Source organism: Pinus tabuliformis, chromosome 9 (genome assembly GCF_031772625.1).
Source record: "Pinus tabuliformis cultivar Carrire ecotype Pingquan chromosome 9, CPIR1, whole genome shotgun sequence".
NCBI lineage: Eukaryota > Viridiplantae > Streptophyta > Pinopsida > Pinales > Pinaceae > Pinus > Pinus tabuliformis.
The window spans coordinates 133,438,318-133,582,496 of NC_142307.1; the positions used below are offsets into that span (position 1 = coordinate 133,438,318).

Consider the following 144,179-nt stretch of genomic DNA (forward strand, 5'->3'; position numbering starts at 1 on the left):
CCGGTGGTTGATGGAGTTCTGTTGCACTGCTCTAGCTTCCGCTTCCTTCTCCTAATGAGTAATCATCATGAAACAATGCAAAGGAAATACAACAAAGCACGTAACCAGAAAAACGATGATCTATTTACTCACAAAGTCAAGAAGTCATGAGCTATCGAGTACATTACATACAAGACATAAGGAAACATCATTGATTGCATTAATAATGAAATAAGAGTAAGCTTACAACCAAAGTCTTAACGTCACAAGCCTTCTCAGAGGGATCCACCCAGCATGTACCTCAAGCATTCACTCTTTGAAGATGGATCCCCCAACATACAAGTCTCTCTCACTCACACATTTTACACAAGATTAAGGGCACTTCACAACCTTCCACAAGCTATCAACAATCCCGCACTTGTCACACTCACGCCAGCTATCTAGCAAACTCATAAACACTAACAACACTACTCCACTAGCCAACTATCAGCAACTATCCCAAAAACTAGCAACACATAGTAATGGTGAGAGTTTAAATAGGAGAAGGAGTCTCCATGAAAGATGGAAGAGTGAGCTTATCTCCAAGGAAGGTAGCACAAATGACGGAATAGCCATGCCAGAGAAAGGAGGGCGATACAAACTATGCCAACGACCAGGTCTAGAGTCATCTAGAAGGATGACTGTTGGAACAAATTTGCCCAATTTGGATCATCGTGGGTACATAGCTGATCATCTGCGCTGACATTGCTATTGAATAACGTAGCTAGTCAAGTCATCGCTAAAGATTACAAGCAACCTCGCACTAGCACATAAAATCAGACCATCGCGGGAATCAGGTATACTTCAGTGATGGCAACGCTTCTGGACTATTTAAGAGTGCCCTTCATTGCGTTTATTTAGCCAATAAACGCAATGAGGCAGATAACCTAGGAAAAGTGGGTCATTTGGAAACATCAGAGAGCATTTGTCTAATATGAGCATGTTTGACTTGGACACATGACACAGTAGGAAGTCTGGAATGAAGACAGTGACAAATTACTATGTAACAGATGCCCCCTAAAGTATGAAGCCCGAGAGAGTGGGAGGGGTGAAATGCTTTATGAAACTGGCTGAGCTATAACAACATCTAGAAGAACCTACACGCAAGTACAACTGATATCTCTGATGATGAAGTACATGTAGTCTAGGCATGGGCGCAGCCATCCAAAAGACATACGAAATAGGTCTGTGGTATGGACGCAGCCATCCAGCTAAGGAGACCATGATGATGATAAAGGTATGGTCGCAGCGATCCATAAGTGAGTCATGTAATCATAAACCAATCCACGCAGCCCGAACATATGTAATCTGAGTTCAGGGTCTTGAACCCATCCGATCATAGTACAAATCCTAACAAGCGAATAGATGTGCTGAGGTCGAGCATGATAGAAAGTTGCTTGATTACCGGTCAATGATGAAAACCGTTAACAAGCGTGAGAGAAACCACCAATAAATGATAATGGTCCTCAAGGTACTGTCTAACACAATCCACGAAGTGTGAAAAAGGAGCTGGAGTCGAACACTCATGGAATCACCCAATCGACGACCAATGATGAAAGTTGACCGTTAGGTGCGAAGAACTTGCCATTGAGGCATGCAAGCTCTAAGGTACCAAAGGGGATCTCTAGATTAATCTCTTGGATAATGAGCTGATGTCGACAGGAGACGACCCATCGCAGGAGGGCCATAATGTTTCCCCCGTCAACGACACGAGATAAGGAACAAGTGGTAGATGGCGAAACAGAGTATCAGAGGAGAAGACAAGGGTGTAAATTGCAGAAGGATTATACTCTTGAACATGTCGGCGACACGACTCCGGAGGGTGGCAGCATTCAGATACCAAGGGATCAGAGGCTCGATGGAGACGGCATGAATCAGATGGAATGAGGCTAAATGACAACCCAAACCCACGGAAGGCCAAATGACGATGTATGGATGTCCCAACCTGACAAAAAGCAAAGTGTCGATGTTCAAGAGTGACTAGATGCCATAGACAATCAATGATAAACTTGTTGTTGAGTCCAATCCAGTAATAATTTAACAAGCCCTAGGAAGGAGAAGCTCGAGTCTCGTCATGGTGACGAGTCCAATGTCGTCAGGGTTTAACGAGTCCGACATAGGTGAAACTCGGAGTCTTTTTCATGTTTAGAGAGTTTGAAAAAGACACGGAAAAGAAAACTCCAGGGGGGTCCTTTTTCGTAAATTTGTGTCTCTCGAGCCCGAAAAAGTATAAAACAATACTCGAAAGAACTGCCCGACCATTACGATCGAGGAGTACTTTTCATAACTAGTGACTTTGACACGAAAAAGTAGAAAAGCGGTCGGAATCACGTCATTTCGTAACCGATGACGAGCTTGAAATGACAAAGGCCCGACAATCTTTTCATTTTTACACGGTCAGAAAAGAGCTTAAAGGCGACTGCCTCTTACTTCTTTTAACGAGCCAAGAGGAACAACTCGGCTATCTTTTCATTTTTCAAGTCGGAAAAGAGCTTAAAGATGACTTGTTCGGATCAAGTGCTCACGAAGCTGACATAATTCCACTACCTGTAGCTTTGCACAAAGCACGTCAAACGTAAACCCATTCGATGTAAAATGAACAATAAGCATAGAAACATAGTTAAAAACCATATTTTTACTAACCATGTGACAAAAAATGAGAAAAACCCACATTTATAAAATATAATTTTTTAATTTCCAAAAATTAATATAAAAAGGGGTTAGTCCAACCATTTTTACCATTGTTACTGTTCATCTCACTGTGGAGCACCAAATTTGGCGAGCTAATTTCAGCCTTGTCCGTCCATCATTCACTTCGAAACTTATTCTTGGTAATTATTCCTTGTCTTACGCTTCAATTCCATACCTTTTTCATGCATTTTGAACGTTAAATGTGTTAGCTAAGGCCGGTTTTTGGACCGAGCTCTGTCGCTCGGTCATTGCTGGTATAGCCTTCAGATCCGCGATGACCGAAAAAATTGACACATAACGCGCCCCGATCATTGCGGAAAAGTGATGTACTTCCGCGATGACCGCGAAAAAATACAACTAGCGACCTCGCGTCATTGTTGACGCGAACTTATTTTTTATGCAAATTACGCATTGAATTTGGTGAACGAAGTGCTAATTCGATTTTTTTTGTCATGCAGGTGATAATGGCATTTCTCTGGCAAGAACGGACACATGATGATAACGACATAGAAGCTTTCGTCGACATGGGGTGCCGAAATGCATTACGAGCGTGTGGATTTCTCATATTCTTCCTAACTCTACATCTCCGATCACAACCTGATTTACTAGAGCTACTGATCTAGGCCTGGAATCCCACAGATGGGAAATTCATCATCTGAGGCCGGGATATCGAGTTTGATGCTACAAACATATATTTTTTGACCGGGTTGTCCCGTCGAGGTGAGAGACCCATTCTGGAGGGGCAGCGACCCGGGGGTGATTCCTTAGAGATGCTAATGGCTCAAGTGTTCCCATGGGCACGCAAGACGAGGAGTGGGAAGGTGGCAATCCCAACAGTGGATGACGTGGTCCTTCATGCTATGCTTTTCATGGTGACACAGGCAGCGGGCTCCCAAGCCCAACATGAGGCTTCGAAGACCCATCTCCGGCTAGCTCTCGAATGTCTCAATCCAACCATGTTTAACCGGGCAGAAATGGTGACGAAAAACATGAAGAGGCAACTTACCAACTGCCTTTGAGGGGAGACAAAGTAGTTTGGTTATGGATCCATCTTAGTCCCTCTCATGCTAGAGAGGGTGTCGGCATTGCAGTTACAGGACATGGATTTAGATTTTCCCAGACCACGTGAGACTAGGGCCACACAGTGGGCACACATCATGCCACGAGGAGGTGGCAGATGACCAGTGGCGTGGGGGACACTGTTCCGAGAGTGGCTGGAGCACTAGACGATCTTTGTGGAGGATTGGCCATATGTTGGCATGGACTTCTGCGGAGATCCTGACATGCAGCTGCCCGCTGGAGAGCATTGGGATGATGGTGGTAAGACACTTGATCACATTTTTTGCATTATTATTTTTTATGATGTTTTTTTATTTTTCATGTATATGTCCTAATGGTATGCAGATGTAGGACCAGTGAGACCTGTCGGGCTGGCTCCAGAGGCACGGAGGGATGCGCAGGGAATTTCAGCACTAGCCTTGGCTCCTCCAGCTGATGATACGGTGGAGACAGTGGCCCAGAACCTTGAGGGCCTAACAGCAGGGATTCTAGATTACATGGGGATCGAGGAGGTCCCCATAGCATTCCAGATCCACACAGTAGGAGTGGAACCTAGGGTGCACCGCTTGTTGAGGCGGGTGGCATGGGCAGTGGTATGCTATAGGGAGCATAACCCACCGCAGTAGACACCTAGGTTTTTATTTCCTGCTGGTGACTTTTTGAGAGACATGTGTCTCAGATGTATGGAGAACACAGACTCTATTGGACATGTACACTTATTTTTTGAGCGCCTCGGTGCGCCACACGATATATATATATATATATATATATATATATATATAGAGAGAGAGAGAGAGAGATACATATTCTATGGTTTATTATTGTGTTTGACATGCTTCTTGTATGCTGTTTTGATTACATGTTACGCAAATGTCTATCTAATACATGATTAGCCAATGCATCAGTTAGCATGTTTAATTGTCATGGAATATGCTGATATGTAATGAAATCAAAATTCCTTTCTAACAATTTAACACGTAAATACAACCTTAAAACCCGATGGTCTCTGACGGAATATCGCCCATTGAGCTGGTGGATGACAAGCTGAGAGTCCAGGTTCACAACCAATGTACGAATACCAAGATTAATCGCCTCGGCCAGTAACTCAATAACAGCACTATATTTAGTGACATTGTTCATGGTACAACCTAAACAAACACCTTGAAGGTCTATCAACTCACCATGAGGATCGTAGATCACCCATGCCGCAGAAGACAAGTTGCGGGTACTACGGCAGGCACCATCAGCGCAACGTAAGGTGCACCAGACATCTGCACAAGAAGCAAAAGACACAATAAGCAGCAATCACAAGGTGTAGATCAGGTATGCGTTCATTTTTTACACAAGCTTGACCCATGGAGAATTTTGCTTGGATTCGGTTTCATGTTTACACAAGCTTGAAATGAAAAACTAAGCTTGTTGTAAGTTCGCATGCCCCCAGCATAATGACGCAAATCGAGGTACATGCCCCCCAAGCTTCATTGCATTCAATGAGGTGGATGGAATGAAGGTTCACTTGCGAGATCTTGGAAAAACTCGACTTGGATTTTACGAGATCTTAATCAAAGACTTGATTTGTAAAGGGAGTTGTTTCAATTTTTAATGAGGTTTACACAGTAAAAAAGAACTATCCTCATAACCCTTGTTTCATTTTTTAACGAGGTTGACATAAGATCAAGAACTTTCCTCAAGACTCCTTGTTTCATTTTTAAACGAGGTTGACATAGGAACAAACTATCCTCGTGACACCTTGTTTCATTTTTTAACGAGGTTGACACAAGATCAAAACTATCCTCGAACTCTTGTTCATGGGCCACACGAGAACATGGCTCCCAAGAGGTCTTCGCTGGAAGGAAGAGACACACTCTAGGAGGAATACATGTCATGATGCACCAATGATAAATCGGGCTCCAATGCCCCCAATACATGATGTACGAGACCATCTGCATGATCATCAGCAGAGGCGGAGATGGAACGGGTAGCCACATAATTGACCTGTGGCAAAGAAGGGACTGCTTGCGAGCAAGAACCGATAAGGGACTGCTACGTAGGAGGCACCGGGGGACTAAAGAATGATAATTGATCGATGGTCACCATTCTTCCATCGTGTGGAAAACAGGCCACACGGAAAAGTGAAGAAACGAGGGCCCCCATGGCATAAACATAGTCACGGCCAAGGAGAAGACTGAAATCCGCATCTTGGACAACCATGATGTCTATATAGACAGTTTTTCCCCCCAAAGTAATAGGAATCTTTGGGAGGATCCCTACAGGTTGACAAGGTTCTTCGTCGAAGGCCAACAGATTCTGTGTGACCGGCACAAGCTGTGGGGAGCCCAAAGCTTTCCAAGTAGTGGAAGGCATAACACTCATAGACGCACCCTCATCCAAGACAGTGCCAGGTACTGCCTTATCGTAGGCGTGTACTGTAATCTGGAAAGGCACATAGGATGGAAGGCGGAAAGCAGTCAAGTGACTCCAGTCGAAGGAAACGACCAAGCTACTCGGTGGGGGAATCGTATGATTGCCCCCATGCTCTACAGGAACTGAAGAAGGACTCTCGTAACCAGCAGGGATAGGAGGGTCGTTCTCGGACTCAGGAGAATCTTATGAGATAAGAAGAACATGAGCATGACGCTCTTCCAAAATAGAGTGATCAACAGGTGGTGAACCCAATTCGACACTTTCTCCAACCAATGGTTGGTCTGGCACAGGCTTAGCACAGCCAGGCTTGGGAGGAGGAGGACTGACAAGAGAAGAATCTAAGTCAATCTCTTTGTCAATGGAGGGAGGGTCTGAAGAGAGCCTCTGATAACCAACGGGAAGTTGGGGCGAAGAAGTTGTGAGACTTGCCAAAACGGCGGAAGATTTATCCATGAGTGGACAAAGGTGAAGGGAATGGTTTCCTTCACACAGTCTATAGGGGAATCGAATCTTCCCTTCCTTCTTACTATTGCCAGTTGATAGGATAGCATCGCCTTGAGCTTCAGAGGGCGATGAGGGACAAGCCGGATCGTGAGACCATGATTCTAGGATCCTAGGAATGCCAGGACAATCGCGAAGAAGATGGTCACCCTTGCACAATTTACAAGGAAACTTAACCTTCCGCGGAGGAGCAGAAGGTGGTTCGACCTGAGATGTACTTGAAGCAGTAACTGCACAGGTGGCCTTGCATTTATTGGACTTCTTCTTCTTCTTCGTAGTCTCCTGGTTACTAGATGTGAAACTTTCACCAGGTGGAGGAGCAGAAGAGGAGGAAGAAACAGGAGAAGAAGGCGTAGGCTCAACCTTGAAATCATCGTGTCGTGGTTCAGACGAAGGAGACGGTGGAACAGGAGTCACTACACTCAGGACCACCGAGGTTGAAAATAACCATATGGGCAAACCGATGGTTAACCCAGGCAAAGACAGTGTTGCCATATACGGAGCACCGGCATTTCCAAATGAGGGAAACAGACCAAGATTTCCATCTGGGGGAAAACCTTGGCCGGTAGACTCGGGGAATGCTACCATCGAGAACGAGAAAGATCCCCACTGAAGCTAACGCGAACAAGATCTAATAGGGTAAATGTGAATCGTGGCCAAATAAATTTTAAGACACAGGAACAGAACTTGACCTTTTCATCTTTAAAGAGTCGAGAAAAAGACAAAAAGATGACTCTAGTTGCCTTCGAATATTTAATGAGCCTGAAGTGACAAGTGCTCAGATGGACCTTTTAGTTTAGGGAGTCCAAAAAGGAACGAAAGTGACTACTCTAGAGAACTAGGCAAAAGGTTTACCAGACAAATCCGTAAAACTGCATATACACCTCGGTAATCATATGACAACCAAGGACTTTCCGTACGGCAGTCAATATTCCCGAATGTTGTGTTCGGTGCATTATGGCTTGTAAGGTGGCAGACACAGCTTCCTATGGATAAAGGATGATAACCTAGTGGGGTCTCTCAGCATATACTCGACAGTACATGGGAGCACAATTCCATGCTAGACCACTATTGAGTCACAGAAGGAGGAATCACCCAACCTTGAGTGGAAACAAAAGCGACTAGGTTTAACGATGCCGAAGCGTGTCTCTAGCCTAGACCTCTAAATAGTGTGCGTTATGTTCCAATGCATTGTTAGATTTATTCAGTTCATTTTAGAGTTGATCTTGGATTATGTTTCAGTTTTCAGGCCTTATCGTATGTATATAACAAATCCTAGGATGCATCTAGAATGAATCAAAAAATATATTCTCTTCAATGAACACCTACCTACAAGAGGGTAGAGAGATCATTCCCAAACCAATAAAACCAAGAAAACAAAAGTAGTCAATCAATGCAAGCAAACATCAATTCCTAAAGTGCATGGATACTACTAATGAGAGATTTAAACATTTGCTTTCCAATATGTAAACTTTGAAATGCAAATTCGCTTTCACTTTCGTATACTAAATGAATGCAATTTTTTTGATCTTGATGTCTCTAATTCTAGAAGAAGCAAATAAGCAAAAAGCAAGTGTGGAAAAACGGTTTATCCAAACAATTGTGATCTATGTTTGGGTAGTGAAGAGAAATCGAATGAATGCCAGAGATCAGTTCAATAATAGTCACTAAACAATCAACCAAAAACAAGCAAAGGGGAAGGCTCAATCAAACCAACAACAAGCTACAAACGAATCTTTGAGAAAACAAGAAACCAAGTGAAACTGATCCAAGAGACTTGAAATAATGAAACTAGGTCACAGAAGCAAGAAAACAAGATTCATTCAACAAAGCTCACAAGAGAGTGCCTCAACCTATAAGCAGTGAAAAACAAGTCATCAAACAAGTGAGAATAGCAAGGGACCAGCAGGATTGATGGACTCAGGAGGTAGAATTGAGAGACTCAATTCTACAGCAATCAGCGCGGGTAATACACAAGCAACAAGCGCTGATAAAGAACACGTTGCAGCAACAGAGCGATGTCAGCACGGAAGTACACGACTTTTACGCGATGGTCCGATTTTCAGAACCGTCGCGAATGTTAGGCATAATCATGTGATGAACATGATATTACAAAAGGGTGGACGCGATGAAAGTGCGACTGTTAAATTTATAGCCTCGATGATGCTCAAAACAATAACAGGCGAAGCAAAACTCCCAAATCAAAAATAGTCAAATCTTCAATCAAGTAAGGGCATTTCCCAGATCAGGCTAGGAAACTCAAAAGACCGGTAACTAATCCCCAAAACATCAAAAGAGACCAAAACAAAAAATCAAGGCAAGAGTAAACAAGAAAAGAACAAAGTCCAAATCTCCCCAGTGGAGTCACCAATTTGTGATGCAGGAAAGTGTTCCCTCTGCGTACAGAGGCAACCCCTCTAGCCCTAGAGTGGGTCTAGTCGCAAACAAGGACAAATCAACAATAGCTTTCCTTAAACATTCATAGTTGGAGGCCTACCTCAACCAGTGGTTGATGGAGTTCCGTTGCGCTGCTCCAGCTTCCGCTTCCTTCTCCTAATGAGTAATCATCCTAAAACAATGCAAAGGAAATACAACAAAGCACATAACCGGAACAACGATGATCTATTTACTCACAAAGTCAAGAAGTCATGAGCTATCAAGTACATTACATACAAGACAGAGGAAAACATCATTGATTGCATTAATAATGAAATAAGAGTAAGCTTACAACCAAAGTCTTGACATCACAAGCCTTCTCAGAGGGATCCAGCTAGCATGTTCCTCAAGCATTCACTCTTTGAAGATGGATCTCCCAACATACAAGTCTCTCTCACTCACAAGTTTTACACAAGATTAAGGGAACTTCACAACCTTCCACAAGCTATCAACAATCCCACACTTGTCACACTCACACCAGCTATCTAGCAAACCCACAAACACTAACAGCACTGCTCCACTAGCCAACTATCAGCAACTATCCCAAAAACTAGCAGCACATAGCAATGGTGAGAGTTTAAATAGGAGAAGGAGTCTCCATGAAAGGTGGAAGAGTGAGCTTATCTCCAAGGAAGGTAGCACAAATGACGGAATAGACATGCCAGAGAAAGGAGGTCGATACAAACTATGCCAACAACCAGGTCTGGAGTCATCTGGAAGGCCAACTATTGGAACAAATTCGCCCAATCTGGATCATCGCAGGTACATAACTGATCATCTGTGCTGACATCGCTATTGAATAACGTAGCTAGTCAGGTCATCGCTAAAGATTACAAGCAACCTCATGCTGGCACATAAAATCGGACTATCACAGGAATAAGGTATACTTCCATGATGGCAGCGCTTCTGGACTGTTTAAGAGCGCCCTTCAGCGCATTTATTTAGCCAACAGACATGATGAGGTAGATAACCTAGGAAAAGTGGGTCATTTGGAAACATTAGAGAGAATTTGTCTAATATGACCATGTTTGACTTGGACACATGACACAGTAGGAAGACTGGAATGAAGGCAGTCACAAATTACTGTGTAACAGATCACCCATGCCGCAGAAGACAAGTTGTCGAAGAAAAACTCCCAAATCAAAAACAGTCAAATCTTCAATCAAATAAGGGCATTTTCCATATCAGGCCAGGAAAGTCAGAATACCGGTAACTAATCCCCAAAACTTCAAAAGAGACCAAAACAAAAAATCAAGACAAGAGTAAACAAGAAAAGAACAAAGGCCAAATCTCCCCAATGGAGTCACCAAATTGTGATGCAGGAAAGTGTTCCCTCTACGAACAGAGGCAACCCCTCTAGCCCTAGAGTGGGTCTAGTCACAAACAAGGACAGATCAACAATAGCTTTCCTTAAACAGTCATAGTTGGAGGCCTACCTCAACCGGTGGTCGATGGAGGGAGGGTCTGAAGAGAGTCTCTGATAACCAACGGGAAGTTGGGGCGAAGAAGTTGTGAGACTTGCCAAAACGGCGGAAGCTTTATCCATGAGCGAAAAAAGGTGAAGGGAATGGCTGCCTTCACACAGTCTATAGGGGAATCGAATCTTCCCTTCCTTCTTCCTGTTTCCAGTTGATAGGATAGCATCGCCTTGAGCTTCAGAGGGTGATGAGGGATGACCCAGACCGTGAGACCATGCTTCTAGGATCCTAGGAATGTCAGGACAATAACGAAGAAGATGGTCACCCTTGCACAATTTACAAGGAAACTTAACCTTCCGCGGAGGAGCAAAAGGTGGTTCGACCTAAGATGTACTCGGAGCAGTAACTGCACAAGTGGCCTTTTGTTTATCAGACTTCATCTTCTTCTTCGTCTTCTTCTTCTTCTTCGTAGTCTCCTCGTTACTAGATGTGAAGCTTTCACCAGGCGGAGGAGGAGAAGAGGAGGAAGAAACAGGAGAAGAAGGCGTAGGCTCAACCTTGGAATCATCCTGTCGTGGTTCGGACGAAGGAGACGGTGGAACAGGAGTCACTACACTCGGGACCACCGAGGTTGAAAATAACCATACGAGCAAACCGATGGTTAACCCAGGAAAAGACAGTGTTGCCATATACGGAACACCGGCATTTCCAAATGAGGGAAATGGACCAGGATTTTCATCTGGGGGAAAACCTTGGCCAGTAGACTCGGGGAATGCTGCCATCGAGAATGAGAAAGAACCCTACTCAAGCTAACGCGAACAAGATCTAACAGGGTAAATGTGAATCGTGACCAAATAAATTTTAATACACGGGAATATAACTTGACCTTTTCATCTTTAAAGAGTCGAGAAAAGGACAAAAATATGACTCTAGTCACCTTCGAATATTTAATGAGCCTGAAGTGACAAGTGCTCAGATGGACCCTTTCTTTTAGGGAGTCCAAAAAGGAATGAAAGTGACTACTCTGGAGAACTAGGTAAAAGGTATACCAGACAAATCCGTAAAACTGCATATACACCTCAGCAGTCATATGAAAACCAAGGACTTTCTGTACGGCAGTCAATCTTCCCGAATGTTGTGTTCGGTGCGTTACGGCTTGTAAGGCAGCAAACACAGCTTCCTATGGATAAAGGATGATAACCTAGTGGGGTCTCCCAGCATATACTCGACGGTACATGGGAGCACAATTCTGTGCTAGACCACTATTGAGTCATAGAAGGAGGAATCTCCCAACCTTGAGTGGAAACAAAAGTTACTAGGTTTAACGACGCCAGAGCACGTCTCTAGCCTAGACCTCTAAATAGTGTGTGTTATGTTCCAATGCATTGTTAGATTTATTCAGTTCATTTTAGAGTTGATCTTGGATTATGTTTCAGTTTTCAAGCCTTACCGTATGTATATAACAAATCCTAGGATGCAGCTAGAATGAATCAAAAAATATCTTTTCTTCGATGAACACCTACCTACAGGAGGGTAGAGAGATCATTCCCAAACCAAGAAAACCAAGACAACAAAAGCAGTCACTCAATGCATGCAGACATCAATTCCTAAAGTGCACAGATACTACTAATGAGAGATTTAAACATTCGCTTTCCAATATGTAAACTTTGAAATGCAAATTCACTTTCACTTTCACATACTAAATGAATGCAATTCTTTTGATCTTGATGTCTCTAATTCTAGAAGAAGCAAATAAGCAACAAGCAAGTGTGGAAAAATGGTTGATCCAAACAATTGTGATCTATGTTCGGGTAGTGAAGAGAAATCAAATCAATGCTAGAGATCGGTTCAATAACAGTCACTAAACAATCAACCAAAAACAAGTAAAGGGGAAGGCTCAATCAAACCAACAGCAAGCTGCAAACGAATCTTTGAGCAAACAAGCAACCAAGCGAAACTGATCCAAGAGACTTGAAACAATGAAACTAGGTCACAGAAGCAAGAAAACAAGATTCATTCAACAAAGCTCACAAGAGAGTGCCTCAACCTATAAGCAGTGAAAAACAAGTCATCAAACAAGTGAGAACAGCAAGGGACTAGTAGGAATAATGGACTCAGGAGGCAGAATTGAGAGAATCAATTATACAGCAATCAGCACGGGTAATACACAAGCAACAAGCGCAGATAAAGAACATGCCGCAGCAACAGAGCGATGTCAGCGCGGAAGTACACGACTTTTCCGCGATGGTCTGATTTTCAGAACCGTCGTGACTATTAGGCGTAGTCACGCGATGAACAGGATATTACAAAAGGGTGGACGCGATGATAGTGCGACTATTAAATTTAAAGCCTTGATGACGTTCAAAACAATAACAGGCGAAGAAAAACTCCCAAATCAAAAATAGTCAAATCTTCAATAAAATGAGGGCATTTCCCAGATCAGGCTAGGAAACTCAGAAGACCAGTAACTAATCCCCAAAACTTCAAAAGAGACCAAAACAAAAATTCAAGACAAGAGTAAACAAGAAAATAACAAAGGCCAAATCTCCCCAGTGGAGTCGCCAATTTGTGATGTAGGAAAGTGTTCCCTTTGCGGACAGAGGCAACCCCTCTAGCCCTAGAGTGGGTCTAGTCACAAACAAGGACAAATCAACGATAGCTTTCCTTAAACAGTCATAGTTGGAGGCCTACCTCAACCGGTGGTCGATGGAGTTTCGTTGCGCTACTCCAGCTTCCGCTTCCTTCTCCTAATGAATAATCATCCTGAAACAATGCAAAGGAAATACAACAAAGCACGTAACTGGAACAATGATGATCTATTTACTCACAAAGTCAAGAAGTCATGAGCTATCAAGTACATTACATACAAGACATAGGAAAACATCATTGATTGCATTAATAATGAAATAAGAGTAAGCTTACAACCAAAGTCTTGACGTCACAAGCCTTCTCAGAGGGATCCAGCCAGCATGTTCCTCAAGCATTCACTCTTTGAAGATGGATCTCCCAACATACAAGTCTCTCTCACTCACAAGTTTTACACAAGATTAAGGGCACTTCACAACCTTCCACAAGCTATCAACAATCCCACACTTGTCACACTCACACCAGCTATCTAGCAAACTCACAAACACTAACAGCACTGCTCCACTAGCCAACTATCAGCAACTATCCCAAAAACTAGCAGCACATAGCAATGGTGAGAGTTTAAATAGGAGAAGGAGTCTCCATGAAAGGTGGAAGAGTGAGCTTATCTCCAAAGAAGGTAGCACAAATGACGGAACAGCCATGCCAGAGAAAGGAGGGCGATACAAACTATGCCAACAACCAGGTCTAGAGTCATCTGGAAGGCCGACTGTTGGAACAAATTCACCCAATCTAGATCATTGCGGGTACATAACTGACCATCTGTGCTGACATCGCTATTGAATAACGTAGCTAGTCAGGTCATCGCTTAATATTACAAGCAACCTCGCACTGGCACATAAAATCGGACCATCGCGGGAATCAGGTATACTTCCACGATGGCAGTGCTTCTGGACTATTTAAGAGTGCCCTTCAGTGCGTTTATTTAGCCAACAGACGCGATGAGGTAGATAACCTAGGAAAAGTGGGTCATTTGGCAACATTAGAGAGCATTTGTCTAATATGACCATGTTTGACTTGGACACATGACACAGTAGGAAGACTGGAATGAAGACAGTGACAAATTAATGTGTAACACAAACTATCTCAGACATTTGTCCATTCTCACTCATCGCACCCCATAGAAAGCCTCATCAGCATGCATCACACCTGGCTAGTGTACAAGTCACTATGCATTGCACCCTGACAGTGGAGCAGTCAGTATGGTCCAGTTTTGGCCAATTCTGGATGGTTTTTCAGGTGGAATTTTTGGGGAATGATTTAATCAGTTGACCATGATCCTTTAGGGTCTGAAAAAACTCTTTTAGGGGTTATAGGAGCCCTAGTTTATCGACATATAAGATTGGCGTTGCAGTGCCGAAATATTTCTATAACAGTTGCCCCCTAAAGCATGAAGTCATAAATCTTTGATGTCATGTGAAATTCTTTATCATGAGGATCGGAGGTTTCGAACTGGAAGGTGACCTGTATAAGATACGATACAATACATCATCACAATATAATTTTTTCATGATCTAATTGAGGCGAGCATTCCCATGCTCAGCTTTATAAATTCATTTCATGTACATAGAACAAATAGTCGTCTACAGTTGCAGACTGGTGATTATTCATGTGTAGAGTCATCATCCTTGGGTTGGATGACTGTCTGTGCAGCTTCCGTGTACATTTGATGTCTTTATATTCCCAAATATATCGTAGCCTGGATGGATGAAAATAGATCTGAGGTCTTCAAACTCGTTCAATCTTCGCTCGATGTACAAGTCGATCCATGTGAAAAAATGTTCTGAAGTCGAACATGGAAAGACATCGCCTGATTACCAACCAATGATGTAAGCTGTTAACAGATGTGAGAGGAATCACCAATAATGATAATGACGCTCAACATACTACAGTACAATTCACGTGGTGTGAATATATGATCCGATGTCGAAAACCACGCAAAATATTTCGGTCGAAGGCCATTGATGTCAACCTATCGCCAGAAGTGAGAAACTTGCCATTAAGGCGTGCAAGCTTCAAATTACTGAAAGGGTTGTTTCTAAGTCAACTTCTTGGATAATGAGCTGATGTCTACAAGAAGTTACTCGTCGTAGGAGGGCCTTGATGTATCCCACATCTATGACACGAAATGAAGCAAATGATTTTCTGCAGGTGAAAACGATCTGTCGACACAAGGTTCAGGAATGGCAGTCATGAAAAATGGAGGTTGAAGGTATTACAATGGATGAGGCATTAACTGGATGGTGAATTCTCAACTGAATGACTTCTGTTGAACATATCGGTGACATTGAGATGGATTGGTAGCGTTAACCCCAAAATTGGATGGTGTGGAGGACCAATGGTGAAGTGACCAGTGAACAGAATAACCCAACCCGACTCAATCATGGTGATGGAGTGAAATCATGTTTAAGAGCGACTTGCTGCGATAAAGTTTTAAAGTTTTCTTCCCTTTTTCCCCGGTCATTACTGATCAGTACCTCTTTATTTTTGTCAATCTTGAGGAGGATAACCTATGCTTGTTCTATAATTTGCCCTTCGGGCAAACCTGTTGCTATGTTTTAGCGAGTCTAGCGACAGTGAAACTCATTCTTGTCTGCGTGGACAAGTTTGTCACTATTATTTTAACGAGTTTAACGACAAGGATAACTCGGTATTTTTCATGTTTAAAGAGTTTGAAAAAGGACAGAAAGGAAACTTTGTCTCATCCAGGACGAGTTTGTCGCTATTGTTTTAACGAGTTTAATGACAAGGATAACTCGGTCCTTTTCATGTTTAGAGAGTTTGAAAAGGGACGAAAAGAAAACTCCAGAGGTTATTTTTCGTAGAGTAATCCCTTAGGTCTGAAAAAGATTAAAATAATACAAAAGGGATGACTTTTCGATCACTTTAACGAGCCGAAAAAGACAAGCGCTCGAACTTTTTCATGGGATAATCCCTCAAGTCCGAAAAAGATTAAAATATATAGGAGGGATGGCAATCCAAATCACTTTAACGAACTGGAAAGGCCAATTTGCTCGACAATATTTTCATATTTAATGAGTCTGAAAAGGGTTTAAAGAAGGCTTGTTTTTGAGGAATGAGTGGTGTCTAGGGTAGTAACTGGTTCCGGGTAAGTTTGGAACTTCTCAAAACATGGTGATGTGAAGAGGTTGGCTAATAAAACCACTCATCACAGATGTTCCTCAAAAGGGTAAATAGCTAAGTGGAAGCATATGATCGGCCAAAAGGATGGAGGTGATGGGCGGTACACAACCAAGGCTCAAAAGGTTGATAGCATGGCAATCACAGAGGTTATTTACTAGAGGCGGGTTCATTTTTTAACGAGCTTGAACCTTGCAGAAAATATGCTCGGTGTGGGTTTCATTGTTTTACAAGCTTGAAATGAACAAACATATGCTTGGTTTTTAGATTTTCTTTTAGTGCGAACTAGAAATGACAAAACTAAAAAGACAAAACTAAAAATCTACAAAAACTAAAAAGCTAATGAACTACTAAGGTTAGGAAGGATGGTTTTTTGTCAGCAGTTAGACAAAACACTTCCTTTGCTTCATCTGTGGCACGGACGAAGGTGAATGGTGGTTGAACCAATCACCTAACCTAAGAAGCTAAACAGCTAAACAAATAAAAAGCTAAAAATCTAAAAAGATAAAAAAAAAAACTAGAGAATGAAATTGAAAAAGGTTTGCATGCCCCCAACATGATGAAAAGGAGAATCTCCAGTAACCATATGGAAATCACTGTGGTTAAGCAGGATGGTTTTTGTCAGCGGTTAGACAAAACACTTCCTTGGCTTTGTCCACAGAGCAAACAAAGGTGAATGGTGTGTCGGACCAATCACTTAACTTACAAGGAAATTTATATGGTAGGATGGTTTCGTCAGTGGTTAGACAAAAAACTTCCTGGGCTTCGTCCACGGTGCAGAAAAAAGTGAATGGTGTCTTAGACCAATCACATAACCTACAGGGAAACCTATCTTTTTAGCTGGGTTCATCTGCCAAATAGAAAAGGGTGCATGCCCCCTAAGCTTCGTTACATTCACCGGACTATTCCCGGAAATCAGGTGGATGGAATGAAGGTTGAAGGGATATTGCTAAAGTAGAAGGACTATTTAGGGATGATGTTTGACTTGGAGCTGTGCTTGAACTGGGAAATGAAATCTGGTCAACAGTGACAATTTTGCCTTCATGCGGGAAACACATCACTCGAAATAGTGTTGAAACAATAGCCTCCATGTTATAAACATAGTCACATCCAAGGAGTAGATTGTAATCTAAAGGTCCTGGGACTACCATCACGTTCAGGTGAATGGTTTTCTTTCCCAGAGTTATCAGTAACTTAGGAAGGATCCCTAATGGTTGGCTGCTTCCTTTGTTAAAGCCTGACAAATTCTATGTAACAGGCATAAGTGATGGCGAACCAAGTGCTTTCCAAGAAGTTGAGGAAATGATACTCATTGATGCCCCTTCATCTATGATAGTGCCAGACACGATCATTTTGTAAACTTGTACTATGATCCAGAAAGGCACATAAGATGGAAGGCGGGATCTTGCTAGTCGATTCCGATCAATGGAAGTGACTAGACTGCTTGGAGGGGGTACTGAATAAATGGTTGAATTAACCCCTTGAGTAGCGGGAACTGGGGGATTTTCCTCCTATTGTGAAGGAAAGGGCAGATTGCCCTAAGTTCATCTAACTCTGAAGTAACAAAAAGAATTTGAACGGTATCGTTCTTACTCTCTTCGGGAAGGGTATGATCTTCTGAAGGTAACACTGGGTCAACTGTCACCTCGACCTATTGACTTTGGTCTAATATAGACTCAGAAGATTCACTTTCAGTGATAGGTGTTTCGACCAACAGTTCAGTTAAGTCAGTCGGTTTTTTAACTAGTAAAGGACTCGGGGAGAGTTTCTTGTATCTAGATGGGAGTCGCTGCAGTGAAGCAGGATAGCTATCCAAGAATATTTTGGCTTCATCCAAAAAAGGACAACGGGGAAGGGTATGATCCCCTTCACATAATGTACATGAAATTTTGATCCTTCTTTTCTGTCCACTATTACTAGTTGATGGTGTGTTGTCAACATGATCACCAGTGGTCGATGACACCGGTTGCTGCGAACGGGGGGACCATTCTCTCAAGATCCGAGGAATGCACGAACATTCTCAATGAAAATGGTCTCCTCTACAAATTATGCATGGAGATCTGGGTTTGGAAAGCTTAGTGTACGGATTTTCACCAGATGCTGCATGGTTTCCCCCTTGCTCAATTGGCTTCTTCCTCTTCTTCTCCTTTCCTTTATTCTTCTTCTCATCCACTTGGTTACTAGCATCGCTATTTTCACCAAGTGAAGAGGAAGAAGGGGAGGGAAAAACAAATGAAGAGGAAGGCGAAGGGTCAACTTCAGTATCAACTGGTTGCTGATTCGATCACTAAGGAATTACGGTATTTTGAATGACAGAGGTTGAGAATAGCCATACTGGCAAGCCAATTGTAAGTCCCGGAAGGGACAATATGGCCATATACGGAGCACCAATATTTCCCCAAGAAGAAAATGGAGTAGGATTCCCCTCAAAAGGGTTTCCATGATTGGTGGACTTCATTATCTCAACCTAAGATCAATGAAGGAACATGGATGTTATTCCGAATTAATAAATTTTAATGACGCTTTGACACAACTTTGCTTTTTCAATTTTTAAGAATTGAGAAAAAGCTAAAGATGACTCTAGTCCCCTTCGATTTTTAATGAGCCTGAAGTGAGAAGTGCTCAGATGGACCTTTTCTTTTAAAGAGTTGAAAAGGAATGAAAGTGACTACTCTAGAAATCTAGACAGAGGGATTACCAAACCAATCGCAAAACTACGAAATACACCTTGGTGATAAATTAAATAGAAATTACCAAGGACTTATGTACGGCAGTCAATCTTCTTGAATGTTGTGTTCAGTGCATTGCGATCGATAGGGCGGCAGACTCGGCTTCCTATGGATAAAGGATATAAGCCTATTGTGGTCTCCCACTATATACACGATGGTATGGGGAGCACAAGTCCGTGCTAGCACTTGTCATATCAAAGAGGAAAAATCACCCAACCTTCAATGAAAATTATAGTTACTAGATTTTACGACGCCAGAACATGTCTCTTGCCTAGACCTCTAGATATGTTGCATTAAGTTCCAAAGTGTTGTTAAGTTCATTGAAATTTATTTTAGAGTTGATCTTGTTTAAAAGTTTTACTTTCAATGGTTCACTGCGTGATGTTGATTTGAAATTCCCTAAAATGCAATCTACAATGATAAACAATCGTTGTTTATTTTGAGCAATGAAAATCCTAACTACTAGGGAAAGAAGATTCAATTCTCTCAATCAAAGAGCAAAGAGCACACACTAGTGCATTTTCCTAAATCATTTTTCACACAAAAACTAAATGCAAATGAAAATGCATTTATTTGTTTTTCGTTATCCTTAATGTGAAAATGCCAAAAAGGAAAATAAAATGCAGCAAAGATCTGAAATATTTCTTTCAAAATGACATTTTCAACAATTTCTTCTTCAAAAGAGAAAGGAAGACTTAATGACACTTTTCAATTTTGAAGAAAAATGCTTTCGACATTTCGAATAAAAAACAAATCAAATCAAATACACGACGAAAAGTTCAATCAACTGTCAAAGGAAGGAAGAATCCATGACACTTCTCTTTTTGACACAAAATTACAGTTACGACACTTTTTGTACCAAAACGACAGATCGATTTAAGAAACTTTTCGACAAAGGATTGTAAATGATGCAAGCAGGCTTCAGTAAGGAGGTACTATTCATAAGCAACAAAACAACCAAACAAAACTGAAAACAGGGTCAAAACCCTCAATTTCTAGACTGGAAAAAGAGTTCACTTAGTCATCGCACCTGGGCTTCACATAAATTGAGATGCATCAAACTTATTGCACTCGGGAGGTGCTATGCATACTGAGTCACAGTGGGAGACAGTGCGATGGTCCAGGGAGCGCAACTGAGATGGGTTTTGGCTCAAATTTGCAGCTGTTTTCAATGAGTTAAGGTAGGTTTTGATGGAAAATAAAGAGCAAAGTACGAAGGAATGTCTTGAGAGGTTACTGAGGTACCAAAAGTGCATCTAGATGTGCTTGCAAATCAAATGTTCAATTCATAAACTAAACCAAAGATTGACTGAAGCAGCATTCATCTACTATGCCATTGCAAAGCAAGAGAAATTCGAAGGCTATCTGGCTGACTTGAGGCTCTGTCTATAGCTTATCAAATTGAACATAAAACAAACAATAACAACAAACAAACATCTATTCGTTCCCCAGCGGAGTCGCCAATTTGTTTCTGGGAAAACTAGTGTCTTTTCGATCGACTAGCCCTCTAGGTTTGGAAGCTACCCTAGAAACAACAATTTAAAGCAATTTGTGATTTCTTCTATGTATAATAGATAAGAGAAAGACAAAGGAACCAACCTGGATCTTCCGCTTAACTCCTTGCTTGATCTCTCTCCCCCTTGACAGAACTTGTAACTCCTCTTTGTACTTATCCCGCTTGGAGAGTACCTGTAGAACCATAGTAACAAAGAACCATCAAAGCATCTTGATCTATTATATCATAATCATTACAGAATCAAAAATATAATGAACGTACAATGGCATTCACAAATAATAACATTCACAATTGCACAGTTATATGGAAGAAAACTCGAAGAACTTTATTAAATAGAAGGGAGAATTACAACCCAATTGTCTGATCCAGCATCATCCTCCTAGCATCAAAGCCCTCTTCACCTCATGAAATAGCAAGATCACCCAATAGTACAATGCTCTTTCTCCAATACAAAATATCATCACTTCCTTGCAATTCACAATATTCCAGCCTCTGGATCTCTTGTATGAGGGGTTCCTTTATAGATGTGTGCAAGGGTGTGAGTCATCTCTGGGGTTTTGCATTAGTGTCATTCCACTTGTGTTTGGTTCCACTTGGAGATTTCTTGGATCTCTTACTCATCCCTGGGCAAATTCAGAGAGGCAAGTGTCACAGGAGAAGTTTCTAGAAGATTCCATGAGCATCCACTTAGCAAACTGTCTCGGACATTTCTCCATTCTCACTCATCGCACCCCACAGAAGGCCTCATCAGTATGCATCGCACCTGGCTAGTGTAGAAGTCAGTATGCATCGCACCTTGATAGTGGAGCAGTCAGTATGGTCCAGTTTTGGCCAATTTTGGATGGTTTTTCAGGTGGAACTTTTGGGGAATGATGTAATCAGTTGACCATGATCCTTTAGGGTATGAAACAACTCTTTTAGGGGTTAGAAGAGCCCTAGTTTATCGACATATAAGATTGGGGTTGTAGTGCCCAAATATGTCTATAAAAATCCCTCTAGCCCAAGAGTGGGTCTAGCCACAAACAGAACAATCTAATGTAAACTTCCTTATATTAGAATCGAATAAGAGGGCCTACCTCTTATAGCACTAATCCACTTGATGTTGATCTTGCCTCCTTGCTCCAGCTTCCTTTTTCTCCTTTCATTCAAATACCTGAAACAAACATGCAAGAGACAACAATAAACATGATAGCATAAAATCAAATTCAATCTACTTAAAAAGTCAAGGAGTCTTAAGCTATCACATGTAACATTACACATGATATAGGAAATAAACCATTAGCTGTATTAATAAAACTTCAAAGAGAAATACAACCGGAGCCTTGATGTTGGAGGTTCCCTTTGGCATGTCCGGGTTCGAGCACCACTAGAAGCATTTCATGATTTTCTCTCAACACAATGGAAGTTGAAGGCATCTTTCCTTATGCTCCAAACCAAACACAACAAGATTATTCTCCCTTCACACACAAACTAGAAGGCTAAGGTTCTCAATATGGCTCTCAAGATTTGCAGATTATTTCATCCCTTTCATTAGCTAGCTGAGGGTGTGAAATGGGGAGTTTATATAGCTTTGATGGAGGGGAAATAGATCTTCATATGGTGCAAGTGACCTTATCCGTTTTTGTTTTTTCAATCTTAATAGGGGAAAGGATCCCAAACAGACTCTCTCAGCTCTATCTTGCTCAACCATTTACTAGACTTCTGTTCATGAAACTTCTAGAGCTAGAAGCTTCGACTCCATTTTTAAAAACTTGCCAAAACAGGGTCGATGCGAGTGATGAAAGGCTCACTTGCACTGTTTGGTTCTAGTCTTGGATTTAAACTCTGCAAATCAACGCAGGGGAAGAACTGAGAACTAGCACCGGTCTTGAAAAATGAGCTTGAAGGAAGGTTCTTGGGAAATGATAAAGGAGGGAAATGTTCTACATATGAAGAGGGATGTAGGGACATGTTCTTCATGGTAGAGAAACATATGAGGGTCACTATAGAGGTCCTCCAGGATCGAGGAATGGGGAGTACAGGGACAGTGACAAAATGTTGTGTAACAGGAAGAGAACAAACTTTCATTTCATTTTTACAAGATCCATTTCCCTAGTTCAAAAAACTTTATTTTAGGAAAAGTAATTTTCAAATTTCAGAAATAAGGTTCAGAGGTTGTAAAGTGTGTAAATAATTGAGTGGTGTGTCTAACATTTAATACCTGGATCCAAAAAGAGTTCACACTAGATCTCATCCTAATCCAGACCCCCCCAAGATCTTAGATGACCTTGAAAAATTGATAAGGAAAAGAAGTTTAGCTGAAAGTAAAGGAAGTAATAGTCCCCTATCTAGGGCAAATTCTCTTCCAGAAAAGTGTGTCACTATATAGGATATTAAGTTTGACTTACCATTTGAACATAGTCTATTTAGGACTAAGTCTGAAAGTTTTTTAGATGAAACAGTAATTGATCAATCCTTACTACAACCCTATATATCTCTAGGTCAAACTGTTGAACTAGATTTTGATCAACAAACCCTCCAAAACTTTGATAAGTTACAAGACTTCGTATGAGTACTTGATCAAGCTATACATGAAGCCTATATTCAATAATCTGTTGAAATTTATGCCCTGACTATTGCAACATCTTCTATTTCCTCTCAATCTGTTCGTCCTACATCAATCAGTCCCATCCCTTCTATAATCTCCACTACTTCTCCAATAATATCACCTTACAATGACCAAACCTATTCTAATAACTCATACATCTATACCTCCCATAATATCACATATTATTCAACCCAACACGGCTGCTCATTATGCCCCCTTGGTCTTATCTGGGTAATTGCATCCTATGCCCCAATATTATAAAATGAGAATTCCTCAATTTGATGCCACTAGTTCCATCACTACACAACAACATGTAGATAAAATGAATTATTTTTTTTATCTTCAGGAGGTGGTTTAAAATGATGTAAAGATGAGACTTTTAACCAAAGTTTGGGTGGAGAGGTAATAAAATGGTTAAAAAATTTAACAGTAGCTAGTTTAGCCAATCTTGATGACTTTCATCAATCTTTATTAAATAGGTGGGAAACCAAAAAGAATCCTCTTCAAGTTCTGAATGAATATAAAAACTTAAAAAGAGGACCTAATGAAACTATGGAAGAATATTGCGATGGGTTGAGTAAAGTTTATAATGCAATTCCACCTGCTACTAAACCTTCTCCGGGCCTGACCCTTATTCATTTCCCTGAAGGATTTGATGTGGATATGGCATATTAGCTCAGAGACAAAGACCCAACTAGATTAGAGGAAATTCAATCTAATGCCCTTAAATTCGAGGCTAATTTATTAGCCGAAAAAGAAAAAGAAAAAACCGAAAGAAGGGTTTCTATGAAGGAGGAACCTTCCTCCTCCTCTCCATCTGATATTAGATAATCTACTTAGAACCATGGAGAGGATTATTGATAGGATAGGTAAAACTGATAGGGCACCTCCTATAGAAAACCAACTTGATCCCCAAATCTAAAATCCTAATTTTAGGAGAAATCCACCCCAGATCAAACAAAGGGAACAAAAAGGTTCATATCAGCAGGTCAGATCTCCATTTCAAGAGAACTATATAGATGAGGAGGGAGAACTAACTGAAGACCTAAATGATACTCAGATCAATTTAATGGTAGAAAATGACAATGATTCTACATTTCTTACTCAAGAGGAACAATACCTTCTCCTACTGTCACAAGATGAAGTAGATCCTGAGGAATCAAAAGATTATAAGAAAGGTTTTGAAAATGAAATTATGGAAGCCCATAGGAAATATAATCTAAGGAGTAGGAAAATAGTCGATAACCCTATTAAAAAGAATGTTGATACTCCTAATAAAAAGACAATTGATATCCCTACTAAGAAAAATATTGACATTCTTGCTAAAAAGAATGCAGATTCTCCAACCCAAAAAAACATTTGATACTGTATTCAAAGCAACTCAAATTGATAGTCCCTCTACTAGCGGGAAAAGAGATATTTCCAAAAAGGATTTGGTTGAGAAACAAGATTCCTTCAATTTAAGAAAAACTTAGACATCATTCAATATAGAACATGCATTGTAAAAACTTAAAATATCCATTCCTCTAACAAAACTTATGAATAAAACTGCATACATATCACAAGTGATGAAAGCCTTAAATATAGGGGAAGATACAAATAAAGTCAATGTATGTGATAATCAACTAGAAATATTGTTTGGGCTTGAAGTTGATGGAAAACTCCAAGATGGAGATGTACCTCCATTTTACATCAGTTTAAACATTCATGATAAAATTTCACACAACACAATGCTTAACTCAGGGGCCTCTCACAATCTTAGGCCTAAGGTTGTCATGGAAAAATTGGGACTAGATATCACTAGAAGATACAAGGATATGTATTCTTTTGTTTCAAGTAAAGTAAAATGCTTAGGTATCATTAAGGATTTATATGTCAATTTAGTACAAATACCATCCAAGACCTTGGTAATGGGCATAGTTGTTGCTGACATACCTCCTAAATATGAGATGTTATTGTCTCGCTCATGGGGAGCTAAAAAACAATGGATCCTTCAAATGGATATCCTATGCTACCATTATAGTGTTTGGTCAACAGAGAAGACTCTATAGGGAAAATCTAATGAAATTTATGGTTACTAGTCAAGACAAACCCCATAATTATCCCTTATATTCAGTCCATTCTGACCTTGATTCTTTTATTTTGTACAATGATGGAAACATACATGAAAAAATTGCCAATGAAGAAACTGATTTGTGTGAGATTGAGGAATGAAAAATAGATATGATGGAACATGATAAACAAAATGAACCTTTATGGAATTTAGGTTTTGATGGGGCTATTAGTAAACAAGAAGCGGGGGTAGGCATATGGATTTCAAATTCACAAAGTCGTCACTTAGAACACCATTCATATACACTAAACTTTCAGTGTACTAACAACATAGATTAATATGAAGCCTTAATTTTAGGGTTATATCTTTTAAAGAAGCTATGTGCTAAGAGAATTTCAATTCATGGAGATTCAGAACTAATAATAAAATAAATTAAAGGGGAATACTCTGCCAAATACCCAAGGTTGAGGGCCTATAGGAATAATGTTTTGTATTTTCTTAAATCTTTCTTTGAGTATAGCTTGTATGTGGTCCCCAGAGGACAAAACATCTTAGTTGATGGTCTGGCTACTTTAGCTACTACCTATAAAATGTCGTATCATCCTAGTCACCAATATACTGTTGAAGTAAAAAAATACCAACTGTACTAGACAATATCAGATACTGGAAAGTATTTGGAAATGATGAACATATTGAGAGTCTTTTATAATCAAAATATGAGTTTGAGTGTACTAATATAGACGTAGAGGTTGACATAGAAGATAATGTACATAACATTGTCACTAAATTAGAGTTGAAAGAAACAGATCAAGAAAAAAGAAGAATCAAAAATCTTACAATTGAAAGACAATGTTTTTCCTAGAGGATTAGTCCCCTTAGAGGATATGTTTGATTTTAATGACATTGCCAAAAATCAAACCTACTAGAGCTGAAGTTGAATAATGTAACATTGGAACTCAACAAGAACCCAATATGATTAAATTATCCAAATCCATACCCCCAGCGAAAAAGCAAAAGTACATAAATTTGTTCAAAGAATTCATAGATGTGTTTGCATGGAGTTATGAAGATTTGGAATCTTACGACACCAACATTATACAACATAAGATTCCATTAAAAGAAGACTAAAAGCCTTTTAAATAGAAACATAGGAGGATCAACCCAATGATGATGCCTCTAATTGAAAAGGAGGTCAAAAGAATGTATGATGCCAATATCATTGTACCATTGAGATATTCTAATTGGGTATCAAACTTAGTTCCAACTAGGAAATAGACTAGAGAAATTAGACTTTGTATTGATTTATGAAGTCTTAATAAAGCCTCCCTGAAATATAACTACCCTTTGCCTAAGATGTATCAAATTTTGCAAAAGTTGGTTGGATCTAGTAGAATTTCTTTGTTAGATGGTTTTTCTGGTTACAATCAAGTCCTAGTACATCCTGAAGACCAAGAAAAGTGTTGGCTTATTTGGGCTTGACCCAGGTTCAAAGGTGAGTCAGCTAAACAAATCCCGAAACTACCGACCCTTTTGGCAACAGTCTGTGGAGCGCGGACTGAGGTCTCACCCGAGGTAGTATGGGAGGGTGCTGGAACCTTGGGATGTCTTTGTTAGGACCTCATATTGTCCCTTTTTGACCATATATTTTGCTATGATATCATCCTTTTCAACCTATGTTTAAAAGTCCTTGTTAGTGTTTTAACCCAATTATCCAAAAGGTATGTAATGATTCTTCTCATTACTATACATTTAATTATTTAGCATATAATCATGATATCTTCATAGTTAATCTTTAAATTGTTAAGTTGCTGAACAATTAAAAAATGATGTGCAATCCACGTTGCTGAAACTGCCTGGAGTTTGCAAGACTATTTTTGCAGTTGCTAAAACAGTGAGAACGACACGCAAATCTCGAAGCTGAAACAGTTGCGATTTTCATTCTAAATTTGACAGCGACAAAGGAACTAGATTGATCACCGAGGAAGCTATTACACTAGATGTAACGCCTATAATCTAAAGACAGTATTACTGTAACAGCATTTTGGTTGACGGGAAACTGATTTCCATATTTTTGTATAATGGGGTAAAATAGAATTTATGATGTAAATCTTTTGTAATAGATGTCTCCTCTTTATAAAGAGGAGACATCTACATTAGAGGGGGATGAACAGACTGCGAGGAAGGCTCAGTTGAAGGAACAGGACTAGAATCATTTTTGTAATATGACACATTGATGGATGAATAAAATTCTTGTTCTGAACATCTCTTTCTAGTTCTTGTCTCCTGGGGAATCTTGTGAGAAGGACAGGGCCCACCTTCATCACAAGATTCACCCATTTTATTTCTGCAGTGTGTTGAGTGTGTCTTTTGTTCATGCTTTGTTAACAGAACTGTTTGTTGAATATCATTTTGCTGAAACTCTGTTTTCTTTCCAATTGATTGCTGCAGCATTTATTTTATCAACAGTTAATTCATGTGTGTTGCAATTAAGTTACAGAGCAAGTTGGCAACTTGATAATCAGGAACAGGTGCTGGAGATTCCCACTCCGGTAATAGGGTCTTGTTCTCTGTTACAACATAGCCAGCACTCTCATGTGCAGATTGATTCTTTAGATCACTTCTTTTAAGCATTCTTTGGTAGCTGTCTGCAATAGGTTGTTTTTGTTGTAACTTAGAGTGGAGCTTCGGTTTGCTTAAGGAAAAGTGTGAACAGTATTTACTACAACTTTTGTTGCTTTTAGGATTGAGTAGATATAGTACGTAGTTGCCTTTGAAATAGCAAGACTTCCCTGGGTTGACAATTTATGTAGCACTTTAATAAGCAATTAAAGTGACCAACATTTTGGCGCTGTTGCCGGGGAAGGAAATTATAGATTTTAAAAGCACTAATAATTTTCTTGTAGATATGCAGGATGCATGAGAGGACGCAAGAAAACTAATCTTATAGGTGGAAAGGGTAAAGGGAGAGGAGGTAGAAGAACCTTCATTGATGAGATTATTTCAAAAGTTGAGACTTCTTAGAGGCTAAGCTCTCGAAGGCCACAGACCCAGCATTCTCTCCAAACGGATTACGAAACAGAGGAAGTAGTGGGACCTGAAAGGGTTGTAGAAACAGTAGAACATACCGAGGAACCAGTGGAGGAGATTGAAGAACCAATAGAAGATATTGAAATCGAAGAACCAATAGAGGATATTGAAGTTGAGGAACCAGTTCAGGATATTGAGAGTCCAACAGAAAACACTGAAGACCGGGCAAGTGCATCAGGAAAGCAACCAATGGATGGAAACAATGAAGGAATCTTTGGTGGAGGACATAGAGGCAAAGGAAGAGGCGAGAATTCTCTCTCCACCTTGGAATTCCCTATTGAGGATCTTCCCAAAGGTACAACTCCTATGAAGAATATCCCACTTTCAGCATTACCCAACTTCCATGGTTTATCCTTTGAAGACCCTGATGAGTTTCTTTTCGAGTTTGATATATTGTGTAGAAGTTATGATTATGTTAATAATGCTCAAAAATTGAAGTTGTTTCCAGCAACATTAAAAGGAAATGCACTAAGATGGTTTATGAGCTTGGGAGGTCATGTGATCAAAACATGGGATCAGATGAAGGAGAAATTTCTTGCCAAATACCAAGACTATTGCCGGACGAGAGAAAAAAGGGAGGAATTATTCAAGATGGTTCAGAAGGAGGATGAAAATCTGGAGGACTTTGTGAAAAGACTCCAGTATAATCTGTAGAGATTTGAGCACCCAGATGTAAGTAGAGATATTCTCAAAACAATATTATTGAAAGGGGTAAGGGATGATTGTTTAGATATGTTAAACATGCTTGGTAAAGGGGATATATCTAAAGAATCGTATGATGAAATCATTAACCTCTACAAGAGGTGTTCAAGAGGAGCTGCAAATAAATCAAAGAGCAGGGATAGTACTTATTCCAGGGTCCAGAAATCAGCCAGTGGAGGAGCAACAAGAGCTGAAATAGGTAATTTACTTGAGGAATTCAAAACTGAAATGTTAAGTTCTTTTGCTTCACAGATTGATACCTTGCAGGTTAAAAAGAAGCAGGCAGAGGCAGAAGCTGCTTTGGCCATTTTCTGCCCTAAATGCAGAGAAAAACACCCACTGAGGGAATGCCCACTGGACAAGGTACCAATCTGCACCATTTGTGAGAAGGACCATGAAACTCAACAATGCCCCTCTTTACCAGGGATAAAGGTAGCATTACAACCAACTGAGGAGGAAGCTGAAGCAGTTTATCTGCTGACACAAAGGAGGCAATGGCAACCACGAGGACAAGGTACGAACTCTAGTATTCCATTTAATCGTTGGAATAATTATCCTTCTTTAATCAAGCAAATTACCCGCCCTTCAACCAAATGCAATACCCACCCTTTAATCAAATGAATTTCCCATCCATGCAGCAAACAAACCCTCCCTTTGTAGACCCTGCAATGTGGACTCTTTGGCTTCTACAGCAATCCTATTCTAATCAATGGAACCCAAACTGGAGAGCTCAACAAGCTATGTTCCCAAACCAATTTCCTCAGTTCCAGCAACAACTTTCTCTTCCATCAGGTACTCCACCAAATAATCAGACAATGAAACCCCAGCTGCCTGTACAACCGAACCCTAACCCTAATAATAATAAGGCTGTGCAAGTCATCGACATTCGGAACCTACCTACATCTCCTGTGCAATGTAATGATATTCATTTACGATCCGAGAGAATAGTTGAGCCGATCATTGACAATATTACCTCTTCTGACTCTGATAAGGAAGAAACAGAAAAGAGTAATTTACCTAATAAAGGTGCTGAAACAGTTAAGCCATCCTCTAATAAAATTGCTGAAGCAGTCAATCCATCCTCTGATAAAACTGCTGAAACAGTAGAGCCACCATTTCCTGAACGTCTAGCTCTCGCTAAGACACCTGAGCCGCATGTTTTCAATCTCCTAGGGGAATTGCAGAATCTTTATGTTAAAATTCCGCTTTTACAAGCACTCAGAGATGTGCCAATTTATGCCAGAACCGTCAGACATATTTGCATCAAGAAACCTGGTAGGAAGGCTAAATACCCCCTTACAGTTCATGTGATGGGTGATATAGCTACTTTAATGTCAGGAAAAGTTCCTCCTATAAAATATGGTGATCCTGGTCACCCTACGGTCACAGTGCAGGTCGGAAAAACTATTGTTTCACGAGTTCTGGTAGACCTAGGTGCTGCTATAAACATTATGACCCTTGAAACTGCACAGCGATTACAATTGAAAAATGTAATTAGAGAGACACCAACTATCCTGGAATTAGCTGATCGTTCCACAATCAAACCAGAAGGGGTCATTGAAGACCTGATCATTTCAGTCGAATCTTGGAATTACCCAGCTGACTTTGTTGTATTACAGACTAAAGCAAAGTTGGGGGGGCATCCTCTGATTTTGGGGAGACCCTGGCTGGCTATAGCAGATGCCTTTATCAACTGTAGATCAGGTTCAATGACAATTTCTAATGGATGTGAAACTAAGCAGCTTCCGCTGTACCCTCATGCTACACCTATGATTAACAATGATGATTTTATATGGTTAGACTATGAGGATATTGATACTCAACCCATTTTGACCATTGGACAAGCCTTAACTCTTAAAGACACCACAGAAGATGAAGTAATTAGTAATTTTATTGCTGAACCTTCTTTAGTTACTTCTGAAACATATAATCAGTTAACTGCAATTCTGGATCCTGAAACATAGGAAAAATTTAAGTTTGAAAATTCACCTCAAACATCAATTGCTATCTCCTCTAAAAGCATAACAATAGAAATCGAACCTGGCAAAACATTGAACATAAACCCCAATTTCTCAGATGCTGAAACACAACAGCTAATGAAGTTGCTCCGTGAAAACAAGGAAGCATTCGCATGGGACTACACAGACATGTCGGGGATCTCTCCTGAATTATGTACTCATTGTATCTATATTAAGGAGGGGGCCCAACCAATTTGTCAACCCCAGCGGCGAATGAATCCCAATTTGAGGGAAATTGTTAAGGAAGAACTTCAAAAGTTTCTTGACGCAGGGTTTATATACCCCATATCTGACAGTGAATGGGTTTCTCCATTGATGATAATACCTAAGAAAAATGGGAAATGGAGAGTGTGTGTAGATTATAGAGCTTTAAACAAAGCCACTCAAAAAGATCATTTCCCCTTGCCGTTTATTGATCAGGTATTGGACACTTTGGCAGGAAAGAAATTATTTTCCTTTTTATATGGTTTTAGCGGATATAATCAAATCATAATTGCACCCCCAAGACCAAGACATGACCACTTTTACTAGTCCTTGGGGAACTTTTGCTTATAGAGTTCTCCCATTTGGACTATGTAATTCTCCAGCAACGTTTCAGAGAGCAGTCATAGGAATCTTTTCTGATATGTTTAATGATTCTTTGGAGATATTTATGGATGACTTTACTTCTTATGGTATGACTTTTGAAGATGCATTACAAAACATTGAGAAAGTACTTAAACGATGCATAAAAGCTAATCTTTCCTTGAGTACTAAAAAATGTCATATGATGATGAATGAAGGAATTGTACTGGGACACTTCATTTCATTCCTTGGGATTCAAGTAGATCCATCCAAAGTACATGTAATTCAGACCCTTCCCATTCCTAAAACACAAACTGATGTAAGAAGTTTTTTAGGACATGCTGGATATTACAGAAGATTTATCAATTTTTTTTCTAAAATAGCTTCTCCTTTGTTTGTGTTACTTATGAAAAATGTTGAATTTAAGTGGACTGATGCCTGTCAGAAAGCATTTGATGAACTTAAGCATCAGTTGTCTACAACTCCTATTTTGAGGGGACCTGATTGGGAACTTCTCTTTCATATATCCTCTGATGCTTCGGATACTGCAATTGGCGCTGTCTTGGGACAAAAAGAGAATAATCTTCCTTATGCTATCTATTTCATTAGTAAGAATATGACACCTGCTGAGCTTAATTACACAGTTACTGAGAAAGAATTTTTAGCAGTCATTTATGATATTAATAAATTTCGACATTACATTACTGGTTATCCTACTTTTGTTCATACTGACCACTCGGCTATCAAGTATTTAATGAATAAATCTGTTGCAAATGCTTGAGTTACCAGGTGGTTATTGTTACTATATGAATTTGATATTACAATTGTGGATCGACCAGGTAAAGAAAATGTAGTTGCTGATTTCCTTTCTCGGATAAAAACTGATAATAATACTCCAGTAGATGATTCCTTTCCTGATGAATACTTGTTTGCAGTTTCTGCTCACTCACCATGGTATGCAGACATTGCCAATTATTTGGTTGCAGGGAAGCTACCATCACACCTATCACATCGGGAGAAAAGAAAGATCATTCAACAAAGTGCTCGGTATAGCTGGTAAGTGGGTGACTTTTTCATACAGGATATATATATATATATATATGAAAATTATGTACAGTTCGTACAGTAGTACGGAAATCCGTATAGTCCATACGGAGTCTATATAGTCGTATCCCTACAGTACATATTTTCAGCTTCAAGTGGGCACGAAAATCAAGGCAAAGTGGGCACGGTTTTCAAGGATTTTTAGGCTGAAGAGATAAGTTGTATTTTGTTGTTTTGTTTTGTCTGCAAATGTATTTTTCCTAAACTTGAAAGATAAATAAATTTGAAGAGCTCCTTAACAGGTTTTCCCCAGAGAAGATTGAAGGGGTTTTGCCTGGGTCTAAGTTGACCAAAAATCTATGTATTTTTATGTGTGTTGCTGGTCTGGTTATGTCCATGTTTATTTTAAGCGTGTGTTGACAGTCCCATGTGTTTTAATCTGAAAATTTCATTTCCAGAATTCTATATGTTGAATGTATGTTTATGGGAAAGGGCATTTACTTGAATGAGAGTGATAAAGTGAAATTCAAACCAGGTTGGGATTGCAGGAAACCTTTTTTTAGTCATCAAATTTCAACATCGACTAAAGGTTGAAGCTCAAATTTATACATGTTGTGCTTTTTTGAGTGTATTTTCTCAAATACACTCCAATTGCGCTCACACCCTGAAGAGCTACATGTTTGACTCAGGATTCTTATGGCCAATTTCTGCAAATTTGGTGTCCTTGCACCACAGCTTTGCCACCAAATATCTACAACAAAATAAAGAAATAAAAAAGTCAAAAACTTAAAACATAATTAAAATTTCAAATAAAAGTTACATAATTGAATTTTAAAAATCTAGAATTATAAATAAGTAAATTCTAAATTGAAAATTCTAACGAGTCATGACTTGTCACTTATGTGGCATGAAGAGGGTCATTTCCCTAATAGCATCATCAAAGCCAAATAGGACAACACAATAAATAAAATTGTATCTTGCAATTGATTTTGCTATGAAGCTCAGGATCATGTACCATCCTCTGAATACAGGAATGGAGCCCTTCCATCACCTCGCCATCAAAATCAAAAGTGCATTTGTATGAAAATGTGGGGTTGAAGAAGAGTGTTGCTGCATGAATGGGTCGATGAAGCATCCTTATCCACCAACTATCAATCAAATCCCATAACATCATATGTCTATCAAGCCTAGTAGAACCCTTGTGTGCATAATAAGAACGAATGGCCTCCTTGACCCTATCCATCGCTTCATACAAATAAAACATTGCAAGCTTGTCCCCATCTACTAATCTTAGAACCTTTACTATAGGTTCACTAACTGAGCACACTTCTACTCCCTTCCAAAATGTGTTATTTTACACCCATTTTGCAATGGCTCTCCCGACCTGTTTCTTGTTGTATCTACAATCACGACACTCATCAGAAACAAACATTTGCTTCAACTCAAATTGGCATTGAAGCAAAGACTGAAGAGTAGTAAAGTTGGTGGAAAACTATGTGATTGCAGGATGCCGCAACTCATTGTTTCTAGTGTATCTCTTCATGAGGCTAAGAACAAAAGCATGGTTATATATAAACTTGGGGATGCTCCCAGCCATATCAATCACCTCTTTGATGAAGGAGAGTTTCCCCATATCTTCAAGTATTAAATTGATACAATGTGTTGCACATGGAGTATAGAACAATGTGTGGTACCTCTCCATAAGAATCATGCAGGTAGACACATAATTAGTTTCATATATGTTATGACTTGCACCACATTCTGCACACCAATCTCCCGGATGAACCCATCTAACAACTCACATATCATTGTTGCATCTTTTATATGTGTCGATGCATCCACTAATTTAATAAACATGGTACCTTTAGGAAAATGTACCAAGAAATTTAGAAGGGTCCTACCCTCCCTATATGTCCAACGATCAGACATCATTGTACATACAAACACTTCTCATGTTTGCATCAACTCCGCCAGTCGAGAGTTGATGTCTTGCTTTTCTGCTTGAAGGATTAGCCCCGCAACTCCTCATATGTAGCACTTTTGTACCCTATGCCCACAACAGCGATAACGTCACACATTGGCTTCCAAAATGGATTGGATTTGGTGATGTTGAGAGGTAAGTCGCTCCAGAAAATAAACCTCCCTGTAACTTTATCTGCTTCTTGCTTCTCCCTTTTTTTAACAACTGATTTTATGAAAGGTTGTGCTCCATGTCATGTTTGTGGAACAAAAAATGATGACCTCCCACTCCTAGTAACATTAACACTAACAGTAGCAGGTGACGCTGTGGAGCCCATCCCACTACCCTCAACCTCAAAATCAAAAGAAAATATCCCAAAATATCTACATGCATATTTAGCCTTGAATCTTTCTTCCTCTTCCTTCTTTTTGTCTTTTTCATCAATTGCTTCAAGATATTTGTGTATAAACTCCACACTGGAAACCGTACAAATCCCAACATCATGTCCAGGGAGTCTAGCCAGATGCTATTTCAATCATGTAACCCTTTCTTGTCATCCTGGTCCCACACAATTTGCATGATAGATATGCATAATTTGTCTCACCATCAAGCTCCCCATACTCCCAAAATGGGTCCAATGCTTTTGGCATATTTGTAGTGAACTAATTTAAACCTAGGGCACCAGAAAAAACAAAAAATTGGCATTAAACACCCCTACACAAAAAATAATAAGTAATAACCACCTCATTTAAAAAAAAAAAAAAATTTACTACATTATTTGCAATGTGAATTCAATGAAAAATGGCAATAAGAGGGTGCATCAAAAAATTAACAAAAAAAACAACAACAACAACTTCTTGTCCAAATATGGAGAAAACTCTTGCATTGGCTCATGGGCATGAAAAGCATAGCAAATGGAAAAAATAAAAAAATAAAAAAAAAAATAAAAAATGTTGGTAGGCAAAGAGGCAAGCAAGCATAATCCTAAATCTATGAAAAAAATCATTAACATAGGGTTTTTAAGAACATACTTGTTAATGGAAGAAATGAAGTTTGTCTCACTGTTCTTCAATCTTTGATCCACAAAAAATTCTTAGTTGGTGGTGATAATGATTGTTTTATCTTCAATCTCTCCTTGACAACCACCACAAAGCTCTTCCCTTTCCTTCTCCAAGGCTCAAAAACCAAAATGAGCAAATAAAATGACCAAATTTCCTTTTCTAGCCGCGGCCTAGCGTACCCGGTGATTTTTTCTATCGTCACGCGATATTTTGCCGAGATATTGGCGATATTTCGACTCGCCAAAAATATCGCGACATTTCCAAAAAATCACCAATATCTCGACGATATTATCAACACTGATACAGTCACAATGAATATGAGAGAATGCATCTTCAACAACAACAAAAATTGAGTTGAAACCCTTTTATAAACTCAAAAAATTGAAAAAAAAAAATATTGCGATAATAATAACCATTTCCTTAAATATTGAAAAAATAAATAAATAAATCTCTCGAAAGTCTTAAATAATATTTCCTTGGTTCTGGAAAGTGCGAGTACACAAGCACAAACCCTCATGATGGGCCCTGCATGAGTGATAACAAAAGCTTCACTCAATGTATTACCAAGTATCCACCATACTTCTGATTGCGAGTTCAAAATATTGCAACACAATTCATATACCCACATATACATATTTTTGATGGAAAATGAGAACTCCCAATCTCCAATTGGTAAACAACTCACTCGTCGCACCATTTGGATGGAAAAAGGAGAACTCCCAATCTCCAACTGGTACACGACTCACTCGTAGCACCACGACTCGACAAAAGGTAAGTTAGTACCATGACTCAAAATTATCCGAGACCACAGCACCAAGGCACCAGCTCTGCGCTACCGCACCACGATGCCATGGCACCAGCTCTGCGTTTTGAGGAACAATTATTGGAGGCACTCTTCCACTCCCAGACTAGAGCAAGAGAAGCAGAGAAATCAGTTGCACGAGCTTTTTTTTTATAAAGGGACAGCTCTTACGACTTTTTCTGAAGCCTGAAGCATCACATCTATTTGCTTATGGGCAATGGCTTTGACTTTTATAAACAAAAACTCCATGCGAATTTTACAAACAGAAACTCTATGCCTGCAAATAAAATCAGATGACCAATTTGGCTCACAGGACTAGTCAATTTCAATTCTTTGATCGCATCATGGGCCTTACTTTGGGGAGTGTTTTGGTGCTCGTAATGAATGCGTCCCTCAGGGCATCATTGACAGGTATCTGAAGGCGAGTGTAACCATGGTGTGTGTTTTAATATATTAACTAGATGTGTTATGTTGATTGTGTAACCAAAAATGTATGAGAATAACAAAACATCTGTCAAAGTAGTTGGTGGAGGAGGGATGTTGCAAAATGCCATGAGACACTACCAAAACAAGAAATATCATAAATGTTGTTTAAATCCACAAAATTATGGTGATGTCACATAGTCCCATGAGACACTACCCAAACAATGAATATCATAAATGTTGTTGACACCTACAAAATTATGGTGAATTGAATCAAATTTACATTTGGAATTTAGGGAATAAAATCTTTAAAGGATGTTTGATATTTGAGGTTTTGAAAATGCTGTTTTTATGAGTATAAATTTTGGGATTAATATCCATTTAGGATATGGTAAATGTAAATGCCTTGTATATGTGAATTATTGTAATATTCGATGCATTGATGCAATATAATGTGTAGCATTAGTTATGATACCATAAATGAAATAGGGTGATACATATGTTTAAATTGCAACAAAGAATATCTTACAAAAGAACAATGTGTGAAACCATGTTGTTGAAAGACTTGTGAGAGATGTCACTGCACCACCATTCAATGACCTCCACACTTCTATCATACCTTAGACTATAATATGCACCTTAAGCATTGTTTTCCAAAGGGATTGAGTTTGCATAAAAGGGAATTACCAGAGTTAGTTTTGTGTCTCTGTTGTAGTGGCTACAACCACCCTCCAAAATTTTTCCTTTGCTTCGTTTTGGAGCCTCCTTCCTCGAAATCATCGCAATTATCTTGCATTGATCAGGTACTTGTGCTTATTTGAGTTCATTTTCGTTTCATAGCTTGTGTTCAACTCACATATTTCGTCGGTCAACTACAAGCACACCCAAGACTTGGTCCACATCCAGTCAACCAGCTGTCGGGAAAAACTGCGCAAATCTGGAGAGCAATTTTTCTTCCCCTCCAGAAATGTGTAGAGCAACCCAGCAGCTGCTCTGCACTCAGAAAATGCGCAGAGCAGGCCATCTGGAACTGCTCTGGAAAAGTGTGCAGTTTCAGTCAATTGTCCTATTGTCCAGAACTACGCAGAAACTAACCTAGTTGCACTGCATTCCAGAAATGCGCAGAGTAGCCATGCCAACTGCATTGTTCTCTGGAATTCCGGAGAACTAGCCAGCTACTATACTCTCTAGAAATGTGCAGAGCAACCTAACATCAATGCTCTAGAAAATTGTGCAGAGCTAGCCAATCAGCGAAAGCCCCTTAGTCCAGAAACAGCGCAAAAGTTTTCCCTCACTAACTATCTACCGCATGTGCCTACAGATTGTCCAGTTCCCTCCAGAACTACGCAATTTTTCCTTGCATACCAGACAGCTTTTCCCAAAAAAAATCAAAAAGTGAAAAAGAATCCCTAGATTTTAGGGATCTATTTTTAGCATCCGAAGTTACATGCAAAACCGTTTTTAGAAACTTCTCGCAAAGTGTTGTTTTTTCCTAGAATTGTGGCATGTGTATCATAAACCCTAATTTCATCAAATCTATTTAATCGACACCTCAGAGCTCATTCTTCACATTCGATCTTAGGGCTCTGTCACTCCCAAGGCATCTAGAAACCTTTGGTACAATCGCCGCAACTTTTCCTGGTAAATTTTGTTTTACATGCCTTTTGTCATTTTTTTTGTCGCTTTTTAGTTTTCAGCTTGTATGAGTGTTGTTTCCTTATTTTTAGTGAACGACCACTGGCATTTCAATGTATTTTAACTTGTAGAAGTGTTGTTTCAAGTTTTGCATTACCTTTCCTTAGTATCACACGCATAACATTGTTTCTGCACTCATAGTCGTTTCGGCGACTCGCTTCATGGGCTTCTTGATTTTGTCTTTTCACTCATTTCTTCACTCGCTTGAATTGCATGTATGTTTATTTCACTCATATCTACACCACCCTTACACATGCATTCGGTCCTTAGTGATTTTCAGTTGCCCATCGACGAGTCTAAGCTGCCTTGGCCCAGACCTTGCATTGCCCAGCTTGCACTACGCATTTCTGGGATGGAAGACTCTGCCTTGCTCCCACGAATTTCACAGAACTTGCTTCCCACTGGCTTCCCAGACTATGCTCTGCGCATTTTTTGGAGACAATGCCCCAGTTGGCCCCTGGGATTACACAATATGCACTTTCCCGAGCAACAATCATGTTGACTGAAACTATGCATTGTGCAGCTCCAACCTCAGCAAACCAAGCTAGATTGTTCCCTGCACATTTTTAGCATACAGTTAACTCACTAGAAACATGGATTGTGCTCTATGCAGTTCAAGTTGTCAGTCTCCCAACCTCTCCGAGATAATACTGCGCAATTTTCCCAAGCAGTCAACCAGGTGTGTTGCATGTCAGTCCTAAAGTTTCTTTTGGTTTTCAACTGACATTTGCTTGCCATGAGTGTTGCTCTATCTCCAAGTATCACAGGTGTTCATCAGTCTCTCCGCAGTACAAGTAATATGGCTTCCAAGAAAGCAGGATCAAAAGACATAGTTGAGAGCAGTACTGGGGACGTAGTTGAACAGGGGTCAATGAGCTTTCCCGTGTACACAAACACACACTTGTTCATCGAGAACGATGTCACGATTTCATGGAAAAACATTAACACCATATTTTCAAGCAGCTTTGAGGAGAATCTGGAGAATAGACAGGTCTATGTGAACATCCATAAGTCAGGACAATAAGAGGTTGCATGCAGGTTTCCTATGTTCCTTGACACATATGTGATCCATTGGATTGTCTCACGCACTGATCCCAAGACAATGATAATGAGAAGTGTCAGTGGAACAAGGCTTGCTTCCTTTAGGACGAAGGATTATTAAGAGATATATCATGTCGCCATTCCCATACAGCAGGATGGATGCACCATTTTACACTCCCAACGGCAGCACAAACACAAGAGACATTTTAAAGCATTGGGTAAAGGAGCCAGTGAAGTTCAGGACAGCAACCAACCAGATATACAGGACGAAGACACTTAGGATAGCATATCACTTCTTGGTCTTCTTCGCATGCCACTTGAATGGCCAAGGGAGTACAAAAACCTTGCTACAGAGTTGGGTTGCTATGTTAGATCAGTTGGCAAGTGAAGGAAAACAATGAACCGCTATGACACGTTGGCTCTCAAGTTGAAAGTGCATCTGTCCAATGCTCGGAGTCTGCCCAAGGATAAGCAATCAAATTTCTTCATGTCTACATACTTGCTTGATGCAATATGTGCCCGTCAATAGTTTCCTAGCATGGGTTGGGCATGTACACCTTTAGAAAGTTCTGTGAACATATATTTCCAGTGGCTCTCAGATTGCAGCTACTGAGGAGTAATGGATAGAATATGAGACCATTTCATCGCCCCTCTGTACACGATGATCTTTGAACAAGATTTGCCTTACATGTTCCAGGCAGCGATGGAGGCATTGCTGAACATTGCATATTGGTACGCCTCACCCGAGGGAACCTTCATCATGATGTACAGCGCAGAGAAATCTCTACATGTGTTGTCGAGGTTCGCCACGGACAAGTTGGTCATGTAGTAGGTTGCATACCACATCTTGACAGGGTTGTCAGCTGGATTGCACAAGAAGAAGAAGGCACCATGGCCCACGCTTCCTATGCGAATTGGATTGTACACAGTCGGGAGTTTGAAAGACGCAGGTGCCGAAGTAGAAGACTTCAAGAAGTTTAAGTTTGGCACTAGGTGTTTTAACCCATACAACCTACATGGTTTATGCAGGGACCATTGTGCAAGAGTGTATTATCCTTGGATCCACGGGTTGTGTCATTGGCTAGAGAAAGACCCATGGAGATATTGTTCCACCTCCTCTATGCTCAATCAACCAGTCATCACTGCAGTGGAATGGCTAGCAGCACCATAGGGAGCAGTGACAACAACAACAGCAAGCAGCAAACCTATGCAAGACAAAGGTAAGAGGAAGATTGTCGAAGGCACAAAGATGGAGCAAAGCTACAAGTTTAAGGAAGACCCACTTGTGGAAAATGTAGCTTTGGAGATAGATGCAAAGAGGCGACAACACGACAGGAGGATAGTGCAAAGAAAGAGAGAGAAGCAAAGGTTGGAAGATACTGAGAGGATGTTGCAGGGAGTCTAGCAGAAGCTCAGGGAAGAACAAGAGTTGCGCAAAAGATAGAAGGAATTGCAACATGAACATGAACAGGAATAGGAAGAAGTACAAGGCGCGCAGACAGCGCACGCTGCACCAATACAGGTTGAAGACTCTGAACCAGCAGCAAATGAGGAACAGGGTGAGAAACCTAGGGAACATGAACTTTCTCTACATGATGAACAAACAGCCGAACAAATGGACATGGAGGTGGAGAAGTCAGAATTGGATCAAGATACCGACCTCATGCCAATAGAAATCGAGGTCACTACATAGGGTTCACCAGCTCCAACAGCAGAGCAAGTCCCGAGTGAACAAGGGGATACCATTCTCCTTGAGGACCATCCAGGAACAGAGATGTACAACATAACCTTTAATGAGTCGCAACACATAGTTGTACAAGCACGTAGAGCACACACCCCGGATGAGCATGCATCACTTGTGCACTTGGAGGAATGGGTGATTATGTCAGATGTACAGAGACATCCAGCCGCCTTGGTCAATGCTACAAAGGCTTATGCCGAAGCCACCAACTCAAGTGTTAGGTTCTTGATAGCAGAAAATGAGCGCATGGGTAAGGAGTTTCAAGCAACCAAGCAGAGAGAGGAACAAGTAGCAGGATCCGCTAGAGAAGATATGAAGTTGGCCATACTTGCTAAAGTATTGACTCTGTAGACAGTCACATGACTGTATGACAAGTTTTTCACTGTGCATAAGGTAGTTGTCCACCTACATGGCCATTAGCAGCACTGCACTAAGATAGAGCAAACACTCGCAGACATACACACCACAGTTGATCATGTACATACATGGACAATGAGGTACAAGGGAGCCTCGATTTACTTGCACAAGATGATGAAGCCACAGGTGGAGTCGAACAAGGCACATATCTGGAGTCATATTCATAACTATGAGGAACTCCCATCGCTCATCACTATTATTGACGCTTCGTATGCATGGTTGTATAGGAGTTTGGATGTCGTGGTGAGGAAGTATGGCACCCCGTCGATTTGTACACTCACCAAGGCCAAAGAGAAGAACCAAGTCATACTAGAGCTTGATGTGTACTTTGATCAGTTGATGCTCACAGCCACCAGCACAAATTTGCAAGTCAACGCGGATAACATGCGGATGTACATCATCGGTCTGGCCATGCTCAAGACTAAGTTGTGCATGTTACAGGATGAGTTGGACCGAGGTTCCAAATCAGTATACCCGGAAGCAATGGAGGCAAGAGTTTGTTTCCAAAAGGACTTCATCAAAGAGTACACAGACACCATTGCACATTATCAAGCATGGTATCAGTTTGTCACCGAGGATCATAGAGAGAAGGTTGATGAGCTAGTCTTTCCACAGTAGTCTGAGTCTTAGTGTTGTCTTGTCTCGCTGACTCAAGTCAATTTTGTCCCACATGGGTATATGTGGAAAATGTATCATTTCGTAAACATGATGTAAAGTGAAATTCTAAATGTCACTAGTGGAATACAAACAGTCATATGTAATGTAAAGAGTCGTGAGGATAGTCCAAGAGTCACAAAGGGGAATGTCAAGGGTCACCCCGCCCTTTGTTATAAATAGAACCTCATAACTCATAGAACAGACTTTTGGGAGCCAAGCTTTTGCTAGGCATTGCTTAGAACGGGCTTGGAGAGTATTGTGACGAACCTTGGCTTCTCCATAATGCAGAGCGAGTATGTCTCTTTCGAGAAGTAGGTGGTATTCACTGTAATGTTCCACTGTTGGGGTTAGTGGATGTCATGGTTGTATGTATGGATGGAACTTTCACTTTATATAATATAACAAAGCCAACAACATATGTTATTTTAGTTCGACTATTCTAGTTACTTTAGCAATGTATGTAGTTTTACTTATGCATTGATGTATGGACTATTTTGTATGTGATTTTATCAATCATATTGAAGCATGTTGTTGGTTTAAATCATCACTCTGGATTTTTTACTATTCTTCTTTCTAGTTTGTGATGTCATTCAGCTCGTGTGTTCCTTTCAAGCTGCGTACTATTACAAACATCTAAGGGGCACGCTTTTTCCCCCTCCGAGTTTTAGAACCTCCCCATGCATCTCCCCTGACTTGTTGATTTGGTCACACACTTGCTTATCTTGCTCACCTCTAGGCGCTATTGCAGTCAAAGCATAGCTTTACTACCCACTGTTAAGACTCCTACTCCAAACGGTGTGAGCTCTAGTTGGGACTTCTTACCCGGGAGATCCCTTGACATGTTGGTGGGTCCAACACCGTCAACATTTATGGCACTAGAAGGAGGGCCAGATGACAAGCTGGGTCCTCGAAATCTGTTTTGAATCTTCACACATCTATCATGTCTTATGTTACTCTATGTCCTCCAAGATGTTTGTCTTATGGAGATGATTTTGAAATCCCAGAGAATTTCTGGAATCTCTTGTCATAGAACACATATGAAGGTGAAGACGGAGCATCTTGGGATAGGCATAGTCTTCCTTTTTCCAATCTATGTCAACACATCGAATCCCGTGAGGATTATGTGATCTGCACGTTGTTCGCATTCATGCTTCATGGGCATCCATTGCAATGGCTTAACACACTGCTCAAAGAATCTATTCACCCATTTGGTCACCTTGTTTTAGAGTTATGTCTAGCTTTCCATAACTTTGACCGTCAAACACTTAATAAAACAATTCTCCAATTACGGAAAGTTCCTGATGAATCTGTGGTGCAATTCTGGTATCGCTTTCGTAATCGCACATTCAATTCCTAGAGGATGAAATTGATTGGGATTTCCTTAATGGAAGATTTCAATATCTTCTTCATATATCTGAGAATTTGCACATCTTAGAATCATTTCAACCGACCCTAGCATACCTCGGTGTTAGAGTTGTTGAATCCAAGGCGGACATAGTCGTTGTCACAAGTGACTATCCGTCCTCATCTCATCAAACAGCTATAGCCCCGCAGTGTGAGGCGGGAGAAGGTGCGCATCCATCTGTTGAACTGTCACATCCTCCCACCCCACTTGCTCTTGATCTCTGCGCATATTTGGCTGACAAAGTTGTTGGTTGTCACGTGGATTTATTTCCCCAACCTTCGTCCCTGCGCTCTATTGATCCTCCAGATTGTAAAGTGTTGTGTTCTCCCGTTCCAGACTCCACACTTGTTGTTCATGAGGATCGAGTTGTTGACGTTGAGCAGCCAACCTAAGCTATCATTTATGATGAGTATGTGTGGGAATTTGAAGAAGAACCTGCAATAAAGGATGACCTCCTTCTGTCTGCACCTCATCCACTTTTCCCTGACATCTTTGGTGATTCTGCCATTGTTGATTTTCCGTGTGAGAATACATTCCCAAATGCATCTACTTCCGATCATTCACAAAATACACCGGATGTCAGTCTTTCATTGCATAGCGGAGAGGACACATTTGTGTTTGCAGATTCACTCAACATCTCATCTATCATTTCCGAGGATGCAGAGGATGAACATTTTTGCTTCTCATCAACCCTTCTGTATGATTCATCAGATCATGAGAATGTCGATGAACATCTTGAATTTTCTAATCATGGTTGTCGTGATCTCTTTTCCCCTTCATTTGATCACGATGTTTATTCATTCGTTGTCGATCTTTCTAAGCCACCTGTCTTCGTTTATCTACCTGTTGATGAAGGAGAAACCCCACAAGCTATCGAGGCACTTCAGCCCGAGCTGATGGTTATGTCAGGTCCTAGCTGTCTTGAGGTCGATTCCACTCTAGATCATAAATTTTTCGAAACACCCAAGGCTCCTCATCACTCACTTATTTGCATTGAAGATCAATCCACTTCACAGAATTCACATCCTCCACCTAAATCACATGATCCCATCACTCATGCATTGGAGGAATCATACACAACAAGCACTCTTGCTAAGCGTAAGTTGTCTTTCTTTCTCATGTTTGCTCGTTTATCACGATCAAAAGAGTGTACATGTTTGTCGTTTGTACGCAGTGTGAAGCATGACCATGATACGTCCACAGAATGCTTGTCTTGCGCTTTTATTCTTTTCTTTTCAGTGGATATTTTTAAACTCGGAGCGTGTTAGTATTCATTGTTATATATGTCATGTCTATTGGTTTACACGATTGTCGTTCTCATAAACCATGCCTTCACCATTATGGGTCAACCGATGCGTCGATCACTACATTGGAAATATTACTTCACGTGAGTCGACCCATGTAGTATTTAGCTTAGGAGTAGGAGTAGTGTTTGCTTTCTTGCTTTGCTTAGTTTGCATGCTTTTTTTGTTTACTTTGTTTGTGTTTCTTGTTTTCTTGCATTCTTTTCTTGTTTTGCTTTCATTTAATTTTGTCCTTTGTTTTTTGTGTGTTTGCTTGTTTCTCACTAATAGTGTTAGTTTCGCATGAAACCGTGTGCGGATCTCGAGACAAGCAAGGTTAAGTACAAGAGGACTTGTACTACTATCAACACTTGGTTATTTGGTGTCCTCTCTCTTTATGAAAAAACTTCTTGTCTTCAGTCGATGATACCTTGATGGAAAATACGTTTTGTTCAAGTGGGTCTTGGTGAAAACACAACGCTTGCACTTTAACTAGGACCACCTACTCTAAACTGTTCTTTTGGGTTAACCCTTGTCAGCTCAATCATGTAGAGTAAGGTGAAAAGGAAAACCTTAACAAATAGTGTCAAAGGCATACATAAAATCCTTCTCTGAAGGGACAACCTCTTCTACTCTTAATAAGTCGGGATCCCTCTTCCACCTCTGAAATAAATAAGTGCCTATGCACAATTCTTTGAAAAATGAAAAATGAAAAAATGAATAAGGCGTAAGAAGAGAAATGCTTCCTACGCAAAGAGGTGATGCAAGTAACTCCACTGGGGTACTGACCAGGCTCGCTGGCAGAGGAGTGATGCTTGTGTCCCTGCGTGACTCCGTCGGGGTATTGTCTAAGCCTGCTAGTAGTGGAGAAACATCAGAGATGAAAATAGAACCCTGACATCTTTATTACTTGAGTACCAATATACTCCTCATCCCCAATCGAAACAACTGACTTGACTTGGCTTGGAATGTGTGTTAACCGATCAAGAGAATGGTAAGGGACTATATCTTTAACTCAATCTTAATCTTGAAGCCATGACAATCGAAGAATCAAACAATACTTTCGGAGTTAGACTCACTATTAATGAACAAGGTCCATATAGAGAGCTAGAGTTCGACCAGTGTGTCATCAATGTTGTAGCGGTTACAACCACCCTCCAAAATTTTGTCTTTGCTTCATTTTGGAACCTCCCTCCTTGAAATCATCACAGCTATCTTGCATTGATCAGGTACTTGTGCTTATTTGAGTTCATCTATCGTTTCACAGCTTGTGTTCAACTCACGTGTCCCGTCGGTCAACCATAAGCACACCCAGCACTTGGTCCACATCCAATCCACTGACTGTCGTGCAAAATTGCGTAAATCTAGAGAGCAGCTTGTCCTCCCTCCAAAAATGCGCAAAGCATCCCAATAGCTTCCCTGCACTCAGAAATTGTGCAGAGCAGGCCAGCGGCACTGCTTTGGAAAATTGCACTGTTTTAGCCAATTGCACCACTGTCCAGAATTGCGCAGAAACTGACCCAACGACACTGCCTTCCAGAAATGCGCAGAGCAACCAGGCTAGTTGCACTGTTCTTCGGAATTGTGCGGAGTTGGCTAATTGCTCTGGTCTCCGAAATGCACAGAGCATCCCAGCATCACTACTCTGGAAAATTGGGCAGTAAGCAAAGGCCCCTCAATCCAGAAACAATGCAGAAGTTTTCTCTCACTAACTGTCCGTCGCATGTGCCAGCACGTTGTCCAGTTCCCTCCAGAACTGTGTAATCCTTCCTTGCATGTCAAGCAGCATTTCGCAAAAAAGGAAAAACCAAAAATTGGAAAAGCATCCCTATATTTTAGGGATCTATTTTTAGCAACAGAATTTACATGCAAACCCATTTTTAGAAACTTCCCACCAAGTGTCGTTTTTCCTAGAGTTGTGGCATGCACATCATAAACCCTAATTTTGCCAAATCTATTTAATCAACATCTCAGAGCTCATTCTTCACATTTGATCTTAGAGCTCTTGCATTCCCAAGGCATCTAGAACCTTCAGCACAATCAACGTAGCTTTTATGGCTAAGTTTTGCTTTTCATGCCTTTTTCCGCTTTTTCTGTCGCTCTTTAGTTTTCGGCTTGTATGAGTGTTGTTTCCTTGGTTTTAGTGAATGATTGTTGTTGTTAATGTATTTTAGCTTGTAGAAGTGTTGTTTTAAGTTTTTCATTACCTTTCTTTAGTATCGCACACATAACACTGTTTTTGCACTCACAGTCGTCATTTATGCGACTCGCTTCATGAGCTTCTTGATTTTGTCTTTTAACTGATTTTTGCACTTGTTTGAATCGCATGCATGTTTATTTCACTCAGATCTATACCAACCTTGCACATGCATTCAATCCGTAGTGATTTTCAGTGGCCCGTTGGCAGGCTGCGCTGCGTTGGTCTGGACCTTGCCTTGCCCAGCTTACACTGCACATTTATGGGATGGAAGACTCTGCCTTGCTCCCAGGAATTGCGCAAAACTTGCCTCCCACTAGCTTCCCAGGCTATGCTCTACGTAGTTTTTGGAGACAGTGCCCCAGTTGGCCCCCGGATTGCGCAGTGCACTTTCTTGGGAAGTAGTCATGCTGACTGAAACTGTGCATTACTCAATTCCAGTCCTCAACAGACCAAGTTGGACTGTGCTATGCACAGTTTCAGCAAATAGTCAGCTCACTGGAAGCCTGGACTTTGCTCTGCGCAGTTCCAGTTGTCAGTCCCCCAGCGTCTCCGAGACAAAACTGCGCAATTCTCCCAAGCAGTCAACCAAGTGTGTTGCATGTCAATCCTCAAGTTGCTTTTGGTTTTCAACTGACATTTGCTTGCCATGAGTGTTGCTCTGTCTCCAGGTATCACAGGGGTTCATCAATGTCTCAACGGTACAAGTACAATGGCTTCCAAGAAAGCAAGATCAAAAGACACAGTTGAGAACAGTACTGGGGACGTGGTTGAACAGGGGTCAATGAGTTTGCCCGTGTACATAGACACACACATGTCCATCGAGAAGGATATCAAAATCACATGGAAAGACATCAACACCATCTTTTCAGGCAACCTTGAGGAGAATCTGGAGGATAGACACGTCTATGTGAACATCCATAAGTCAGGACTACACAAGGTTGCATGCAAGTTTCTCGTGGTCCCTTGCGTACATGTGATCCACTTGATTGTCTCACATATAGATCTCGAGACAATGATAATGAGCAGTGTCAGTGGAACAAGGCTTGCTTCCTTTAGGACAGAGGATTATCAGGGGATATATCATTTGCCATTCCCAGCACAAACACAAGAGACATTTTGAAGTGTTGGGGAAAGGAGCCAGCAAAGTTCAGAACGGCACCCAACCAAATATACAGGACGAAGACACTTAGGAAGGCATATCAGTTCTTGGTCATCTTCGCATGCCGCTTGTATGGCCAAGGGAGTACAGAAACCTTCTCGCAGAGTTGGGTTGCTATGTTGGATCAGCTCGCAAGTGAAGGAAAACCATTCAACTGGTCCGACACGTTGGCTCTCCAGTTGAAAATGCATTTGTCCAATGCTCAAAGTCGACCCAAGGATCAACAAGAAAATTTCTTCATGTTTGCATACTTGCTTGATGCAATTTGTGCTCATCAACAGTTTCTTGTCATGGGCTGGGCATGGACACCTTCAGAAAGTTCTGTGAACATATATTGCAAGTTGCTCTCAGATTGCAGCTACTTAGGAGGAAGTGCAAGGCGCGCAAATAGCGCAAGCTTCACCAATACAGGTTGAAGACTTTGAACCAACGGCAGATAAGAAACAGGGTGAGCAGCCACAGGAACAGGGACTTGCTCTACAGGATGAACGGATAGTAGAACAGATGGACATGGAGGTGGAGGAGTCGGAACAGGATCAAGATACCAACCACATGCCAATAGCAATCGAGGTCACTCCACATGCATCACCAGCTCCAATAGAAGAGTAAATCCCAAGTGAAGAAGGGGATATCATTCTCCTTAAGGACCATCCGAGAACAGAGATGTACAACATAACCTTTGATGAGTTGCAACACAGAGTTGTACAAGCAGGTAGAGCACACACCCCGGATGAGCATGCATCACCTGGGCACTTGGAGGAACGGGTGATTGTGTCGAATGTACGAAGACATAGTCGCCTTCGCTGATGCTACAAAGGCTTATGTCGAAGCCACCAGCTCAAGTGTTAGGTTCTTGATAGCAAAAAAAGATCACATGGCTAAGTAGTTGCAAGAAGCCAAGGAGAGAGGAACAATCAATGGGATCCGCTAGAGCAGAGATGAAGATGGCCATATTTGTTGAAGTATTGGCTCTAGAGACAATCACGCAGACACTGTATGACAGGTTTGTCACCGTGCATAAGGCAGTTGTCCACCTACATGGTCATTAGCAGCACCGCACCAAGATTGTGTGAACACTCGCAGACACACACCGCAGTTGATCATGTACAGACATAGACAATGAGGTACAAGGGAGCCCCGCTTCACTTGCACAAGATGATGAAGACACAGGTGGAGTTGGACAAAGCACGTACCTAGAGTCAGATTCAAAACTATGAGGAATTCTCATGGCTCATCACTAGTATTGAGGCTTCGTATGCACAGTTGTACAAGTGTTTGGATGTCGTGGTGAAGTATGGAACCCCATCGATTGGTACGCTCATCGTGGCCAAAGGGAAGAACCGAGTCAGACTGGAGCTCGATGCGTACTTTGATCAGTTGATGCTCACAGCGACCAACGCAAATAACATGCAGATGTACATCGCCAGTCCAACCATGCTCAAGACTAAGTTGTGCATGTTACAGGACGAGTTGGACCGAGGTTCCAAATCGATATACCCAAAAGCAATGGAGGCATGGTGCCAACGTGGCTAGCCCTTTTTCTCTGAGTAATCGGGGCAATTGTAGCATCCTCTTGAATTATGGTTGCCAATCACGATAGTCAACTTCCAAGAGGAATAACTTTCCCTACAACCTCCAACTGAGGAAATTATTGCATCATTAAAAAGGTATCGATGTGCAAATTATGTAATCCACATCCATAGTAAGTCAAGGACCACAAAAAATGGTCATTTAAAGCCTCAAAATGGTTTCAAAGGTTTTTCACCCAATCAGCAAAATGTCCCTACAAGGTTATTCCTCTAGCATTTTTTCCACTTTGAAAGCATCAAAACAGATGGAAAATAATATAATGACCCAATTCAAATCATACCTCCCCATTTTGGAAAATTTTTGGTCCCCAAAAGCTTTTATTGAATGAGGTAGAGGAAATTTTTCCTTTATGTTCTCTCCGGAGTACCATTTACCCCTTGCTTAGAAGTTATCCTTTCAACCCAATCTACCAAAGGTCATGTTGTCCTTGTCTTGTAGTTTTCAACCTCTTCTACAAAAATATATCCTTTGTCTACTTTGCCTTAGCATTTGGTTCTAAATATTCTATCGAAGATAAGACTTGCTCCTCTTCCCGATCCAGCAAAGAAGGCTCATAGAGTATATTATGAAGGGACAATTCAATTAAATTCCAATCCTATTATTATTGATTTAGTTGTTATGCATGCAATATATAAAATGAGGAAAATAGAGAACAATGTCATACAAATGCACACCAATCACAATGATCACCAAGATTAGATCTTGGAAACTCTTTCGAGAAAATCCAGCGTAAAGGTGAGGATACTATGTTTTCTTTTGTTCGGAATAGAAATGGTGCAAATACAAAGGAATAAGCACTACCAATGGAGTTACTTTAGTCATGTGGCCCTTTAACTACAAAAAAACACAAACCCCCTCTATTATGCTTTCTTTGTCTATCCACCCTCAACTATTATGCTATGTTATGAAAAGAAAATGCACTCAAATAAAATGGAACACCCTTTCCTCCTACTGGCTCTATTATAACACAATGTCATAGCCAACCAGGAGTTAAATTTGGCCATTTAAACCCTCAAAAAACTCAACCATTTTAAAGTCATTTTCATAATGCCCACACCTAAGGCCTTTTATATGAGTAATAGAGGTTGATGTGGCATCCTCTATAATCATGGCGGTCAATCACAATAGGTCAACTTCCGAGAGGCATAACTTTATCAAATGAACTCCAATTGAGGCAATTCTTGCGCCATTGGAAAGTATCAATGTGTAGATTATAGAATTTACGTCCATAGTAAGTTCGAGACCACAAAAAATGGTCATTTAAAACCTCAAAATGGATCCTAAAATTTATATCCAAAATTTTCCAAATTGGGACCAACAATAAAAATGACCTTGCAAGATAATTACTTCAGTTTTTCCACTCTTAAAGCATCAAGATGGATGAATAATATAACGATCCAATCCCAATCATTTCCCCTACTTTTCTTAAAAAGGCATATACATGTATACAAGAGGAGACTATATCATGCACATTTTCTTTAAAGCATCAAGATGGATGAATAATATAATGATCCAATCCCGATCATTTCCCCCTACTTTTCTTAAAAAGGCATATACATGTATACAAGAGGAGACTATATCATGCACATTTTCTTTAGAGCTACCCAATTCAATGATTATTCTTTTGTAATCATCCCTCTACCCAGTTGTGGGGTAACTTCTATGAATCCACTATTGCCATGAATGTGATTTGTAAGAGAATCCCATGAATATGAGACCAATTGCCATTAATGTGATTTATAAGAGAATCCCATGAATGAGACCAATGAAAAAGTCGACATACACTAGGAGATGTTAAGAAAGAGAATAAATTGGCTCTAAAGATTCACTGCAACAATGCAACAATTTCCACAATGAATGGACCAAATTGTAAATCAAGCTTGTAATTAGAGGAAGAACCATCGATACTTTTCCTAATTGTCTACGACTCCAAAGTGTTATAGAATTATTACATCAACAAATCAGAGGCTTCATGTTACTACACCAGAGTACTAGTTGCAAAGGATCCCTGAAGAAAGGAAAACATCTACCTCTGAGTTGTGTTCCATTGAGGAAAACAAGATCCACACTGATTGGAAATGAGTGACACTCTTTGATGGTTATGTTAACAAATCTCTGGTTTCGTAACAAATGTTGGGCACTATGAGTTCGGTTGAAAGATATTATACCCCCTGATGTTTTTTTCACCCTAGTGGTACCACAATCTACCTTGGAGGTGAAAACCAAGGTCATTTCTGATGATTGGATGGTGAATCATTTCTCAATAACCAGTTTTTAGTGGATAAACATTTGAAATTTTTTCCATGTGGAATACCTTTATTTGTATTATATTATAAAATTCAATTAGAATATATACGAGTTCTGTAATGGAATTGTTTGATTGAATAAAAATCACATATTAATCATTGTAAGTTGGTTAATTCTTGTTCAGTGAATCTTTATATGGTTGTGCACCACAAACCAATCATTTGTGTGGAATTCAAAAGGAATAATTGCAATTTCAGGTTTGTACAATCCCCCTGGCCTCTGTGAAATAGCAGGCTTGCAACTTCATAGAGTTGGGCTAAGTATGCTACAACCTAATGCTTTGTATGGAATTAGCAGGGAATATCCACTCTGACGTATAATCCCCCTCTGACCTCTGAAATAGGAGGTTTGCAACTTCCAAAATTTTGACAGCATAGAATCTTAATCTTGTTTGAAATGCCCTGACAAAAAAGCTCTGATAGATTGGATTAATAGGCATGGTGACACTTCATGAGGGTGCACTTCACCTTGTATTTATGGTCCAAAGGGATTTTATTGAATATCAAGTTTGCGGATATAGTTGATATAAACAGAATCTCAATAGAGGACCTCTGCTTTGGGGGAGACACAAGGTTGCTAATGCAGCCATTTTTTTTAACTCTAACTTGCAACCTTTGTAATGTTAATCCATGCAACAAATAAGGATGTCAAACTTACCACTGCATCTTGATGTTAATCCATGCAACACAGATAAAGATGTCAAACTTACCGCTGCATTTGCATTTTTTATGATAATCCACTCAACGCAGATAATGGTGTCAAACTTACTATTGCGTTTGTAGGGCAAGGATACATTTGAAAGCATGGGTAACAAAGAATGAGGAAACTTCAATTGAGAAAAGATTAATTTGCACCTGATTTTCTGTAAAAATAGATTTTGAAAGCATCATGTTGAAGTTATGGGTTAATTGAATCATCCAATAATTGAGAAGATTATTTATAAACATGATTTTTTGCACTAACGATGTTGCAACTCGAAACTTGTGGAATTCCAAAATCCCAAAGTCACACACTCCCGTTATACGCAGCTAGCTAGAGGGAAAAAGACTATTGAGGGCAAATGTTATCAAAACTGTCGCAAGCGTAGCAACAAAAGTAGCTAAAGCTCATCTCTAAGGGTGTGCATAAGACTATTGAGGGCAAATGTTATCAAAACTGTCACAAGCGTAGCAACAAAAGTAGCTATAGCTCATCTCTAGGGGTGTGCATATCTGTAATCGGGTAGAATCCGCAGGCTGTAAACCACTAGAAACTAGCTCGCATGAACATGGCAAGGGTAACCCTCCCTTCACTAATGAAACAGATATTTTATTGTAAAAACTTGTCATCTGATTAAAAATGTGTCGCAAAAATGAACATGTAGCTGTAGCTTGCCCAATAATAATCAGCCAAACATTAAGATCTTCCAGCTAACAAATAAGGATTTATATTAGAAGATAACGAGAAAATAAAGGAACCCAGCTTGGGAAATGATTTGAAGTCTCAAAGACTAGATTAAAAGTTGTTTCCAAATTAAGAGAGAAGGGGCAGTAAATGAAATAGGCAGAAAAATCAACCACATGTAAATAGAGTCGTCCAGTTAGTGGATATTATAGGTAAAAATAGTCTCCGATCTAGGCAGGATGATGGACAATTTTAAAAAAGGAGTAAAGGAGGAAGATTGCAGCTTAATAAAAAAACAAAATTTCCAGATGAGAGAAGATATAGGAGATGAATCATGAAACGGGCAGAGAATTCACCCACTCGGTAGTGGAGGACACTAATTTGCAAGAATAAAAGACACAAATAGTATATGCTCCTATAGTTGGTTGGCTAGACATGAGATCTCTCCCCCAAAATTGGGGAGGTCACAGGTTAGACTCTCTTGATCTCCTTGAGGTTAGACTCCATAATCAGTACCAACGACTTATTCCATTACCATCCATGAATCATGTCAAGTGCTAAGAGCATTTTCTGTGAGTTTTTTCCTGGAAAAATATAGTCCGTGCTCCTGCATTTGAAGGGGGGAAGGAATGGAGAAATTGAAGTCAGATGAATAAGAGAAAATGAGGAAGATTGCAGATGGGATTATTTCTCTAGAAGTTGAGGTAAAAGAAGTTGCTCTCTGAAAATAGGAAAGCAAGAAAAGAGGCGGAGAATATCCTGGGCCAAGGTTCTTCACATCCTAGTGAGAAAAAGGGATTTAAAGCAACACTTCCATCCAAAAAGAAGACTTGAGAAAGGATTATAGTTCTGGCAGAAAACAATTATAGTCTTGATAACAGTTTGTCTACTGGAAATGTTGTTTTGAAAATGGACATTACAGAATTTTGTGATTTTCAAAATTCTGTGACAGCCAGTGATACCCATCTAAATTAATATGGTCAGTTTCACCACTTAACATAGAACAACAGAAAGAGAGAGAGAGAAGATCAACCTTGGCAATACATGCAAATAAAGCAACTCCTCAGAAACAAATAAGCCAAAACAATAGAGGCTATCATAAAAGAATACATATATTTTCACAAGTAGTTGAACGGAAAAAGAATCCTCCTTGCAGAAAGAAACTCCTAAAGTCCCGAGGCAAAAAGAAAGAGAGAACAAGGGAATTAGTGACAGGAGAAATCCATCAACATATTTATTCATCATAAAAGCCTAGAAAGTTTCTTTGGATATACCTCATTTTACAACCTTAAAATCAGGTATACTCCAAGAAACCATATCTTAACATTATATAGGATAAAAAGATCTGTCAGTATTAAGACTTCGTTTTCTGCTGAGAACATTGTCAGCCTAAAGCTGCATCTGTATCATTTCAGAATTAATGTGCACCAAAAAAGCATGCTGGTTTTGTTCAAGGCAATATAATTCTACAATGCCCAAAATCTTGCTACTTCATTCCTTGGTAACATAAAAGGTAGCATTTCGCATTCTTTATGCAACAGACTTCATCATTTTTTTTTTCTGTTCCAAACTATGCATGATAACCACAAACTGAAATGGCCATTTAGCAGTAACCACGAGTATAAAGGTATTCCGATGACAATCATACAAAATGGAATTCCTAGAAATCGCTTCAAAGTTAAAGGACAGAAAAATCTCAAATATGCAATTCATTTTACAACCTGCGCAAGTTAGAAAATAACTCAAAACAACATGTAATCACACCAAACATTCTAAATAATCCCTGCCAGAGAAAGCATGTCAAAGGCTAAGGTTGTTAAACAACCTGTGGTCAGAAAAGTGACAGATCAATCATCAAAAGTAGCTCCACTCCTACCGGACCAACTTGGAAAATAATTCAAAACAATATCTAACCACACCAAACATTTGAAATAATCCCTGCCAGAGAACGCATGTCAAAGTCTAAGGTTTTTAAACAAGTTGCAGTCAGAAGAGTGACAGATCAATCATTAAAGTTAGCTCCATTCCTTACTCTTCCCATTTGTAAGAAGAATAAATCATTTTCTGCACTGAAGGTTATCTGCTATAATGCAGGGTATAGCAGCTTTTAACAACATATATTACTTACATTACACTATAGAGTCAGTAATAATGCATTGATGCCAGTCATGGCAGGCAAAGATTTTAAGACCCGCTCACAGCACCATTTGTCAATAAAGTAGACATTGGGGATAGCTGGAATGCATCATATGTCTGAGAAACATTGTCTATGCCCTGAGTCCTGACTAAGAAAGACTGATTAATTGTATTTGTAGTACTCTTAGTGTTTGGTTGTAACAACTGCATAAGTGACCATAAAATATCAACCCTGTGTACATCCCTGCTTGCCTGCATTCATCAGAAAATGGACAGCATAAGCAGAAAAAATACAAAGGGAATTGAACCTAAACATATCGATAGCATCAATTTAAAAATTTGACACAACTTTTCTTATCATGTTCACCCTTTTCTGCAAGCCAAAATGGCTGCTGCTGAATACTCAAAACTAGTAAATCCAGTAAATCAAGCACTCCACAACAAAACTTACCTCCACAATAAAGTGTGCCCAGATCTTGTCATTACGAACCTCCATAATACCCTTTAAGATTGTGAGCCCCAAGCCTCGGATGATGTCAGCTATTTCAAGAAATAGCCCCCGTTCTTCACACAACATCTGCATTTTATTGGACATAAATTTAAGTTTTTAACAATAAACGATGTGTCAATGACTCAATAAGACAAAATAACATCCTAGTCTGTAATATTTGAGTAACCTCTACAAGCATCTGATGGGGCTGATTCAAATTCTCCACAATAAGAGGACACGGTACTGTCGAACCACCCAGTTCAAATGCCCAGGTAGCACCCTCTTCCACGCTATTTGTTGCAAGCATACCACCTTCCTTATCAAGCACCTAAATAATTTTCCAAAAGTAACAAAAATTAGGCTTGTTATCCTGAGAAATCTAGAATCTTCGGAGTTTCCTTGAGCAAAGTTCTCAAAAGAGATGAAATAGGCAAATGTATAGACTCCTGTAAAAGTAAATCCACACACATCTATGTTCTACTATCAACGGTGGCAATATAAGGGCATGCTAATGTGAAACAAAATCTAATATTTCAAGCAACAAGTTCACACCAAACATGTGGCCTGAAGGACAAGTTCTATCTTAGTAGTCTGTGGTCTAAAGAAACAGATAAATAGATAAGTAAACGGTCCAAGGGAGAAACGAAAAAAGACTACAGACATGGAGTGCAAAAAGGCAGTACTGTGCTCTGGTGGCCAAGATAGAATAATCCCGGAAACTCTGACCAATTATCAGCATAGTTTAAGCCCTCTATGATAACATTTTGTTACCATTCAGGGCACCAGATGTAGACACTCTACTATATACTGAGAATCTAGAGACAATTTCCATTAAATCATCTTATCCTCTAGCAACATTTGCATGAAGAGATTTTAGAGACAGTTTTTTGATGGTTCATATAGGCTTCAAGTCTAGCCTTTTACGACAAGTGTTACACACATCTTGCATGTGTTGTTAGAAATTTAAAGGCATCAAATTTTAATTCCGAGCATAGTGTACCATCTTTGTTCTGGCGAAGAGCATCAAGAAGTTTGATTGATAATAGTATCTTTGTTCACAATTGAATGAGCTTAAGCTTAGAGAAAGCTACTTGTTTTCTATGAATCCAAGCCTATGTACAATACTGAGTCTGTATTCTTTCGTAGCAGAGCAGGAACTACATGTGGTTGAGTCGTAATAAACTTTTGGCTAAGCCTGAAAATAAAACTTTGGAAGTACCCAAGAGACTGTTGAAATATCGAGGCTTCTGTATTTGGTTGGAAAGTACATACCAAAGCAAGAAAGGATATACGATAACAAAAATGTATTATACAAAAGTACCAAAGTCTATGGTCAAAGTAGCAACAGAGAGCAGCGTACAGAATCATGTCTAAACATTAAGTCTAAGAATATACAAACAAAAAATGTGGTACATAAGGTCCTGCTAAAGTGTAAGCTAAAAGCTAGTGTTGATAGAAATCGACAATAGATGGTACTCAGCATCATAGGTTCCAGCAATCACCCATAGAGTGTAAACTGAAAAAACTATTTTGTATGGGCTGGATCTGCAACCACATCAAGATATGCACTTCGTAGATAATAAGATATCACCTAATACGTGCTCTAAAATAGTGTTATTTGACACTCAATGATTCAAGACCAAATTTCCTACAACACTCTGATATTGAAGAATCCAGTAGCCTTCATGAGAGAGGGAAAGAAGACATGATTATCAACAACAGCAAGGAGAATCCACAACAGTCAGATTTCAACATCTGACTGGCCGAGCATATCAGGATCATATACCTCTTAGTCTTGCTAAATAAATGGCATCCAACTCAACAGTGCCACATCTGTAATGCATTCATTTAGGCATCAGCTGACGAAAACAGGGTGTTCTATCTTATAAATGACAGACATAGGAAACTCAGGGCAGGGATCATATCTATGATACAGCGTTGTTAGATCCATGACTAACATTGGATGATCTCTGCACATACTAAGTCTAAAAAATGTGAAATACAGCTTATGTTGGACTGACAAATAGGCTTAAACAATTGGAGAACACTTTCGACCAGGACCAATTGATCTCAACTTCAGGTTGACAAACTCTCTAATCGATACCCAAAAGCCAAAAGCTAGAAAGACATGAAATCTGAATGAACGGCATCAATCACAAATGTAAGCAATGCAATACATTTTAATTCTTACAAGCTGGAAATACCATATTAATGAAAATCATTAATGCTTTCACTCCCACTTAAAGCTCCTAAGAATGTGTAGTGAGGAAGACAAGTGGCAAGCCAAATCAACTAGCTGATGGGGGTTACAACTACCAACAGCACTACCAAGGATGATATACTGCAAGGCCTCTACTCACTAACAAAAGGAATTCAGAAGATTATATGGCTCATACGACGGAGGAAGATAGTGATTCCAAGCAGTGTCAATTTGGCCGTAGTTGGAGCCACTACAGTCTAGTTTTGGACTTTGGTATTGGGTAGGTTTAACCAGCATAGATCCATGTTAATGCCAGATATAATAGGCACCCAAAGGACCAAAAGAAATAGAGACTTAATTCTCTTGGTGTTTAAAAGACCTGGGTTAAAATTGATCTATGCTGGTTTATTTTATTAAAGTTTTTTATAGTTATTATGGTCTCTTTTCAACAAAAAAAAATCCCTTTTTAGAGTTTTTTATTTTTATTATTATGGTTGGCTAGTTTTAAATTTTTCATTTTTACGGACTTTTTTTTTCAATATAGTTTATTAACATTACAGACGTGACCAATCTACCCGAGATGTAAATGCACTGAGAGTATCCTTTTAGTTTTTTATTATTTTGCCTATTTTTTCATTTTTATGCACTTCACTTTTGTGTCAATTTAGATTGCAAACATTAGAGACGTGACACATCTACCTGAGCTGCAGATGCACCTCACTACTGCCAGTGCAATGACATAAGAGAGATGGCAAATGCATGCCTGTGAAAGAAGAGCAATGGGGAGACAGGAAGCAGCCTGCGAAGAGAGGTGGAGTGGTAATTGAGAATATTAACTAAGCTTGTAAGGAATATTTCACCAGGAACCTCCTGCTGTGCAAAGAGAATGCCGAAAAGCAAGGAAGAGAGGGGTCATCAAAGTGGACTCTAATTGAGGCGTCCTAAAGCTCCTTCCTGTGACACCGAGGTCACATATGAGGACAGTGAAGTCCCTATAAAGTGGCAATAGAGATGGACCACATGTGCAGCACCCCCTCGTGGTATTGAGGTTTGACAAGCAAAAGGGAAAGAAGCCAGCTTCGGAAATGGGCAAAGATGGTGTACAGTGAGAACCCCCTTGAAAAATTGAAAGGCCATAACAAAGCCAAGTAAATTGATACCCTTCATGTTAGGAAACCGAAATAGTAGCTATAGCTGCTGAAGGATCCCAAACCTTTTTGGGTTTCAGGAAGCTGGAGGGAACCTCTGAGATTCTCTTTTGCTGACAAAGGGATATTTTTGTAGACAACTATCCCTATCGACATTCAAATCATGAGCGTAGACAACTCAACCAAGCCACGTATCGAGACCATTTAGAACAGAAACAACAAACTGATGTTCCAAAGAATATTGATGTAACCTCAATCCAGTCCTATGATGACAATTTGTTACAGAATTCCAGTGATCAGAATATTCCACAGAAGATTAATCTAGGATGGTCACCCTTCTCAGTGCGACAGTTTTGTTTATCACTTAAAAGATCATATCAACTTGTATCAATGAAGATGACAGTGCCGAGAAGAGAAAACATTTGAAACCGAAAAAGAGATCAATCCTTTTGCATCAACAAGCTTTGAGGACAAAGCATTTTTGAGGAAGGCAATGTTACGCATAAAATGTATATAATCATATAAATATAAATAATGAGGATAATTGTAATAATGATTGGTAAATACTAAATAGTAATTAGTACTAAAGAGGCATGTCTAAATGGGACATGACCTTCCATGAAGAGGCACTGCCTAGTATATAAGCAAGCCCCTCACTCTCATTTGTATCATCATCTTATTTCATACATTCTAATATATATTCTTGTATCTCAATGGAGATCTTTATATTCCAAGTCTTCTAGAGTATTTAACCTGAAAAACGAACTTTGTTTGCTTCAATCTTAAGTGCAAACCACAACCATGTAATGCAAGATATTCTTGACCAGATTAAATTTAACTCCTGATCTGATCACTAAGTTCATGCTTATTAGAGGTTATATCAGCAGGAAATCATTTGTAAAAGAAACAAGAAGAGAGCCCTGAGAGTTAGCTCAATCAGTTGAACGATCCACCCTAGGCATGTTGCGGATGGAGAGGCCATAGTATACAAATTTGACTTATTGTGGCTGATGGTGGAGCTACCCTTCCTTTAATAAAAAAATAAAAATAAAAAAAGCCAGAGAGTAAGGAGGCCATCAACTGCAACTTATGAAATTCACTTCATAAATGACAATTGTTATGCACCAAAACTGGTTCTAGCAAAATTCAGAGAACAACGAACAAATGCAAAATAGACACTAAGAAAAAATAATGAAATGGAATTATATTAATACCCATTGATGACCAAAATAGATCAATGGGATTTGGAAGAACATATTACAACCAAATTCAGCAATGGGGGGGAGAACAAAAGTCTTCCACCAAGAGTACAAAGGGAAAATTAAATTAAAACTATTCAAAAAAAAAGAGCTAGAAGAACAAGAAGAAAAAGTTAAAACCTTAGTTATCATAGAGAGCAGGCAATAAATACAATCTGAAAGTAGTAGGGGAATACACTGTAGGTAAAACAAGTGTCAGCCACTATCATACTCACGGCCAATAATGGCAATGACCAAGACTGATGAGCACCTAAGGAGTGACCTGCAATGCCATCCAGATATCCCCACTGGGGGCAGAAGAAACTGGAGCTGAGGTGGAAGCCGAGGCAAAAGCTCTCCCTAGCATTAAGGACAAGAAAGTCCCATTAGTGGAAAAGAAATTAGCAACCTGTCCTTGTGTCAGTACATCGTTGGCATTGCCGTTAGGAAGCTCCAGTCCTAACAACCCCAAATCTGGCCTGAATTGGAGGGCAGGTGGAGCATGCTGAAGATGTAAGGGACAAAAATACAGTAGCAGATGCAGCAGGGAAAACAACCCCCCTCCCCCTCTCAAAAATGTTGAAATTTCATAGCAAGTACAGTAGAATACAATTTTCTGCCTGATAATTACTTCCTAATTATTTTCAAACAGTATTTCTTATGCCACTGCTATCATTGAATAATTATACTCAGAAAATCTCAACAATAGACAAAATTTCACCTGGGAAATCCAATCTTGGGAGAAAACCCAACAATCTTTTCTTGAGGAGAAATTGCCTTTTCAACAAGGTTTACAAATCAGAAATTTGTCTAGAAATCTGTGCCAATATATAAGTCAAAATGCCAGTCAAACCTGGTCAACAGTTGCTGGTCAAACCAATCAAAAATCAGAAGTCAATGCTGGTCAACACCCTGGTCATTTCCCTGTAGTCAAATTTCGAACCTGCTGTGAACTCTCAACCCTAGCCAAAGTCTGTGGTCAAACTGACTGGTCAAACTCTCGCACGTGTGGCCTTCCTGCAGTAAACTCAGTCAACCAGCAGTCAAACTCAGTCAATCAGCAATTTCTTTAGAAATCTGTGCCAATATATAAGTCAAAATACCAGTCAAACTTGGTCAACAACTGCCAGTCAAACCAATCAAAAATTAGATGTCAATGTTGGTCAGCAGCCTGGTCAAACTGCCCTGCAGTCAAACTTTGGCCCTGCTGTCAACTCTCGACCCTGGCAAAAGTCTGTGGTCAAACTGTCACTGGTCAAACCCTCACACGTGCATCCTTCCTGCAGTCAACTCTCGCTCAAGTATCAGTCAATGTCTCACACAAACATCAGTCAAACTCGGTCAACGTCTCACACATGCAGCCTCCAAGAAGCTAGTCAAACTCGGTCAAATAGATTCACATGATGAAGTGATGAAAATGAACCAAGACAACAGATTTCTCCTTTAACTGAAATTCTCCTCCACTAGAAAAAATTCAATGAGCTTGCTATGTTTATGATTTGTCTCTCACATGCTATATATTTATATAAAGCTCTAATGTGAAGTAAAGACCCATCAAAGTGGCTTTTCATCAAAAGAACCCCCTTCACTAATAGAGCCTAAGTTGCAACTCAACATTAGACTAGAATTGTTTACCCCTCTATTGGGTGAAAAACCCCAACCAATAAACAATTCAAGCACGTTCTATAAAAAATAGATCACTCCATCCTAGAGCACAATGTGAGCATCGTGGGCCATTCACCCTAGCCAAATCAACATGACCCCACGGGTGAATGTACCACTCTCCCCTAGTCAAATGAACATGACCCCATGGGAGAAAGTCTATCCCTGTGCCATTCACCCGTAGCCAAATCAGCATGGCCCCATGGGTGAATGTACCATTCCCACACTAGTCAAATCAACATGACCTCATGGGAGAATGTCTAACTGATGCTGCAAAAACATCAACACTCCCTCTCAGCAAGGGGTACATTTTGCATCACGCCAAGCTTGTCTCCAAAGCATATAAACTCCCCCATAGATAGAAGCTTGGTGAGAATGTCCACAATCTACTCGCCTATGGATATGTATTGGAGCTTCATTGCTCCCTTCTGCACCATGTCTTGAATGAAGTGATATTTAATCTTGTCATGATATACTGGATACTCTGAAATCTTGACATAGCTTTGATTAGCACAATATATCAAGGTCATCTCTAGCACCTAATCAAATAGTCCTACAAGCAACTTCGGAAGACACACTGCTTCCTGACTTATGTCACTAGTTGTGATATACTCTGCTTCTGTTGTATTGAGTGCGACAGAAGTCTACTTCCTGCTTAAACCAAATTATCATATGTGATCCCAAGTTGAAGCAGCAACCTGAGGTGCTCTTTCTACCCACTGCGCTCCTAGCTCAATCGAAATCAGCATATCCCAGCGACCTCACTTCACCACCTGAGACATATCTCAAACCATATCCAATTGTACCACATAGGTACCTCAACATGCTTCACCGCAACCCAATGTACATGCCTTGACTCAACAATATATTGGCTCAAGGTGTTCACTGCAAAGCAAATATTTGACCTGGTCTTCACTAGGTACATCAAAGATCAAATCAATTGCTTGTACATCATGGCATCCACCAAATCTAAACCTGAAGTCCAATCACTTGGCTTCTTCAGATTTGTCACCATAGGTGTAGTTATGGACTTGCATTCCATCATACCATATCCCTTCAAGATTTGAACTATGTACTTCCCCTATCCAAGGAGGATCTCATCGAGTCTCTGCCACACCTCCAATCCCAAGAAATAATGCATCAAGCCAAGGCCCTTCATCTCAAACTCCAGAGACAACTTCCACTTGCACCTAACAATGAGCCTCTCTGCTCCAGTAAGGAATAGATCATCAACATACACCACCAAGATCAAAGGATCACCATCAACAACCATGAAGTAAAGGTCAGGATCACATCACTCATGGTGAAAAGCCCAAACTCATCAATTATTCATTAATCGTGGAATATCATGCCCTGGTTGTCTGCTTGAGTACGTACAAATCCTTCTTCAACCTGCAAACATGGGACTCCTCCCCATGTATCACAAATGTCTGAGGTTGCTCTATGTACACTTCCTCCTCAATCACACCACTGGGCAATGCAGTCTTTACATCCATTTGATGTAAACTCCAACCCATAACTGAAGAAATAGAAACTATAGTCCTAATAAAAGTGTACCTGGCAACTAAAGCAAAGGTCTCATCATAATCCTCTCCCTCTTTCTAGGACAAACCTCTCGCCACAAAACCTCGCCTTATACTTCTCGATGTTGTCATTTGTTGCATGCTTGATCCTATAGATCCACTTGGAAATCACTATTGACTTCCCCTCTGGTCTCAGAACCATCTCCACACATCATTCTTCATGATGGATTGATACTCCTCCATCATGGCATCCATCCAAACCTATTGGCCTGCTGCCTCCTCATAACTGGAGGGCTCAAAATCAATGATGTGTCTCATTAATGCCATATAGCTCAAGAACCTTTGTGGTCGTCTACTCTCCCTAAAAGTACCACAAGGAGTTGCATGCCTCTTTGCATCCTGCAAAGTGTCACGAAGCCATGATGGCCTCTTCCTGATCACTGCACCATCTCTAGGCAAGTCCACTAGCTCTACTAGCTCAACTGACTCCTAATAGTCTAAAGGATGAACAATGAGACTAGACGGATTTGTACCCGCATCCTTTAAAGCCTCCTACTCCTCATTATCAATCTTCATAAGAGACTCTCTAGACCTCCTGAAGGCAATCTCCTCATCAAAAGTAACATCCTGACTAACCTCAATTTGACATTGTCCTGGATTGTACGCCTTTGAAGTTTAGTTGTATCCAACAAAAGTACCCTTCTTCCCAAAAGGTTATAACTTCTTCCTCTTCTCCTATCCTTATATGAGTTGCAAGGGCTTTGTAACGACCAAAAGCCGTATACACAGCAAAAATCTTTAAAATACTTCATGTTGGAAACAATGAAATACTGAGAGGGGGGTAAATCAGTATTAAGGCTAATTTTAAACTTTTATGCCTATTTACTCTTATTCAAGCTTGGCACCCATCCATATAATCAGTAGCAATATGTAATATGGCAGCAACATGAAATCAACATACAAGCATACACACCATGAGTATCATACACATGAGACACAAGGTTTTACGTGGAAACCCTTACGCGAAAAACACCACCAAAGCTTGTTGTTGTTATTGATGTAAATAAGAGCACCTACTCTATTACGTCAATCTGTTTTGTGAGCACCCACTCACAAAAAGCACCAACTCCCTTTGGTTGTTTCCTAGCACCGACTAGCAAGAAGCACCAACTCCCTCTTTTTGTAGACACTTGTCCAGCTTACCAGAAGCACCATGCGAGGCACCGATCTCACGGATATTTTGCTAGCACCAACTTGCAGGAGTCACCAACCCCCAAACCTTCTCAAGCACCCACTAGAGATGGAAGCACCAACTTCCTTTATGCAGGCACCAACCCACACTCAAATAGGAACAGGATGTTCTCTATAATATGGCAACCACTCTGCCTGATAACAACTTTATTCTCTGCTCACACTGCTCACTCTGGAGCAGCCCACTAATCTGCTCAACAGCAATCACTCATCACATTCCACGCAGCTCTGTTCTCTGCCCTTCATCAACAGTCACTTAGCTCTCGACCCTTTGCTCTCCACAGTACACACACAACTCTGGCCTTCTTTCTCTGCACAGGCACCTACAACCTTTCTAGCGGCACAGGCACTTTCGGCCTTTCTTACACATCACAAGCGACTTCAGCCTTGCTCACACAACACAGGCAACTATGGCCTTGCTCACAGTAGCGCACATGCAATTTCCGCCTTTACTCATAGCAGTGCAGCTCTCGGAGTCTCTTACCTCTGCATAAGCATTCTTGGCCTCACTCTGCAGAACTGGCTCTCACTCAGCCTTACACAACAATGCACACACTCGAAACTTTTCCACTTAGCTCACTTGCAACTATGTTGCTTTCCCCCACTTTGCTCATCTGAGCTCTTGGGTTTTGTTCCTCTGTTGCCCCCCGATCGATGTTGCCATTTTGTCCTGTATTCACACTGCGCGAGTGTACCTCGACATGGCTCTTCCATTCTATTGTTGTGTCTGCCTTGGTCTCTACCACTACATTAACCATGAGAATGGGCAATTGACAGTTTCTCCATATTGAGAATGAATTCTCAGTCCACTTGCACACACCAACCAGGCACGGTCCTCTCTGTGTGCAACTCTCCTGTCACTGAGGCTCTCTGTGCAAGGTAGACTCTGTTACCTGTCCTCTGGCTTCCCCCCTGTACTCAGGCATGTCTATTACTTGTCACAGTGCGGAAGCAGTGGTCGACCTTGCAATCCTTCATCTCCTCACTGCATGGAGCTCCATGCTGAGAAATTAATTCTCAGATGACCTCAAGGCAGACCCAACACTCCTTCCCGAAGATCGTGGTCCTTGCTGCCTTGACCCAGCGATCTCTGACAATCGCCATTACTCCTGAGACCAACTCCTCTACCTCTACATTCAATCTCACAGTTGCCAACCCATACGCCTTTACCTCTTTGTACTGCGCTATCGGAGAAATTCCACATCGCAACTTCACAGTAGTGCAATGTTCCTGCCGGGGCCAATCTTCCTTTGCTACACTCTACGCGCTTGGCTCTATGGATTTACATGACCAAGAGCCTACCCAATATCGGAAGCTCCCTCCATTTGAACTTTTCAATAACCATCTGTTATAAAGTTATGATATCCTAATCCTCTGATTGTCAAGCTCCTTCTGCTTAACCCTTATTGCGCTTCTCATCATAGAACCGCTGCCTGTGACCTGCCACTTAGCATTAAGGTGCTAAGCCTTCAGACTCTAACGGGAGTCTTTCTCCCTTTGTTAGCAGCTCTCTGCCCTTGGTCCGTTGAGCTCTTTTGACCATGTGCCAACCCATATCGGAAGCTTGCTATATCAGAGTTTTTCAACACTTGATCTGTTATAGAGTTCCGACATCTTCAATCCTTCGATAGCCGACTTTCAATATGACGTCATCACTGCCATGTGGCGACTCCTTAAAGGTGACACATGTCACCCGGCTATGGCCCATTAGACCACCCAATATGGTTGAATATGCCTGCCACGTGTCTTGTCATACTACCACGACATGTTGACATCTGCTGCCACTTGTCCCTTATCAAAGCAAATCAGATCCTACCATGTGTCCTTATCGCAGCCAATCACATGCTTCCATGTGTCCTTATTGGAGCCAATCACATGCTGCCATGTGTCCTGCTAGAGGAGAGAGAGGAGGACCCGACGACCTTGGTTTTACACCAAAATCCTTTGTTAATTTTTCTTTTGACATTCCTCGATGCTTCTAAAAGCTTATCGGCACTTATCAATATCGAAACATTTTAAAGGTCCTCACTTGACAAAGTTCTGATATGTCGATGTTGTCAATCTCTGGGATTTCAATACTCTCCAACATCCGATACAGCCTTCTCCAATGTATCGCACCTCCGTTATTTTGATATCACCGATATGCCGACCTTCGACATTCCAATGCGTCGATACGCCGATATTCGCGGTTCCGATCTCCTGATGCGTCAATACGTTGACCTTCGATCACCGATGCACTGATATGATGCCCTCCGATCGTCGATGTGCCGATATGTTGTGATCGTCGATATGTTGCCCTCCGATCGTTTGTGTTGATATGCTGATGTACCGATATTTGATACCTTGGACCTCCGATATTCCAGCGCTCTTAGGACTTCAAGTCCCTGATCATCGGCAAGTCATAAATTTTGATCCAGGAGTCCATTTTTGGAATTCCGCATATCGTTGGAAAGCTCTTCCAGAGCACTTTCCAATGGAGAGGGTCCAATGTAGGCCCATCTGCTACCTCTAAGATGGCTCCAAACTCTCTGCCACCCGTCTGCTCCTTGACTCTCAGAACAGTTGAACTCACAACCACCAATGTGATCTTCTACATGAAACCTACGTCTACCATGGACTTCCGTCTAGTCCATCACTGTAATCATCATTTGATGGCTTCTCCAATAAGCCTGCTACTATGATGATTTTCTTCATGAAGCTTGCAACTATCATGAGATTCCTCCTGGGCCATCACTACCAACATATGTTGCGACAAGCATCCAAACTAGTCTGGTTGACATCAATGCCAACACTCCTACCAACAATTAGGCAATGCTCTTGCCAACAGTTAGGCGTTGCTCCTCCCAACAGTTAGGTAATGCCAACTGCCCAACACATCTCCCCAGCATGACTGTTGACATCAATACCAACACACTTGCAGATGCCTTCACTAGGCCACTCGCCATCCAAACAATGACAATTGTCCAACACTTCAAAAAAGACGTAAATGTCCATTGGAAGACATGTAACTGTATATTGAATATTGTATAAGAATTGATATGAGATAGGAGATGATTACAAATGAGAATGAGAGCCTGCTTATATACCCTAAGCATGTGCCCTTTCATGAATGGTCATGTCTCTAAGACATGCCTCTTCATTACTAACTAACTAACCATTAGTTAATTAATTATTATTTATTAATATTATATTAATATTTATTATTATTATATTTATATTTATTATTTTTATATGAATTATATTCATAACATTGCCTCTCTCTTCAAGAAGTTTTGTTCTAAACTTTCATCTTCGTTGATACAAGATGATATGATGCTCTGAGTGATAAACAAAATTGTCGTACTGAGAACAGATTGGACCATCCTAGATTAATCTTCTGTGGAATCTTCTGATCTCTGAAAAATTGTGATGAATAGTTATCGTAGGACTGGATTCTGTAAACATCAATGTTCTTGGGAACATCAATTTGTAGTTTATGTTCTGAGTGATACTGGTACGTAGATTGATTGGAAAGTCTTCTCTTGTGATTCGGGTGTCGATATATAGTTCTTCTGGTTGGACTTTCCCTTATCATGTTAGTGGTTGTTTCCTGATTTCCTTCAGGCGTTGTTGTTGAGATGGCTACAGAATCATCATTTTGAATGTCCATCGTTTGAACTGCAACTTTTGCATGTGCCTTCACTTCATTAGGTTTATCCTCTGCTTGAATTACAATTTCGACTGGATCGGTATTTGTTTTTTTCACCTTCAGATTGGACTTTTACGACTAGAGACTTCAATAGTTCTTCTTGAGTAAGTTGTTCTAACTCATCATTTAGTGATTTTTTGTCACTTTTTAGTTTCTTTATTTGCATAGAAAGGGTTTGGTTATGATTCCTTTAGACGTAAAAGTTCATCATTTTCTAAATTGTCAACTTTGCACTAAGTATCCTTTTCTTTATTTTTTCTCTGTTCTAATAACCTTTGGTTCAAAGTTTTTAAATGCAAATTTTCTTCTTCCTTTTTCGATAGACTCTCGTTGAATTTGTCCTTAGAACTTTCATTCTCTTTCTTTAATTTTTGTTTCTTGACCTGCTCAAATAATTTTTTATTAGGGTATGGTCTATGAGGCGCAACATCTCCTCATTACTTTCTGTTGATTTTTCATTAAACTGATCTTCGAGATTTTTATATTTCTTCTCTGATGCTTCGTTCTTTTGTTGAAGTTTTGTGATTTCTTCCTTTAATTGTTTTATTTGTATATGTTCATTATCGTTATTCTCTTCGGTACTAAATGATCTTCCACACCTTGGACATCTTAATATGCATTTTTTTTAATATAAGTATATCCAATTTTTTATTATGGTATGGTCTCTAAGGCGCAACATCTCCTCGTTACTTTCTATTGATTTTTCATGACACTGATCTTCGACATTTTTATATTTCTTCTCTGATGCTTCGTTCTTTTGTTGAAGTTTTGTGATTTCTTCCTTTAATTGTTTTATTTGTATATGTTCATTATCATTATTCTCTTCGGTACTAATTCCACACCTTGGACATCTTAATATGCATTTTTTTTAATACAAGTATATCCAATTTCATCTAAACACAATGGAGATTAGTCCAAAATAGTGATTGTTGTGTGGGAGTCATCTTGACTACTTGCTTCATTATTTTCGAATTAGGCTCCATTTTTCTTGACTTGATAACCTTCCTTGGTAATTTAACTTTTCTAATTATATATATATATATATATTCTCAACAATTCTCTTCTTCTTTTTTTTCTTTTTTTTTAACTTTCTTTTTCTTTTTCTTTTTTAACTTTATTTTGTTTTATTTTATTTATTTTTATAATTTTTTTCTATATATATTTATAATATTTTTTTCTTTTTTGAAAAGTTAAAACCCTAGTGAAACGTTGTTATTCACCTCTTTGAGGTATAATATAAAATATATGTCCACTTATGTGTCTTTGACTTCGTTAATTTTCTCCATGTAAAAGAAAACTTACCATTCACATAAAAAGATTTTGTATTCCTTTTGTTCTTCTTTTACCTTGAAAATACCATGGGTTGCTAAAACCATGAGCTTGTAAACTACTTAATGAAGAATCAAGATAATCTTATCTACTCTTCCTTCTCTTACGTATAGTTTTAAAGATATTTGGAAAGATTCCCTTTTGACTTTATCATTCACTTTTTATCAATAATGTAGAGCCTTTTTATATATACGAATGTTCTCCTTCAAAATTTACATCGAACTATTTTTTTTTACTAGAATAATTGAAATGTCAATGGCCAAAGGTCTTATTTATTTTTATTTAATTTTTTGGGGCCAAAGACCTAAATGGTGATATGGAGAATCTCCAAACTCCGAGTGAAACGCTTCAATTACACAACACAAGGTTGACGGGAGGCTGATGGCCAAAGGCCTAGTGATTAGCGAACATGGATTTGATACCAATGTAACGACCAAATGTCATATACGCAGCAGAAATATTTAAAATACTTCAAAGACATAAATGTCCATTGTAAGACATGTAATTGTATATTAAATATTGTATAAGAATTGATATGAGATAGGAGATGATTACAAATGAGAATAAGGGTCTGTTTACATACCCTAACCAGGTGCCCTTTCATGAATGGTCATGTCTCTAAGACATGACTCTTCATTACTAACTAACTAAAAATTAGTTAATTAATTATTATTTATTATTATTATATTTATATTTATATTTATTATTTTTATATGAATTATATTCATAACAGGGTTCAGTGTCTCCATCCTGAGGTCTCTGCAAGTTGTTCTTGGACAACCATCAAGCCTCCTCTTGGACATAATCAGTGCAAGGTTGATCAAACTTGAGCAGCTCAACTCGTGCACAAACATCCATGAAGAAGGAAATCCATTAAGAGTCATTGTAACAAGTTTGGCATCATTAATAGTATCTCCAACGGCTTTAAGTTGATGTCTCAACTGTGAGATTCCCAAGAGATAAGTGGTAACTAAATCCGATTTGGACATCGTGATACAACAAAATAGACCCCTCAAGGCCAATTTCCTACTAGTGTTCTTGTTGAATTTTGTAGCTATGGTCAGTGTTCATAATTTTCATTCTAGTCATTGATGTATTTTGCAAAGCATGCTCTTCCTGCTTGAATTAAAAGAAAAGAATTTGAACTTTTAAATTTGAAAGTCTGGTTTCAAAATGACCTGGTCGGCCTCCTAAAATGACAAGTCGGCTCTTTCAAATAATCATGTTGGCCCAGCCTTTAGAGGCACCCATTCAGCCTCTCTTTGACTATATATATACATTCCATTTCATCCTCCTTGATGCACATCAATTCAGCCAAGTCTGAAGCAAAATAGGACAAGTTTGAGGCCACAAAAGAGGACGATTTTGAGCAAGCAAAGGAAGAAATTTCAGATATGTGATAGAGAGGAAGGAACAAATTCGTGGATGAAAGTAAGATCAAATTTGTGGAGCCAATACAAGAACGAATTTGTTGTCTTATTTGGAGGGCAGCTGGCCAGGTGTTACCTAGCTATTTGGTTGGTCTATTTGACCTTGAATTTAATTGATGTATCTCTGTTAAACTTGATGATTTCTCTAAGGAAGGGTTGTTGGGTTTTCCCCTAGTTTAGGGTTTTCCAAGGGTAATTTTTTGTCTCTTGTGTTTGGTTGTCTTTTCAATGTTCTTTCTAGCAATATTGTTCTAATGTTGATGATTTGTTTGTATAATTACTTAATGAAAAATGTGGTATAAGATAAATTGAACTAAGAATCCTTAGAAGTAATTATCAATTATGGAAATCTCTGAAAAATCAACATGGTATCAGAGCTATGGTAAGAAGAGCAGCCAAATAATGAGTTCCGGAGTTCAATAAGGTTGGCTTTGTCAAAAGGAGGAGGTTGAGTTTCTCCTTCTAAGTTTGGTCGTGGTATGGTTCCATCTAAATCGTGTTTATTACTAAACTGTGTGAAGGCCAAAGCCCTAACTCTCTGTGGAAGGAGGGACAAAAGGTCAGTAAGGGTGTTCGAAGGAGGACCGAGTTCCCACAAGTCAAAAGGATTTGTAGGTGGAAACCTCTAGAAAATTTTCTAACATAACCTCATCAAGTCAAATTTTTTGAAGAGTTTCTAACCTCTTCCAAGTCTCTATCTGAACCTGTTTCAAATCAGCCTCAATTCTAAATCCTTAAGCCGATCATCTCAGATCTGATAAGGTCTGAATTATCTTCAAAATGAGAAAGACAATACTTTATCTTTGTAGACCAATAATTACTTTAGGGTGTTTGCAATTCTTGTTTGACAAGACATAAACTTGTGACGAAAGCCTTTGTGTCTAGATCTGAAATTTTCATAAATCTCAAATGCTGAAATTCTTCAGATCAAACCTTAGTTAAGGATATCCTAGTAACTTATGAAAGAAGGCTAAGTGACCTCTCAATAAATCCATTGCCAATACAATTTGTGTGTTGTGATTATCGTTTCAAAAGGTTGTGATTATCGTTTCAAAAGGAAGAGTCATTAAGAATGTATAGAAGTCATGAGCATAGAAGATAGCTTTGTCTAAGGTCAAATGATCTTTAAGGTGACTGAGACTTTGCAACTAATGTCAACTAGAAACATTCCTATCTTTAATATTGATTCGAGGTCTCCACCTTGTTATCTCTAGTACAGTCGACCTATTGTTTTCAATCAAATAGAAGGTGCTAATACTCATTACCAAGGAAGGATGCTTCTAGTTCTCTGTTATTTTGGTTTACTACAAGGCTGGAAAAATCTTCAAAGGAAAGGAACTAAGACCATGAATACTAGAAGAAAATTGGTTCATTCAAATTTGACGCAAATGAAGTTTGATTGCATTGGCAAGTATGCGTTATCTCAGGAGTTAAAATTGAAAGTCTCAAGTCTTAGAGAAAATGCATTGAAAGTCTAAAGTCTTTGTGAAAATACTCACTGAAGACTTTGTATGAAAAAAAGGATTGAAAAATTGCCAGCATTCATATTATCCTTAAACGTGTTGACCTTCTCAATATGATTCATGTTTGAATAGGCAGAATATGAGACAAAGTGAACTTGCAAAACCAAGGTCTTTGTACAGATCTACGAAATATCATGTGATCTTTGAAGTTCTTTTTTGAATGGAATTTGCAAAGAAGACATTCTCCTATGTTTCGAATATTCAAAGGTTGATGACGTAAAGGAAGCAAAATTATTTGATAATCTCAAACATTTGTTGTTACAGTGAAGAATAGGTCTAACTACTCTTTAAAATTGAAGTCCAAATTCATCTCAAGGAAGATGTATAATTTGCATAACATGATGTACTTCAAACACTTGGATTGAAAGGCTCGAATGTAATTGCTAATGATTGAAGCAATGTTCAAAGTTCAAACATGATATGGCCTGATTACATACAGCTTTGAAGTGTTGGATAAGGTCAAGAATGAATTAAGTAAGCACTGAAGATGCAAGTCTATATACGTTATGATATGTTGCATAGATAGAAGTGTAAACACATCAAATAAGATGTCAGCTTGAAGATACAAAGGATCTCTTTCTATATATATATATATATATATATATATAGATAGAAGAAGTTGAGCCACTTGGTTTGGGGAAACCACAAACAACTATTAATTTCTTATTGTATTTCATCACATGTGCAAACAAGTCTAGTGTTTTAGATATTTTGGATAGCTAGGGTTTGTAAAACCCTAGTAAGCACAAGGCTTGAAGAAGAAAACCCTAGGGTTTATGGACAAACCCTAGGATTGGACATTTCCATTGAAAGAAGAAACCCTAGATCGTACAAGAGAGGAATGATATCATGATGATGATGTAGTTGCAATTGGATGACAGAAGGCTAAGATCAAGCGAGAGATGACATGTTGTCAAAAGATAAGTATTTTATATCTCTCTTTCTTACTTTTTACTATCATTGTTGTTTCTATTAGTTTATTGTCTTTGTATATCTTGCTTGGTTGTGATTGTTCTTCCATGCCCTTCAAGTAAGGATTGCAGGTACATGATGAATGTTGTCGAGTTGTAGCAAAAGATGAAAAGAATGGAAGAACATGTTGATTTGGGGTAGCATCGGATGTGCTTTAGCCACGAAATTTGGTGGAGAGGTTGGGGCACATGAGATCTCCAATACCTAGAAAGGGTTTGGGCAGATTCTAAACAGATCAGGAGATATTAAAGTCCCTAAGTCTAAACTTATGGAAAATAAAATATTAATGTGTATTAAGATGAATCTGTGTTAGAGTGGTCCAAAAGACATGGATCAAGCCAGAGCTAATCTTAGTCGTTAATTAGGGACTTAATCTCAGCTGTTGAGATGTCAACAGGAAAAGTATAAAAGGAGGCTTGACGGTCACTTGGAGAATACACCAGAATGATCAGTCATTCTATTCTCTATAGCGGAGTTTGCTAAGAGAGATAGAATCAGTGATCAGGAGAGCAACTAAAGGGCATTGAGTACAGAGAAACAGAGAAGCTAGAGATTGTGTCGGGAGAGCAGCGCAGCAGCCAAGGAGAGTGACGCAGAGCCAGCAAGGGCTCACGCAGGGCCACGCAGAGGCAGCCAAATGCTGCGCAGAGCACCAGAGGGGTCAGCGCGTTTGACGCAGAGGTCCAGAAAGTTGACGCAGGGCCTCCTGGGGCTGACGCAGGGCCAGCGTGAGGCAGAGAGGGGCTGACGCAGTCCAAATTGGGTAGACGTGGGGGTTGCAGAGAATTTTTGTGCTGAGGAGCTGCCGAAAGGATTTTCCGAGGTTTCAGCCAAGAGATTTCTCTCAAACTGTGAGGTATAGCTGCTAAGGAAATTCTCTATTGGGTAGGCCAATTTCAGCACCCAAATGGTACTCTGATATTGCTTAATAAGAAAACCCTCAAATAGTTGCACTGATTTTCCCGCATTGGGTTTTTCCGGGACATTGGTCCAAAAATAATGGTGTCATGTGGTGTGTTTGTTCTTGTTTATTTTAGTTGCTAATCTGTAATATGTTGAGCATGCAATGGTGGTTATTTTCAATATTTACTTTGTAAATAACTTGTTAAAGGAAAATAACAAGTCGGTAGGAATAAATCAAAAAAGGTGCATGAAGGGTTTCTAAACTAAGTAAACTTAGAAACTTCAACATGGTATCAGAGCGTGATTGCAGATCACAAGAGGACTAAAAGACATCAGCCAAGCGGAGCAATAGCAGCAGAAAACAATGGTCCCAAGGTGACAGAAGTTGTTTCTAGCAGCACAGAAGCCAAGAAGTGTGACGCAGAGCCAGCCAAAGCCACGCAGAAGAAGCCGGGAGCTGCGCAGAGCCTCAGAGAGGCCAGCGTTGCTGATGCAAAGGGCCAAAGGGCTAACGCAGGGCATCCCAGGGCTGACGTAGACCCATCTGGGGTGACATAGAACCAGTGTGAGGCAGAGAGGGGATGACGCACTTCACAGAGAGGCAGTCGTTGGGGTCTATAAGGCTGCAGAAATATTGCAGAGTGGAGCTGGTGAGGTACTGTAGTCAGAACAGTACCTGACAGAACACGGTCAAAGGAGTTGTTACTGAGGGTTTCTAGTGGAGGAACCTAGATCAGCAGTGCAGTCGCACAAGACGATCAAAGGAGGGGGCATCTCGACAAGCGGCAGAAGGATTTCTAGGAGGGAAATCAGGACTCAGAGGGAAGTAGAGACGAACAGAAAACTTCCAATACGGAAGTAGAGGAGCGTCATGGCACTTCACAGGGTAAGAGACCAGGATAGACTGGACGGAGCATCGAACTTCGCACTCTGGAAGGCCAGAATCTTATCAGTGCTTGACAGGAATCGTGTCAAGAACTTCGCCTTGAAGGTTATAGCTATCCCAGTCGACCCCATGATAACGACAAGTACGAAGAGGCGATGGCGAGGGCCACATGCATTATCCTTGACGGGGTCAAGGATCATGTGGTACCACATATAGCCGAGAAGGAAACGGCAGTTGAGATGTGGGAGGCTCTCAAGAACCTGTACAAACATACTTTTGTGGAGAGAAGAATGTTGCTCGAGAATGAGATGAGGTCGTATCAGATGAAGAAGGGTCAATCGATTGACACCTTCCTTGGAGGACTGAATGAGATCCGAGACCAATTGACTGCTATAGGAGAGACACCGAATCAGGAGCTTATGGTGAGGACAGCCCTGAATATTGTCTCAGAAGATTGGGAAGTGTTTGTCCAGAATATCCTGGGCAAAGGGACTCTCCTACCTTGGGACGAGATGTGGGCAGCTCTTTGCCAGGAAGAGATCAGACGGCAGTCGAAGACAGGTAGCAACAACAAAGGGATCAAAGTTCAACAGGAGGAGGAGGATGTGGCCCTAGCATCTAAGGGAAAGCAGGAGAAACTAAAGAAGAAAGATCTCTCCAAGATCAAGTGCTTCCACTGTGGGGAGATGGGTCATTATGCGACCCAGTGCCCAAGGAAGAAGAGTAAGGGAGAGTCTTCGAGGCTAAGGCAGCGCCAGCAAGGGCAGAGAAGGAAGTTTTGGCAGACGATGACTATGCCATGAGTGCACACGCACCACTTGAGCGGAAGTGGGGAGACATCGAGTTGTAGTCATTGCACACGCACTACTTGAGCAGAAGTGGGGAGACATCGAGCTGTAGTCGGGAGGAATATAGGCGATGAGGGGCAAGATCCTTGAAGTACCCAACCTCTTGGATTAGACCTTGCTACAGGAGCCCCGATGAGGAGTAGCAGGACTCGCTGAGTAGGTAGATACGGATGCGGATGGAGCGGCAGAGAGAGCTACAGTGCAAGAGTCCCAAGACAGCGCAGAGCTAGCAAGCTACAGCAGTGCGAGAGGCACAGTAGTGTTGCACCAGTGCAGGAAGGCACAGCGAGGTGTGCAACGGTGCGAGATGTAGGGAGTTGTTGTAGCAGCGCAGAGGTCAGAGAGAGGGAGCACTTGTCAGCAACAGAGGGAGCTTCAGCGTCAGTGGGTGTTTCTAGCCCAACAGGGAGATCAATTACTTATTTCTCAGTAACTGAGTTGCAGTGCAGTACTGGGCAGCACGATGCAACATGATGAGAGGAGGTGCAGTGTAGATGCAGTGCTGGGAGAAAGGACCAGCAACAACATAGATGCAGAGGGAGTTGTCGTACAGATGCAACAGTGGCAGTGGCAAAACCATGGGCAACAGTACAGGAGGCAGCAATGCAGAGGATGGTGAGCAAGAAGGCCTAGCATCAACACAGGTACCGATGCCGGATGATCAGAGTAATACTTAGTGAGGGGTACTGCTAGAGCATAGTCCTCGCTAAGAGGGAGTGTTGATTTGGGGTAGCATCGGATGTGCTTTAGCCATGAAATTTGGTGGAGAGGTTGGGGCACATGAGATCTCCAATACCCAAAAAGGGTTTGGGCAGATTCTAAACAGATAAGGAGATATTAAAATAATTAATATTTTTAATGGAGTCCCTAAGTCTAAATTTAGGGAAAATAAAATATTAATGTGTATTAATATGAATTTGTGTTAGAGTGGTCCAAAAGACATGGATCAAGCCAGATCTAATCTTAGCCGTTGATTAGAGACTTAATCTCGGCCATTGAGATGTCAACGGGAAAAGTAAAGAGGAGGCTTGAGGGTCACTTGGAGAATACACCAGAGTGATCAGTCATTCTATTAAACTTGATGATTTCTCCAAGGAAGAGTTGCTCTGTTTTTCCCCTGTTGGTGCTTTCCCAGGGTAATTTTGTGTCACTTGGGTTTGGTTATCTCTTCAATGTTCTTACTAGCATTATTATTCTACTGTTGATGATTTTCTTGTATAATTGCTTAATGATAAATGTTAAATTGAAAGAAGAATCATTGGAAATAATTATGAATTTAAGAAATCTCTGAAAAATCAACAGTTCTTGCTCTCAAATAATCCCCCCCCCAAAAGCATCATTCATCTCTTTGTAGGTCTTCAACTCAGAACACGTGGAATCAAGTGGTCCTTAATGGAATCTATCAAGATCCTCTTAGCCTTTGCTTCATTCTTCTTATGCTAGACTTTCTCCCGAGGGACCTGCTGGTTCTACGACATTTTCCTTCACATAATTCTGAATATCATTTTCTTCCGAGACAAGGAGTATCCTGGTCTTCCAATATCTGAAATTAGTAGCACCATCCAACCTGTCTTCTACCCTAAGATTGTGCACCATTTTGATAAGAGAACTGAAACCTATACAAGCAGCATGAATACTGAAATCTGAGGTTGTTAAATGGTTGATCTTTCAACAAAGCTCTAATACCAAGTTGAAATTCTTTGGCAAGTACAATGGAATACAATTTTTTGCCTAATAATTACTTCCTAATGATTTTCAAACAGTATTTCTTATGCCACCACTATCATTGAATAATTATATTCAGAAAATCTCAACAATCAATGCAACGGAAACAAGAAAGATCATATAAAAACACAGCCATGCACAATAGACACAAAAATTTTCAACTAAGAAACCCAACCTTGGGAGAAAACCCAGCAATCTTTTATTGAGGAGAAATTGTCTTTTCAGCGAAGTTTACAAATCAGCAATTTGTCCAGAAATCTATGCCAATATGTAAGTCAAAATACCAATCAAACCTGGTCAAACCAGTCAAAATTCGAAAGTCAATGCTAGTTAACCTAGTCAAATTGCCCGCAGTCAACTCTCAGCCTTGGTCAAAGTCTGTGATCAAACAACAGTTGGTCAAACCCTCACATGTGTGACCTTCCTGCAGTCAACTATCGATCAAATAGCAGTCAAACTCGGTCAACTTGCAGCAACAAAACTTAGTCAACATCTCACATGTGTGGCCTCCAAGAACCTGGTCAAACTCGGTCAAACAGATTCACACGTACGCCCTCAAGAAGAGAGATAGAAATGATGATGAAAAGATGACAATGAACCAAGACAACAGGTTCCTTCTTTAGCTGAAATTCTTCTCCACTAGAAAAGATTCAATGAACTTGCTATGTTTATGATTTGCCTCTCACATGCTGTCTATTTATAACAATAAATACTCTTGATTTCTTAACTCGGTATGCACAACAGAAATAAACAAACAATAAAACAGGCAAATAAAAATATTTGACACAAATTTTGCCCTGGGCACCCCAATATGGCGAAAACTAGCAAACTTGGGCTCTCTATTCAAATTTACAAAATTGATTACAGCAAATATTTTCTTAGAAATATACAGAATAAATTTGCCCAAAAATTTTCAGCCCTTTGACCCAGCGAATTAGTTGTACGGCCCCGTGGGATTTGGCCTGAATGGCCCAGCCAAATCAATCTGTACGGCTCACTAAAAATTGGCCTTGTACGACCCAGTCAAATTGGCCCAGCAACTCGGCCCCCTTCAGCCCAATCGATTTGCCTGACTCAGCCATGTCTAATTGGTCTGTTTCTGCTCCTCTAAATCAACCCGTATGGCTTGGATAATTTAGCCTCCTCAGGCCTACTCACTGCCCCTGAAATTTGCCTCTCTGTTTATCACACTTCGCTGTAGCTTCGACTACCTGCCTCTGCTGAAAGGCCAGCCCTTGTGCCAAATCAAATTAAACTCTCCAACAGCGCATTTCCCTCTTTTATAATTTTCTGACCTAATCTTCAAAGTGATGGAGAGCTGAGATCGCACCTCCACACTTGAGATCAATGGTCTCAATACAATCTTCCGTTGACCTCTTAACTTTATAAAAAAGGTGGCCACTAAAATCAAAAATTAAATTATTGATTCTATGCCTAAGGTCCAAACTTAGGGAATATTTAATTAATTCTGCTGTGAGAGAATTTTGGTGATTCACTGCATGTCATGATACTTGACCAATGCAGAATCACCTTCCAAGCTAAATTTTCAACATGGTAATGGGCATTTTTTAAGAAGGCAAGAGAAATAGTAAATTGAAGATTCAGAACTGGATCAAAGAATTTGTTGTTAATTATATTCAGCATCATAGAAAGGAAGCTAGCTACATCCGCAATAATAGTTCAGATTATGCATTCATAAACACCAGCATAGTTACAATGAAAGCATGTTCTAGACAAACAATAAGTATAAATCTATAACATAACTGACCACACAAACTTAAAGAGATTATTCCAAATTAAATTGAAGTGAATAACTTACTTTCCAAGTAGAAATGCTCATAATAGTTAATAGAGAATCAAAGGAACACTACCTTCGATTCGCCACTTTGTTTTAGCTTATCAGCATACTTGGACACACTCTGTAAGAAAACCATGTGCTTGATGGTGCGTTCAAGTAAAGCATCAATACTGCACTGAGGTATTGATTCGAAAACTTATATTAGTAAGGCAACTAATTTCCAGTGTTCCTCCTTTGAGACCCCATCCACTTTTTGAACTTAAAAAGTTGTACAGTTATGGTCCCAATGAGAAAAAGAAAAATAAACCAAGTAAACCAGACAACAAGAGAATATCAAACAGTTACCTTGGCTCCATTTGGGACAATGTCACGTAGTTCTTTTACACGATCTTGTATCTGCTGCCGATCTTTGGGCCTTGGCCTAGAACTTTCACCAGGCCTAGACCTTTTCCTATTTACTTTGATAGGTTCTTCAAGCTTTTTCCTTTCTGGAAGTCCTCGGTTCTGACACCGAACCTCAGTAACCATTGATTTGAGCTGTGCACTTGTAGAAGATTCATTTGAAGATCTTTTCAGACTTACATCATCATGTACTTCTGAAGAAAAATTTGAGTTCTGATCATTTTCGAAATCTGCATATTTTCTAGGCTGGGAAATGTTCAAAACCTTGCACTCTTTTTGGTCACAGGCACTTAACTGTCCTGCTGAGATAGAGTCCGGCATAACTGAGGCACAATGAAGAGAGTTCGAGTTTGTTATTTTTGAACATATAGTTCTAGAGGATATATTGTCAACTGTGCCTCGGTTAGGCGCTGGGCAAACATTAGCAACAATAGCATCTAAAAGATCTTCAGATTTGGAATCAGGAAAAAACCACCCTTCAGGTGCATTAACTACAGATACATCTGAACTCTGAGACATATCCAACTCAGAATGGTAATCTGACCTATGAGAGATTCCAACATTTTCTGTTCCCAAATTTGAACTGCATACATCTTGTCCATGATATAACATATCATTCCACATACCCTTGTATGTTCTTCTTTTTTTGAAAGGCGACCCTAATGCTTCAAGTAATTCAGCACCTGACGGTACATGCACAAACGCATGTGCGTTGTCATCTTGTTCTTTAGAGGGCCAATTGCTGCAGTTATCAGAGTCGCCATTACCACCAGGCTTATCACTATCTGCAGGAATAGCAGAAATCTTGCCAATGCCAGGCAGGAAACTTTCTGAACATTCTTTGTCAGTGTTCAACCTATGAGCATTGTTAGTCTGAATTAGCCCAGGCAAATCTGATAAGAACTCTTTATGCCAAGGTTGGTAATTTATTCCAATCATGGATCGGTGATTTATTCCAGGTGTGTTAGATGTTGAAAGCACATCATCCCCAAGAGAAGGCATAAAACTCTTACCTAAACCCTGTAGCGGTTTTGTTTCTATATGACCAGCCGTATGACTCCATGATGCATCAGAGGACACTCTAGGATCACAGGCAGATGTTTTGATATTTGCAGAACATGACAAAACATTATAAGAAGCATCCGTCACAGGCACATGCATGGGGATTGTCTCCATTTCTGTTTTCTTGGCATTGCATGTTCCTAAGCTTGAAGGTGATGAACAGTATCCAGAATGACCAGCACAACCTTGAAATATTGGAAAGGGGTGTTGCACATCTATTTGTTTCAAGTCTGTCAACTGTGATTTGCCTGAATTGAACAGGGCAGATTCCAGGAGCCCATCAGCCCCAACTGATACCATGAAACTGTCCTGGCACAAATTTCCAACATTAGAACCTTCATCACTTCCAAATAAAGGGTTCAAGATACACTCTTCTTGGTAATCTGATGCCCTGTTCCCTTGAAACTGCAGTTGCTCCATCAATGTCTTCCCTGAACCATTGAATAATGGCTGCTGATTATCATGTTTGCTTGCAACTGACAAAGACATGTTTGTTTGCAAGTGCCCTTTAAAAGGGTACGCATCCTTGGAAGCTGACTGCAAAATTCTTTTATCACCCATTTTACGAGTTAAAATGTTGTTTAGATACACCCTGTTCTTCATCTCAACTGAAGAGTCAAAATTTCCCGTAGAAGGTGAAGGCAGGGTCTGAGAAGGCAAGCTCGTGTGCTTCTCCACTAGATCTACAGGACTTGCAAATTGATCTAGAACACCCAAGTTTGGGAATTTTGCGGTGACCTGATTAGATTGGTTTTGGAACGAAGTTTCCTTTATCACACCTGATGAGGCTGGATTTCCAGATGAACTTAGTGAGATAGGCATCATTGAAAAAACAGGAGCTTGAATCTTCCCACTCACAGCATCCTGGATACCATCAGGGAGAAATGCTCCTGGAACATTTTGAAGTGTACCAAACAATTTTTTTACACGGTGTACAAACTCCAAATTCTCCATGATCTGCATGTGAACAACAATTGCAAATCAGTCTTCAACCCATTAGCATAAAACATAAAAGCATGTAAGACAGTAGTCTGGAAACAGATTTCATAGGGCTTAAAACAAAAAACGGTGTTCCTTAGCAAGAAACCTTATCTATCCACCTATCATACTAAAACAGTCTTGAGAATTGGTGTAAGACTATCCTGACTTGGACCTTGTCCCTTGTCATGCAAACAAGGCAGTGACCTTGAAATTAAATTATTATTATTTTATACAGGACTAGTTGTAAAATACAATATCAGTCTAAAAGCTTAGCCATGTATAGAATTGCTTTTCCTTAATTGAAACGGAACAAAAAAAAAATTGCCAACACAAACAACTTTTCTATAATGTGAAACTACAGATCATACATCATTGCTGTTGATACTACACAGAGTAACTGAGTTCAGATAAATAATAATGGTGTCTGGCCAGACTTGCTGCGGGTATACAAAGCAGCCATCCAGAAGAAATCATTGGGGGAACACATCAACAAATGAGTCCATAGCTGATCAGATTTATTCCTAAACCTAGTGACCATAGCTCATCACTAGCTAGAGGCCAATCACACTGCTTAAGATCTTCTAAATGATCTTGGCCTAAAGCTTTAGCAATGCATATCAAATACATTTTCCTTAAAACTGTGCAGCCAGAACAGACAAACTTAATCAGAGGACATTTCATATTGGACATCATGACAGCTGTTGTGGGAAGAAATGAAATGGACCTGTTCCCTTGCCCTCAACACCCTATCAATCAAGATAGACTTCAAGAAGGCCTACAACAGGGTTGAGTGGCCCTTTATTTTGGCCATGCCCAAGCCTCTTACATTTCGTCAGTTCTTCCTGAAGGCTCCTGGTCAGTTCTTGCAAAGGCCTCAGCCTCTACAAAGAAGTCCTCCAGAAGCCCTTTTTACGGAAACACATCAACAAAGGACTGATCAGATATATTGATAAGCGTAGTCATCGGAGCTCATCACTAGCTGGATGCCTATCACACTGCTTAAGATCTAAATGATCTTGGCTTAAAGCTTTAGAAATACATATCAAAGATATTTTTCCTAAAATTGTGCAGCCAGAGTTGATGGACTTGATCAGAGGCCTCTTCAATTTGGACATCATGATTTTGTGTAGAAAGAATGAAATGGGCATGTTGCATTGGCTTCAAAGCCCTATTCATCAAGATAGACTTCAAGAAGGTATAGGATAAGGCTATGTTTTAAAAGCCGGGATCGACTGAGGGTCAAACCAGACTCGGATCAAAATCGGCTGATAACTCAGTTTATGAACCCATTTACTAAAAAATACATAATATATGAAAATCTTCATAACATTAATATATATTCTAGTACATCAAAGTAAAACCAATTCATTAAAGACCAAATATGTGAAGTCTACTCACATATACCGCGTAAGGGTGATTATAGCAAAATGGCACTGGCTGCAATACATATCCAAAATAAAGACATAACAGCGAGGCTCTAAAAGGCCTCTTGAGTCATGTTACTGCTCAAACTAGCAGGGGTCCTAGGAGGGGATCCTATAGAGCAACTACTAGGTCAAGGGGCAACAATAGAGAGATAGCCCACTGTCACTTCAGCTAAGGCTCCCTGCTCTTTACAGAATTTCACCAATGGGAGGAGACCCAATATGAGGAATCACGGGAATGAATAGGTCAATAAAAAGATGAAGGGTGATTCCCAAGGCCCATTCACAGGAGAGACTCAGTAATATGGTTTTCTTGCTTGGAAGGCAAGGTGATAGGCTCTCTAGGAAAGGCTACGAGGATTGATAAGGCTAGGGTTTGGGAGTATATCTTATCAATAGGTTTCCTAGACCAAAAAATCCTTGTGGAGAATTGGCCTTTGTGTGATTTTTGTGGAATTAGAGTTGTAAGATTGCGGGACTACACGAGACCAAGTGGACCCAGAATTAGATCAAGGATGTGGAGTTGATCAACCTAGGAGGAGCTTGACCTAATTCTGGAAGAGCAGAGGACGAAAGGACAAATCTTCTTTTGAGAATTTAATAAAATGATCCAAATGAGGACACTAGCCAAGGGAAACCTAGGGCAAGAAACAATCTTTGAGCTAGGGCTTACTATATCTCAAGGTCCATCGGAATTTCTTGAAATTTGGAGGGCCTCTAGAGAAAACCCTAGCTCAGTTAGAGATTGAACTTTTTTAATGGCTACAATGGGCGAAAAGTGATGCCCTAGGTGACCTATGGAGGCTAAGCCTAGAAAAAGAACGAGAGGTGAGAAAAATATTCTTTAAAAGTGATCACCTATGTAAGGATTAGTGCCTTATCCTTTGGGTGAGATGGAGTCAAAGAGAACTTGGTGCTTGGAAAAGATTTACCCAATCAAGAAGGCCTACAAGCAACTTCACGAGGCATTAGGGCATAAGAGCAGCGACTTAAGGTCTTTATCTTTCGATATGCAATAATTGATGACTTATCAAGATATATTTAACAACAATAATCTCTAGAAACATTCACCCATTCATACATGGCCCATGCAATGATGCAACGCTACAAAAGATCAAAATTTCCACAATTTTGCATAGAAAAATAGTAAATTTCAGACTTGTATAGCGAAAATCCCAGCAACATTTCATGTGACAAAGTAAATACAAGAATAAGCATGAAAAGGATCACTTACATGTACAAATGAGTATATCCAATCATCAAATTATGCCAATAATGAAGCTCCAAGACAAGAAAAATAGATCCAAACATCAAAATTCATCCATGCAATCCAAACTCGTCCTCCAAAAGGGAATGTGAAATTCTCAAGTAGCTACAAAACCCAATTCAAGTGATGATGATGAAAATGAATCACCTCACTTCTATTTATACAATCATTAATGAGTTTGATTTGCCTAATTTTGCCTAATTGAGTCCCAAATAATAAAGTAATGTGCAATAATAACATCCTGCGGTGACAAGCCCACCAAGATAGCTCAATAACATAAGAATAAGCCTCTCAAGAGGGTAGAATGATCAATAAAATGAGTCGATGGGCTTTTGAGGAGGCCTAATGAAGTCCAGAGTGTGCCATGATGTGAGAATGGGCCTCAAACATAGTGGGCAAGGGGTTGGGCCCTTGTTTTTCAAGCAAATCCCTGTACTACCCCCAAATGAATGTGAAGGGCACAAGGACATCCTCATGGGTTTCCAAATGGATCAAAAATGACTATAAACCATCCGTAAGGGCCAAGATGATGACATAAGCCCTTTACAGGGAGACACACCCTCATCCAGGCCCTGGAACCTCTACCAAGTGTATGGTGCAAGTGTGGAGCCGGTTGGGCATGGTGAACCAAGTACATCATTCTCATCCGAAAGGTGGAAAACGAGCAATCAATGAGTGGTGTTGGAGATCCATGTAGTACTCTCTAATATGGTGGAGGCTTGTTACCGCTCAAACTAGAAGGGGTCCTAGGAGGGGATCCTAAAGGGGAAACTACTAGGCCAAGGGAAACATTGGAGTAATAGCCCACTGCCACCTCAGCTAAAGCTCCCTGCTCTTTACAGATTTTCACTGATGGGAGGAGAGCCGATATGAAGGGAATCACTAGATGAATAAGTCAATGAAGACATAAAGAGTGATTCCTAAGGGCCTATTCACAAGAGAGACTCAATCTCGTGGCTTGCTTACTTAAGAAGCAAGGTGTAAAGCTCTCTAAGAAGGGCCAAGGGTATTTCAAGGGGTAGGGTTTTGCAAATAGGGTTTGTGAAGGAGGGACATGGTCCAAGAGATCTCGTGAAAACTTGGATTCCAAGTGGTCTTTATGAAATTATCTTCAAAAGGTTGTGGGACTGCACGAGACCCAAGATTAGGTCAAGGGGGGGAGTTGATCAATCAAGGGTATGCTTCACCTAATTGAGGGGAAGAAGAGGATCAAACGAAGAATATTCAACAATCTTAATACAATGATCCCAATGACATCATTAGCTGAGGGAAACAAAGGGAAAGAAACAATCTCAGAGCTAGGGTTTAAGGTATCTTGAGATCCCACCATCGAAATGGCTTCAAATTTGGAGGGCTCCTAGGAGGCAGAACGACACAGTAGAGGCTAAGAGATTGAATTTTTTTGATGGGTAATTTGTGAGAAATGTGATGCCCTAAGTCCCCTATGGAGGTTAGGCCTAGAAGAAAGAGGGAGAGGTGATAAGATTATACTTTTTGGTGATCACTTATGGAGGACCAATGCCTAATCCTTTGGGAGAAATGGAGTCAAGATGATTCCAATGCTTGGAGTGATTTCACTTGGTCAAGGAGGCCTCTAGAACAATTTCGCATGGCAATTAGGGCATGGAGCAATTGCTTCAAGGTATTTATACTTCGATATGCAATATGTGATGACTTATCAAGATAAAATTTTAACAAAATATCTCTAGGAACATTCACTTATTCAAACATGGCCCATGACATCATGCAACACTAATAAAAGACAAATTTCCACAATTTCGGCATATTTCAGCGAATTTCAGCCTAGTATAGTGAAATTCCCCAGCAACATGCATGTGACATAAGAAAAATACAAAATAGCATTAAAAGAGCACATACATGTGAGAACAAGTATATCCAATCATCATCATATGCCAATATAGAAGCTCCAAGACAAAAACGAAGAGATCCAAACATCAAAATTCATTCATCCATCCAATTTCGTCCTCCAAAAAGAATAGCGAAAATCTCACAAGAGAGAATAATCCAATCCAAGTGATGATGAGAGAAATGAATCCCCTCTCATTTATTTATATACTTTCTAATGAGTTTGATTTAGCTAATTAGGCCTAATTTAGCCCCTAAATAAAATAATGTGCATAATAACAAAACTTTTGGTGACAAGCCCACCAAATAGCTCAATAATACATGAATAAGCCTCTCAAGAGGGTCGAATGATCATCAAATTGAGTCATTGGGCCTTTGAGGAGGCCTGATCAAGTTCAAGGGGTGCCATGACGAAGAAAAGGACTCCAAACATAGTGGTGCTCCCAAGTGGGTGTAGGGGCACAAGGACATCCTCATGGGTCTCCAAATGCATCAAAATTTCAAATATGTTTGTAGACCATTTGTAAGGGTTGGAGTGGTGACATAAACCATCCATCTGCAGCGAGAGGCATCCTGGAACATCTGCCAAGTGTGTGGTGCAACTATGGAGCTTGTTGGGCATGCTTGACCAGGTGCATCATCCTCATCCAAAAGGTGGAACACAAGCCATCAATGAACATTGTTGGGGATCCATGAAGTGGTACCTACTATGGTGGAGCTCCATGGCTATCAACGCTCACCCTACAAGTGTGTGGTGCAACTGTGGAGCTTGATGGGCATGGTTGACCAGGTGCATCATCCTCATCCAAAAGGTGGAACACCAGCCATCAATGAGCATTGTTGGGGATCCATGAAGTGGTACCTACTATGGTGGAGGTCCATGGCTATCAACGCTCACCCTACAAGTGCCAATGTGGCCCTCTGGAGGGCTAGGACCTTGTATAGGGAGACCAAGCCCTAAATGGAGACCCACTTGCAATCTTGCATAAGATCCAATGCGTCCCCTTGCCCTCCAGTACAACAAATCATTAGAATAATCAAGTAATTACGATTTATGGGATAAATGGAGCACTTCATGGCGGCATGCCCTTCCATAGTGGGCTTTGGCAAGTACAAATGTCTCCAAACTCAAAGGGGAGGTTAACCAGGGACCCTATTAGGTGGTTTCAACCTCTAAAGGGGGTGGCATGTCCATAGTACATCCTTTAAGAGGTAGTTGACAAATGATATGATGATGGGATGGAGTGGGGATCGAGGGAAACATCCAAACCACATGTTAAAGAACATTGGGTAGCTATAACAAGGGAAGCCCACACCTGGGTATATGAGTGTAGGAGGGAGAAAATCGTGGTACATGAGTTATCTCGGCCTTTGTTTTTCCTCCCTTCTTCATATGCCTTTTTCCTTTGATTAATTTTTTCTTCATAATTGCTCGGGGCTCTAAGGGATGGAGAGCATGATATGTAATATGTAGCAATGGATACCCCCTTGGGGTGGGGAAGTTCAACGCCCACCAAGGGTTGGGACAATCATGGGTTCCTTAATGATGGGGGGACTGCTCGGGGCTCTAAGGGATGGAGAGCATGATATGTAATATGTAGCAATGGATACCCCCTTGGGGTGGGGAAGTTCAACACCCACCAAGGGTTGGGACAATCATGGGTTCCTTAATGATGGGGGGGCTCATCTAAGGCCCTTAGAAACGGGGGTGATGGCCATTAAATAAGGGTTGGGGCTCATGTTCATCTTTTGCCTACGTGTTAAATGTGTATGTCTCGGCAATCTTTTGCATTTTGTGGTACATTTCATGTTGAGAGTGGCCAAATTATGCTTTTTATTTTCTTTTTAGCTGCATCGACCTCTGAGGAATCATTCCAAGCCTAACCCAAGGTGTGGACAAGGGGAGAGGGAGGCTAACCCGATATGGACCTAGTGGACACATGTGGACTTGGACAGCAAAAGAGATGAATGAGGCTCAAATGAGTGGAAAGGGAGTAATATAGGTGGTGTTGGGAAGCAAGACCATGCAACCAAAATCAGGATTTCTCATGTAGTGGCAACCCTAAAGCTAATGGTCAGTAAAGGAGATTCCACGGGACTAGGATTCAAGGGTAACCACAAAATCCCCCCACCAATTCATGCCCAAACCTAACCCACTTTTTCCGCTAAATCCCCCCACCATTTCATGCCCAAAGTTCCCATGACAAGTATGGAAAACTAATCAACTATACCAATGAAATGTTGAGAAATCTAGGGCATTAGCATTAGGGGATTTCTCTTCCATTAGTGACTGCTTGTGAATTCTTTTTACTTCTTTAGATTAGGATCCTCTTCAATTAGATTATTAGGTGTTTCTTCATCAAACAGTAACCAATGCATGAACATAAATAGACAAGCGACAACATGTAGGCATGAGCCAAGGCCAAAACCTCTCACTCTTTGAGAGGAAACCCCTCACAAACTCTTCTTATGGAGATTTTTTAATTGACGAATACCAAGACCGAGACCCTTGACCTATTCGCTGCTTCCAAGATCAAGAAACTAGCTCTCTTGACTGTCTTCTCCTTCCTCCTTTTAGCTCCTCTTACAAACTGAGATCATCTCCTTTTTGAGCATAACACACTTGAGATTGCATTGTACTATATCACTGTTTTGTCACCAAATTGTCTTTACTACAGCTTTAGCAAGACATTGTAATACTTCTCTTAATGGCAACTCTTTCACATTACCAACCGTGGCTTTTATACATCATTTAGTTGTGGAATAGATACCTTCATTCGAACTCCATCTTTCTATTGTAGCAATGAGACCTTCTACCCAGAGATCTGAACTTCATACTGCCCGAGACTACATAGAGACATATCCGAGCTTCTTGTGGAGATAAACCTTCGCTATCTCTTCTCTTTTGCCCAAACTGCACACTGTAATATGACACCCGAAAATGTTCCTTAGCACAGAGATCCGAACTCTGTATTTTCCATCGAAAATATCTGAGATTCGTGACTGCAACTATCACCAAAAATCTCAGAGTTGTCTGAATTCTAAATTGTGTTATGCGAAGTTCCTTGACCTGGTATATATAGTGGTTGGTCCTCCATAAATGAGCCGACATGTTCATCGAATAGGTGTGTCCCTTTAACTGTGAGCCGACATGAGTTTTGTGTTAATCTTGAAGCCGACATGAGGAAGAGAGCTAGTGCTTGTCATTGGAGAGTTGCTAGACAATCCTATTAACTCAAATACATTTGTTACACACCCAAGAAGGGCTCTTCATACATGACATAGACTCTTTGACTTTTAATGACCAATCCTAAGGCTCTCAATGGGAGCCATCTAAAAATAAAATCACTTGCTCATGAAAACCATGAAGCAAGCATCAAAAATAAATTTATTTTCTTCTTTTCATCATTTACAAAAATCATAATTACATACCATTATGAAGACCGAACCTAGTTACACTTTTCAACATGAAAAGCCATACCTTTGGGGTCGGAGGCCCACATTCAAACATACATTCATAACAGATGGGCAAGGGACCACATGGCTGGCTCAGGTGGCAAAGAAAATGGCACATCGAGCTATCTGGGGACTTCAAGGTGTTGTTAGTTGTCGGCTAAGGACCATCTAGGAGAAAAAAATTATCCTATATATACTACCCATAGGTGATGGGTAACAAGGCCCATGGCTCTTAACGCCCACCCTACAAGTGTCAATGCGGCCCTCTGGAGAGCCAAGACCCTGTATAGGGAGACCAAGCCCCAAATGGAGACCCACCTGCAATCCTGCATAAGATCCAATGCGTCCCCTTGCCCTCCAATACAACAAATCATCAAAATAATCAAGTAAAAGAGCTTACAAGTCATGGAATCAATGGGGCACTTCATGGTGGCATGCCCTTCCATAGTGGGCTTTGGCATGTACAAGTGTCTCCAAGCTCAATAAGGGGGTTAATCAAAGCCCCTATTGGGTGTATTCAACCTTTAAAGGGGGTGACAAGTCCATGGTACATCCATCAAGTAGTAGGTGGCAAACGATATAGTGATGGAACAGAGTGGGCATCAGGGGAATCATCCAGACCACATGTCATGGTACAAGGGTAGCTATAATAAGGGAAGCCCACACTTGGTTATATGAGTGTAGGAGGCAGCAAATCGTGGTACATGAGTTATCTCGACCTTTGTTTTTCCACCCTTCTTCCTATGCCTTTTTCCTTTGATATTTTTTTCTTCAAAACTACTCGAGGCTCCAGGGGATGAGAGCATGATGTGTTATATATAACAGTGGATACTCCCTTAAGGTGGGGCAATTCATCGCCCACCAGGGGTTAAGACAATCATGGGTTGCTTAATGATGGAGGGGGCTCATTTGAGGCCCATAAGAACCAGAGTGATGGCCATGCATAAGGGGTAGAGCTCATGTTTGGCTTTTGTCCACAAGCTAAATTTGGATGTCTCGACCATCTTTTGCATTTTGTGGTACATTCCCTGTTAAGAGTAGCCAGATTATGCTTTTTCTTTTCTTTTTAGCTACATCAACCTTAGCGGCATCGTTCCAAGCCCAACCCAAGTTCTGGACAAGGGAAGGGGGACGTTAAAACTTAAACCTATGTGGACCCAGTGGACACATGTGGACCCAGATGGGAAAAGAGATGAATGGGGCTAAAATTAGTGGAAGGTGTCGAGAAGCGTGACCATGCCACCAAAATCGAGATTTCCCATGTAGTGTCAACCCTAAAGCTAATGGCCAATAAAGGAGACCCCACGGGACTAGGATACAAGGCTAACCACAAAATCAGGCAGTGGAGACAAGAGTATAGACCTAGCCCCCTGAACCCCCCCCCACCAATCCATGCCCAAAAGTTCCCAAGACAAGTAAGGAAAATTACTCAACTACACCAATGAAAAGCCATACCTTCAGAGTCATGGGCCACATCTTTAAACATACAAATAATGAGTGCGCGAGGGACCATATGGTTGGCTCAAGTGGTAGAGATAATGGCACATCGAGCTATCTAGTGGCTGCAAGGGGCTACTAGCTGCCGGTTGAGAACCATCTAGGAGAAAAAGAAAAAAATCTCCTATACATACTACCCATAGGTGTTGGGTAACAAGTCCAAAACACGACAACCTACAAACTATATTGAATAACAATGATCAACATGATAAATCATCAAACCCATCCCCAAACAGAATTTGGTTGCCAAACCCACTGCAAACAACTCAGAAAGAATGTCGAACAAGCTCCTAGGTCCCTTCAATGTGCAGCCAAAGCAAATGGACTTGATCAGTCGCCGCTTCATATTGATCATCATGATTGTTGTTTAAGAAGGAATGGAATAGGCATGTTTCCTTGGCCTAGGTCTTGACACCAATACTCAAGAAGATAAGACTTCAGGAAGGAATATGGAAGGGTTGAATGGTCCTTCATTTTGGCCATGCTAAAGGCTCTGGCTATTGAAACTTGTAGGAATTTACAAGGTAAGTTCCTTACAGAGAACACCAAAGGACACCGCTCACAAACAGATCACAGATCAGTACACCAGTATTCTTGATGTGGTTAAAACCCTCAAAGAGGGAAACAGTCCACGGCCTGAGCCAACGCAGCCACTTCAGGCAATTTATTAATGTCAAAAAAAGAAAATTTACATAAGCTTCTCTCATGAACAGTCACCTTACAAATGACCCTCCATGCTCTTTAAATAGAGATCATGGACCAATCAGGTGTTAAGCCACAAATCAATTGTCGGTAATACCGAGGAGAGAATGAACCGTCAAATCACTTCATGTCTAGAACATATCGTGATTGTCGGAATGTAAGTTACAAAAGTACATAGTAAACAAACAAACTTTACCTAACTCTACACTAGACCAAGTTATACTTAACTATTTCCTATGTGTCGGAATATCCTAACATCCCCCCTTAAGAACAACTTGGGATAGGATTGAAGGATGTACAAATATGACACAATAGGAGAAGGGAGGCATTAGAGCCTATCCCCCCTTAGTGACAACTTCCTGAACTCAAACCATAAATCAAAGTTTAGTAAACTTCACCTCTGTGATAGCCTTTGTAAAGATGTATGCAACTTGATCATCGGTTGAACAATATTGCACTTCAAGAACATGGTCATGAATGAGCTTTCTGATGAAGTGCATGTGTAGTTCAATGTGTTTGTTTCACTGATGTTGGACTGGATCTTTGCATAGTTGAATGGCACTTTGATTATCACACCAAAGTGTAGTTGGACGCTGCTACTGAAATCCAAACTCTAACAGGATATGATGAAGCCACAGGAATTCCTTACTAGCTTCTACAGCACCACGATACTCTGCTTCTGTTGAAGAAAGAGAAATGGCACTTTGTTTCTTGCAAGCCCATGTAATACGTCCAAAACCAAGAGTGAAGACATAACCTGCAGTAGACTTCCGATCATCAAGGTCATCAGCCCAATCGGAATCAGTGAAACAAACCAATAGAGATGCTTCTACACTGTAATGAATCCCAAATTGAATTGTACCTCGAAGATAATGAAGTATTATTTTCGCTGCTTTCTAATGACTTTCATGTGGGTTTTGCATAAACCGAGCAATAAGGCCAACAGCACAGGAAAGGTCAGGACGGGTATGGGTCAGTTACAAAAGTTTTCCTACAAGCTGACGGTATAAGGTAGCATCAACTTCAGGGGAAGTACAAGTGACTGAAAGTTTGGCTCCAGACTAAAAGGGAGAAGGGGTTGGCTTACAATCTTCCATGTGAAAGTGGCGTAGAAGATCACATGCATACTTGGACTGGGAAAGGGAAATACCTTCCTTGGATTGCAAGACTTGAAGACCAAGAAAATAATGCAAGTGTCCTAAGTCTGTCATTTCAAATTGCTTATTAAGGTTGGACTTAAAATGCCTTATAAGGTTGGGATCACTACCAGTAAGGATAAGATCATCAACATAAAGAACAAGAATGATAAGAGACTTACCCACTTTCTTGGTGTAGACAGATTGTCAGAATGACACCTAGAAAATCCAGTATCTAAAAAAAATCTATCCATTTTGGCATACCAAGCCCAAGGGGCATGCTTGAGACCATAAAGGGATTTCTTAAGCTGACATACAAGGCTGGAGTCTATTTGTATAAAGCCAGAAGGTTGTTCCATATAGATTTCTTCATGCAAGTCCCCATGCAAGAAGGCGGATTTAACATCCATCTGATGGACTTCCCATTTGAAAGAGGCAGCAAGGGAAAGAACAAAGCGGATAGAGTTCATTTTGGCATCAGGGGAGAAGGTTTCAGTAGAGTCAATGCCTTCAACTTGCGAAAAACCCTTAACAACAAGACGAGCTTTATGTTTATCAACTTTTCCATCTGGTCCAAACTTGGTTTTGTAAACCCATTTACATCTAACAAGTTTTCATCCCTTTGGAAGAGGAACAAGATCCCATGTATCATTTGCCAATAACGAAGGATATTCTTCATTCATAGCTGCGTCCCAATCTGGATGGCCTGAAGCTTCTGCAAAGGTTTCAGGATCATAATTCGCTGAAGCTTGAGCCAATAAAGAAGAGGCTTTATCAAACTGAGAAAGTGTATGTCGTTGATCTGTAGGATCACCTGCAAGAGCACCTGCTGCATCCCGAGTAGCACGGACCCATTTTGGAAGCTGAGGAGCTAAAGGAGTATCTTGAGAAGGTGGAGGAGGAATGGCGTCCTCGCTATCATCATCTGAAGAAGAAATATTTTCAGAAGTAAAAGGGATAGAGAGAGGTGGCACATCCATCGAACTAGGCTCGTAGGCCACTATATTTTCAGCAAACTTTACATCTCTTCTAATGATAACATTTTTGGATTTAGGTGGAAAAAGTCTATATCCTTTGACATCTTCAGAATATCCAACAAAAATACATTTTTCACTCTTAGGTTCTAAGGGTTTATGTTTCTCATCGAGAATATGGGCCCATGCTTCACTTCCAAAAACATGAAAGTGACTTACTTCTGGTTTAATTGAGCTCCATGCTTCTTCTAGAGTGATATTCTTTAAAACCTTAGTAGGAATGTGATTTATTATGTAATTTGCACAGTTAATTACTTCTGCCCAAAAATTAAGAGTAAGTCCTTTAGATTGAAGCATACAATTAGCCATTTCCTTTAAGGTGTGATTCTTCCTTTCAGCTACACCATTTTGTTGTGGAGTATATGGAACAAAGTGTTGCATTTGAATTCCACGCTCAGTGCAAAAGTTGATGAATTTGTTGTTAACATATTCTCCGCCATTATCAGATCTTAGCTTAAGAATCTGATGTCCAGATTGTTTCTAAACAAAGGCCTTAAAGGCCAAGAACATGTTAAAGACTTCACTCTTGAGTTTTATGAAGTATACCCAAGTGTGTCTAGAGAAATCATCAATGAAAGTTAAGAAATACTCGTAGCTAGAGTGAAAAAACTAGAAGTGGACCACATAAATCACTGCGCACAAGCTATAAAGGGGACGAGGCATGCCAAGAGGCATGTTTTTCAAAACTATCCCGATGATGTTTCCCGAGTACACATCTAGAACAAACACCATATCTGCAAGATACCATAGGAAGACCTGTCGCCATATTTTCCTTACATAGATTTTGAAGGGAACGACAGTTTTAGTGACCAAATCGCTCATGCCAAAGTTTGCTCACTTCATCATTATGAGCAACAAATACCGAGGGAAGAGTTGATGAACCAAAGTTGTTAAACTTATACAACCTTGTAGAATCATCAACAATGCAAGTAGCTAAAATCTGTCTAGAATCTCTTAGGTCCTTAATTACAACATCATGAGGTGAAAATTCAACAGTTTTACCTTCACCTGAATGAGTTATCTGATATACAGATATAAGGTTGCAGGATAAAGTAGGAACACATAATACATCATTAAATTGACCATTGTCTAGATGAATAGTTCCAGTCCCTACAACACTAAGAGATCTATCATCACCAACATATATATTTTTGGTGTTACAATCATTTAAAGAAAAAAAACGTCTTTGTTTTTGGTCATGTGATAAGAAGCTCCAGAATCATGAAAATGAGAAGAAGAAGATACATTTAGTCCCTAACCAGACCGAGATGCTTGACAACCACATGCAGAAAGTGTTATTCCTAAAGATGAAGTTGAAGTTGAAGTTGAAGAGTGCTCCAAATGAATGTTATGCTTCTTCATTGTTGTTTCCAAGGCTTCCATCTTCTTAAAGTATTTGGATTCTAAGTGGCCATTTCGATTACAAAAGTTACAATGTCTATCAGTTTTCTTCCCTTTGTTTTTATTTGCCTTATCATTTTGTTGAATTGATTTTTCATTTTGAGACTAAAAGTGCTTAGGACCCTTGGTTGGTTTAGGACCATTCTTTTTAGGATGTTGCTTCTTAGAATTTTTTGAACTTGGTTGTTGCTGGGTGGCTAAGGCTTTCTTAAAAGAGTTTCCAAGATTAAGAAGACCAAGATGTAAGAGTTTTTCTTGTTCTCTTATTAAAGAATCACAAAAGGCGTCAAAAGAGGGGGACTTGTAGTCTTGTCCTTGAGAAATAAAGGCTTCTCTAGTAGAATGGAAGGTGGAAACAAACACAGAGTAGACTGGTCCCAACTTAGTAAAAATGGAATAGATAAGGCTACCATCTTCTTTCTTAACTTTAACACCTTCTAAGAGAAGTCTAAAGGTCTTGAACTTGGACAAAAAATCTTCAATGGAAGAAAAATTATTGGGGTCCAACGTAAGCAACTCATTTTCAAGTTGATGGGCTCTAATTTCATTTTTAATTCCAAAAACTTTATTGAGTTGTTTCATTGCTTCATCAGAGGTATCAAATTCTGCGATATGGAATCTAAGGTCTGGAGAAATAGACATCTCTATCAACCCACGTGCTTGATCTTGCCTATTTTCCCATTTGGCTTGTTTATCTTCATCTTTAGGTTTAGACTCTTGGCCTGAGGCTATTCTATAAAGACCTTTACTTCTAAGTAAATCCTCCATGTAGGACACCCATTGGAAGTAGTTGGTGCTGTCAAGAATAACTTGGCATGTACTTTCCATTTTAACTGAAACTGAAGTTGTAGATGTTGAAACTAAGTGTTCCAATGGAAAGATCTCGAAAAATTAAGCCGATTCAAAAAAATAGCTCTGAAAACGACTTCCAGATGAAGAAATTATGCCTTTTTGAATAAAAGTTGTTGAAGATGCCAACGAAGTACGTGAATGTTCGAAAGTGAATGATAATGTTATATTTTAAAAAAAATCTCCCCCCCCCCTCCTTTTTCCAAATTTAATCTAATTAGCTCACTTTAAAAAAGATTTTATGTGATCCACTTTTATAAATAAGTGAAAGTCACTTTTACAATGGTACTTTATGAGCCACCCACTAAATTGTAACTTAAATAAAAAATAAAGTGACTTTAGAATTATAAGTGACTCATTTTTTATAATGGGTGAAAACACTTTTACATAAACTAACTTTAAAACATAAGTTACATGTGTTTTTTGAAAAAGTAACTCAACAAAAAGAAAGGCTTGAACCGAAGACCTCTATTCTCATAAAGTAACTTTGGACCAAGTGAGCTAGTTTAAAAGGCTATTAATTTTTGGAAAAGAGGAAGGGGTTTTTTTTTGTTTAGTCACTGAAGCTTTAGAGTGTGTGCTTACTTGAAAAACTCTTTTTGCCTACAAAACAAAAAACCACACAACCAAACACGGACATGCAAAAAAAGAATCAAACCTTATGGCTTGAAGTTAGCTTTCGCCGAAAACTAAATATTTTCCTCAATATTTCTGATTTTTCGAGATCACACTACGGCGCGGCGGAAAAGAGCATACGCATGAGAAAAAACCTTCCTTTCTGTTTCTGATTTGCCTAGATCGCACAGAGTCACGGAGCAAAGAGCATATGCAGAAATGAAAAGTATAGATCCGGTAATAAATAACAGAGAGATAAATAACTAAAACTACAAATAAACACTGTATACCTCCAGATCTTAAAAATGACGTAGCTAGGGCTACGAGAAACCTTTTTGTGTGAAACGAAAGGGGTTCCTCACTGAAACAGATGCTCCTAAAACAATAGAGCAATCCTCTCAACCCGAAAGCAGTCAGAAACAATAGATCTAGGAAACAACAATTGGATGCAGTTGTATTGGCTTCGGATTTGGATCACCAACGGATGCAGCCCTTAAATAGCTTTGATACCATGTAGGAATTTACAGGGTAAGTACCTTAGATAGGACACCAAAGGACATCACTCACAAACAAATCACAAATCAGTACACCAGTATTTTTGACGTGGTTAAAACCCTCAAAGAGGGAAACAGTCCACAGCCTGAGCCAGCCACTTCAGGCAATTTATTAATGTAAAAAAAAAAAAAATTTACATAAGCTTCTCTCATGAACGATCACCTTACAAATTACCCTCCATGCTTTTTAAATAGAGATCATGGACCAATCGAGTGTTAAGCCACGGATCAAGAGTTGGTAATACCGTGGAGAGAATGAACCTTCAGATCACTTCATGTCTAGAACATATCATGACCATCGAATTGCAAGTTACAAAAGTACATAGTAAAGAAACAAACTTTACATAACTCTACATTAAGCCAAGTTATACTTAACTATTGTTGGCTTTGTTTGGGCCTGACTCAAGTTCAAAGTGATTTAGCCAAACAAATCCTGAACTACCGGCCCTTTCGGCAACAGTCCACGGAGTGCAAACTGAGGTCTCACCCAAGGTAGTATGAGAGGGTGTTGGAACCAAGTTTCCGCACCCTAGGGATGTCTTGATGGGGTATGGGAAGTTCGCGACCCGATCATATGTGCCCACGCTGCCCCGCGCAATTGTTTGACCTTCACGTAGTTTTGGTACAGGGGCGAAGAGGTACTGTCTAGATCCTTTACCCTCATTGTGTTATTATTATAGATCTGACTTAATTTTGTGGGTCCAGTAGTCTTAGCAATCATTCACATTCATAACAAGTGCGCGCAATCATAGACTGTAAAAAAATATAACAAAAGCATAAACATACAGATCTACGAACCAATGCACAATATTTCAGAATCAACTTAGCTTTTATTAAACTTTTGTTCAGTTACAATCCCAACTCTGCCCTGCACACTCAACTGCAGGGGTCCGCGCACACAGCTGCGAACTCTACCAGGCCTCTGCGCACTCAGTTGCAGAGCCTCTCTCTACTACTACGACCCAAGACTCAGACTTATAGACTTAAAGCGAATATCACACTCAAAAACCCATATCACTTAAGATCAATCCTCAAAAACTCTCCTCTACCCTTAGAGCCTCGCTCTTTTTATACATTCCCATGGTCCGCGGACCATGGGTAGGCCGACACATTCTATATTAAATTACAATATTTTTAGGGCAGACTACCCTAGACTCTCGCGCTCCACGCCCGCATTTTGCGGGGTCTTTACATTACATTGACCCAAAACTAGGCTTTAAGCCCCAAAAATCCGCTATGGGGGGATCCGCTGCCCAACAAGCCCCCAACACAATCATCGTGACTCGTCCCTAGTCACTCGGCTAGTGCGGTGATCTTTGCGCGAATCTCGACAATCTTCCTTAGCTCGACCCTGTGTTCTATCACAGACCTTATTACTTGCTCTAAACATCGAGTTGATAATTAAATAAGCCACATGAGTGGCATATATATACTAGACTAGGGCCGACTTGTCCTCTAACTGTCACCTTAAAATTTGGAATGGTTGACCTTTATGATAGGGCTGACTTGAGGCCGACTTTAGTTTACACATGTATATATTAATAAATTAATTTCTCTTCGACCATGAAGAGTTAGGAGGCGTGCACGCTATCACCAAAAAGGTCTTTCAATGGACTATCTGTTTATGAAGTTTACCCTTCCATCTCGACTGTCATTGACATCAATAACAACCTTTTTCAACAATGTTGTAGAAATTCCTCAACATGGACAATTGCCAAAGAAGGATCACCATCAAACTATGGGCAATTTTTGAAGCAACTTGGAGTAAGATGATTTGGATATCCTAGAATATTTTGAACATCCAAAACAGGGTATAACTCATGCAACTCCCACTGGGCCATTCACTATCCATATAACTTTTACAATACAAAATTGTGGAGTCGCCAGATGAGTGGATTAGAATAGGCTTTGAGATATACTCATCAATGAAAAAGTTGAAGTATAGGCTTCAGATGTCTAGGAGGACTCAACTCCTCCCCAATAAAAATGCCAAATTTTGGAATGAGGTAGACCCATTGTCTTACATATTTGGAAGAACTGAATTGCCTAAGTCATGTAAAGCAGTTCTTCCAACATGTAATCTCCTCACATTCCATCAAATTGTCAAAACTTATGCCACACTGGTGGGAGCAAAACACTGGAAGAAGACCTCAAGGCTAGTGAAAAGCAAATTACCATGATATCCCTCATGCAAGTTATGGGGTAACACTACCAAAGTTAAGCCGAGAATATAATATTTCCACTGGCCATTGTAAAGATCATGTCATGAAAAATAATAATATATATTTTGTTTTAATTGTTTCCCTGCAAATCGAGGGGTAAGAACTCCTAGCACACAACCTCCACAAACTTGGACCAAGTAGGAATGGAGCCACCTTCTCAACGAATTGTCCCATTGAGTGTCTCCCACTCAAAGCTGGAAGAGGACATCTTCAGTGTCACAAACAAGATTTCTTCTTCACAATTGAAGTGATTAACAAATATGCCTCTAATTGTGCAGCCAACTATCCCAATACCTGTTGTCCCATTGAGTGTCTCCCACTCAAAGCTGAAAGAGGACATCTTCAGTGTCACAAACGAGATTTCTTCTTCACAAGTGAAGTGATTAACAAATATGCCTCTAATTGTGCAGCCAACTATCCCAATACCTTGGCATCAATCTTACCTTGAAAAATGAGGATATCCAAATTGACATGTACTTTGAATGAGTTCATAAAGTGTTTGGATCACATAAATTATTTTGTATGTTATAACCATGGTTCATGTTTCTCATGAGACAATAGTTTTGTGTCTCATTTTTCATATTGAGTCATATATGTATTATGAACACCTCTCTCTCTCTCTCTCTCTCCGCAACCCTGGTAAAATTGTGTGTGTACATATTTTTATAAAAAGAAAGGGCACAAACATCAACTAACTGCCAGGTAGTGGTCAACTGGACATCTAAATCCATAGCAGAAATATAGGTAGAAGGTTGCAAGCTAAATCTAAATCTACGACTTGTTCATGTCAGTGAAAGTTTGAAACCAACCACTTTTCATCTTGATTCTATATTTTCAAAATAACCATTTAAGAAACCTTAGTTTTTACAAACCATCTACAAACTGCACCTGTTTTATTCATCAAATCGATATGACATTTAGGTCCTAGGACTTATGAGAGCCTTGACAAGCATATACGAGAGGTGGCTGGAGTATATTTGGTAGTGGAAGAAAAGTTTAAAAAACCGTAAACAAATTATGCTCATACTGTTTGGTGATGAAAAACAAGCTTTTTAAATGTTATTTTAAAACTTTCTAAATTAAGAAACCAACTCCAACAAACATCCAGCCTTTAAAATATAGAGCTCATTCGGGGAACAAAATTTTAGATCTGATAGGTATAAGAATTTGAATGGAAGTCCATCAGCCAATTAATCCAAACAGCACATTTCTAGAACTTACAATTTGTGTGGAGCCAAGCTGCACAACACCATGTGGCATTACAGCAACAACAGCAATCGTCTGCATACAGAGAAATTTCTCAGTTTTCAACATGAAGCACTTTACAATGTGCACCATTCAAATAAAAATTCAACAGCCATTATTGACATAAGCAGAACTATGAAAGTTCCCAATAATTAAACTCAAGCATCACCACTAAAGAAGATAAAACCCTAACTGCTAAAATTTGAAATAAAACCCACCTTGATTCCCGCAGAAAATTGGTTCTGCCATCCTATGGGATACTGCGATTACAATAGACACGTCATTACTAACCAATGTTATTATTGACAATAAAAAATGTAGTTTCTATATGCACAGAATAACCACAAAATTTCTCACTTGCAACTGTTTTCAGAACAGTGAGCTTGTATTCTTAAGTATAGAAAACAAAAGGGAATCGATCACTGTTGTAGGGTCTTAAATCAACAAATGGACAAATAATTTCTTACATGTAAAAATTGCAGAGATGGAGAGAACAGGTGTGGTCCCTTAGAGGACAATTAATTGGGAGACAGCTTTGAAGTCTTCAAAAATAAATACAAATTTAAAGAGAGCACTAAATGAGCTCAAACAAATCATCTCTTGAAACCACCATACAATATGAGATATCTTTGCTAATGTGAGCTTACAAACCAGCAAACTTCATTGGACATGGTGTAGTTACTAGTAGCTCTATGATCATAAACATAAATAGCTGCAACCTGTCGCAATCTTCAAAACCATAACCTACTTTTAGCAATCGAGCCATGTTGTTGGTAACAAAGCAGAACTTGTGTTTTAATAGTTTACCTCAAGATTTTTATTTTCATAAACTGACACTGTAGAATGTGCTTCATTAGTGCAGTTCCTCTCTCCAAAGACCCATTGATGCTTACCAGTAAATGCCACATGTCCAATAATGCTGCATTAAATAAAGAATGGGCCACAATTAGCATCTGCCCAATGAAGCTAGAGAGACTATGCAACTGAGGCCAGAACTTAGAATGGATCTCATGCAAGTTCATATTCATATTACAGCTTCAGCAAATGACACAGTTGTTATGAAACAAAAGCTTCAATTACTCAATTAAAATGACAGTAGCAATCTTACTGCAGCAAAATTGCAAAGCAAAACATGAAAAGACTAATTTATGCATGCAAACTGGGCTTATCCTTGACAGACTTGAGGTAAAATAAACTGGAAACATTCTGTCTTTGATATATAAAACAATGCTGCTTGTGCTTTTCTAGAATTTTCCAACTGTTTATACAAAAAAGAACCTAATCATAGCTGACTAGTAGCATAACAAGTTTACTCCACATAGACACAACACCATCTTAGTTAGCCAGCACAGTCATATTTCAAAATCACATGCACCTTATCCATTCAACTGACAACCAAAACTTTGGCAAAAAAATATAATATTTCATTCATGCAGGCAAAATGGAAAGACACCCCTGCTCACCCCCACCCTCCCTGAACCTAAAAAGGCCACCTTCATCTAATATTTGATTCAACGTAACTATTTGTGTCCCCTTTAGTGGAAGGTCGGAGACACTAAAACACCATTTCTGGTTGTCAAAAGGCCAAATTTGAGGTGGTTTCTTCTATGGTCAATAATTCAATTCTCCCCAACCTCCTTCCTTGGAAGTTGTCCATTTAGGGCAACAAACAACATTGGATGCATAAAATTGAAATTTTAGGTTGTATTTGGAAGTGTCACAATGAAATTGTGCTTATAAACAGGGAAGTTGTATTAAACTTTTTCATGGACTGACAAAGTGGCAATGCTAAATAAATTGTCATTGCAGATCCAGGATCTAGTTAGTGTTGACGAACATAAACCACTTTCACCAGCTATTAGAGTTTTGGGGAGGAGATACATGCATAATAAGTTGGATCCCGCCAGACCTTTCTCCAGCTTGAACTCCAAATCCATCCTAAAAATAACGGTAGGGCCCTACCCAAAGCCCTAGGGTACTTAGTCCCATAACAGAATTGGCGACACTCCACTGGGGATAACAATCTTGTTATTCCTAGTTTGGGTTGTTCTGTGTCAATCAGGGCTCAGTTCTTGGTTTGCTTGTTGTGACAGTATTGTTTGATCCAGTAGAATCTCAAACCGTAAGTCTGATCTTTTTGATCTGGCTTTATTTTTTATTTTTCTTGCAAAGCTTTGTATACGCACTATCGTCTGTTTACAGTAGCATACACACGCTTGTTTCTGTGAAGTGAACCCACGTATACGCAAGTTTCCTTTATCAGAAGCACGTGTACACGCCTCTGTGCTTGAACACAGTAGCTTTTACGCATTGTTTTTTCAAATCTCTCTGCCCAGAAAGATTTGTTTCTTGGACTGTTTGGTCTCTGAGTGGTCAATTTCTGTCTTTAGAATTTTATTATTCAGTAAACTTACTGTTTTGAATTCTCTTCCGCTTTGAAAAGTTTTGGCCTAAGTTTGCTTTTGAGTGAGTTTTATGATTTGTGTTTTGGCACACGGGACTTCTTGCTGAGGTTCTTGATTGTTCTGGTCCTCCAGAACAGCAGATTGTTTTCAATCTTAGTGTCAAGCTCGATTATTGGTCTACTTGCTTTGCTTTCCATCATTTCGTGGCCTTACACCTTTTCTTGCTTTTTGAAAGTTTCTTTTTGACAAATTTGAAAGTGTTTCTTTCCTGATTTCTTAGTTAGTTTGTCAAAGCTCTTTGCTGCCTTTTGGGTCGTTTAGTACAAGTTGAAGTTTTTTTTGTTCAAGTTTTCATTCGTTGTCGAATTTGTGACTTGCAAAGTTTCCTTGTGCTCTTCTTTCGGTCTTTGAGTCTTTGGTGGCATTTAGAGTGCTTTCGAAAGGTTGTTTTCATTGCTTCTTGAAAAAGAAAGGTTCTTAAAAAACATTGTTTTTGTCTTCTTTTTCCAAGTTTGATTTTGGTTTCTTTTGATTTTTTGAAAGTGAATTGTGATCTTTTTGGATTTGTCCTTCTTGTTTGGAAAAGATTTTGTATTCAAAATTTGTATTCTTTTCAAACACTTAAGTTGGCTTATTAATAAGTTATAAACAATTGCTTTCGTTCTTTTTAGAGTAATCTAGGATCTTGCATCTTCATGTACACCTTGCATTAGGGTAGTTTTGCATTATTAAAGCATCAATAGCCTTTTTAGTTTTTGTGAGTGTGAAGTGTGCTTTATGAAAAGAAAAGAAAAAGTTTTTGCTTTATAGATGTTTCATAGAACCCAAGTAGAAATTTCTTTTCATCGAAGAACAAACGTGCATTCATATAAATTAGTTTTTCATTAATTTCTTTTGCGTCATACAAACACCATTGGTTTCATTTCCATTTATCCCTTTGACTTAAAAGAACAGCCATTTAAAATCAAGCACTTGATAAAATAAACTAAAACTTTTTGTATTGTCATCAGAATACACCAACAAGTTTAAGTTTATTTAGGGCCTTGGATTAGGCGAGAGGAGAGTAAACTCTCCAAGGCCGCTCTAAATTGTAAAACATAGAAGTCTGATTAAAAAGCGAAATCCAATAGCATTAGGGAGACTGGGAAAGCTTCGTGACTGAGAGTTAAGCACGAGGGTTCGTGAATATAAGGACGAGAGATACCCCCTCTCTTACTCGTCAGATCCTACCTCACGACTGTTTCACCTGGCTTCTAATACGAGTTGGTGTCCATAGTTGCCTATCCTAGGGATCCACACAGGTGGCTGCGGAGGAGAATCCCATGGCACCTGAGGTTAACATTGCATCACGTTCAGCAGTACTTCTAGAGGGCACCCTTGCGAAGCTTAGGGGCTTGCACCGGCAAATGCTGTTGCCTGGAGGTCAGCGTAACTACCTCTGATACCTTCGCTAGTAGGCCTGGGGCGTAATTACCCCAGTCTATTTTTGAAAGGCCCTTATTATTAAATTTCTTGTATTTTGGTGTCCAGTCCTAATCACCCGAAGCAGAAATACTTGGAAGTTGTTTGGTTGCTAATATCTTTAGGAATATTTTAGTGAGTGTTCTATACTCCTAGTCAGCCTAGCTTTTAATTTTCTTGAGTCTTTAAGTAGATTTTATAAAAAAAATAATTCGAAGTGGTTGACTGACCATCTCGACAGTCTCAGAGACTTCGTGGGCTTTCACCTACGAGTCCAAAGCCTTCTCCTAGAAGGCGCTTTTAATTTTCTTGAGTCTTTAAGTAGATTTTATAAAAAAAATAATTCAAAGTGGTTGACTGACCCTCTCGACAGTCTCAGAGACTTCGTGGGCTTTCACCTACGAGTCCAAAGCCTTCTCCTAGAAGGCGTAGGCTACAAGTCCAAAGCCTTCTCCTAGAAGGCGTAGGAGTGATTCTACCAGTGGTTTCCAACCAGTGGCAACAGGCACATCAGAGATTGATCCTCCGCTTGGGGGCATTAGTTCACAAGATAGACCTAGTCCTAGCACAGAGTTAGAGAGAAACCCACCAGTTCTTTCTCGAGTACTCTTCCAGTTGGAAGATAGTATTGAATTAGAAGAGCTTTCAGAGTCGATTGCGGCTCCGAATTCTCCTCTTTCTCCTGATCATCCAGACGTTTTGTTATACGTTGGAACTCCGACTCACAGGCCTTCAAGCCAACCTGTCTTCATATCTCAAACTAAACAATGATGCCATCTCCACAAATCAACCGTGGCCACAAAACCCAGCTGCAAAATTTAATGAAATAATTTTGTTGCTGCAAAAAGGAAAACTCGTTGCTGCAAACCCTTGTGACCTTAGATCTCTCTTTCAGAGTCTTCTAGATAGCTCTAATACCATGTTAAATTTCTAATACTAGCCAAATTTATTTACTCACAGCAAATTAATTTATCCCCGACAGTTTAGTTATCTGCCCACATAGATATTGATTTGCAAAAAAATAAAATCACTAGTATTTCTAACTTCTAGAATCAAAAATATGCAGCGTAAATAAACCAAAGAGATCAATCACACATTGCAAAATTAATTAACCCCGAATCAATTCTCTATCATTTCATTATCTGGAAAATCTGGATTTTCCGACCCACACAAATAGAAGGAAAAATACAAAACTAGAACCTACAACTCAACTCCCTCAGAATGAATTCGACCCGGGTAAATCGGCCCTAAGGAAATCTACCTCCAGTTGAAGTCAGCCTGAAGAACTCAGCCTCCAGCCACTCGATCCGCGCCCTCCAACAACTCAATCTGTGCCTTGCCACTTATGGGCACTAGAAAAACCCTAACACTCGAACAACTCGGCCTCCTCCAGACAAATACAATCTCCCTCCAACAACTCAACCCTGCAATCTCCTCCTAGTTGGCCTCCTTGGATTTGCACGAACCCGCTCGCACTTCCCCTTACATACGCACTGGTCCACTAAGCCACACGCACTGCAAAGAAAATCGCTATATCTAAATGATAACTCAATCGCACAAATTGTGCTCTTCTTCTTGTATCTTCACCTCCTCACTAGGCTCCCTATATCATCTTCATTTAGTCCAATCCCTAATCCCAATCTCCCTTCTAGTACCATCTTGGAGATCAACAGTTGAGATTGTTTCTAAGTCACTTAAATAATTAAATTACTTAACCTTAGAAAATAACTCAATAGTCCACAATAATTAATTTACTTTAATTATTGTACTTTTCCTAAGTTAAACTAAGTTGTTGATTTTTTGTGTAGCATCGAGCGATATTCCCACAATACCAAAAGGCCACCCAAGTCAGCCAAAGAAAATTATCGAAATGAAAATTAATATTATGTATGTTTGGGCTTTATGTAGGCCCCAAATGGTCAAGTCAGCCCCACCATGAAGGGGTGTGACTTTTGGTCAAAAAGTCAACCATTTGACTAATATAAAAACGCAAGTTGACCTCCACATTTGTACCAATTCAGATCACACACATTCTTCTACTTTCTGATTCACACATGCGAAGTCAAAAAGAGCAAATTTGAAGGTTGAATGAAACAAAGAAGTGGCCATTTGACTGAGTTTGACCTACTCTATTTGACCGAGAGCTTAACTAAATTTGACAGCAAAAAGGGAGGAAGTTTGATTGTAGAAGAAAGGAGACTTAAACGGCAGATTTGGGCCACAATCAACCATATGTGACAACAATTGATCGTAGGGCCAAGTTGGCCTTAGGCCGAAATTTTAGATTGTTGACCAACATTGACTAGCTAAGATTTGACCAAGTTTGATTGGTATCTTGGATTTGTAAATATTGTTGAAGAACAATTTCTCCTTAGAAAGAAAAGTTGTTGGGTTTTCCTAGGGTAAATTTGTTCTCTATTGTGCTTGGCTCTTTCCTTATGATCATACTGCTTTCATTGCATTACTGTTGGGATTTAAACTGTATATAAAAATTATATAGATAATAACAATCGTAATTAATGAATGATTAACTAATAATTAGTATCGAAGAGTCATGTCTCTAAGGACATAACAATTCGTGAATGGGTACCTACCTAGGTATATAACTAGGACCCTCCTTTGTAATCAAATCATCGTCTCATATATCTTTTGTAGTCAAACACACACACATATAATAATATGATGGATATTTTTGTATTTCAGATATTCGGAATCTCTCTGCTGTGTATACAAACTTTGTTCGTTACATTAGTATCAGAGTTGTTCGATCCTCTGGCCGCTCAACTGCTACATGGAGCCAGTGTGATCCGACCTTTGGCCATCAACTTGTCATCAACTTCATGGTCGTCGTGATTCAAGCGTTTCGCTACACAAGTCTTTGGAGGTTCTCCATTTTGCTATCAGGCCCTTGGCCATTTAAAAAAAGAAACAAGAAATATTATCAAGAGAGAATATATGAAGGAAAAAAAAAATACTATAAAAAAAGAAAGAGTAGAAAAAAAAATTAAATTAATATATATATATATATAAAACAGTGTCACCACCCACAGTCGCACCACAATCGTCAGCAACCTACAACAACGGCCACTATTGTCGAAAGAATTCAGCCACTGCCCGTGCAACACCTCAAGACCGTCGTGCTCAAAACCACTACGTCTGCAACCACCCAAGCCCAACTATGTCGCCCTTGCCTGCTTGTGCTGCAATCGCAACCTAACAGACCATCGCCTTCATACCAATTACTAGGCTATCACCCATATGCTGTAACTTACTGCAAGTCACCTACGTTGTTGAAACCACTGTAAATAGAGAGTCACTACCACTGTCTCAGCCTGTGGCCAAAAGAAATACAGGCATTACTAATCCACAGCGGTGGCATAATCAGAAATTGAAATTTCATCGAAAAATATGTCACGATTTTTGCTCCAAGTCATTTCAATCCCAATAATTAATTAACGTGAGAGGTTAATAATCCCCATTGGATGAACCTAAAATTTACAACTTACAATCCAAGATTAATTAATTAACATTAAAGATTATAAAAATTACAAAAGCAAATATATATGTTAAAATCCACAAGGAAAAAATAGGAATTAACTTTATAAAAAAAAAAAAAAAAAGTTTTTATTATATTTTGAAAGGTGACTTTAGAAGGAATAAAAAAAGTGAAGTCCTAAATTTCAAGGAAAAGAAAAGGAAGAAAAGAAGAAATATTATTGCGAAAAGAATAAAAGGGGTATTAAAAAAAAACTCTGTAAAATTATAAAATATCAAAAAAGAGCAAACCATGAGTTACACGAATAAGCCAACATTTTGGACTAGATGTCCATTTCGTTTAACAAAAATTGGGTATATATATATATATATATAGAGAGAGAGAGAGAGAGAGAGAGAGATATATATATATTAATATATTAGAGGCAAAATCTCCACGTCCTTTTCTTTTAACTTGTTGTAAGACATGTCATCGAGATCTTTATATTTCTCTTATGATACATTGCTTTTTTGTTGAAGCCTTGCGAGTTCTTTCTCTAATCTTTTTATTTGTGTCCGTGTATTACTTTGATTAGAGGAAGAACTTGCAAGGCTTCATCAAAAAAGCAATGTATATTATAAAAATTGCAAATTATATTGTCCAACATGTGGGAGATTATTTATTACCGAAGAACATCAAAGTAATATATTACTTTGACACAAATAAAAAGATTAGAGGAAGAACTCGCGAGGCTTCAACAAAAAAGCAATGTATATTATAAAAATTGCAAATTATATTGTCCAACATGTGGGAGATTATTTATTACCGAAGAACATCAAAGTAATACACGGACACAAATAAAAAGATTAGAGGAAGAACTCGCAAGGCTTCAACAAAAAAGCAATGTATCATAAGAGAAATATAAAGATCCGATGACATGTCTTACAACAAGTTAAAAGAAAAGGACGAGGAGATTTTGCATTTAAAGACATTGTCAAAAATTACTTGCGAAGGTCAAGAAGTCCAAAGGTACAAGGAAAAAATTAAAAGAAGAAAATGATAGTCTCAAAAAAAATTTGAATGATAATCTGTCAGAGAAGGAAGAAGAAAGTTTATGTTTAAAGAACCTTAATAAAAGGTTATTAGAGCCAATCAAAAGTTTAAAAGATGAGGAGGACAACAAAGAATAAAGTCAACAATTCGGAAAACGAAGAAATTTCATGTCTAAGGAATCATAATCAAAACCTTCTTATGCAAATAAAGAAGCTTAAAGCTGACAAGAAGTCGCTAAAAGACAAGTTAGAACAATGTACTCAAGAAGAAGTATTGAAGTCTTCAGTTGTAACAGTCCAAGTTGAAGATAAAGGAACGAATACCGATCCAGTCAATATCACAACTCAAGAAGAGGATAAACCTGTTGAAGTGAAGACGTACTCAGAAGTTGCAGTTCAAGCAATATAAATTTTGAGTGGAGTTTCGCAATTAATCAAGTGGCCTATGTACCTGAAAGAAATCAAATTACCTTCAATAAACCAAGAAATCACCACAAACAAATTAAGGAGAAATTAGATCACAAGAACTCCTTATTGACATCTGAATTACAAGAGCAGACAACTCAATTAGTCTATATTTGTATCATTTAGAACAAAAACAACAAACTTCTATTCCGAAGACTACTAATGTCACCACAATTCAATCTTGTGATAAAAATCCATCTCAAGTTTCCAATAACTACAATATTCCACAAAAGATTGATTTAGGATGGTTAGATCCCTTCTCAATTCGACAATTTTGTTTGTCACTCAAAGGATCATATCATCTTGTATCATAAAAAATGACAAATCAAAGAATTATGAAAGATGCGAGTAGATTACAAGTCAAAGAAACAGATGACACACCTTGTCAACAATAAGCTTTGGGGACAAAGCTTTCTGAAGAGGAAGGCAATGTTATGAATTAAATATATATAAAAATAATATAAATAAATATAAATAATAAAAATCATAAATAATGAATAATTAACTAATAATTAGTATTGAAGAGTCATGTCTCTAAGAACATAACCATTCGTGAACGGGTACCTACCTAGGTATATAAACGGGGCCCTCATTTTAATCAAATCATCGTCTCATATATCTTCTGCATTCAAATATATCTTCTGCATTCAAACATATATATATATATATATATATATATATACTATGATGGATATTTTTATATTTTAGATATTCTGAATCTCTCCGCTGCGTATACGAACTTTGTTCATTACAGAAATCATTGGAAAGTAATTATCAGATCAAAAGAGCAAATTCTACTGTGCATCATTGTAGAAATTTAAATATTAGGAAAGAAGACATAAATAATTAGAAGAGACAAATAATGTCTTCCACTTGCTAAGACACGACGCTGATGTAGAAGACCTTCTGAAGCTACTTACATCAACATAAACAAGGTCCTAGGACTTCGACCTTGAAAGGTAAGAGAGAAAGAATTGGCAGAAGCAAAGGTAGATGCATAGATCTTTCTACAGAAAAAATAACACACTATTATCTTTAGAGATAAAAAACAAACATCACCAAGGAATCAAGGATCCAACACAGAGAGCACATCCCTGACTTCTCTTGCCAACGATCATTTATTAGCATGAGCATTATTCAACAAAGTTACAGTGGCTTTACTTTGATAGACCATGCCTAGCTGTTTGTTAATATTCACATCACTACATCTCATTTTATTCCAATTATGGGGAGCACTGCTATGTGGGCGCACATGAGTGTGAAGAATACACTTCAAAAGCAAATGTCCTATTGTTATTGCAAATTCCAGGGTCGGGGTGGGGGAGGAGCATTTGGGAGCAGGGAGATGCATGGGGGGACATCCGGGAGCACTGCCAAATTTGAAGGAAATTTCCACCGAGGGAGGTTGGGGGGGGGCAGCATCAAAGACTCAGCCTGAGGGCATCAATATATAGAGTAAAGACTCAATCTTGATTGAGGGTTTCTCATGTGAAGAATCATTGACTAAGAAGAATGGAGAAGTGGAGAGGATCAAGACTGACTGTCTATTCTTTTCTTTTCTTTTTTAATTTTAAACCTTTATGGGAAAAAATTCCACCAGGGGGGGTGGCGTCAAAGACTCAGTTTGAGGGCATCAATATATAGAGTAAAGACTCAATCTTGATTGAGGGTTTCTCCTGTGAAGAACCATTGATTGAGAAGAATGGAGAAGTGGAGAGGATCAAGACTAACTTTCTTTTCTTTTCTTTTTTTCTCTGTTACACAGGAACCGTTTCCAAGAGTTGGGAAACCCATTCCAATAGTTCCTGCGCTCCCGGGAGCTTTGGAACTGTATGGGAACGTTCGCTTTTCAAGGGGAGTTGCAATGGGATCTTGGGAAAGTTTTGGGAGCTTTGAAGACTGTTTTTTTGGAGTTCCCGCGTTCCTTGGAGTTGGGGAATACAAACCCTGTAGAGAAATATGCTGAACTGCCCACAAAACATGAGCCCAAGTTGAAACCTTCGCAGGAAGAAAGGCCAAAGACATCCTTAACACTGATATCCTTAATTGAGAAACTCGAGCAATCTCTTAATGTGTTAAGGGAGTGTGTGGGACCTCGATGTAAGGGCGATATTTGGGATGTTATGCTCATGAGTATTTCTTTTGTTGTTTATGTATATATATGACAAAAGATTGTGTGTGCACATTGTATGTGGTAGTCAATGCTTAAACATTAGAGTTTCTTTACTTTTTCTCTTAAGAATAACTAGAAAAACATATGCAAAATTGTTCCTTTGTATTTTTAAGCCAGATTGTTTCAAAGACACATCATGTGTCATAATGCTAATATTTTATATATATAAAAGGGAGAGACTCAGGGAGAGAGACACCCAAAGAATATATTTATATATATAAGAGATTATATATTCATTATTTATATATTTAAAACTAAGTTGCAAGAAACGTCGGGCAGGAGGCCATTTCCGTACGGAAACGAGTACGAAACGCTAAAACGCGTGTGGTACGACCGTGAAACGCATTTCAGGCCGTACTGCCACGCTAGTACAACCGGAAACGCGTTTCACAACCGTACGACTCACGTTTCAACTTTTTACTTGTGTTTTTTTTTATTTTTTTAATTTGTTTTCTAATTTATTTTTAGGTTATCCTAATGACTTCTAGTTGCTTCTAGATCCCTATCAAAAGTTATAAAAGTGAATTTTTGCCCTAGTGTTGATATACAGTTCATCAAGAAGTTTGAGGCATATGCAGTTCATGGTAATGTAGTAAAAGTGATATTCTCCTTTATTTTTCATTTTCATCCTTCTACATAAATTTTTAACATTACCATGAAATGACTCAAGATGTTTGAGAGTGGGTTCGCCCTCATTGGATTTCATATGGAGAAGTTAGAATTTTAGATCTCACTCAAAATCCAGCAGACTTATCTGTTTTTCAGGATTTCAAGATTGGGGAGATTGCAATGTTTCCATTGGATTTTATCATGTACTAGGGTATGGAACTTGTATTTAATCAAGAGAACCAAGCTCTCTATGCAGGGGAGACTCCCAATATCAAGAGCATGTAGGGTACTAGGGTGTGAAACTTGTATTTAATCAAGAAAACTAAGGTCGTTCAACTATGTAGGAAGAGACTCCCAATCAAGCACGAGACAAGAAATTAGAAATTTCCCGTGGCTGATTTTGGATAGTTCTATTTTCATTATGTGATCATTCATGAGTAAATGTGATGTCAATTTAGAGACTTATAGTTTATGCATTGACAATTGACAATTTTATCATAATGTAATAAATTAGAATGTATCATATATGCTTTATGATTGCACATATTTCTTAAATGTCCTAATATATAAGGGAGTCAAGTTAAAGGGGAATATAACCCTGAAAACACCATTCTGAATAGCAAATTTTCAGAGACCAGAGGTTTAGTTAGTGACTCCAAAATTCTCATCTTTTATCATACCTTAAGCATACACACTTGCTAAAGGTCCATTGAATCTGATTGAAGGTAAAATTCCAAAAATGTATTTCCACCACCCCTTGGAGTCATTTACGTTGATCTCTACATTCAAATACTCTGCACAATTCCTGTATGACCAAAACTGTGAGTGATACAAAAGGAAGAGTCACTTCAACAAATAGCATTGAGAAACATGTGACATTGGAGATCTCACTTTTCCAATTAAATTCATTGAATATATAGTAAAATCTAAAAGCTACTCTCGATCTCCAAAATCTGTCTGGAATCTGGATAGTATCTCTTTCAAACATCAGGAAACTGCCCTTACCAAATATCAGGCACTGGCCGAGATAGAAAGAAACAAACAAACAAAGAAAATTAAAAAAAAGGGGGGGGGATTTGAAACTCAAGGAATAGTTGCATCGATGAAATATAGATTTTTGCAGGAAGGAAGATCTAGAAGAAGTTCAACCTCCCGACCAAAATCTAGGGAATATAAGGCTGACATTAGAAGATCTGATTTTCATATTAATAAATTACTCCATGAAATTCTGAAGCAGAGTTATTTTATGGCCTTTTATCAGACCTGGACTACCAGAGTTCAGATCCTTCTAATAAATATGGGAATGCTGATCCTTTTGGAGGCCAATTCCCACAGGTAGAGGAAGACAGTGAAAATAATGACTCAGACAACTCTGTGAATAATTTGTTTGAGAAAACCTGGAATGCTAATCTGAGCTAGAGAGTATGAAATATTTTTCCTTTTATGTTGAATTGAAAAGTTTGTTGAACATTGGTGATTGTATGAAAATCATTTATATTAATATATCATCTATAGAATTGGTACGTTTAATGTTAAATCTCTAGCAAAACATTTTTTAAGTGAAAGAACGTATGGCAAGTGAGAGCAATCTGGGTTCAGTTTGTATCAATTTCTGTAATCTATTCCCTTTCAAAAGGGAAGAATCTATAACATCTAGCCAAAAGGGGAAAAACAGCTTCACATTGAGTGCAAGCCAGAAATAATAAGTACCTGAAGTTCTCCCCTGATCTAACTGACAGTAGCAGTGAAAACAGAAAGGAAAAGAAACATCAAACACCTAAATCCCAAATCAGATGTAGCATGGAGCAGAAAACCTTAGACATCAGACCCAACTTCAAAGATTGAAAAGACGCGAAAAAAATAGGAATGTAAAGATAAAAAAAAAACTAACTTCAGAGGTATATCCTGCAAACAAATTTATACATACCCTTCTCCAAGTGAAAACACCTGATAAGACATCTTCGCCACAGCTGGGCCGATTTGATCCCCAATAGACCACTTGTCTTGACCAGAGGCCCCCTCACATCCACTTCCGGTGGTATTGAGAGGCAAACTGGATACCATATGTGCAGAAACATTTGTGAGAGCTGAACTATTTCCAGATTCACAGTAACCATCTTCCCATGTCAGCATCCTGCAATGTCAATGATGAGAAACAAGACCCTTCTTACTTCAGCAGCAATTTTAAAGACAATCCAATTTAATGGGCAAATATTGATGACGGTACCATCTACTTAAAAACAAAATTCACCTAGAATAAAAATAGTTATTTGTCATGCATAGTTTAGTTAACATGATCTATACTTACTCTCAACAATCAGCTCAAACCCAAGAAGGAAAAACACAGATAAAACCTATGGCAACAATCTAAGTCATTAAGCATCACATTTTGGTTTAGAGCTAGCAGATCTGAAGTATCACAGTCCCATTTTTCTAAACAAGCATAATTGTCATTCAAAAATGGTGTTGGAGCAACACAGAATAATACAACCATAGGACAATGATTCCTGGAACCAGAAATTTTAAATGTTTTAAAAACACCACCAAGCACTCAACAACTAGTTTTGCACCAACAGGTTTGGGTGTTTTGCCCACAAACTCCAGACTCCAGAGTAGAATCATGCAAAAGCAGTTTCCTAAATCATTTCAAAAGTCTTCAATTGAGTTACTGAAAACCAGGGCCCGGAATATTTACAACACTAATGTGAAAATTCGACAAATGTTGGAAAATGAATTTGACCAATTACCTGGAAAAAAAATATTCAATGTATAAACGGGATTCCGAATGACATTTTTATAATTCTGCTACGAGATCATAGTGTGCTAGTATAGTCAAGAATAAAAATGTTCAAGGATGTCAAATATCAGGCTACTATCATGGATCAATCAATATTATGTCCATGAATATCAATTGTTCAACAGAAATTTGATCTTCTGAGAATCATGGGAGAATACAACAAAACAGAACTTGTTTTTTGACACTTGCGAGAAAAAAAATGTTCCTCACTAGTAGCCAGAAAAAGCGATGCAAATACCACATGACATAGTCCTTTATTGAATTTCACCAAACACTTTTTTTTTACTAGTAGCCAGAAAAAGTGATGTGAATACCATATGACATAGTCTTTTATTGAATTTCACCAAACACTTTTTTTTTAGTGCCGGTGAAGAGGGGGGAAGGGATTTGGTGGGGGAGGGGCAGCAGTCTAGCACAATTTTTCAATAGCTGTCCATGGTCATCAGGCTTGAGTTCATTAAGAGAACCCCAAAAACTTGGTTTCTTTCATATCGTTCAGACACCTCTAGCCTTTTTTTAAGGTTTATCACTGAAATTTCAGAGAAACAACTTACACGATTTACTTCTTCAGGTTCTTTCTCATTAGGAACTAAACTTTTCAAACTCCATATGCATTTACCACTCCTCGAATCAGTATAGACTCTCAGAATATTGACATATTTGAACTGCGAACCCCAGTGAGTCGTCTAGGAGAATCATATTTACAAGCAAAGATATGAATGAACAGAACGGAGCATTTCAAGCGTTCTAGAAACTCCTTTCTCAAAATATGGTGTGTACCAGAGATCGAACGAGAAAATAACAATCATATAGAACAAGAAGAAGCTATTTTCATTCAGCAAAATAATTCCCGGAGTTATTATGTTAAAATTCAGAAAATGGCCTGTACCTAGATGCATCCTTCTGAAAATCATACAGAACAACAATACTATATTCCTTTCAGCTGATGAAGGCTTATGCAGGCAGACAGGTACAACAACTTAAAATACCGCTTGCATACACAATCGTCATTTGCAGTTGTGAATGAACAACGATTTTTGCATTAGGCATCATCAAGTACATTTTGTACTTTCATAAATGGCCAGGATACCTGAAGAGTTCAAGCCAGTTTCAAAACCATCTTAAAAAAGAAAATGAATCTCGGGATGTCAAAATTTATCTTCCCTTCCGGGGTCAAGACATGTAAGTATGGTGATTACAGGATTTATCTGACAGATCCATACAACTATACATACAAATTATTCATCCAAAAATGGCCACATGTTTGGGCGTTTTACCTAAAAATTGTAGCAGTGGATTTATAGGCCATCAGTGAGTGGCGGAAAATTTGAGCATATTACTAATTCAATTAAATTTCATGTTTTCTTTATGAAGTTTCGACTAAATGATGAAAATCTAGCAGCTCCCAGAATAATACAAATGCAAACACTTACTGCGATTAAAAAAAGCACAACCGTACTTCTTTTTCGTCAAAATAGCCAATAAACAAGATACAGTTCAACTATGATCACAGAACTTACATGCGGCTCCGATGTTTCAGCTTCCAAAAGACGGCATAATTCCACCCAGTGTTGCAGCAAAGGCCTCGCAGGGTCTGCTTTAATATTGTTTCCATTTCCTCGGACTTTGATCCTCCAAATCTTACACGGTTTCCGCGCCAATCCGCCCCCTCCAACTCAGCGTAGCCGTGGCCTGTTACCGATCAAATCAGTTATCAAAACGTGTTTTCTTTCGCTACTCTTCACTAGCTAGCTCTGCATGAAGCCCTCCCTGCTTGTATTCGGCGCAATCCAGCTTTCCGTTTTCTTGGAGGCGGGGCAGTGCTGAGCGGCAAATTGTCCATTTCTTCCACCGTCAAATACAGTATTTTCTCCTGTACGGGACTACCAAAAAGAAACGTCAGGGTTTCAAAGCTATCGGAACAATTAAGCAGAAATGCTGGTAGCTTGCAGTAAGAACTTAGTACCGTATGTTTGCACTGATCGATCAGCCATAGCAAAATTAAAGCCAGGGTCTGCTAAAGAAAAACAATTCAGTTCCTATTCTCCGTGTTATTTTGAACGCTTTTCAGAGATTTGAACAGCAGGGGGTTAAGAAGGCCTTTTTCACTATGTTTTTTCAAGCTTTAGTGCTCTGACATAGAAATACTTAACAGAGGGGCAAAAAATATAATTCGACGGAGCAAATACTAAAGCCTTGAAATATCTAACTCTACAACCTCGATGTTGAGCGGAAAAACAAGGAAGGCTTAGCTAACGAGAAGCTTATAGCGAATGTTATCAAGCTTTCGATCCTTAAAAAGGAAAACAATTCAGTGCATCAAATTAATTATGCGCCTCGAAATTGCACTAAAATGTACAGAGGCCGACTCCTCGCAGAATTCTTCTGCAAACTTTGCACAGAAACCGTCTTTTCACTAAATTTCCACGGCAAAAACGCTCTACACACCAAGCTTTCCAACGGCTATGCTATTCCGCATGCTCTCTGCTCGAGCGGCAACATTTTCGCCGATTCTTTTAAATTTCCTCCGCTTTTAGACAAAAACAGGGAGTCCTCTCCGCGTGGTATCCTCACGCCTAAGACATTCAATGAAATCACCCGTTCTTTAACACGCCCGTATCGTTCTTGGACCGAACTCCGTCGCCGATTTCCGACACCAAAAACCGCGCTCCTGAACACGGCCTCTCGCTGCAGCGATAAAAATGCTCGAATTCCTCCCACCTAAGACACTTCGGACGGTCGTCCGGCTTATCGAGGGTTTCGCAAGTTTTTTCAGACTGGTCTTCCCTTGTCTTTGACTTCAGACTGTAACAGCGCACTACTTAACAAAGAAGCGGTAGTGACGCAAATCGGCGGGTTTGTCGTTGATGGCGGTTTTTTGCATACAAAAGCCAGGGTTCTCCAAAAACCGGTAAACAGCCTTGGGACCCGACCAGCTTCCCGGCGCCTCTAAATTCACACACGGCAGTATTTCACGGCAAATTAAAATAAAGCGGCAAAAATAATTTCTCTGGGTCGGGTTTGGTGACGAAGGAGGTTTATGGTAGTGGTAATAATCATAGTGTTTGGGGAAAGGAATCGGGACAGAGTTTGCGAGGGATGCAGGGAGCATCAACTTGAGTGCAGTAGGCTTAGGGCCACGGACCTCTAGACTAAATCTTATGTCCCTATGCTCCTTTTGAGATGAGAAATGGACAAGTTGCTTAGTTTTTTAAAACACCCATGAATTTAATATGCCGTATATTTCTTTTAAAATTAGTGTGAGAGAATACTGATAGTGAAAGAAAATCCTAGTTCCATCACTGCTCTTGTCATGCTTTCTTGAGCCCTCTTTTTAAATGCCTAGAGTTAAGGTCCAACCCTAAATTTGTGCATTAAAAAATGCCATCCAAGATGTGGTCGGCAAAAGGAAATTATGATTTTGAAAGTTAGTGGGGAAGAAGATCATATCCTTTACATCAAAATCTATGTTTGAAAGAAAGAGCAGCTTTTATGGTTTGGATCCATTGTTTTTATTTTGAGTGATCATGAAATTAATATGTATCATTATAATTATGAGAAGTTCAACTGGTGTTTAATAGGTTATATTGAATTTTTTTTATTTTCTTTTTTTATTGATTTGTTGTTTTAATTTTAAATTATCATGAAATTAATATATTTATTATTATAATTATGAGAAGTTCAATTTGTTTTTATTTTGATTGATCATGAAATTAATATTTATCATTAGAATTATGAAAAGTTCAAGCTCCTGTCCACATCGTCAGTGAAGCCCCAACTCCCACTGTCCAGGTGGTCCAGGCCTCACTCGATGAAGCTTTGAAGTTTTCCGAAAGTGCCCTAATATGCCGGTTCAATGGTTTTTGGCCGCGGCTGACAGCTCTCCACAATTGGATCTCGGAGGTATGGAAGCCTTTCATTTCTGATGAAATTAATATCTACCCCTGTGCTAGGGGTTTCTTTATAGTAGATTTTGAAAATCCTGAAAGCAGGCAATGTATTCTAGATTCCGGCCCTTGGTTTTGGGAAAAATCAGGCCTATTCATGAAGCCATGGAACCCATCATTTGATCCCTCTACAGCAGTAATAACCTCAGCACCAGTTTGGGTGAGATTGCCAAGCCTACCCTTGCATCTCTGGAATCTCTCCTCGCTAGAGGCCATTGGAAATGCAATTGGGAAATTTTACTGCAGGTGCCCAGAAACAGAGGAATATGCCAGAACCACTTATGCACGCATCTGTGTGGAAATGGACTTCAGCGCAGGATTCCTAGCTGAAATAAACCTAACAAGTAAAGACTATGTGTGGAACCAGAAACTCGATTATGAAAGTGTCCTCTTCAGATGTCGATCTTGCTTCGACACAGGCCATCTAGCCAAAAATTGCCCAAAAGCCTCCCAGAAAAATTCTGTTAGAAAAAACCACCACAAATCTACATGGTGGGAAGGAGCTCAAAAAGAACACTACACTGTCATCAAAGAAGAATACTCTACAGAAAACTCTGAATCACAAGAAAGTGGGCAAGAAAGAAACAACTCTCAAGACAAGCAGGGAGAAAGCCCCGCCCAACAAATCAACAGTTATGAGGATTCGAATACTGCACAAAATAAATCTTCATTTAACAACAAAGCATATCTCCTACACCAAACTTCTTCTTCGACTATCTTCAAAAGGACGAACATAATAGATCGCGAAGCTAAGATGCCAATGTCCCTAGAACCAGAAGAGATGAAGGAGATCCAAGATAAAGGAAGTTGGAAGACCGTAGAGAAAAAAAAGAAAGCTACAGCACCAATCTCGCCAAGAAAGACGAGGAGCCAGATAATTAAAGACTAAGAATATTATAGGTCCAATAGACCAATTTGGTCTCAGTGGACGTTAACCACCATCATCATCATCATCAATAAGTTATATTGAATTTTTTTTTTTTATTGATTTGTTGTTTTAATTTTAAATTATTATGAAATTAATATATTTATCATTATAATTATGAGAAGTTTAACTTGTATGTATAGTGTTTAATAAAATAGAATGAATTTTACTATAATATGATAGATAAAAATAAAAAAATTATATAAAATTATATTTTCATAATATTAAGATAAATGTTTAGAGTAATTTAATGTAATGTCATATAATGTAAATGTTTATTAGTGGGCAGACATAATTAATGAGAATTTGAAAAGAAAAGACATGAAAAGAAAAGGGAAATATTTAAAGTTATTATAAAGAAAGGAAATAAGTACATTGAGACTTGACTAGTGTCAAGATGAAGAGAGAAGAGATATAAAAATACATCGAGCTTGCCTAAAAGTATGTGAGGAAAAATAGAAAAAGTGATTTTCTTTATGTCTAGGGTTGAGAAATAGATTTGTGCTTTCAGTAGATTTTGAATTTTACATTCCAAAAGAGATTCGGCACTTAACATTTCTTTGCAAGTCAACATAATTGAATTTTACATTATAAAAGAGATTCGACACTTGACATTTCTTTGAAAGTCAACATAATTGATGCATCTCTCGTAAAGAAACATGGATAATAGTATGACTAAAAACCAATTCACAAATGTTAAGATGTGGAACATGAAGATGAGACACCATGAAGTCATGGGAGAAATGGTATATAAAAATGAGAAGATAGAAATTGAGTAGCATCTTCTTCTACACTCTTTAAGATACTCTTAAATGAGGGAGAGGTTGAATTTGCATATCAGTGACTACAAACTAATGTTTTAGAAGGATCTAGTGAGAAGTGCATTAAGGTTGACTAAGAATATAATGCAAGTAATAAACGGATGGTTGAAAGTGGAGGCAATGATGCAACTAGGCCTTAATGTATTATGAAGGGGACTAGACTCGATTAACTATGTTGGGCCCTTGATCTAGATCTTGCCAATATAACAATGGCTCTAGTTATCGTAATTTCTAGCTTTATTCTCTTGGAAATAGGTGTACACTATATAAACATTGTTGTTTTCATATGTTCATTTGGTTTCATGGACAATTTAATAAAATCAATCTATCTCCCTTTATATCTAAATAATAGGTAAGTAAGACGAAAAACCTTCAATGGAGTTGGATATGCACGTATGCCACAATTTCTTCAAGAACTAAATAATCTAATCATGTTATTTATAATCTTTGTGCAACATGCAAATAAATCAAGTATGTCAAGTGCTTGATTTTAGTCTCTCCATTACAACGCCAGCTTTAATTATCGTAATTTCTTGCTTTTATATGTTGGAAATGGATGCATAAAATGCATCATTGTTTCATATGGTCATTTGATCCCAAGGATAATTTAATAAATCAATCTATATCCTTATATAAGGCAAAAAGCCTCTAATGGAGTTGGATATGCGGGTATATTAAAAATTCTCATGAAACTAAATATACTAATCATCATATTTACAATTTTTATCCAAGGTATGAATAATCTACTAAGGAAATATGAATCTCCCGTGTCATGACTATTTATATTCTCTAGATCACATAATTGTACAAAATTCAAAAAGAAAAAGAGATAAATATAAGTCATTACCTTGTGACTTTTAATCATTTAGATATAACAACATGTTGTTGTCTATCTACATTAGTTTAGTTGATTATTTTGGCATGTGTGTATTACAAAAGTGCACACACAAAGATATCACAATATTGTTTTAGGGCAACCAAACTTTGAGCTAGTTCAATTCAATCATGGTGTTGGAATTATTTGACTAGGATTTATTGTGTCCATGGGATTACAACAACAATTTACCACTTTAAATTGTGTCAAGGCCTTACCATTGTAATGTGCATCTTATACTTGTGACTATGCACAACTTTACATGCTTGATTCAATTACCATGAGGTTTTTTTTAAGGAAAATCTTGGGGATCTCCTCTCTTCCTCAAAATATATAAATATAAGATAGCTTAATCACCAATCAGCGAGCAAAACTTAATTAAACATAAACCTCAATACAAGAAGACCAAAAAACCTCACAGTAAAGTCTACCTTAAAATAGTCTATTCAAACATATTAAACTATCTCACTAAGCTACAACAACCACATTATCTTTATACCCATATATAAACTATCATTTAAATGAAATTCTCTTTAATACAACAACTTTAATAATAAATTTAATCTATTTTTAATTTATTTGTGATTAAAAACAAAAACAGAACCAAACTAAAAACTCCATTCTCTAACCATTTATATGTGTAAATTACAAAATAAAATAATAATAAAAATACTTTTAATTTTAATTTAAAATATTTAATCTTATTATATTAATATAATTTTCATATATTAAATAAAACATGATTAATTAAGAATCATGAGTACCATTTCGAAGTAAATTCATTTCAAACTATGAACCTTGGTGCCATCTTCAAAACAAAAAATTGAAACAAATTTCGATAGCCACGAAATCAGTCCATCTTTAACTCGTTTCAAAATCAAAACTATAAATATAATCAACCTTTTTATCATGTAATGCCTTGCATGTACAAGTCATAGAATGAAGGGACCACTTGTAAGTTGAGATTTCAATACCTCTATACCCTTATTTTAATATGTTTTTATTATATGTTGTTTAAATTTATTAGTTTGAGTGGAAACATTAAGCGCATTAGAGTTCTCACTAATTAAAGTCATTTCAAAATAGAGTTTTTTAATTTGAATTTAGGTGATTAATAAGACGATAATAATAATAATATTTAGATTCATTTTATCCTTATGATCAAATAAATCATAGATGAATTTGGTAATTTGTTTGTGTTTAACGGAAAGTTCTTTAATTGTGGGGGTTTGTTATTATATGTGATTATCTTGTTAGAAATTATAGTGGTGAGGAGTGTAGAAGTAATATGGAAGTTTTTATTTCTATGTTAGAGGTTAGCAAAGGAGTTTTTAGGTTTGGAGTTTGAATAGAAAACTGTTTTTTGGTTGGTGTAAATATTTTGGTCAATTAGAGTGTAAAGTGGTTAGGATAATAATTTGGAGCAATTATTATAACATAATTAATCAAGTTTTGTGGAATTTATAGGAGGAAACGTTGCAATTGCAAATCAAGCATAACTAATTAGTTTCTAGTTTATCCATTGTTAAGATATTTGTAGAACAAAGGATCTAATGTGTAATATTAAGGATGAAATTGGACATCTCCAACATCAAATGGAGGAACTTCAACAAAGGAAAGGAGCATCGCTAATTGTCATCTTTGATTCTGGTAACCCACTATGTTCTAATCATATGTATATTCATGATTCAAACACTATTGAACTTTCCTTCTGGACAAGATTTGTGCTCATGAAAGAGGCACCTATAACTCAAAATTAATTGTGATGAAATGTAAAATTTGTTGGCTCTTAGGTTATTTTGGAGAGTATATCAATGAAATAGATACAAAATAGGTGAAGTCTTTCTAAGTATTATGCTATATATCGTGTGGGTGAAAAAGATGGGCCTCACAAACCTGAATCACCAATTTTGTAATTTTGATATAATGTTGTGCTTTTAAATACAAATTTCTAATATAAATTATTTCTTATTCTAGTTATAATAATTATAATAATATAATTTGAATGTCATGCCCAAATTAGACCTGAAATCGAGACATGGGAATTTTTTATTTGTGGAATGAGAAATAAAAATCTATCACAGAATGGTTTGCGTGTATAAATTATATAATAAAGGGATCACTTATGAGTTTAGATTTTAAATTTTTAAGTTTAATTTAATTTTGTAAATATTAAATGATAATTAATTTGAGTAAATATAAAAATATTAAATTTTTAATTGAGTGAAGTTATTTTAAATACAAAATATAAGTCATTTGGGGTTGTCTCAAGTGGTTGGGAAAAATGGTTGTTATCTTCCTCTCCCAAGTTCAAATCTTTGTTAGTGACATGATGAGTTATAATATCTCGATAAAATATTAGCCCTAGGCCTTCTGAACTTTTAAGTGAGTATACATGTGGACTAGCCTAGTACCAACAATCTTACTCTAACCCTAGAGCTGAGAGGGGGGTTGATTTCTTTCCTCTATATATATATATATATATAGTTTTCAAAGTAGAAAGTGTGGTATTCTTGTTATAAATATTATAAACGAAGTTTTTTTGTTTAAAGATTTAATATATTTTTAGTTCATTGATAATGATAATGATTAAAGTCCATTGAGATTTATGGGATTTATTGGACTAGACTTTAAGAAGGTAAGAGATTACGTGAAAAAATTTTAACATTTTATTTTTATGCTTAAAAAGCATTAAACAAAGCATTCCAAAACCATCATTGTTTTGTCAACTTAAAAGGTTAATAAGGTTGGTAGTGTGACAAATGTTTTGAAAAATAGATTGAATGTGAGTGTAAGATGGACAATTTAAGATAAAGAGATTTTCATATTCAACCTTCTTAGTGTCACAAAGGTGATAAACTCTTTCATCCCATGATGTTGTGGGAATGGGTCAAAACCAAGTTTTATTATAAAGCTCATGAGAATTTGTTTTATTTTAGCAATTTTTTTTCTTCTTAACAATAGTCAATACATAGAGAGTTTTTATTCTCTAGATTTCCGTTGATCACCTCCTTAATCTTACTTTCATGTTTTCCTCTAACTCTTTGTCACCCCACAAATTTTCTCTGAATTTTGATGTAATAATATTTTTAATATTATCCTTACTCTACAAAATGATCCCCTTTTTATCTCCTAATAATTTAATCAAAATTAGTAAGGCTTTGAGTATGGCGTTGTGGATCCTCTATGTGACGGCGGCTAGGTTTAGGGTTTAGGGTTTAGGGTTGATTTCTTTCCTCAGAATATATATATATTATAAGTTTTCAAAATAGAAAGTGTGGTATTCTTGTTATAAATATTATAAATGGAGTTTTTGTTTAAAGATTTAATATATTTTTAATTCATTGATAATGATGATGACTAAAGTCCACTGAGATTTATAGGATTTATTGGACTGGACTTTAAGAAGGTAATAGATTACGTGGATTTTTTTAACATTTTATTTTTATTCTTAAAAAGCATTAAACGAAGCATTCCAAAACCATCATTGTTTTGCCAACTTAAAAGGTTAATAAGGTTGGTAGTGTGACAAATGTTTTGAAAAATAGATTGAATGTGAGTGTAGATGGTCAATTTAAAAGAAAGAGATTTTCATAGTCAACCCTCTTAGTGTCACAAAGATGATAGACCCTTTCATCCCATGATGTTGTGGGAATGGGTCAAAACCAAGTTTTATTATGAAGCTCATGAGAATTTGTTTTATTTTAACAATATTTTCTTCTTCTTAACATTAGTCAATACATAGGGAGTTTTTATTCTCTAGATTGGTGTTGATCACCTCCTTAATCTTACTTTCATGTTTCCTCTAACTCTTTGTCACCCCGTAAATTTTCTCTGAATTTTAATGTAGTAATATTTTTAACATTATCCTTACTCTAAAAAATGATCCCCTTTTTATCTCCTAATAATGTAATGAAAATTATTAAGGGTTTGAGTATGGCGTTGTGGATCCTCTACGTGGCGGCGGCTAGGTTCGGCCCTAGTCGACCACTCTCTTCTCTCCCCTGGCAATTTCTGTTCATTTGATGGAGCCTAGTGTGTCTTTATCCATTGACTCGTCGCACTCTCTTGTTTAGCTTCTCGTCAACTGATTTATGATTTCAAATATGGGGAAGGATTCTTCCTCCTCATCTTCAACGTCACCTTCTTCATCGGTTGTAAATAAATTTTCTATTATGGGGAAGGATTCTTCCTCTCTTTCTATGGCAAGCCCCCAGTCACCTTCGTCTATAATGCTCTTCATCGACACTAGGGTTGGTTCCTCTACCTCCCTGTCTAATGGATCTTCCACACCCTCTACCTTATTTTCTGATGACATGGGCTTTGCCTCTCCTTCATCAAAGGGGGGCTCTTGTCGTGCTCCTACTCAATCCTTCTGCGACATTGTTAAATCTACTATGGGTAGTCACTATTCTTCTAGTTTTAAAATGTTGTCGGTTAGTGAGGCTCCCTCGATTAAGGTTTCTTTGATGACAGAGGCCTTAAGCAAAACAAAGTTTTTCTCAGAGGGTGGCCTGATTTCCAGGTTCAACGAACTGTGATTGAAGCTTGTTGACCTACATTCTTGGATCACTGAGCATTGGAAGCCTCTCAGCTTTGCATATCTAAATATTTACCCTCTGGCAAGGGACTTCTTCGTAACTGTGTTCAACAAAGCTGGTAATAAAGCACTAATTTCTAACTCTGCCCCACGGTTTTGGGGTAGTGTGAGACTCTCGATGCAACCCTAGTTTCCCTCTTTCGATCCACTTTTGGCATCAATTTTGACCACCTAGTATGGATAAGGTTCTCAAATATCCCTCTCCATATGTAAAATCTTGCTACTCTGACTTCAATTGGAAATGCATTAGGCAGATTTTATTGTTGAAGTGAAGACACCAAATATTATCTAAAGCCCACTTATGCTCACATTTGTGTGGAAATAGACTTCAACTTGGGATTTTCAGCTGAAATAAAGCTCTTTGGCCCTAACTACTCATGGCTTCAATATCTGGATTATGAGAATGCCTCCTTTCGTTGTAGTGCCCTCTATGAGACTGGTAATACTCTCAAATCTTGTCCCAAAGCTAGGAAGTCGTTGTCAAAACTCTCCTCCTGAAAACCAAGATGGTGGGTAGGTGCAAACTTTGATCACTATTCTTCTACAATGGATGATTCCCCTCCATTGCACTGCAACAATACTTTTGTGCAAAAGGTTATTAAAGTCATAGAGCCTAAGAACGATATTCTGTGAGATCCAACACACTCAACCATGAACAACACAATGTCAATCTGTGAAGCATGAGTTCTTAATGCAATAGAATATGCAAGTAACTCTCCCATTTCTCTGAAGGTGCCACAAAAGAAAAAGACAATCGTGTTTGATCCCCTTTTCTTGGATAAGGGCAAGTCCACAGTTGTAACCTCTCGGTGCGTGTCTCCATCATATACCAATAGAAAGGTTAATTCGTGGGCAGATCAACCAAAAGTGATACTACCTTCTTTGGATCAAAAGAAGGAATATGATAACAAAACTTCTTGCAAAAAGGGCGATTCTCCTAAATCAACAGAAAATTTGGCTTAGACCCAAGTACAAAAAAAAAAAAAGATGAAAATCCACTCAAAGCAAAAAAGATATGAAAATAATGTGTTGCAAATATATATGAATTTTATGGTTTTTTGGAAAGTTTCAGTTGGAATGGAATCAAATTCCAAGTTGAAGGGTGTTCCAGTGTAATTTTTTGGGTTGTTCTTGCGTGCTCTAACCTAAACCTTCAAGGAGGTTATGGCGATTCCAATTTCCAGAAGAAATATATCGCTTTTGGTGGAGGCCCAAATCCCATATTTATTAATACAAAATTCTCTCTATTTCTTAAAAAAAAAATTCAAAATTGAGTATCCTTGTGCCATTGCCAAACTTTAATCTATAAGGAAATATTTTTAACAAAGATTATTACATCTATATTTTATAATTTAATATATTTTTTAATATTTAATTTAATTTAATTGAAAACATAAAACTTTTTATTAGAATTGTCGTTAAGTGGAATCACATACAAACACGTATAACATGCAATGTTGTTGCATAGTACATGTCTCTTATACAAAAAATAATTGATAATTTTAAATAATAATAATAATTTTAAATTTATATGCGTAGTCTAACTTAGGCGAAATTGCCTTTTCAAGGGCATTTTTTTTTGTTAATTTTAATCAAAATCCAATAGAGATTTTTAAAAGCTTGAGTTTAAATTGTTTAATCTGCATAATTCGAGTGCCCCAAGGGTTTTTCTGGGTGTTGAATCCATTTATGCATTCAAAAATGTACTTGAACAACAAAAAATCTTGAAATTGTATCGTTGGATTTTGGTGAATTCCGATGAAAAAGGTTATTTAGACTAGGTTATTTCATCTATAACCTTTTTCATCGGAATTCACCAAAATCCAACAATACAATTTCAAGATTTTTTGTTGTTCAAGTACATTTTTGAATGCATAAAATGATTCAACACCTTGAAATATATGTATAATTTTAAATTTTTATAATATATATATATATATATATATATTTTGAAAAGAGTTATGGTTTTTGTGCAAGCAAGTGGTATTGATAAGTTATGGTATTGTAGCAAAGCCTATTTACAAGTTAATAATATCTATGGTAAAATGGGGGTAAATATTCATGATTAAGAATCTTGTTATATTGTAAGTATTAAGTGTAATTTAAAAAATGTTATAGAATTAAATTAAAATAAGATATTTATTAAATATTTTGATTTTGAAATGGGTCGTGGTTTTTGTCATGTAATATTGATAAACCATGGTATTGTAACAAAGCCTATATTATTATGATATTTTGGCAAATATAAAGATGTGGGCCCCTTGGGCCCATTGTCAACATGATAGGAAGGCCCACTTATCATCTTGCTAAGTTCTTAACGCACAAGGTGAGACCCCTTGTTGGCCTTGTTGAATCCTTCATTAAGGACTTGGCTTCCTTTGTTAAGGAACTTAAGGGTAATAAGCTTGATCATGGGGACATTCTTGTTAGCTTTGACATTATCTCTTTCTATACTAATATCCCTATTAATGATGTGATGGAGGTTATTAACTGCATCACCGATCATGATACTGCCAAGTTGGTCGGTCTTTGCCTTACCTCTACATTTTTTAGTTTCCAAGGTGAATTCTATGAACAGACTTGTGGAGTAGCCATGGGTTCTCCGCTCTCCCCAGTTGTCGCGAACCTATTCATGGAAGACTTTGAAACTAGAGCATTAGTTTCTTCTCTACTTCACCCTAAGCTTTAGAAGAGGTTTGTTGATGATACCTTCATCAATTGGCCTCATGGTCGTGACAAGTTGGATTCTTTCCTTTTACATCTTAATAATCAATTTGCCTCCGTCAAGTTCACAATGGAGATAGAAGTCAATGGAAGTATTTTGTTCCTTGATGTTCTTATTTCTAAGAAAGGATATGGTTCATTTTCTCTCCAAGTCTTTCGTAAGAAAACTCATACTAAGCAATACCTTCAAGCTAGTTCTCATCATTATCTAGCTCAGAAATTTGGTGTCCTCAACACACTAGCTACCCGAGCTCTAAGGATTTCTAATGAGAGTCACTTTCAAGGTGAAAAATCCCATCTCTTAAGAGTTTTTGAAAATAATAGCTATAGAAAACACCTAGGTATCAGGGCTTTCCAAAAAGCAGCAAAGGACCAAGGCATAAGAAGGAGCCCGTTGATTTGGTTAATTATGTACATCTTCCTTTCATTCTTGGTACCACTAACAAGATTGCTCAAATTCTTAATAAATATAAGGTGCATGTCACCTTTAAGCCTCTTAACACCATACGCAACTCCTTTAGATCAGTTAAAGACCATGTGGACCCTAAGGATATGAAGGGTGTTTACTTAATCGCTTGCTCCTATGGAATGCCCTACATTAGAGAAATTGGTTGCTCTATCAAGCAGAGAATTCAAGGGCATGCAACAGACATCAATCATTATAGATCCCGCTCTTTTGCCTTAGCGGAGCATGCTACAAAAACCAAACATCACATATGGGTTGAAGAATCCCATATCATTGCCAAGATTGATGACTTCCATCATAGGAAGTTCAGGGAGATTATAGAAATTAAGAAACATGTTAGCAATATGAATAGGGATGAAAGGTGGAAGATAAGCGACAACTGGATTTCCTCCCTTTCATCCTAGTTTCTTTTTTCTGGTGATTTTTCTTCCTCGTTTTGTCTTCATTTACTATTATGTGTTTTTTCCTTCTTTTTTTGTAATATTTTTTTTATTAATAAAATATTCAATTTATATATTAACTTTTGCAAATATTAATTTGGAAATTAATTTATTTTAAATATGTTTATAAGTATTTAAAACAGTTCCTTTTCAATATAAATATAACTTTATATTGAAAATTCCTATTTATAACTTTTATAACTAACGACTCTAATATTCAGATTTAATAACTTGGATCACTTACCATTAATTTGAATTATTTTATTTTATATATATTTATAATATCATTATTATAATACCCTTAAATTACTCTATATTTATTTAACTTTTATACATTAATTATTATTCTAAAATTAAACTAGTTTATAATTGATTTATTTTAATGTTTATTTATAAATAAGGGTATGAAACAGCCCTTTGACTTATATTCTTTATATATTTAATCACTTTTATAAGTAATACTCTATTTTTTAGATATAAAATCTTTATTAACTAACTATTAAATTGAGTTAATTTATTTTATTTTTAATACATATTTATAAGGGGTCCATTTTATAGCTAACCGGCGTAACTTGGATCACTTACCATTAATTTGAATTATTTTATTTTATTTGATATATATTTATAATATCATTATTATAATACCCTTAAATTACTCTATATTTATTTAACTTTTATAAATTAATTATTATTCTAAAATTAAACTAGTTTATAATCGATTTATTTTAATATTTATTTATAAATAAGGGTATGAAACAACCCTTTGACTTATATTTTTTTATATATTTAATTACTTTTATAACTAATACTCTAATTTTTAGATATAAAATCTTTATTAACTAGCTATTAAATTAAGTTAATTTATTTTAATACATATTTAAAATGGTAAAAAATAAATAAATAAAAATAAAAATAAAGGGGCCCATTTTATAACTAACTGGGGTAACTTATCTTATTAATTATGGTTATTTTCTTGTCCTAACTAACTGGTCAAATCTAGCCGTTGTCAGTTTAGCCGTTACCTGAATATAGCGGTTGGAGGTCTCCTCTATCTATTTAATTTGCTTTGCCTGATCTGTTCATTCAACTTGTCTTGACGATGAACCACATTGGTTGGTTCGAAACGCATCGACAAATGAGATATCATGTGATTTACACCGAATAATCTCTCATAAACTTGATATGGATCACAGAAGCCTCAATACAACAATTCAATTTATCATTATTCATTATAATGATCATATATGTTAATGCATTTAGAAAGAAATTTTTATTTAATTCAAATTAGTTTATATATATATATATATATATATATATAGAGTAGTCTTTAAGTGCGACTTTTTGGAAAGTTCCTCAGTTTATTTTCCTATCTAATTTGTCTAGAATTCGATAGGGATTCATTGAAATTACAAGTTTGATGGGTGAACTCTTCACAATCGAAGTGCCTTAGGAGTTTTTGATGGTGATGAATCTAAATATGTAGTAAAAAAAACCAGTTTAAACAACACAAATCAAAATTTAGCTATAAATTTTATTGTCGGAAACTCTAAAAAGTCACACTTCAAGACTACTCCTATATATCTTATTTATTTACTTTATTTTATTTTAGATATTAACTAGTAATTCACTAATAGATTTTTCCATATTAGATTCTGTTACAATGAAATGATATTTTAACGTCCATGAGACTAAAAATAGTCTACAGGCGTAATCTAAATTATAGATGAAATGGCCTTTTTCACCAGAATTCGCTGAAATTTGGCAATACAATTTCAAGATTTTTTGTTATTCAAAATACATTTTTAAATGCATAAATGGATTCAGCGCCTTGAAAAACCCCTCGGGCACTCAAATTATGTAGATTAAACTGAAGTTTTTAAAAATCTTTGTTAGATTTTGATTTAAAATAACTAGAAAAATAGTCGTGAAAAAGGCCATTTCGTCTATAAGTTAGACTACGCATATAAATTTAAAATTATCAATAAAATTATTATTATTATTTAAAATTATCAATTACTTTTTGTATAAGAGACAAGTACGCTATGACTATTGATACTTCTTATGGTATTGTTTTAGGTTTAATCATAATCTGCGTCCAGTACAGTGTGAAGGCAAGCAAACACACAGAGGAAAGTGAACTGGGCGAAGAAAACGACAACCGAGACAACGCAAGAATGGGGAGAGACAGAAAAGAAGTGGCTAAGAAGAGCAACAGAGGTGCAAGCAAAGCAAGGAAAAGGATCGTCGGGGGAGGGGGTGGGTGGGAACCTCCAACAGAGAACAACGCAAGAGAGGGAGAAAGACGGGATAGGAGCATATGAAGACCCTCATAGATGTGTACATGGCAGAGAATCCACCCGAGGTCAGAGCGCAAATAGTGGGTTGGGAGTGAGAACTAAATGACAGTATCACCAACCAAGATATTCCCACAGAAGAATGGGAAGACATGGTACAAGACCCAGGAAACACCCGCAACCGTCACACTTTATTCAAACAAATGATCCAACAATACTGGGTCATGAAGAATGTAGTGGCCCGAGCCATGACTCTCAACAAAGAACAGGCAGTAAACAAAGGATAGGAGGCATAGGAGGACACCAAAGTGAAGGAACCCAGCAGAGAAAATCTCCTCAGAGAGATAACAACAATTCAGATTCAAACATATTGAAACAACCTGGCACTAAGTTGGATCAAGCAAAGTTTGCAGGACGTGAGAGAAGCGAGATGTCGAGATCCAGTGCTAAAGCCCCATCCCCCGTGGAGTCCTTGAATGAGGAGTAAAACAGAGATCCAGATAAATTTTGTTTTTGTTTTATGCCAAATAGCTTTTACTTTTCAAAGTTGATATTCAGTATAGACAAAATAGACAATGTTGTAAGGATGATAGAAAAAGACTTATTTAAATTTTGGACAGCTTTTAATGCTGACAGGTGGCCAACCTGGTTTCCTACGGGCAGGTTGAGGCCACCTGTTACTATTGGAAAAAACTGATTATGGTTAGTTAATATAAATAGAGAAAGTACTACCAAGTTTACAAAAAAAAAGAGACAGGTACGCTATATATATATATATATATATATATATATGTTATATATATATTTTTTATCGTCGGAAACTCCAAAAACTCACACTTAAAGACTACTCTTATATATCTTATTTTTTTATTTTTATTTTAGATATTAATTAGTAATTCATTAATAGATTTTTCCATATTAATTTTGTTTTATGATGATGATGATTAACGTCCACTAAGACCAATGTGGTCTATGAGACATTAAGAAAAGAGAGTCTAATTGTCATTCTTCAAAATCTTGTCCTGTGATCGAAGAGTAGGGAAAGAAGTGTTCCAAGATTGCTAGTTGGGATGGCTTCATAATTCAAGAAGATTGGAGGTGTGGCTGATGATAGGAAATTGAGAGCAGATGTGTGTAAGAGCCGAGCAGTCTAAAAGGAAGTGGTTTTCATCTTCCACCTTCCTAGTATCACAGGTCTAACAAATTCTATCGTCCAAGGGAGTCTTAGGAGTATACCATCGTCTGGTCTCACTCTGAAGCTCATGAGAGTTAGTTTTAATCCTAGAGATGTTCATTTTCTTCTTCGTGCTAGTCAACATAGAAAGATAATTATGGTTATCGAGGGTGGGATTGATCACCTCCTTATAGTACCTTAGCTTCCTTTTACCCTCCAACTCATTAGCATCCCACATCTTGTCCTTAAAACTGGAGTTAGTAGTATCTTTGATATTGACCTTGCTTCCCACGATGATCTTCTCCTTAATCCCCCAAAGGTTGAGTCAATATTGAGCATCCTGATGCCACTCGTGCTTGAGGCGCAGGTGGGGGTTTTGACTAAAGATAGAAGCAATTTTTGGGAGACTCTTGGGTTCCATATTGTGAAGCTTCTTCTTATACATCAAATATCTAAACATAATCATACTTTCAATGAAGGACATGCCAACTTCGATCAAAAAGATAAGATAAAGAATATTTCCCTTGATATATATAATATTTTTGTTTATTTTTTCTATTTTCTATTTTTATGTTATTTTTTTGAGTTTCGATTAATTAAAAAAATTATGAATTTATTTGATTAATTTCTTGATTTATATTTTTTTCCGAAGAAAAAGTGAACTTTTTATGGAAGTGATAAAAAGTTACATTGCATATGCTTCAGCATTCTTTTTGCTGTTATGAAAAAAATCATACAGCTGCTGCAATCAAAACTGTCCTTCCTAAAGAAAGACCACCTGTCCATGAGAAAAACTGTTGAAAACCATTCAAGCCTTCAGCTTAGAACTTTCCAACCATAAACCATAAGTACCCTTCCTCTTGATTTATATTTATTACCATGATCATTTTGTATTAGTAATTATATGTTTATTTGTAATTCAAAATATTATTTTTTTTCCTTATTATAATCCATACATAATATTTTTAATATTTATATTCAATTAACACAATAATGTGGTTCATTGTTTTTTATTAAAATAATATATTGTTTTAATATAGTAGTTTCTAATAATATTTTTTATTTTTATGTTTTTGAATGTTTAAATAAATTATTATATTTGCGGTAAGTATGGTATTACATATTTATTATTATAGGTATGTTATTATGCATTTAGTTTTGCTTTTAATTAATTATTTTTTGCAGCTTATCTATAATTTAATACGGGGAGTTCAATTTTTGTTATTTTTTATTATTATTTAAATTTATTTATTTATAAGGTAATTGGTTGAGGTTTATTATGAGATTTGTTTAGTAACATCCATTTTTTATTATTATTGGTTACTCATTTTTATTTTTTTACATGAATTATAGATTTATTTTTTTATCTATATTTTCAATTTAAGATGACAAGTTTTAAAGAGGGAAAAAAAAAAACCTTTTCCAATATTATTTTTTTTGTTATTTTTAGTTTTATTACTTTTAATTTGACTTATACTTTTCTTTTGTCTTTTTTCTATGTTTTTTTTCTCTATTTTCAATTCAAATTCCATTAATCATAGGTTATTTTTGTAAATTTTAATTTGACTTTATTTTTTCTCTTCACTTTTCTATAATTTTCTTTCACTAAAGCAACAACTATACAATAAAACTTCAATTTCAATTAATATAACTAGCAATTGCCCCTAAACTGCAAAGATACACTCAAGGAATAGAAGATTTCGAAAATCTTTTTGGAAAAAAAAGTCATTATATATAAAAACACTTATTTCTAATAGAATAAAAATGTTTTTTTATTAAAAATAAATAATTAAAATAACTTTGTGGGGTTGCATTGGCCATACACTCTTTAATTAAAAATAAATTTTTAAAATATGCAATAGCACTAAGTGAACATCCCTATCTACCTTAACCCCAAACTCTTTGCACCCCTCAATCTACCTTTAGCCCAATACACCAGCTCTACTTTTGAGATTATTGTAATATGTGGAAGGCAGTTTGGGCATGAATTCAAGCCTTCCAATCTCATTGCACATGCGTATCTCCTTCGGCATAGAGAATATATCAAAGCAAATGAGAGCCAAATGTTGTAATCTGGGGCCTTCATTGTGCTCCATATAAGTTTGTATATGTGACTTCCTTTTGTTCCCAAATATGGGCTTATTCATGGGAAACAAAACCATCACAATATTGCTTGTCAACACCAATGAATTCAGGCCATTCTCTGCATTCTCCGACGTGAACTCAACAATATTGATGCTAACCCTAACTTAAACTCAACCTAATTGGAAATAAATAAATAAATAAAAATGAAAAAAGTTTAAGCTGACCAAGTTACAAGTTCTAATAGTTGGAATATGTGAGAACCTACAAACTAGGGTTACAAGCACTCAATACCACAATAAGCTTCAAGAAAGTACTTAGAAATGCATCACATAGCTATGTTTCAACTAAGTTTTGAGACAAGGGTAAAGAGAGGAAAACGGGAAAATCGCTCTTGCGAGCATAGAATCCCTTTCCTAAAATTAAAAATAATAATAATAAATATAGAAAATGTGAAAAAATAAAAAATTTACATATTGACAAATAAACTCACGAATATACAGAACACAACTATCATTTGCAGAATTCAATTTAAAATGCTAAATTTTCCTTTTTTATTATTATGCAGTATAAGAGATAAAAAATTCAAATTTTCTTGAACAACCTCCATAAATTGAACCTAAAATAAAAAGGGTGTATATATGAATAGTGGAATACTTATAAAGATGGGAAACCAACTCACCTCTTCAAGCCTACCTTTTTTTAGAGTGCAAGCCTACTTTTCAGCAGGTGGAAATACCTTCGATAGTTTCTTCAGTAGTTTGCCATCTGATGAGAATCCTTCCCAAATTTAAACTATGAAAGCATTTTATGCTAGCTTGCCCCTTCCTATTCCCAAACACCAATTAATCGTTGTTGGCACGCAAATTAAAACAACAATAATCCGTGATTGCATGCCTTTAAAACTAATATTTTTAATTAGACAAATGCCCATATAGATATGCAATGATCATTGACACCTATTGAAGAAGGAAAATTTACCATGCATAAATACAACTACACTATCTTTTGTCAATGTGAGAATTAAACACCATCTATGGGATTCAATTTGATTCACGACCTTGTGTATAAAAAAGAAAATAGAAAACAAAACCAAACTGCATTTCCTTGAGCATTCTTCAGACAACAAAGTTTGAGACAATAAAAGTTCAAAAACCTTTCAAGTTCATCATCAAACGCTAACTATAAAAATTCAAGTGACACTCATAATCAATAATAAATTATGCCATTATAGAAAGTAGAGTAGAGGACATTTGAGTGCCTTTGTTGGCAATATGATTTATAACTTATGAAAAAATAGAATAAAATGAAATATGAATTATGGTATTCTTCATTAATGATGTATCACAACAAAAATTGAGTGTTATTCTTTGGATAGGATGGAATTTTTCCATTATAGAAAGCAGAAAATAAAAAATGCAGTACACTGTTTGGAAACAATCTAGCAACCGCTTTATTACAAAAATTATTGAAAAATAAATACACCAAAAACAATAAAAATCAGTCATATGTTTAATGAAGATATATGACACAATTCAACCAGAAGATCTCTCTCAATAAAAGGTTTTCTTACTTAAAATTTTGCAAGTTTCCCTCCCTCTATCTATTGTGCATTCATTGACTTTGCAATGCCTAGCTTATGAAAATCATAAAATGAAGCACTAGGGCTCTTTTAGAAGGTAGATGTTCCTATCTGCTCTTCCCCTTATCATGGATATGCTTATTCTTCACGACATGATCGCGACCCGTTCCTTCACTGGCTCAATTCCCACAGATGGAAGAAGCTCGACTTCCATGACTACTTGAAGATGCATAACTTCCCCTTTTTGAAGCCTTATTACGGGAATGTCGTCTAGTGTTCCCCATAGCAGCCTTAGAAACACTATCAACAACCACTTCTTATGCATAAACTATTTTAATTGGTTTCTTATTGAAATATGCAAGGCATGGATTTTAAACTTGTTCAATGGTTGAAATGGAATTACAAGTTTCTGAACTCATCATTGAGGCCTTTGCTTGAATGGACTCTTCACACTAAACATTAATTCATAGAAGCAACTAAATTAGGAGGTCAATGTTGAAGTCGACTCTCTCTAAGCAAGATGTTGCTGGTCCCATTGGCTCTCTAGTAGTAGAGGAAAACAAGGGGGAAATATACACAACACAATCATCATTTGCAAAATCTGAATTAAAATGTTAAATTTTCCTTTTTCTATTATTATGCAGTATAAGATAAGAAAGAATTCAAATTTTCTTGAATGACCTGCATAAATTGACCCTAAAATAAAAAAAGGCATAGATATTAATATTAGGAATACAGATGGCACAGCGGGCAGAGGGAAGAGAGGTTGGTCAGGGGCCATGGGAGCCAGCAAGAAAAAGTGGTGGAACAGGAAACTGAGGGCAGGAATAACCATCAAGGTGGGCAGAGGAAAGAGAAGTCGACCAAATGGCACAACGAGTAGACGGACGAAGGTCCGAACAGTTGGCATGGGAGCCAACAAGTGGTGAGGGAGAAACAGGCAACTCACGACAAGAGCAGTCAACGGTAGGTAGGGATTAATGAATGGAATTTATGGGAAGGTAAGTGGACTCCCATCCCGAGACCCACACGCGAGAGGAAGGGCAGCGGACAATGGAGCAGATCATGTGGTGGGCTTCTCGGAAGGGATGCCAGGCAAGTGGACGAGAAAACTAAAAGGAAAGGTGGCAAGGTCAAGAAGCATTTGCATGCAGGAAGAAAAGGCAGGATGAGCAGTTGGAGGTGGAAAGAGCCAAGTGTTGGGGGACGTCGAGCAGCATTCGACTTTTGCCTGTAAAACCTAGTATGTGCTCCCTGCCTTCACTTGCGTTGGTTCGAAAAATATGAATTGGCATCTGCGAAGACTTTAGTTAGAAAGAGGCATTGTAATGCATCCTGTAGATGATTATTGGTTAATAATTATGGTGTTCCCTATCGATTTAAGAACTAAGGCCTCCCAGTATCCTTGGGTAATTGGCCTGTCAACCTGGGGTGGGATTGACTGATTTTCCATTCGGGGAGGGGGGAACGGGACATCTGATTTTCGTCTCAGGGTAGCTAGGTCTTGGGGCAGAAGGAGAATGTTGGGTCAAATTGATGCCAACAGCATCATCCTAAGTGGTTTTAACTACGTCTATAGGAAAAAATTCTTTAGGCAGTTAAGGATGGGTATGTGGATTGAGAGGGAAGGATTCAAAGAAAATTATGGAGGCCTGAAGTGATATCTGACCCTAGTACCTCCTTCGTCCCATCGGCCTGGCTGCAAATCCTTAGTCTAATGTCGATTCAAGACTTGGAACGGGTTGGAAAAAGAGGGTGCAGTAACCGGCCCCAAAACCAGGGAAGGGAGAACATCCAAATTAGGCTTTGGCTCAGCTCCTCTGAGGGGATTCACTGGCGAAGGGTAAGACTTTAACAGCCTGGGGACAAAACTGTAGTTTGGCAGGAAAATGAGAAGCATTGTTTTTTCCCTGTGGGGTGGCGAAACCCAGGAAAGAAAGAACGTTGGGAAACTGGTTGGTAGGGTCGGGAGCATAAAATGTTGGAGGTGTAGGGTGGTCTTGCAAGAGCTGGATAGAGGGGAAATTCAACTGCTCATGGGAAGCAACCTGGAAGATGGTGATGTCACTATCCTGCAAAACCTTGAGGGAAGTGTGTGGAAACTGGGGGACGATGGGGGTAAAAACAGTAAAGAAACTGCTCTTGAGCAATCTCATTCGAACTTGGGGAAGTATGCTGGGAATCCTGAAAGGATCAAGGCCAATTTTCAGGCCGAGTATCAAAACAAGATTATAATGAATTATGTCAAAATCAAGACTAAATTACAAATCATAAACTACTATGTGTTCACTATGGAAAATTTGATGACGGTTCATAATGTTTTAATGTTGGTTTCTGTTATAGGTAACTTAAAAACTAGTGTGCAAAAGACTCTGACGGCATGACATTTGAACCTTGCCAGTGAGTACCAAGCCCCGGTCCAGGTGAGTCACTTGGACCAGAAAGTAAAAAGCAACAAGAAGAGTTGGATAGTGAAGGAAGGCAACCAACAGGGAAGGAAAGGAAATAGAAGACTCGGAAAGACAGAGAAAAAGATGAAAGGCCTCGAACCGATTACAAGCAAAGGATCGAGAAAAATAGGTCAGAAAATAGGGATGGAAAGTATGCAAAACCTTATCAACGCATACTATGTAGGAACCCCAGCCGAGGTGAATATTGTCATCTCTGAATGGGAAAGAGAACTAAACGCTAACATAGAAAATGAAGAGATTCAAGCAGAGGAATGGGAGAGAATAGTTAAAGATCCAAGTAATACTAGAGGTCACCCAACTTTGTTTCAGCAGACCATCTAGTAGTATTGGGTCATGAAAAACATCCTGGCTCGTGCTTTGACCACCTATAAGGAAAGAGAAGATCTGGAAGAGGACAGACCAAAAGAGCCAAGTCTAAAATATCTTCAAAGGGAGATACCATCTGTCCAAATGCACCTGTATCAAAACAACCTCTGCCTCAATAGGGTCGAACAGAGTCTCCAGAATATGATGCAAAGTGAAGTTCCGGGATCGAGCGCGAAAGCCCCAGCCCCAGTTGATTCTTCAGATGAATGAAGCAGCCCTGCTAGTTTATTTTTGTATTGATGACGGTTAGCATTTACTTTTTCAGCAAGAAACATATAGAATATAAAGTTGCTGATGTAGCATGGATGATTATAATATATTTGTTTAAATTTTGGATAGCATTTGATGCAGACAGGTGGCCAACAGACCTGGTTTCCTGTAGGCAGGTTGAGGCCACCTGTAGTTTTGTTGAAATCAAACTTATTATTATGAAATATGAATAGAAAAGGAGACTACCAAGCTTACAAATAATAATAATAATAATAATAATAAATAAAATAAAATAAATAAATAAATAATTTAAAAAAAAAATAAAAATAAAAATTAAAAAAAATATAAATATAAATATAAATAAATAAATAGTGGGAATACTTATAAAGATGGGAAACCAACTCACCTATTCAAGCCTACCTTTTTCTTGAGCATGCAAACCTACCTTTTTAGCTTTAAAGATTCGTGAGTTTAGTACCTTACTAATCTTTTTTAATGAGACAAATACCCATATAGACATGCAATGACCATTGGCACCTACTGAACCTCATTTACAACTGAGGTAGCTAGCCTTCGAGATAGTAATAAAAAAAGGTATGGCAAGAGTATTAATGATCCAAAAATGGATCTTGGATAAACCTCTAGTTCTAAAAGACTTCATGCAAGAGGTGAAAGGTGCCAAATGGCACAAATCCTTTGTAAATCAGAGGAAAATGAAAATCGCATGTTGCTCCCAGACATAGTCTCATTACAGGGATCCCTCCATTCTGAATCCAACGCAACTTAAATGGCGAAAACAAACTTCATATGGGAAAGCTATCATAAAATGAAGCTCCCCTTTTTCAAAGTAAAAAGAGGCAAAAATCCCTTGAAATAAGGGTATAAAAACCCTCTAAGTCTTCTAGATCTCCCTAAAGGGTGAGACCACCGAGAGAGGAGAAGTCTTGGACTTATCGCATTACACTATCGGCCCTTAAAAAACATAAGAAAACCATGAAATGAGCCTAATCGGAAGCTTGAACAGTGGTTGAACAGGGACCGTCTGATCTGGTCGATCAACGGTCCAGATTCGATCGGCAATCGCGATTGACGGGTCGAATCGGAGGCATAGCGCGATGGATCAGGGAAATGTGATGGTGCAATCGCCGAAATCAGCGGATCGCAATCAGGGAACACAATGGAGCGGCCACATATGTTATATATATATATATATATATATATATATATATATATATATATATATATATATATATATATATATATATATATATATATATATATATATATATATATATAGTGCGACTGCGATTGCCGATATTAGTGGATCAACGTCGGCGATACCAAAGGGGAAGCCAAAGGGCCGTTGCGACTAGCGATGCGATATGGCCGGACCCGATGGAAATATAGACTGTACTCCATATATTTTTAACAAAAAACATCAATTTCCTTTCTAATTGTGTATTTCATTTATTAAAAGAAATACAAAGGGATAAAGCCCCGATTCGATATTACGGACCCGAAAGGGTTTATTAACACTATTGCACATAATTTCAAGTCCGATAAGCGGGAATTTGCCATGTTTTAGTGTTTTTTTAATACAAAGGGGAAAACCTTGGAACAAGGCATTGCGACATGCAATAGCGACCCACAGGTGGACCCGATAGCGTTATAAAGTAGATTTATGAAAGTTTCAAATCCGAAATGAACAGTGATTTACGGACTTTCTCGTGTATAGCAACATTTTTCTTTGTAAACACAGAGCAACTGTTTCAGGTGGATTCAAAGTGTCGATAGTTCCTTCTGTTACCAAATAGGTGGCATTCATCTCTGAGGGCATTTAGTAATGATTGCTAACGCCCAGAGACAGGATTTGAATGGATTGTGGTAGGAAGATAGAGAGCCCGAAAGGAAAACCAATAGACATCGCAGTTTTGACTTAAAAGCCATTGTAAAATAACGGTGGCCAAGCTATTGCAAGTTGTTGTTTGTTGCTGAATGATGAAAGTAATAGCATCAAAGAAGCGAAAAGCAAGTAAGGGAGCCTTTGGGGTCACTTGAAGTTCAAGTGAAAAGACAAAGGAAGTTGAAGGTTGCAGAAGGCAAAAAGAAGCTAGAGTAGGAGAGCCAAAGAGACAAGAGTCAAAGCCAAGAGCCAGAACCAGAGCCAAAGAGCCAGAGTTAGAGCCAAGAGCCAAAAGCCAGAGCTTCAAGAGCCAGAGCCAAGAGCCAAAGAGCCAAGAGCCAAAGAGCCAAGAGCCAAAAGCCAGAGCTTTAAGAGCCAAAGGGATAAAATGGTATTTGAACCCACTTTCTATGTGTAGAACAATAGGATTTGAGTCAAAGACTTGTAAAAGACTTATACCATAATCCCAGAGAGCCTAGTTGAATTAACTAGAGCTCACGGAGACGTAGCCCAAGAGTTGTGGGTGAACTCCAAATTAATATTTTTGTTTTATGTGTTTGTTTTCACTGCTGCATTATTCACTGTTATATGCATTTGTGTATATGTTCAAGCACATTTAAATATCAACATACACAACAGATT

General features: G+C 38.5%; 1 protein-coding gene across 3 annotated transcripts; it reads right to left on the reverse strand.

The window, feature by feature from the left end:
• Positions 1–55,631: 55,631 nt before the first annotated feature.
• Positions 55,632–119,801, reverse strand: LOC149147459 (transcription factor EMB1444-like). 3 transcript variants are annotated; one of them, XM_089438105.1, is made up of 11 exons: positions 118,625–119,801; positions 118,179–118,531; positions 115,789–115,995; positions 103,029–103,140; positions 102,440–102,481; positions 102,198–102,257; positions 80,854–82,929; positions 80,582–80,683; positions 56,572–56,712; positions 56,346–56,471; positions 55,632–56,146 (listed from the first exon to the last, which is right to left on the reverse strand). In XM_089438105.1, exons 2-11 carry the CDS (start codon positions 118,271–118,273, stop codon positions 55,943–55,945), a joined length of 3,165 nt encoding a protein of 1,054 aa, XP_089294231.1. In that variant the 5' UTR covers positions 118,274–118,531; positions 118,625–119,801; the 3' UTR covers positions 55,632–55,942. The 3 variants fall into 3 exon arrangements, with proteins under 3 accessions (XP_089294231.1, XP_089294230.1, XP_089294229.1); XM_089438104.1 differs by having other exon boundaries at positions 118,179–118,541; XM_089438103.1 differs by having other exon boundaries at positions 118,179–119,801.
• Between the last annotated feature and the right edge of the window lie 24,378 nt (positions 119,802–144,179).

Excerpts from the sequence above, each read along its gene's own strand:
- LOC149147459 (XM_089438105.1), bottom strand. The coding sequence starts at position 118,273 with ATGGAAACAATATTAAAGCAGACCCTGCGAGGCCTTTGCTGCAACACT. Across the intron at positions 115,996-118,178 it reads CTGAAACATCGGAGCCGCAT|GATGCTGACATGGGAAGATG; the intron begins GTAAGTTCTGTG and ends TTGACATTGCAG. Across the intron at positions 102,482-103,028 it reads ATGAAAATAAAAATCTTGAG|TATCCCATAGGATGGCAGAA; the intron begins GTAAACTATTAA and ends TTGTAATCGCAG.